This window comes from Sardina pilchardus, chromosome 5 (genome assembly GCF_963854185.1).
Source record: "Sardina pilchardus chromosome 5, fSarPil1.1, whole genome shotgun sequence".
Taxonomy (NCBI): Eukaryota; Metazoa; Chordata; class Actinopteri; order Clupeiformes; family Clupeidae; genus Sardina; species Sardina pilchardus.
This window is the reverse complement of record NC_084998.1, coordinates 11818842-11940737: the sequence shown is the minus strand read 5'-3', so window position 1 is coordinate 11940737 and position 121896 is coordinate 11818842. Positions and strand designations below refer to the sequence as shown.

Here is a 121896-nt window from a genome sequence, read left to right as displayed (position 1 = left end):
ATTGTGGCCCAGAGGTTTCACTTCACCTGATGTCTGCTTGGGTTACAAATCGGATGTTATTAATGGGCTTACTCTTGTCAACTTGTTGTTTAACAGCTTCTGTAGGCATGTTGGTGGAGAGGTTTTTGTTCATGGGTAGGGTTGCTCACATTTATTCAAACAGTCAACAACCGTGAACAAATGCTATCGTAGGCTTACATAGGCGGCATGAAATAAAAACCACACTCGAAAGTTAAAAATAGTTAGTAGTAGTCTGACAAATGGATAATGAAAGTTTTGGACCCATTTTTCATTTTCTCATGTGAATTCTGCAAATAGAACAAAGCACTGCAAAGCGTTACATGGACCAAATTAGAATGCATTCTGCAATATGCAATTCTAAAAGACATTACATTATGCAATTGCTAATTCATTATGCAATTTAATATTGCAATTTGCAATACATTCTTTCAAAACGTATTTTAATATGCAAAGTGGTCCGTGTAACACTTTGCAGTGCTTTGTTCTATTTGCAGATTTCACATGAGAGGAATGAAAAATTGGCTTAAAATTTCAATTATCCATTTTTCAGACTACAGGTACATTGATGACTGTTGCGGGTTTTATTTTTTGCATTGGGTACGCTTGGGATTTTCTCCTCAGAAGTTTGAAAGTCAAACAATGACTCAATATTCTAACTTTGTATTTTTGCGCTTGGGGTTGGACTGAACCATGACCGCTGGGGGTTACCGAGGAGAGTTGCGTTGTGGCCCAGAGGTTTCACTTCACCCGATGTCTGCTTGGGTTAAGAATGGGATGCCATTAATGAGCTTACTCTTGTCAACTTGTTGTTTAACAGCTTCTAGGCATGTTGGTGGAGAGGTTTTTGTTAGTAGTTTTGTTTGGTAGGGTTGCTAACATTAATCCAAACCGTCAACAACCGTGAACAAATGCTATCGTATACATAGGTGGCATCAAAGCATCATCGACCCTGCACCATAGATCCCCCACCACCACCACCACCATCAGCAGAGATTGCAACAAGTGCAAGTGTTAAGCTATCTGAAGGTCATGAAGTCTAACCATCGAGGGGGCAGGGATTGAGGATGTGAGCGGTCCTCAATCGCCTCCAGTCGGTCTGGTAGATATAGGCATACGTCTCGAGCTCACTCGGCATGAATTTGACTTGATAATAACTCTATCTGTATCATTTATAGCCCATCTCTACAACCGGCAAGAGGTGTCACTCGTACATCCCTTGGCGCGTTTGGTTCAATCCAACCACGATGCCGAAATAGAAAATTGGAAAATGGACTCAGTTTTAGTTTTCTTTCAAATTCATTATTTACCGTTTCAAAAACCACACTCGAAAGTTAAAAATAGCATAAATTTTCCATTTGCTGAGTAGTCTGAAAAATGGATAATGAAAGTTTTGAACCCATTTTTCATTTTTTCATGTGAATTCTGAAAATAGAACAAAGCACTGCAAAGCGTTACACGGACCCAAAGTGACAATGCAATCATCAAATCAATTTGATTTATTTTGGTTAAAAATTTGAATAAACATGGATTGAATTGCATTCCATTTTGCCATGGTACTTTTCTCAAAATTCAAATGGCAATTCATTTTGCATTTCAATTTTCAATATTCAGTTTCATAATTTAATTGTCAATTATTATATTGTTGAATTATTTTTTTTTTTTTTTTTTTTTTTTAATGTTTTTTGGCAAAATGTTTTGCCTGGTTTGATGTATCTTTATGGCAAGGGGAAAAAAATAGCGCCCCCGTGATTGCATTGCACTTTGTCACGCTCTTTGTGTCAAATGGCGATTCCAAAACACATTTTGTAGCACTACTACAGACAATTGCACTCATTGATGCACTTGCTATACTCCTATTGTGTGTGTGTGTGTGTGTGTGTGTGTGTGTGTGTTTTTTTAATTGTTGTTAGAATTGCTCTTAAAAACGTCAAATGTTTTACCATGCTGTACTGTAAGTCACTTTGGTTAAAAAGCGTCAGCCAAATGTAATGTAATGTAATGTAATGTAATGTAATGTAACCCACGTGTGGACACCCATGAACATCCTTTTATCATAAACATATATTTTAGCAGTATATTACGCACCCATATAATGCAATAATAATCTCATCATTGAAACAAATTAACTTTTTCAAAACATTAAATAGGTGAGTTACCCTTTAATACATACATACAGTAGTTGAATGTGCATCTGTACAGATGGTGATGTATGACATAGCGAATAATACAAATAATACAAAACTGTAATTAACATTCCAATATAAAAATAAAGTATTAGCCAAAATAAGGCAATGGCTACATTTTAGTGTTAAATCACATTCCACAGTGCGGTTGGCTAGCCTACTGTAATTTGACTTAACAGAATTGTTGTCCTCTCTAGAGGATCTTTTCAAACTGGAATACCTCCTACACCATACAGTACATACTAATGAGCTAGTTCCTGTTGATCTCTAAAGAGGACTTTCAGGGCTTTGAAATGATATCAAATATTTGGGGGTGGAGTTTTGGGAACTTCCTCCTTTTCTTTCTGGAAAATTGTGTCCACTTGATCAATGACATTTCAAGAAAAAAGAGGAAGTTCCCAAAACCCCACCTACATAAATTTGGTGTCAATTAAAAGTCCTGGATGTCCTCTATAGAGAACGAAAGGAGTTAGCATAGCATGCATGGTCTGGGAGATACTCAAGTTTACAAATGTCCTCTAGAGATGACAAAACAAACCTCTGGTAGTTAGGAGGCTAGAGTTGATGAGTCTCGTATAGATCTGATGCTGATCTATCACACATCCAATTCCAATCTACAAACTAAACTGTACAGTATGTCTATACTACATATGTTTCTTATACCTCAGGAGAGCTGGTCTAATATGAGGTGGAAACTAACAGCTTGTGCAATTTGTAATAGTACAACGGTAAAAAATAGTCCTGTAATAAAAAAATAAAGACAGTATATGCTGTGTGTGTTCACGTGCTATGGAAAAGATGATATTTTCCATTTGTGAACTGGTATTTACCAGTGTGTTGTGTTCAAGTGCTTTTGTTGACGCACTGTTGGGAAATTAGTAAATTGCCTGACCACTCATTACTAGGAGACCCCTATTATTTACTGCTATCTTGCATCGCTCTGAGTAGGTAACACCGAACCATAACAGTATTTTCAAAGCTGACGCAGAGTGTTGCACAAAACATTGCACAATTGTCAATGACACAACATTGTATAGGCTACAGAAACTATCCGCTTACAGTAGCAAAAAAATGTTAGTTTATGGTAGTAGTGTACAATGCTACCATGCACGACTCTTCCGTTGCTTGCTACAGTAATTTCCCGCATATAAGCCGCATTGTGTATAAGCCGCAGGACAGTGTTTTATGCAAGTTACAAGAAACACAACCATATTAACACCATATTAACTGCCCCCCTGTATTAACCTCATAGCTGAAGAAATTTTGCAAAATCAATGTATAAACCGCGGCTAATAGTCGGGAATTTACGGGTACTATTTTGAAAAAGTCAAAGGTTATCTCATCTCGGCAACTCGTCAAAATATTCAACGAGTTGCCCAGTGGAAAATACCACATGAGGGGTTGTTCATATACATTTTTCACACCGGCTTTTGGTATTTACCATAATTACCATAGCACGTGAACATACCATAAGTCTCTGAAGGCACATGGATGCTTTCCTTTTGTAGGCTTCGAAGGAGTTCTTATCCTTTACGCCTTCAAAGGCCTTATTTCATCAATAAGTTCACGTCAGAAACACCATTGGATGAGACAGTTAGGTGGAAGTTGGCAGGTTTGTACGCGTGGTCCAGAGGGAGATCATCCACTGGACGGCAAAGTTGGAGAAATCGCTGAAAATAAGAAAAGTATATTAAAAATAATTAAGTAACTTGTACGTTATATGAGTGCTGATACTTTACAACAAAATTAATATATATATGGTAGTGCTTTGATCATCTTCAGAAACATTGAAATGGCACCAATAACCTTGAACTTACATCTTTCAGGGGGCCTTTGCCCACAAACAGTTTGTAGATGATCCAGATTGGGATGAGAGAAAGAGAGATGAAGGCTAAGAACCAGCCAATGACGTTGGCCCAAACAGGGTACACATACGTGTGGCTGAATTTCAGAGGAGAGTACCTCACAATGGAGAAAATCAATGTGCCCTATGGACAAGAGGAAAGTAGAGGGAGTGAGTAGAGTAGTGAACACATGTATTCGTTCCTTTACGTAGGCCTATGTATTCGTGGACATATTCTGTTGCCTATCTACATTGCAAAATAACTCACTCAGCTTTCTGTGGGTGGCACGGTCCAATCAAGATAAACAAAATGTGTGACTGAACGTACAGATGGAAGCCAAGTTCCTTTCCAGAGCGGGCTCCAGTAAACCATAACCAAATCATAAGTGAAATGTACTGTATACCATAATATGTGAACCCATCCGTCCATATATACAATCCCAAAAAAGCCAACATAAAGGTATACTGTACGACAGGGATAGCGGGTCAGCATAATACTATACATCCATGACCCTGCCACAGTCATTTCTTGTCACCTGAATTGTCAAGAACCTGTCTAATGTTCTCCTGAAGTGGTCCAGACTGTAGGAGTGATGAGGAGAATGAGCCTTACCACACACACTGTAGGAGTGATGAAGAGCCAGCAGTACTTCATCACAGGTGCTGGTTTGTACCCGATCATCTCAGTTATGTTCCCATAGAAGCGTTCAGCACCTGGTTCATAAGAAGACATGATGTTAGAGCTCTCCCTAAACAACCAGTGGTGGACAGTAGCGAAGTACATGTAATTCGTTACAATACTTAAGTAGCATATTGATGTATCTGTACTTTACTTAAGTATTTATTTACTTAAGGCTCTAAGGACACCAATTCTCTTTGTGATTGAAGAATGTAGGCTATCGTAAATAAATAAATGTTCTTAAATGCTAGGGGGAAGGAGTATTTGACCCCCTATGTAACTCTATGGGAATTTAACACATAGGGTTAACATAGGGGCAGGTAGATTTTTATTTAGGACAGCTATTTCATGGATCCAGGATAAATGCATCCTGATAAAGTTCCCTTGGCCGTTAGAATTAAAATAGCCCCACATCATCATACCCTTCACCACAGCTAGAGATTGGCATGGTGCTTTTTCCAGTAGGCCTACAGTATTAGCCTGTTTGGTTTGCATTGAGCTCAATGTGCATCAAACAGGCTAATAGGCCTACTGGAAAAAGCACCGTGGCAATCTGTTTGTTTGCAGTTAGATTTTTACTCATTTTTTGAATTAAGGCATTAAGATCAATTGTCAATGATGATTTTATATTTCTCTTTTTGGGCAACTTTAGCATGGTATCATGTTCTCCCCACTGTAGATAGCTTCTAATGCTTTGTGCTTATACTCTTTTAAATAGACAAATGTAAGAAAGTATTTGAAGAGTGGTATTAGTAGTTCACCTTATATAAGCTGATTTAGCAGAGCTTTGATGTGAAAATGATAAATTATAATTATATTTAAGCCATTAGAACCATAATTAATTGAAGTACTTTTACTTTTAATACTTAAGTATATGTGAAGGCAAATACTTTTATACTTCTACTTAAGTGAAAATTCAAAGTGGGTACTTTCACTTTTACTCAAGTAATATTTGACACAAGGTATCTATACGTTCACTTAAGTACATAATCAATGTACTTCGTCCACCACTGTAAACAACTGTACAGAAGTAGCAATAAGGGTATTGTAGTGATACACTCCACAGACACTCATGATGGTTCAGGACACAACTAGACTCCAACAAACACAACTGTAGATTTGGGCTAATCCTTCTTTGATGAAATGCACCAGTCAGATTCTGAGATGGTTATCCTCTACTGAAGCTCAGTGCATCTTCCAGAGCTGCTAGATCTCCGTGCATTAATGCATTGTTTTATTCTAGCTTGAAGATGACTAGCCGTTATGTTGTTGCCAGTTAACAGACTTTCATAGACAGTGCCGCTACTGTCCATTTCTGTGCCCTAAGCTGTGCAAACCTTTTGAACTTGCCAAACAAATAATGAAATACCAATCAAACAGGCAAAAAAGAGCATTCTTTCAGTAGGCCATGAATTTGTAAGTGCATATTGTATCACTGTGGGTGTATCAGTGAGTGAACTGACCGTAGACCCAGGCTATGCTGATGGATTGACAGAGGGACAGGATGAGAAGAGTGGTTCCGCTGCACACGTGATGGTCCATCAGCTGTAGAATGTACAGTCCCCCCTGACACCATATAAGAACATGAGGCACACAAAACACCATGCAACAGCAGAACATCCACAAGTTTATCAGACTGTATAAAGTATAAAGACTGGTTGAGTGCCTTTCTAAAACCACATACCTTTCCATTTTAACAGTTTAAACATTTTAACTCTTTAAACAGAGATACATACTATATGGAGTGTTATTCTGCACTGTGGCATAATAAACAACAATGAGAATACATAAAACAGGCAAACAATACAACAAAGAGAAGAGTAAGATCGGTAAGAATAAGTGAGAATGGACAATATGAATATCAATATATACTATATTACCAAAAGTATCGGGTCACTTGCCTTGACCCCCCTAATAACTTAAGTGACATCCCATTCTTAATCCATAGGGCTTAATATGACATTGGTCCACCCTTTGCAGCTATAACTGCTTTTGTGACTTTTCAGGGGGCTCCACAAGGTTTAGGAGTGTGTTTATAGAATTTTTTGGCCATTCTTCTAGAAGCGCATTTGTGAGGTCATACACTGGTGTTGGGCGAGGAGACTGGCTCTCTAGAGACATGGATGACGGAGTCTGGTGTGGATGAACTTGACTGGCCTGCACAGAGTCCTGACCTCAACCCAACAGAACACCTTTGAGATGAATTAGAGTGCAGACTGAGAGCCAGTCTCCTCGTCCAACATCAGTGTGAGACCTCACAAATGCGCTTCTGGAAGAATGGTAAAAAATGCCCATAAACACACTCCTAAACCTTGTGGAAGGCCTTCCCAGAGTTGAAGCTGTTATAGCTACAGTACAAAGAGTGAACCAGGATGTGGAATAGGATGTGACTGAAGTTCATATGGGGATCAAGACCAATACTTTTGGCAATAAAGTGTATGTGTCATGTGTGTGTACTGTAGATTTGTGTGTATATATTTGTGTACGTTCATTCCTTACCTCTGTCACAAAGCTGAGGCCAATCAGAAAAGCCCCGGTGCAGATAGCCAGCAGGAGCAGCTCCCGCCTGAAGCCCTTGCGGAGTTGGGTGGGGAATATATCCACCAATGAGGTCATCAGACAGTCCAAGCCTACAAACTACAACGAGGCCATGACAGAGATCAGTAAAATAAGCCGTGTGACGTGTGGATAACCTGCATTGCATTGGTGTTAGGGAAGTGTAGACTGGTTTAGCGTGAAAAGGAAGTGAGAGTTGTACCTGGCTGTCCAAGCCTAAGAGGATGATCATGAGGAAGAAACAAGCCGACCACACCTGTGGCACTGGCATCATGGCCACAGCCCTTGGGTACACAATGAATGCTAATCCAGGACCTGGAACACAGACATCAAGAAGTAACACTAGATCAAAATCACACAGACAACTCTAAATGAAAGATACCAATAATAATTAGACAGTTATACAAGTTATTTACTATGCTTCTGTAGTTTTCACATTTATTTTTATTTAGTATATATTTAGTATGATTGTATAATTTTATATAAGAGTAATTTATATAAAATTTATAAAACAGTAATTTTGTTTGTTTTAATGTTTTAAAGGCATTCTAACAGGCTCTTTGTGCCTCAATGGTGTTCTACTGTCTGTCATCCTATAAATCACACCCTATTCCACATACATGTAAGTAACTTTCATGCCCCCGGCCCATTTAAAGACGGGGGAATCTTTCAAACAATATCCAGTGCCATTGTACTACCTCAATAAATAGAATTGAATTTAAATGAGTTTGTGCACTCACCAGAATCGGCCACCTCTGAGATGTTCACACCCTGTTCGTGGGTCATGAACCCCAGTATAGAGAAGATGGCAAAGCCGGAAATGAAACTGGTACCACTGTTCAGCAGACATAACAGGAACGAGTCCCTGGGGGGGGGATATGTTTAAAGTAACATAATGCAAAAACTCATCATCATCTTGCTTTAATGTCGACAGTGTCATCAGTGATGTCTATGTTCATGTCAATTGTTGGTATGCATATAACCGCTTGCAATGATGTCTCTTTCTCTGTGGACAACAGGACAAAAAATGCTGTACTACAGGAACCTAACAATCACCACCATCTGAAACGGTCAGTGGCAAATGTAATCAAACATAAATAATGCAACATTTTTCCACACAGTTATTCCATAAACATTTTTTTTTTTTTTTTTTTTTTAATCTCTTGCCATCAACAACTTCCATTTATTGCATCAGCTACCGCTGTTATGTCTGTCTGTCAACGTAGCAAAAAGTAGTACTGGTAGGTTAGTAATATAGGTCAATGGAATTACAGCCATTTTGCAAATGTGCAATGGAAAAAAACATTTAGTATGCACTCACAGTGATAGCCTACAGTTACTGTAATATGAATCATTGACAGTAACCAACGAGAGGAAAGGAGATGATTTGCACCTCTGTTCACCAGTTAAAGGCCGTGGTTGTAATTCTACATGTTGGCATGTTCGTGCTTTTTCAAAATAGTTTTGCATGGTGGGAACCTCGCCACAGATAAGGTCATGGCTACGGCCTCGCTCCTAACACTGGCACCCATAGGGGTTTTGCCTCCTTCCTGTCTCCCACTTGTCAATCCAAGGGGCTGCAATTTTGCGGCTATGAGCCAAGGCCAGTGAGAGGCAGAACTGTACAGTTAACAGATGTTATTTTTGGCCGTACTTGTAGCAGTCATTGTTGAAGTTGTTGTAGCTGCCCAGAGATGTGAGAAAGCCCAAGCTGATTGCATAGGAAAAGAAGATCTGCGTGCCTGCATCCATCCAAACCTTGAGCCACAAAACAACCACATTTTAGTGACACCGTTCACTGCTCACTGTTTAATTGGTAAAACATAATATAGAAGAATATAATGAGAAATATCAAAATTATCTAAACCTGTGGGTCGGACAGCCGTGAGATGTTGGGGTAGAGGTAGTAGGTAATGCCATTCATGGCCCCGGGGAGGGTGATGCCACGGATGAGCAGAGCCAGCAGGGTAAGATAAGGGAACGTGGCCGTGAAGTACGCAGCCTGCCAAAGAAACCATATCACCGTAAGTACTGTTATTGAGAAAGCATGTCTTGACAGGGTGTATTGCTATGGACACCACATTGTGAGTGACAAGTCTGCAGAGAAAGACATATTAGCTTCGCTACACATTCCGTTCTAAATTCTTTGAACTGTAGCACTATCTGGTGAACCAGCCCGCTTTTCCACCAAGGGTGTGTCATCATCGACAATGGATGTTGCATGTAAAACAAAACTTAAAGAGATGCATAAAAGAGAGGATAATATGAACAGTTGTCCGTGGAACTGGCAAAAATTTGCTGTTTAAAATGCCAGTCAACATCTTCAATGTAATGCTTGTGGACTAGTTTTGTTTACTCATGGCAACAGTTGAATGTTAAATGTACGGAAAACTCGTGCTTTTAACCCTCTCCCCTCTGAATGAAAAGTACGCCTTTGCACAGCCTGAGGTCCTGTGTGTGGGACAAAAGGTTAGTGCCACATGCATAGGGCCTGCACTGAGTAATCAGTGCAATGAAAGATTGCTCATCCCACGGGACATGAACGCTAAGCACTTCTTGGGAAGGGTCACATATGAAACAAAGTTTGGCCTGAGAGCAGTCTTTATGCAGAGACAGGATAACATGGGGCAGTGTGGAAAAGGAGGCATTAGCTTATTACAGTACCTCATCGGACTACACTTCACAATAGAGACAGACTACAAACCACTACTGGAAGTAGGAAGCACAGCTGGGAGGAGAGGTGCAAATCTTCAACAACAAAAGATGCAACAACCTACTTGCATCCCACTCTAAACTTCAACAGATATCAAAACACAGACAGTAGGATTCCAGCTGCGGCCAGCTGATGTTAATGCAAGAGACGGTGGCCATGGAACGAAGAGCTGTCTGTCCCAGCATCTGAAACCCTACTGGGTCCACCAAATTGAGTTACATATGAATGATGACCTATTGATGAAAGGGCTAGCGCATCGTTTTACCAGAGGGAAATGCATTGGGTGGTCGTTGGGACTGTGCTCAAATCACAGAAGTGGTGCCCACTGCCCAGTGTGGCAGGCTATGTGCCAAATGTCAACCACTACACCCTGAACCAATGATACCCCCAGAGCTGCCAAAGCAACCTTGACAGATTGTGGAAACATATATATATATTCTACAGGCAAAATTACTCTTACTTAATGGTAGTGAATTACTAATTCTCAATACATCAAAATAGTTAAAATAGGCCTACCAGTAACATCATCACATCATTGTGACCAGCAGCCCATACTTTGGTCAGAGCAATTGGGAGGCAGACAGGGCTCTGAAATGGTCAAGGGCTTCTTGGGGCCTAGCTGGCGTAAAGGTTTACACTACTGTATTAAACTCCTGTTGAACAGGCTGCGCTCACCATTGCCAGTCTCACCTGCCCAACTTAAAACACAGTGTCCTAACAGGAAGGCCTTTGCAGACCATGACAGATAGCTGAAATAAACACAGACAGAGGACTTAAATAAAAAAACACAGAGCTTCTGTGAGACCAGAGCTACTGTAAAAGCAGGTTGGTGGATCTGGATTAGAAACACTCAAGAACCTGCCTCAGTGCTGAGAAAAGCACACTCCCTCCCTGCTCACACAGTGCAGACAGGCTCAGAAGAGGTGAGGAGAAATGAAACACATCTCAGGCCTCTCCTTGAAATACAACCCCCTCTACAGGCTGTGGGGCACACGGGACAGACAGCTGAGCCAGAAGAGAGGGAGGAGGAGAGGATTCAGAGGTCCCTTTTAGAGAGGAAGGTGAAGACACCAGGGTGGCTAAAGGACTACGTAACCAGACAATTCGGAAAGATGTTCTCTTTATTTGAGTGATTGTCCCGGATAATTAATAATATTACATTTTCCGAATTGTCCTGGTTTTTTTGTTGTTGTTGTTGTGAAAACGAAATGTTCTGCTAGTTTTTGTTGACATTAGGCTACTTAAGTTACATCTTTTCCCATTAGCCTATGTCACAAATAATACTCAGTAAAGTCAGATAACTGGTTGTTAATTCATGCATTCTCTGGCATGTAAGACCGGAAGCTAGTGAAAAGCTCGCTTATTTGCTTGTCAGCTAGTTAATGTTATAACCTATACTATAGCCTAGTAATATTAACCAACCACGGGAACGTTTGCGATGTAGGCTATAATAATTAGCTCACCAAAAAAAAAAAAAAAAAAAATACTATTTTGGGTACAGAGTCATCTATCTATCTGTCTATCTATCTATCTATATGCAGTGTGTCACTCTGTCTGTCTGTCTGTTCCTCGAACTCTCAAACCACTCATCCGACTGCTCTCAAATTTGGTGGGTGCCATCCTAATGGCCCAAGTGTGTGCAGAGCCAAATGTCATGTTATACGAACAAAAAATGCCACATATATCGGCCACACAAGCTGCAATTGCCGGTTGTGCCTTAACACTGAAGCCACTTCCCTTCCACACAACAGCGCACCGGTCACTCCGCATAGATGTCGCATGCAGGCAGGGAATGACTGTCCCTTGCATAGATGTCGCATAGTGCAGGGAATGACTGTCACTTGCATAGATGTCGCATAGTGCAGTAAATCCCTCTGCAGTAGAACGTTTTGCCACGATAACCACGATAACTATTCTACATTTGGGATCCGTAAGTGCTTTGGCACATCCTCTGCGCCTGGGCTCTGCACAACTAATTGTGGATGAGGTCAATTGCTACACGACACATCCAGCCATAATAAGGTCTTTAGAGAAATAACTGGGAACGTTTACACTGACAGGCTACCCTATGAAATGATCTTTACCCTTTTTGAAATGCTATGGCACAGAAGGTGTAGGTAGGCTATAGCATTCAAACTTGGTATATAGCGATGTGCTCAGGAAACACACCGGTAGGCCATGGTACCGGTGGCCGAGTTATGGTCCGCCTGATCACAGAAGTTCAGTAAATATGTGAAAAGGCATAGTGCTGTTCAATATCATTGATAATAGCCTACAGAATACCACAGTGTGTGTGAGCGGTTACGCATCACAGAGGGAGGTACAGTACATCTACCAAGCAAAGAAAACAAGTTTGGGGAGGTGTGCTTACACCATTCCAAGATCAGATCTACAGTACAGTACTGTTTGATGCGAGGATCACAGCAAATCTCCTCTTTGTGAGCACAGCTCTCCCACAGACAGAACTGAAAACAGTCCCCTGAAGAGAACTCCTTCATTAAATTTCCGCATCAAAAGAGGAAAGGAAATTGTGCAGATGTTAATCCTAAAGAGTACAAACCAGGTCAAACATGAACAAATATCTTTGTTCTCATTATGTCCCTCCGCACAGGTCAAATGCCAGCATGCTCTCACCTTCCCCGTGGACTTAATGCCCTTCCACACGCAGAAGTAGACGATCACCCAGGTCAGGAGCAGACACAGCGCCAGCTCGTAGTTTACACTCCCGATTTCTTCTATTCCCTTGGATATGCGTAATACTCGGTTCCTAACAGATCAGAGAGAAGGGTGATGGAAACAGATAGGTAGAGAGATGAGAACAACAGAAGCATGGTTAGAAAATTAACAGAAATAGCATGATCAGAAGCATGGTAAGAGCAAAGTTGTATAAAGTATTCAAAACCCTCACTTGAGCAGAAGTACACATACTTCATCAGAGAGTGGCTAAAGTATAAGTATAAAAGTAATTTATAAGTAAAAGAGCACATTTAATTTTAAACATTTAGTAAAAATAGAAAGACAAAGTAAAACTCAAAATAAAGTGGCAGTGCTCTGCATTCATTCTTAAGTACTAAGTATTTCTTCGACTTAATTAATTCACGTCTCTGGATAAGAGGGATCTTTTATTCTGTCTTTTGTACCAGACTGAGAGTGCCAATTGAGTCACTTACTCCCAAAATTCCACTACAGGCAGTGTTCCATTGCCTCCGGTGGTGTTGTTTGAGGACACATCCTTTGTGTTGCGCATGCAGGACTCTGAACAGAAAAACATCCCAAGCAATTATGTCATTACTTCTACAAGTAAGAACAACATTTTAGGCACTTGTGGGAATATGAATTATATGACTGTATGAATTTTGGGATAATGAGAAATTAGTAGTTCTTATTTCATCAGAAAGAAAAAGATAGTCATGCTGTTAAAAAACCTTCAATACACCTTAATAGGCAAGGTGGATTCAGGAAAAGAATGTAAAATGGCCTAAAGGGTACAGGGACTGCAACTCAATTTTTACATCAACTGGTCTTTCCAGTTGCTCTTACCAGTGTTCCAGCTGTTGTCACAGTTTGTCCAGGGCAGTTCTGCACTAAAGGAGGAAAAGAGGTAGAAAAAGGCCCATGCCAGGATCACAATATAGGAGGTGGCACTGAACCCGATGATTAGATGACTGGCATAACCTACGCCTGGAAGGAGAAAAAACAATGTAATGCTTTGCCAAAAGACTAAAAGAAACCGAAACATTTTAAATGACACATTTATATGCAATGTCTATTGTTCTGTCTACTTGTTCTGTTACTACTGTGTGTTTCTCTCTAAACTTACATCACATCACAATCATTGTCATTGTCTCTCACCCTGAAATAGCGGGCAGATCTTACGCCAGCAGGTGATGCCTCCCTGACTGGTATACTGTCCCAGAGCAGTCTCCATAAAGAAGAGAGGAATTCCACAGGTGAGCAGGAATAGCAGGTAAGGGATGAAGAAAACACCTGAGACATATGGGCAGAATTAGTTTCATGCATCTAGCAGCCATCAAGGTTGAATATGTAACTTGAAGTTAGACGTAACCCTTAATACATAACGCCATCTGACCTGTTCCTGAATTTATGACTAGTAATATTGACATCACATATCATGAAATATGAGACACAGGAATGGGGGAGGGGGATTAGGAGGGGTGGTGGGGACTCAGTTGACCGGGGGGAACAAGTGTCCAGTCAAGTCACAACAGAAACGTATGCTATGCAGATGGTAGGGTCATTTTCTGTGCCTTTTACAACAATGCCATTTTAACTATTTAAGGCAAGGACAAAGGAACAGTACAAGTGCTACACAAGATTTCTATGAAGCCCACAAAGGGGCATGGTGGGAATTTATTTTTTTTATTGTGGGAATTTATTTTCGTAATCTTCTATTTTGCTCTTAGGTTGCATTCCCTCACAATAGTTTCGTATTGCTTCGCATTACCAAGTTAAAAGTATTGCAAGGGAACACACAACTATTATGAGGGAGAGCAAAACTCATTGAAAGGGAATAGAAAAGGAACTCAAAAAAATATCCACCTCTAAAATGAATTGCCCTGTTTAGGCTCTGTAGATACCAGATTCTCTTCAACTACCGATACCCCCCACACACACACACACAGACACCATTCCCCATGCAGACACTTCTGAAGCCACTCACCTCCCCCGTTTTTATAGCACAGGTAAGGAAACCTCCACACATTGCCAGGTCCAATAATGGCTCCCATCACAGTCAAGATGTATTCAGTTTTGCTTCCCCAGTTGCCTCTGATATTTATCTTTCCATGTTGGTCTCTGTCAGGACTGACATCCGTCCCATGCATATCTGCTTTGATCTGGGTGGTCATGGCGATTAAACAGACACTTGGCCAGTCTGAGAAAGCAGTCTCCAGGCTGGTTCTGTTGTGAAAGAAAGTGTGGATGGTGGTTTATAAACCAGACAGCCTTTGGGGGGGGTTGTGGTGGGGGGGTAGGGGTAGGGATGGAGGTGGGGTAAGTTACACAAGGGCAAGTTTTGGTCCTCCCACTTACAGGTCTTTCACTTATGACATTGCATGCATCACAAGCACAGGGAAGGAAACAAGAAGGAAAATACAGAAATGGATTGCCCGACCCACTTGTCTGACATGATGTCTGACACGATTCACTCAGTGTTCAGTGGTCACTTTTGTAATTGCCCAGAGTAGAGTTAAAAATAATCCAGCTCTAGTTTACCTTATGAAACATGTAGCACACTGAAATAATACATGTCAAATCAGGGTTAGGACAATGGGCCTTACTCACTAACTATTTATAAGATTAAAAAGATTAAAATTCTTCTTAGCTAAGAATAGAGAACAAACTCTCAAGACAATGAAAATCTGAGCACTGACTTGTTTCTGAAACATGACTGATTATTGTGCTTTCATCTTTTGTAACTAACTTTCATCAGTTATAAAAAACATTATTGGATTCAAATGACAGTTACAGTGACCTCCATAAGTATTGGAACACATGCTTAGTTGACTATAAAGAGGAATATCAAATTATCTTTTGGAAATTGCCTTTAATGAAAAAAAAACAACATTTAAGGACATTCATTTCATTGTGAATGAATAATGTATTGTAAATAAATGAATGTTTTCTTTGAAATACAGGGGTCGTAAGTATTGGAGCGCCTATGTTAACCCTATGTGTTAAAATTCCCATAGAGGCAGCAGATTTTTATTTTACTTATTTTTTAAATGCCAGTTATTTCATGGACCCAGGACACTATGCACCCTGATAAAGTCCCCTTGGCCTTTGGAATTAAAATAGCCACATCATCACATACCCTTCACCATACCTAGAGATTGGCTTGGTTTTGATCTCAATTAGCCTATTAGCTGGTTTTATTTCAGTTAGCCTATTCATGGGTTTCATCAGGTCCCTTTCCACAGGTGTATAAAATCAAGCACTGATTATCAATGCAGACTGCATGGTGCTTGATTACTACACCTGTGGAAAGGGACCTGATGAAACCCATGAATTAGCTGGTTTCATTCTCATTGAGCTCAGCCTCAATTGTGTTCAGCAATATAATGCCCTTTTTGTGGACTGACAGGACGTTAACCTATGCTAATTAAGAAGAACTGCCACACCCTGTTAACTTAAGAACAAATGGGATTCAGCATGAATTCAGAACAAAGCTGCAAATGGCTCTGAGGTTTAAGAACACCTTTGTGAATTAGCCTTAGGGTTTTCGTAGGACCTTCTTAAGATCAAAGTCAGTATCCCCAAAAACAATCATCCATAGCTCGAAGCTCGCAATGCTTTTGCCTGGAGCCCTGGGTGCAGTGACAGGCATGTGGACACTCGCTGCATCACTTGCAAAGTTTCTTGATCAGGTGCATATGCGCAAACTCCAAGCTTGGCTGAACAGTCACCCTCCAGGGACAGACACAGGTGGCTCAACATGGACGACCAGCGCTGGAATGTACTAACATTCTGATAATCCACAAACTCATTGTGCACAGATGTGCACATGGACTGGGTGAATTGCTGGTGCTTCATATCCACAGACGCCTCTCACCACAGCTGGGGAGCCATGTTCAGAGTCAGGAGGAGCACGCAGGCCAGGGGCATCTCCACCTGTTATGTCTACTATCACTATTTGCAATGTACTGTATGTGCCTGCTGCTCAGAAAGCAAGTGCTCTCCAGAGACCGCCCACACAAGTAGCACCTACTGTATTCCCCCTGGTTGTACTCAGTATCTGGACACATTTCGGTGGGCTAACAAGTGGGCCCCAGCTGGGTAGCCCTACAGTAATTTTGTCCATTGTTTCCATTGTGCCCCTACATGGGTTAGCCCATGGGTACATGGGTATCATTGCTGTCATGTAAGGCCCACAAAGGTAAGCCAGATTTAACACATCTGGGGCCGACAGTAATCTGCCCAGATGGGCTGATGATGGGCACTTTATGGATGTCATGTAGGGCCCATGGGTAGTGTGTCACTGGGAGTGATTCTGTGCTGCTTCGTGGTTGTCTGTTAAATACTATGCAGGTTCAGGCATTTTGGGCCAGAGCCAGAGTCTATACATGCCTCTGTTTTTGACGACTGTAGAGCTCCCCCTGGAGTCGCAATATATTTATATTTTACTTCCCAGGAAAAAAATGAACGGTAAAATTCCACAGTAAAACAGTGAATTTTACAGTTCAACTTAAATTGTTTATAGGTCTATCATTGCCTTTACCATAACTCTCGCATTACTATGAACTTCTTGGTCGCCACCTCTGATGTGGACTTTAACATTTACAGTTAATAAGTAAACATGATGGTTGACTGCGATTTAGTTTATAGTCACACTGTGGTCTTCATAATTGTGATGTTTACTAAGTTTACAGTCAAACTATACATTCTCAAATTCAAATGGAAATCACATTTCTGGAATAATACCATACTGTATAAAATAATACTGTAATGATCCTGTCCTGTCTTGTCCTCCCTGTCTAGTGTTTTCCATTATGTCTGCGCCAGTCTTGCCAGTCTTGCCTTGCGCTTGGGTCCACACTCTGCTCTCCTGGCTACACCCGTGACAAATACATGAATTTCCTCTTTTTCATATCTCTTACATCCCTGTGCTATCTCTACCTTTAAGCCTACAGTATGGGTGCCTCTCATTTAGAGTTTATACTGTACGTCCTCCCTCGCTCCTCGGGCCTCGATCCTAACTGATCTACATAAAGAAAGATAGACGAAGGGATAGACTATCATTGTTGCCGCCCCATCATTCTTTATGTAAATCAGTGGGGATCGAGGCCCGAGGAGCGAGGGAGGACGTATAAACTCTAAATGAGAGGCACCTTATGTGTGCTCATCAAATGGTAGACTATGCTATGTTTACTTAATCATACTCATGTTACTTATTATGGTATTTGGCACTTTTGTCCAAAGTAACAACAAAAAAGTTGGTCAGACTTTACTAGGGAGCATAGCAATAATAAATGACAATGTCAATTCAATCAATACTGTAGCTTAATGAAAATAAATAATGTAAATTCAATCAATACTAAAGTTAAACAACTTGCACAGAAAAACAAACTTTTGATATTAGAAAAGAAGCAAGGTTCACCAGAGCAACTCAGATGTGAAGTTTTTAGATATTTATTTAAGGTGCCAATGTTGGCTTAGATGGCAGATGTCATCTAAGACCTTAACTGCCGTTTCTGTACTATGATGTTGATGAAAGGCTGACTGGAGGTTGTAGAATCCATTCATATCTAGTATTTCAGATTCAGATTCAGATTTAGATTTATTGTCATTCTGTTCATTACCAAGGTAAAAACACAACGAAAAAGCGTTTCTCCAAGATCCATACATCATTCTCACACACACACACACACACACACACACACACACACACATATCCACCTGGATACTGAAATTACTTATATATATATATATATATATATATATATATATAAATAGTATAAAATAAGTATACAAATACAAATACTTCCCCTAAATGTAAATATTCTAATTGGAGAAGTGTCATTGCTCATTTCATAGCCAATATGTGTCATGGTCCTGCTATATTTAGCAGCCAGACAGCTTGGGGCAAAAAGCTGTTCAGTAGCCTAGTGGTGGTGCATGTTATGCTCCGGTAGCGCCTCTGGGATGGAAGAAGTTGAAGAAAGCAGTTGAGAGGGTAGTGTAAGGTCCTTTACAATGTTCAAGGCCCTATTTCAGCAGCGGCTCAGAAAGAGGTCCTGGACAGAAGAAAGCGAGACTCCAGTGACCTTTTCCGCTGACCTCACAACTCTCTGCAGGGCCTTCTTGTCTGCCACACTGCAGCTGGAGAACCAGGTGGAGATTGCATAGGTCACTACACTCTCCACTGCTCCCCTATAGAATTAGGTGAGGATGCTGGTATGAAGTGAGGCCTGTTTCAGTTTCCTCAGGAAATTTTACTTGATTTGGTTGAAAACTACTGTCTCAATAACCAGCTGTACATGCTGCCTCTTGGCCAAATCTTTGAAGAGTACAAGGTAGCTATCATATGCAGACACCCATGTCTACCTTGCTCTCTCACCAAATGATGTTGGTCCCATTGAGTCATTGTGTTTATGTCTTGAAAAAGTGAATGGCTGGATGCAATGGAATTTAGTTTTATTTCTAACATTATTCTATCGACACCGACATATACATCGATAGTCTGACGTTATAATTTATTTGTCTCGGGTGTTCTGTGGAGTGGGTAAGACTGTTTTTAGTGGCTGGATGTTATCTTTGACTTGCGCTAGCTTAACACTGGCGAACGCTGTAGCTAGAAGCTAGAAGGTAGCTAGAAGGACTGGATGAAATGTGCTGAAAACAGTCTCCACCGACCTATATCACACTGGCTAATTTGGAGATGAGGTCCTATGTCCAAAATTCTGTACTTTTCCTTTAAGCCAACCAATGTCATTTGTGTTAAATATCTGTGTTAAAAGAATATAGCTGAACTAATTTTAAGGTATCATCAACTTCATTGTCTGTCTCGTGGCTTAAAGCTGCAGTTGGCAAGATGTTTTTGGTCATATTCACTGAAACCGACAGAACAACATAAATCAGCCGGTTTTAGAAAAAAACCTGCGTTTCTACCTCCACTTAGAGGCTGTTATTTGTTTTGCAGATAATCCACCGCTCCCTGTTCTTCTGGTCCAATAAGCGCAGGGCTGTTAGCCTGGCCCCCGCCTAACTACGTACTTACGCTCATTTACATTTCTCTTCATACTCCGTCTGGTATAGCTTGATTCAGTTTCGTTTACTCCGGCAAGTGCATCTCCGCCTAGTGATCAGTGAACAGAGGGCGTTCCCAAGAGCGATTACATTTAAGTTTCAAGCCTATTGTTAACGCTGTGTCCCCCGTGGTTATCATACGTCATTACCAAACGTTATTGAACTCCAATGAATTCAAACTTCAGACACGCGTCCACAAACTGGGAAATATACATTTGCCAATGGATCTAGGCCAGACTCTGCGAAAAAGAGAGTCTGATCTCCAGGCTACAGGGCTGTATGATCATTGGCAAATCTGACTGTCAATCACAGTTTGTGCACAGTCACTAACAAGCACATACAGTACTCAATGGGAGGGTGCTCAGTGGTAATGGGGTAGGGGCATGAGAGTTGTAAACATTCAAAATGTTGTTCCCCTCAATCTGCCAGACTTAACTGCAGCTTTAGCGGCAACACTCAGTACACTGCGTGTGTGTCCAGGCTTCGCATCCTCTTTCTTCTTTTCACATTACAGTAAGAGTAGGCCTAGGCACATTTTTATGCATACAGTATAGTTACTTTACACTGAGATACCATTAGGAACTAGGCTGGGTGAACCCTGCCTGACCTCCCGGCGAATTTGGATTTCGCCCGCCAGCTCAGGCTGGAAACCTGCACGTCTATCTCCTCTGTTCCCTGCCAGAACCTTTGGCTCCAATCACAAACTAGCTTATCCAAAAGATGCACCGAATTGTTGGTCTGATTGGTTGAAGAATTATCCATGGAGTCATGATTTGAACGATGCCAAATAGAGCTCGACAGTCCTCCGAAAGAGCACGCCTCTCGTGCAGTAGAAATAAAGCGCAGACTCCCCATACTATTCAATCTTAAAAAATAGAGTTTAGTATGGTGATAGCCAGACTAATTAGGAACATGGCATCAGTCAAAAATATTGTTTCAAACAAAGTTCTCCATCTACTCAAGCGAGTATGATGCATATCACTACTGCTCCTGCTTCACCTATTTTTTTTTTTTTTTTTAATCAATTTCCCAATATCTCCCAATTTCCCAATATTTTATTATTTTATTTCATTTACAAGCTAGAAAGACAGCGAAACCAGATGAACATTTAAATCCGAAACTTTAGTGGTTAGTTTTTACTTTATATGAGCCAGGGAATGGGCAAAAAACTGAACGGCATCTGATGTCTATGATTAAAACAAATGAATATATTTCACACTAGGTGGCCCCTTTGTCAAAGATGATGTTCTATTTCACACATGGCGCATGTAGCATAATAACAAATCAAATAGCCTAGTAATGATCTTTTTAAAATAGCCTACTGAAGTACAAATAACAATTGGCTGTCTAATTATGGCCTAGGCCTGATGTTCAAAAGATTTTAGGCACGTTAATTTTGCAAAATGTTTAGCCTTATTTTTTTGTATGTATGATATACAGAACTACAGCTAGACTATAGATAGACACGCTGAGTTGAGCTGATTAAGTCATAGAATAAAGCCATAAGATAGCACAGGCATCTTCTTGAGTTTATCAAACATTGGCGCCCCTCATAGGTAATGTTTGAAATTGTAAGCTAGGCTTCCATTGTCACAACTGGTGACTTCACAAACTTGACGCATTTATAGGCTCTCATTTCAGATGTAAAGTCCGTAGTGCATAGGACAACAATTAGCCTAGGCAAATTAATCTGAAATCCAATGCACCGCTATGACAGCTTGCACGTGCCCTTAGCTTCAGCACAGCCAAAGTCGAGTTGTAGGCCTACTCTCGAGCTTTATAGTATTTCACACATCGCGCAGCTGCTGCAAGAAGTTGACAGGCGAAAGAACAGGAAGGCTACCCTGTTGTTGAGAAAGGAGAGCTACAGCGGTAGCTTTTGGTTAGGTGGACACACTGCAGTTCTCGACGAGTTTAGTGAGATCATTTTCTCATAACGATGAGGGCGGGGTGTGGGAGCATCACAGATCTCAGTGCATTGGATGGTTGCTGATGCTGCGAGGAAGAGGAAAAATGTAGGACCATGGTGAATGATTTGGGACTGGAAGACTTTGATTCGCGCTGGAAATTAATTACACGGTAAGCATCTGTTATTTCGTTTCGTATTTAGTGTTTTTGAAACCGACCACCATATCCAGGCTTACGTTACTGCTCCTCTTCAGGGTGGCCTATCTCTATGTAGCTGTTTTAAGACAGCTAGCCAAGCAATGCCGTTATGGTCGAGTGTGGTCTTTACAGATCCCATGTCCAGATAACATTTGCCCGGTTAATCTAAATCAACGCTGTAGGACTACGGAAAGCTGCTGCTGATGATGTTTGTCAGTCCAGTTCCCATCGTAACAATTCGATTGGTTTACTCATCGCAGTCTTCATCTGTGAAGATGACGTTTTTTTCTAGTGGATGCTCGGTTGTATTGTCGCTGTAGGCCATATGAAACATAAAGGCTAGGCTACTCAATCGGTGGATTTCGACATCAGCATCTGTCTGTCATTGCCTACTGCAGGTAGCCTATTATGGGTTTCACGAAAATGCATTTTAGGCTACACTACTTGTGGGCAAATGCTGGTCAACCGTGTAGACTATTAGGCTAAAGGCGATGGTAAACCAGATGTGTGTTGAACAGTGAAGCCAATGGAGGGAGAATTATTTTATTTAAAGCTTCTGGCCTATGTGCCGCAGATGATATGTGGCTATGAATCGGTAAAGGATTTGACAACTTGTGCATGTTCACGGCGGTTCACCCAATTTTTCTTCTTTTGTGTGTGTGAGCTGGATAGGCCTATTGCTCTTTTTCCTTCTGTTTTACCTTGACCTCTATTCGCTATAGTTTCTCGCTGAATTGTATGAATCCTCTCAGATCTATTGTAAATTTACAGATCAGAAAGCATCGGATGATGCGCTAAGCGTAGGCCTAGTAATATGCGCCGACTGATATTTCCGGTCAACACATCATGTGTTTTATAATAGGCTTCTTCGGCGCTCTTGTTGGTAGGCAACTGATTCAGGGGGAATAGGGAAACTACTGCTATCGCAGGTTTTTGTTGTCTCACTATGATGAGAGTAAATAGGCTACAGCAGACTGTATGCATAATTTTCAGATTTATAAGCGAGTAGGCCTAATGTGCAGCCTAGGCCTACTGTATGGCCTACAATTATACCAACTGTAAATTGCTCATAGACCCAGAATTCTAGGCCTAGTAAGTTGCCTAATATCCCACCACCACTGTAGGATACACTAGGCCTAGGCTATCAGATGTAACACCATGTATGTAGTTTTGAATAAAAAACATAGATTCTAGGCCACTAAAATTACTATGATATTGATTCTGCAGAGAGAGCAGGGCTAAGCTCAGGGATGTAGTCTGAGTAAGCCCCACTAGGCATCATGTTCACCATCCATGGCACCTAGTTTCTAAAAGGATCCTTACACATTCCACAGAATAATAAAACCACCAGAAGTAGGCCTAGCCTAACAGTATGCCGTGCACAGTATGCATGCTGTGTTGGAATGAGACAGGGGCATTCCCATTTTTTAAATGAACCTACTACTTTATGAAACATATTTTCCCCATATGAAGACTTCAGATGCATAGCCCTCTAAATGCCACCTCCGTCAAAAATGAGATAACAACGGTGATGCTCTTCAGACTAGTATACGTTGATCAAATCATTTTGCTTCATTTAGGTCCGTTTTGAGCAACACCATTATTTTTTCGTTCCTGTTCCAGTGTTCCAAAGCCTCTTTTCTAAATGGTAATTAGACTGTTATAGAAGAACGATTGATAATGTTCCTAATGTTCTTGCTTTTACTCATTGATTTAATGGCGCAACAGCATACTGTAAGCTTTTTTCTGCAGCCTCAAAGCACATTAGCCATGAAGGCACTGTGCCTGAATTCAGCTATGGGGTGAGATTTGAAAGTAGGCGCAAATGAAGATGGAAAATGTCCTTTTTTTAAGCCCTGTAATAGCCTAACCTATGGTGCTACCAACTGCATGACACTAGGCCTATATATTTTCTTAGTGTCTCTGGTCAGTTGTTTTACACAATGTTTCAGTATTTTTTGTAGATAGTGTTCAAGTGCCTAGCCTTAATACAGGGGCGACACTAATTTCTAAAAGTGATTGACTAAATTGTGGGAGTCTGTCTAATTCCCTAGACCCCAATAAGAGGTATGGAGAACACAGTGTGGGCAGGTGACATTTGAAGCCTATGGACTTTTGAATAATATTCAAAGAAAGGTTCTTTAGAACAACAACTAACTAACCGGTTATCTTAAAATCGAACATTTCTGGAACATGTGAAATTGTTTTTGTTCCCATTTAGATTTTTGTTCTAATCCCTGACAGCAGAACTAGGAAGGACTGCAGCACTACTAGGTTCTATTGTCCTCACATTAGTGTGCAGTGGGATTAGAACTGCTGTTCATTGGGGAAGCAAAAAAAAAAAAAAAACTCACGGTTGTAATCGGATGACTGTGACAGACCAGCACAAACAGTCAGACAGGATAACCCACATGCTGAGCCACCAGACCTGATTAGAGCAGGGGCTATCTTTGGCATGGGCATACCACTCTAAATGGCTGACATTGACCAACATCCATTGCATAATACATATCCCAAATATTGTGTCCAAATGATGATTGTGTCTAGAGAAGATAGGAAGGAACATCCAAAAATTTAACAAACCTGTTTTGGCTACACTGATACACTTCCATTCCCTGTATTCATGTGTAGATGGCCGTATGATTCACACAAAATCCATATCACAGCTAAAATAATGACAGTCTATACAAAAAATATCTATCACTAAGCATGGTAGTTTGTTTGTTTATTTTTACCAAGCTCATCTTTGGACTTCGAACAAAGGACAATGTAGGCTCATACATACAGTACATGCACATGCTCTTTGGACAATGTAGGTTCATACATTTCTAGAATGTAGGTTTTTTGTACGTGGTGTCATAGGTGTATGCCTTCCTAAAGTCTCTCTCTCTCTCTTTCTCTCTTTCTTCTCTCTCTCTCTCTCTCTCTCTCTCTCTCTCTCTCTCTCTCTCTCTCTCTCTCTCTCTCTCTCTCTCTCTGTGTGTGTGTGTTTTTGTGAGCAGTAATGCCTTATCCCCCCCCCCCCCCCCCCCCATGTAGGTTCATACATTTCTAGAATGTAGGTTTTTTGTACATGTTGGTGTCAGGTGTACTGTATGCCTTCCTAAAGTCTCTCTCCCTCTCTGTGTGTGTGTTTTTGTGAGCAGTAATGCCCCCCCCCCCCCCCCCCCACACACACACACATACACTCCCACTCCCACTCCCAACATTGTGTCTACTGGCTCACAGAGTGAGAGAAGCAGAGAGAACGATGTTACTTCGCTGGGCGCAAAACTGGGTCACGGAGGCAGTGTGCTTCTGTAGCATTCAGATTACAGTAGCCAAGCTGGGAAAGAGGGGCCATTTCTGCACAGGCAGTCTGTAGCCTGTTGTATACTGTAAATTCCAGAGTGCAAGGCATGGTTTATGCATCGAAATGTATGCAGCCCTGTGGTTATTACTGGGGGGAGGCATGTCTACGGAAATGTATTTATTAATTATTTTTTCTGATTAAAGCACAATCTAATGAATCCTAATGTGTTATTGAGCACCCGGAAGCTGACAATTCTCTACTCCATCAACAAGGTGGCGGTATAGTGCAAATAAAAGCTATTCACCACAGAAGCTACACTGCCACAGAAGAAGAGGAAGAAGTGTGTCTATCATGATGAAATATGATAAACCAAAGATCCTTAAGGCGTAGCAAGATACGTCGTCGTAGTTCATGTCTATGGGCGCAAAACGGGGATCACTTCCTCTGCAGAAAGAGGCGCGTCATTGCGTGTCAGACGTATTCATGGGTTTCATCAGGTCCCTTTCCACAGGTGTACAAAATCAAGCACTCGATTATCAATGCTTGATGATGTTCCAAAATAATCTCGCTGCTCTTTCAAGCCCTCTACATTTATTAGTTCTAATATGGAAGTAACACACACAAAGCATACATTTCAAGGAATTGAATAAAAACATCAATGGAATAATGGAAATATGTCGCTGCTCTCATTAAGTTACCCCAGCGCCATCTGATCGTCGTTAGCACAAATCAGGATTTGGTTCAGCTGGCTGGCTAATGTGTTGTCAAGGTAGAGCGTACGTAGCAACCGGCCAATAAGCAGAATAAACAAGAGGGGCACACCTGATATAAAGTCGATTTTCTCCAGACGGGAATGCTCAAAAATGCTAAAAATGTACCTGAAGTGGTCAGAAGGGGTTGAGGGTCATGAAACCGTGCCCAAAATTCACATTCCTAACTCTAGAGAATGGAGATTTTAGCTTATAGCTGAAATTCTGATCTATGTCCATAGACTTCAATGGAACAGTTGCTGCCTCTGCTCTGCATAAAGGGGGATTTTGACCCCCCCTCTTGCGATTCGGGTTCCAGGAAGTGGCTTCTCATGAAGTATCTTGCTCCGCCCCTTAATGATCTTTGGATAAACTGCCAAATTCATGCCTAGGCTAACATTAACCCAATAAGCTAATGCTAGTTTGCTACTGTACATAACTGTTGAATGAGGACAGGTTTGGGATTAATCAATTACGAAATCAAATTAGGCCTACAAAAACCAAGTAACTGTGTTCTCTCCATATTATATTCGAAAACATGTAATCAGATGACATAACATAGTATTATGTCATGCAGTTAATATACAGTGTAGTTGGGAAATTAAAAAAACACTTTGGAGTAAATTGAGAGAGAATGGAAAAGATACAATGCAAGTTTGTCATCTTAATGTACCAAAGATCACAAAATCCACTCATAGTCAGATGACAGAAGTGTGTGGGGCAAGATGCCTGCATTTCAGACTTCTTAGTCTTAGCAAGAGTTTGACAGGTGTAATTATTCAAAATCCCCATGTTATTTTCCAAAGGAAATCTCCTTATATGAGCAAAGATGGCAGCTTTTTAAGAATCTTGTCTGACTCCACATACTGAAGGGTGGAATTGACTAATACAGGGAACCAGCTAGAATGTTGTTTTTTTTTTAGAAGAATTTTTAATTAAGCTGCAGTGTATACACAAATATCCATAAAACACTGCCATCTTTTTTACGAGGCATCCTATATTCAGGAAATGACTCTCATCCCAAAACTGACAGCTCAATGTATTCTTCTCATGGTGGTTAAGTGAAGTATAGGCTCTTGAATATTTCAAAAGAGGTTTTAAATGCTTCTCTTAGCAGTTGATTGTCTCCCATATGGCATAAAATGCAGTCCTTAAAGGAGAACTCCGGCCAATTTTAACACTTAGCTCAGTTGATCATGTTCGCGAAATACTGTTGGTCGGAAAAAAAGTGAAAAAAATGTGATGCTGTCTGACGCGAGTTAGTTGGCTAGCGGCTAAAGCAGCCAAAGTGTCTGCAAGCTATGCTATGAGGGCATGTACTAAACTGTGCCTGTGTTCTCCTTTAAAAGTGACAAAGCTCTCCCATTAGCTGCATACAGTAGGAATTAAATAGGAATGAAACTCATTTTGTCCTTTATATCTCATTGTAAGTGATTGTTGTATTAAATGAAGCTCAAAATCTGCTGTCAAAGGTACTGTAGCGTCATTATTTTGTCACAGCAGACATGAAAATATTGAACCTTCAATTCAATTGAATTTCTGTATGAAACCTAGCAAGCTAGCTTACTTCATTTCCATGGCAGCATTATCAGCACACGTCAGATCTGTGTTATGGGGGCAGCCGTGGCCTACTGGTAACCGAAGGGGTACCGGTTCGATCCCCGACCAGTAGGAAAAATGTGGGCGGGGGAAGTGGTTGAGCACTGCTCTCCCATGCCCAGATCCACGGCTGAAGTGCCCTTGAGCAAGGCACCTAACCCCTCACTGCTTTCCGAGAGCCACTGTGGCAGGCAGCTCACTGCTCCGGGTTAGTGTGTGCGTCACCTCACTGTGTGCTGTGTGTTTTTTCACTAATTCACGGATTGGGATCAAATTGCAGAGACCAATTTCCCTCATGGGATCAAAAAAGTATATATATTACAGTAACTTATTCTTACCAATATAGTTAGAAAATAGTGAAAGGTACAACAACAAATAATAATACGTACATGTGTTTTTGTGACTGAATTTACACAGTCCGGTCTTTGTCATATTAGAAAATAATTAAAGCAGTAGCAGAGTGGTAATTGGGAGAATTGGGAGAATTCCTGGTTGGCTGGGAACGTTTTAAGGTCAGGCTGAATACTGTGGGCTCAAAAAGGGCATGATGTTGCTGTTTGTATCATTCTCCGCTGTGCCCACCAGTAGCCTGGACTGTAGTCCCTGTGGCCTTTCCCCTCAGCTCTGGTAATAACGTAGTAGCTTCTGTGATGAGCTGACATGCAGGTATGAGATGTATATGAGATGGGTACAGACAGACTAATGAAGATTTTGGATTAGCGCCCATGACATGTTTTAAATAGCCCTTGACTCCAGACCCCCCCCCCCCCTCCCCGAAACAGGAATCAGGCCAATTATTGTGATAATGGAGCTTGAAATTTCTCTCTAACATTTAGTGTGTTGTACTCTGCTCCTGAATGAAAAGTTCTTAAAATAAATTAATCTCCTATAATTTGTAAGTATGTGCTCTAAAGCCACACTGTGCAACAAAAAGACTCCCAAATGTAATCTGCACTGCTCAAGTATGTTTCTGCCGATAGAGCACGCTGTTTTCTGTTTTTATGTGTAGTGTTTCGGTCGGCTCAGAGGCCGCAACATAATATGGAGACAGACAGCTAAGTTAATCAAAAATGTAGTATTTTATTTCAGTCTAGAATCTAGGGGCCAGGCCTGAGGGCCAACTCAGGAGCTTCTTATCCATACCTTCAGGTGTAGAAAATTACACTGATTTTGCCCATGCAGCACCCAAAGACTGCACTGTCACTACAGACCTACCCCCCCCCCCCCCCCCCTCAAAAGGGTTCCTTTAAGATCCCTAGAAACACATAAGCCCCTCTTTTACAATCTCTTCCATTCTTTGGTCTGTCACACCTAGAAAACAAATGGAGAAAGAGGGGATGGGGAAAAGAAAAGCCCAACACCCAAGTGTGGGGGTGCTGTAGCCACAGGTCAAAAGGGTCACAAACACAAAGTTGTTTGAAGACTTTCAGTCAATAACTGTGGGTCAATAACGCAGACAGGTGACCAGCACCACACCTCTCCTACAATATCCGACAAGAGACCACAGTATATCAAAAGCACAAAGACCTGGATCTGTGAATTTAATTGTATTAACCACACAGCAGACAGCCACTGTAAAGTACATGCTCTCACTCAGATAGCTCAGTGAGGGCTCCATATGCGACCAAAATTGTGATAAGTACAGCGAGACATGGCTGATTTAAGTGATGCTGTGTATAGTGAAGGACATAGAAGAACCTACATGCTGAGCCACCAGACCTGATTAGAGCAGGGGCTATCTTTGGCATGGGCATGACACTCTAAATGGCTGACATTGACCAACATCCATTGCACATATCCCAAATATTGTGTCCAAATGATCATTTTAGCTTGTGTCTAGAGAAGATAGTGTAGGAAGGAACATCCAGAATTGAACAAATCTGTGATGGCTACACTGATACACTTCCATTCCTTGTATTCACGTAGATGGCCGTATGATTCACACAAAATCCATATCGCAGCTAATAATATGACAGTCTATACAAAAGAAATCTATCACTGAGCATAGTAGTTTGATTTTTTATTTTATTTTTACCAAGCTCATCTTTGGACTTTGGACTTTGAACTCATACTTGCACATGCTCTTTGGACAATGTAGGTTCATACATTTCTAGAATGTAGGTTTTTTTGTACATGGTGGTGTCATAGGTGTACTGTATGCCTTCCTAAAGTCTCTCTCTCTCTCTCTCTGTGTGTTTCTGTGAGCAGTAATGGCTTATCTCCCCCCCCCCCCCCCCACACACCCACACCCACACATACACTCCCACTCCCAACATTGTGTCTACTGCTCACAGAGTGAGAGAAGCAGAGGGAACAATGTTACTTCGCTGGGCACAAAACTGGGTCACGGAGGCAATGTGCTCCTGTAGCATTCAGATTACAGTAGCCAAGCTGGGAAAGGGGGACCTTTTCTGCGCAGGCAGTCTGTAGCCTGTTGTACACTGTATACTGTAAATACTGTATAAGGCGTGCTCTTACTCAGATAGCTCTACACGCGTGTGAGAAGCACAGTGAGACATGGCTGATAGTTTAAGTGATGCTGTGGCCACACAACAACAAATAATAAGATGCTAATATTAAGTTGATTTGTTGACTTACAGTACACCTCTCAAGTTTGTGACTTGGAAAGCCACACCCACAACATTGATCATAGCTAGTGTGGCTCACTATACCATACAAAGTTGCTGCCTTCATCTAGCTAGCAGCATCCATAAGTGATCTACAAAAGTGGGCTGACCACCACAACACCTAAGGTAACATCACAAAATAGTTACTACCTCGATACATGCACTCAGTGGGCATGTTCACAACCAGCTGCAATGTAAACATCTCTCCCTGGACCTGCACTGATCAGGCAATTCGAAGTAATGGTCTCTAACGAGCTCCAGACTCATACACATTACAGGGCTTACCATAAGACACACAAACAACTACTACTGGTCATTTGAACATGCAGGTAACACACATAATTAAAAACTTCAGGACAAAAGGCAGTGTGCACGTTAACACCAAAAGTAATTCCTGGACCTACCAAATTAACTAAACTAACCTCAGTAGATCTTCGAAGGCATACCGGACTCGAGGCTGACACTAAAGTACACCACAGTACACCACAGTAACCAAAGAACAGCCCACTGCATCAATTTGAAGCTTGCCCCCACCCCGGGGTATAGCAAACTGTTCCGTCCAGGAAGTTAGTTAGGAAACCTACAGTATGTTGTTTATCTTGTTCAGGTTATATCTTCTAATGGTGGTGTAAAATCCAGTTACATAAATACAATACAGAGAGGTTCGCCTCCTGCCAGGGGTTTTCTCATGTGTCCTCTCATGTGTCCACTGTTAGTGTCCACAGTAAGCCTCAAAAGCATTGTCTGCTGATTGCAAGGACAGATGTTTCTTTGTCCTAATTAGCCACAGGTAGTGGAAGCCCTGTAGTGGAAGCCCTGTCTGTAAATCAGTAGTGGCCCTACCGTCTGACCCTAACCTATCCTAACAGTAGATTTTTACCATAGCGTGTGTGTGTGTGTGTGTGTGTGTGTGTGTGTGTGTGTGTGTGTGTGTGTGTGTGTGTGTGTGTGTGTGTGTGTGTGTGTGTGTGTGTGTGTGTGTGTGTGTGTGTGTGTGTGTGTGTACACCTACTGTATTTGCACGTAGGTATGTGTACTGTATGTATGCATGTACAGTATGTTTGTGTGTGTGTGTGTGTGTGTGTGTGTGTGTGTCTGTCTGTGCGTGTGTGTGTGTGTGTGTGTGTGTGTGTGCGTGCTACAGCGTGCTTTTACGCCTGTGTGATTGTGTGCGTGCGGTCAGGTGAGTTTATTTATGTGTGTGTCTGTGCAAACATGTGTGAATCGCCATTATCATTGTGTGTGTGACTGTGTGTGTGTGTGTGTGTCCATCCATGGGTACGAAAAAAAGCCTCTATTCCGTGTCTGCCTAACGCAGGGGCTTGCCCAATGCCCAAGTGTCGTGTTCCAGTGTCCTAGGAATTGTTAACCAAAATCAGTGGAAAGAACAACAGAAAATGATTGTGCGACCGCAAGCAGCAGTCATAATGATAGGCTTTGTGAGTATCATTTACAGAGTCTCATTTTAAAATGTTATTACAATACATCAGTTTACTATCTTCAGTGGTTTTGATGGAGTCGCCTTTAACAAGGTGTTTAAAGTGTATTATGAATTACTAGTTTGAAGTCTTTAACTACCAGAGATAATAGAGGGATTAATCTTACAGCAATGTGAAATAAAAAAAAAACATTTCTGGATTTACTTCAGAATCATGTGCATAGCTCAATCCTAAAAAAAGTCTATAAGCAGCTTGGAATAGTGAAATAGTAAAACACACTGTGTAAACACTCACTGGGCCTTGCACACACACACAGTTCTGTGAATGTGAATACAATTCAATCACTTTGAATAGCAATTCAGATTCTTACAAATCCTTTGTTCTTTTTATGTCAGTGTGACCATGAAATAAATCTACATACATGTATGTTATTCATAGTGGTATTTAAAAAGGTCTTAAAAGTAAATTGTTGAAACCTGCCAAATCTCTGCCTCAGGTGCCCTCCCTGGCTAAGCAGGTTTAATTTTGGCACTGTGTCCTGTACCATCGGTTTGGATTGGTTAGAATTAGGACAGCAGATGCAATTATTCCAGACTAAAAAACATCCTATGATTTGGAAGATCAAATGAGGGGAACTAAGGACATGAATGTAAGAATCTGTAGAGGAATTTTGGAGAATATCATGTTGTGTGACCTCCTGTGACTGCAGTGAGTCTACATTTGCATTTAATAATTTAGCAGGTGCCTCATAGTTACTTTACATATAGTAGTGACCTGCTGTTAATGTACTGTATCCTCTATCTATCTAAAACCCGATTGATTTCAAATTTGACAGGTCTTGCTACGGGCATGACTAAGTGCAGTGTCAAAGTTTGACGTTGTTTGGATAAGTAACACAAAATATGTTGTTAAATGTATTTGTAAACAAAGCACATTTTGGCTTAGCAATAACATGTGTCATCAAACAGTGCAAGGTATGCAGTGGCTATACAAAATTATGTAAAATGATGTGCAATAAACTGACATTTTGAATAGCCCAGGCTACTTTGGACTTGAGCCTATACATGTACATTTTTTGAATAAACAAACGACGATTCTGACATGGGTTTTGTAGTTGTTACAGCCAGCTAAGCTGCAGAACCACCATTGAATGATACACGTGTAGCGTGAGAGACCTGCTTTTCCTGTAATGAAATATTAAGAGCTCGGCTGAGTTCAACACATGGAGTAGCTGTTGTTGAGCTTGAGTGTATGTGAATGTTTAGTCAGAGTGCAGACACAGTGTTACATTAATGTTGTCTGAAGTTATTAGTTTGCAAAGCATATTGCCTTTTTTGTATGCTCCATTCTGCTTTGTTTTATAATTATATATAAATATGTTTCACTAGAAGCAAACGTTTTAACTATAATTAAGAGAGACAGATAATTGGATATACTGTACACAGTAGAGAAAGGAGAAATTAGATTAGTCTGGGCATTTTCATACAGTAAGTAGCCTTTATCTCAGAAGAAATACAGAAGTACAAGTAAGTATAGTGTTGAGAGAAAATGGAATTGATCATTCAGTTTAATGTTCTAATATGTGGTTTAATGTCTGCATTACGCCCATATTCAGTGTGTGATTTAAAGCTTTGTCTTTCTCACTAGTGGGTCACTTTGACACACTAAAAGAGTGATTCTAATGACCCTGTATGTCTATGATATCTGCACTGTTCCTAAACATGAATAACATAATGCGTCAGGGGCGCGTTCACGTCAACAACCACGGGTTAAAGTAGACTGAGTGTCTCCTGAAGTTTTCCACTGTTGTTGTATGATTATCTATCCTTTGCTGTTGTGTATTTAAACCATGTATAATTCTCTATCAAATCAGAGACGCATATTCTGGAGTACCCTGTGCTTTGTGTGTGCCTCTCTCCTGTACAGCTGTAATTAAACCCTGTATCCTGATTGTACTTCTTCGTGACTGGATCTCATGTTTCACTTTGGTACACAATATTTTTACCAACAGTGTATACTATAGTATAGTACAAGTACAGGTATAGTGTAGTATAAGTATAGTGTATACTATAGTATAGTACAAGTACAGGTATAGTATAGTGTATAGGAAAATATTCATCATTACACTGCTGAATTTCATTTCTTTACTTCATTTCATTACTTCTACAGGTATATACTGTATTGTCTCAAATAAATGTTCAGGGCCCAAGACCTGTTTATCTGTGCATTTTACATTGTACCAGGGTGCGTTCAGTCAGTGCATAAGGGAAGCACTACCAGGGCTACAGGCGCTAGCGTTATAGAATCTGAATGAGAGCGCTTGTTCTCAGTGGTAGCAGCTCTCCGAGTGCATCGTCTGGCCATCGTAATTCTGCTGCTGTGTGTGCAGTCCTAGCGGCAAGGTCACGCTGGAAAACCAACCCCTTCTGGTCCATTGACATACTTGTGTGGTCACCATTGACATAGTTATGTGGTCACAACTGACATAGTTGTGTGGTAATAGATCCATTTCACCACGCTGACAGTTGTGTCTGCCTGGTGGTTGGCTAGCTAGGAGGATTGATGAGCAATAAATAGATCTGCTCTTTTGGGGTGACTATGGCCACAGGCAATTTTGCCATTTGAATCGACAGTGAGTCGAGGAAATGAATCCATTGAGTTGTGCCTCCTCAGTCCAGTCAACTGTTAATCATAGTTGTGGGAATGTTCAGCTGGATAAAGCGTTCCAGGGGATGAACCACTGCTAGCAAGAGTGGCTGAGCAATTTGTTTGATAAGAGATCATTCACAGTAAGAGATGAAGTGGAGTGTACCCATACCACTTCACTATGAGACAAGGTGAAGAAAGGACCAAACAGACATTAGTATTTGCCCACTAATGTACAAGTCCTCCAAGTATTAGTGTTTCAAAGTGATATGCTTAAAGAAAACCAAGGGAAATGTTTATTTATTTATCTTGGGGGTATTGTATCATGGTCACTGTGCATAATTAGGCTAAGTCTTTGTGCAGACACTCCCCATGGATAAGAAGTAATTAATTTTGGGCTGGGTGATATGGCTAAGAAACTCTGATCTCGATATGAGCAAAAATAGCAATATATAATATGATATGTGAAGGGACATGCTAAGCTGCTTGACATTTGCACAGTTGTTCAATGCTTATCATTGTCGCAGTATGGGCAATATTTCTAGTGTCAGAGTAGGCTGGTGTTACCTTCTCTGTAGGGGGTACTTCATCTGTACGTAGGAGGATAGCAGAAGACTTCCTAGAAGTCCTCTGTTGCCCTTTGCTCTTGCTTTCCTTATCGACCTTAGTACTGAATCTGGAGTTGTCTTCTTGAACATGGAGTTACAATATGGTACAATAAAATCTTACCTATAAAGAATGTAGATACTGTATATACAGCATTAACACATCATACTATAACACATAATTGTGTCCTATTTAAAAAAACAGATGGTTCTTCTTACAGCTCTGCACATGTGCACCTTTTGAGATATGGAAAAATGTGCACATACACAGTGTGATACAATATGCAAAAACATAATCACACAACTATCTTGTTGTCAGCATTGCAGAATGACGTATTCTCACAGTAGACTTCTTCAATGTTAGTAATCATCTCTGTTCAAGCCTAGGTGCGTGCATGGCATGTGCAGCATGGGGTCAGGAAAATGCTGCAGCTAATAGGTCGGCATGTTGAGCTGTCAAGGTATGCATTGGTATCCAAGGGCAGCAAACTGTACCTTAATAAATTAGTCTTAGCTAACGGCGATTGTCTGTCTGATCCTGAGCTGAGAATGGATAGACAATGTTAGCAAGTGGCCAGAGATTCAGTAACAGGCTCATTGTTTATACATGCAAAAAGTTACTGTAGGCTAAGCATTGATAACACTTTACCTGAAGTTATCTACATAAGAGTGGCATGACACTTTCATGAACACGAAACTGTCATGACACATGAACCCTAACCTACACTTGTCATGACAAAAACTGAATGATACTTAGTGACAGAAGTGTTACAGTATGTCATAAACGTTTATGACTTGACACGTTCATGACAGTGTCATGTCGATACCTTCAAGTAAAGTGTAAACACATTATTTTCGACGTTTTATTGACGTTTCAGTCAATTCACACACACACAATTCAATGGGATGGAAAGCCTTCTGACCCCAACATAAAGCTTTTCTGTGGCGTGGACTGTGAAGGGGGTCTATATATAAAGAATATTACATTATCAACTGGTACTGTATGCAGCAATTAATTGTTCTGACTACATACTTCTGAATGAAGTGAATTTCAGTGTTGTAGGAACGTGAAAGTTTTTCCCTTCAAGCCAAATCTTTGCTGTTGTTCCAGATAAGACCTCAGCTGATGGCAGTGGCAGCCAGCTGTTTAGTCACAGAGGGTATACCAACAGTCTCTCTCCCTCAGACATCCCCAAACTGTGGAGTCACATGCACTGTAATTACATTGGACTAGCCAAGTGTCAGGTTGTTGTTTGTGTATTTGTCTACATGTGATGTGAATAATGAGGGGGATTGTGTTCTGTGGATCCCTGTGTTTAAGCAGAGAGGTTGATGGTGAATGTTCTCATCTCCATATCTCTACAGTCTACAGTATCTCAGTTCTGTGGCCTCTTCTTCTTTTTGTATGCATGTGACATATGGACCATATTAATTAGGCTACTATTGTATTATTTCAACCTCACTCTAACCTAAGTAAAAAACAGAGAATCATTGAGATTCAAAATCAATACTTGATATTACAGAATTTATCTGGCTTATAATGTGAGGCCTACTAGGCTACTAATAGTATAATCAGGTCTGAAATATCCCCTTGCTCTAGCACACAATATTTAAGTGTTTGGTTGACATTTTAAGCTTACAGTTTCAGCTTAGAGTCTCACTCACTCACTACGAAGATAAAAATCAGGAGCTGTGAAATAAATTTGAGCACAGCTCTTGATGCTGTTACTGCTAGGCCGCGTTACATGTAATAGCGGAGAGCTACATCACAATCACCTGCCACTACATCAATGATGACTGGCAAATGAACTCAGCCGTCCTGCTCACAGAACGCCTGCCAGGCTGCATGGAGCTGTAGAGCAGTGGGGACTTGAAGACCGCGAGGCTACTGCATGCTTTCAATGACAACGGCCACAAATATTGTTGCTGCCAACAGTCCCATCAGGGTGCTCTGGTTTTCCGTTGCCTGCTTTGCACACACCCTCCTCTTAAATGACGGATTTGCAATGTATCTCGGCTATAGTGAGCGGCTCAGTAAACTCGTTAGCCACTTTAACCACAGCACTGCAGCAGCAACCCAAGCGCTGCAAAAGAAACTGGAGCAAATGGGCCTTGCAACTCACCGGCTTATCCAATCGTGTGGGTTACAACCTGGCGGAACTCCGTGTAGGCCTACAAGATGATTTGATCGACTGCTGGAGCAGAGGTGGGCTGTTGTTGCTGTGTTGTCGGACCGAACCGTGACAGCTTCAAGATGCCAGAATCCTGGAGTTGAAGGATGAGCAGGCTACACAGCCAGCTCTTTAATGTGCCACCGGTAATCTGCATAGAAAGACGTTCCATCTTGAACACACCCCATCACCTTTGGCCTCATCAATATCCACCTCATGTGCAGTGAAGGAGACTGGCCAGACTTCAAGACAAAAGTGCGTTCTTCGCCTCATCAAGCGCGAATGAATGCAAGATAGTTTTTTATCTAAGTTAACAAGATAATTACATGCTTGCCTGTCTGCGTTACCTATTTATTTATGGTAGATATAGCGGTTTCTGATTGATTCCCATTATAATTCAGTCTGATTCAGTCATTTGCCATGATCTCATCAATGCTTGACCCTAGTCACAAGCACCTGGACTTTCTTACACCAACACAGAGACTGGTTGAACTGTGGCAGGAGACCAGTAGGGCGACTATCCCACAGGCTGGGGAAGACGAGGCTGCACATGGACGACAGGAGCACTGGAGTCACGACCTCCCAGTCCTCTGCTATGGCGCCAGAGGTGGACATTTTGGGTTCAGAAAGTAAAAGTCCTGCCAAGTATTTGATCCAACCATTTAGTAAACCATCATCTAATGACCAGGTAGATCAGATAATTAGAGATATCACCTGTGTTAACTCACTGGTAGAAAATATGGCAGTACTATATCCGCCTCTGTATGGCAAAACTCCTTGGGGAGCACTACACTCAATGCGAGGCTGGTATCGAAGCAGAACTTCAGAACTTTCTGAGGGAGACTCCCCCACCCCTGGATTGCACCTTGACTGGAGAGTGAATGGTATAAGGTTCCCTTGTTTTGCCAAATTAGAGCGGCGATGCAGTACCTGTGCATCCCGGCAACGTTTATCTCCTTTTCGGCTGGACTGACGGTCACCAGGTTGCGCTTGACCCCAGATCATGTCAACATGCTTATCTTTCTCAACAAAAATCATTAGACTGGTGCTGAAGCTATCTCTCACGACTCCGTGCCTTGGATAGTTTTGAGTTAGGCCTACATTTTGACAAAACCGGTCAGATCTAAATATTATTATGTTTTTGGTTAAATAATCGTTTAACAGGATTGTTTTTATTAGGCCTAGCACTATTGTTATTTATTATTTTGGAACAAACGAGGGTTTCTGTTTAAGAACGCCGGCTCGCAGTTGCAGGTTCTGCTGCTTTAAAGCGCTGCAAGTTTAGCCTAACCGATCTGCCACAAGTTGTTGTTGTAATAAAGATCTCATTGAGGAAAAGCATGCTGTATTTTAGAAGTTTCATTGCAGCGCCACGTTACCACATAACTACAGTAGGTTTTGCCTTAACAGTGTGTGAAGCAGAACATCTGACTGATGCTCAGTTGACTCGAATGGGCAGACATGACACTGGACAAGGACTCCATATTCCTCTTTACAGCCCATAGTCTTTGTTGGCTGACGAGAAGCACAGAAGCATTATATATGTGCAGTGTGTGTGCGGGCATGCAAGAGATTGCTGCAGTACACCGTTGCCAAGGCGACGCCTGGCCATGTTGGCACTGCCTCCCCCAGGGCCTCGTCCCACCTGCAGCTCGGCAGGCTGTTGGAGAGACTGTTCGCACACGTGCTCTCGCGCTCTCCTGCGCTAGCTTACGTCAGTGTAGCTTAGGTGATCTCTCGTTTTACCGTAATTTCCCAACTATTAGCCACGGCTTATATATTGATTATGCTAAATTTCTTCAGCTATGAGGTTAATACAGGGGGCCATTTAATATGGTGTTATTATGTTTTTTTTTCTTTTAACTTGCATAAAACACTTTCCTGCGGCTTATACACACAATGCGGCTTATATGCGTGAAATTACTGTAGATCAGTGACAGAGCACCTTCATCCTTTTTATTCTAGCCCATCTCTAGGCCCCAGTCTAAACCATTTATTTTCAGAACAGTTTCAAGTAGGGGTGTAAAGGTGCATGAGCACGTACCACACCATTTACGTTGTGTTTACGTTTACAGATGTGCGCTGAATGTAGGCTACTGAATGCAGTCGTACAGGAGAAATCGGGCGAGTTTTCACATATAGATCTCTGCTTCTCGAGGCCACCGAGTACTGTCAGTACGAAACAAAAATGAAAACAATCAGTTTCATAGTCAAAGCAATACTTGGTAAAGTTTGATAAATTCCCTGGAAGAGCATCTTTGTGTTTACGGACACCCTCAGAGGAGCACACACCAAAATAACTTGTATCGATTTCATACCAAGCTGAAGACAGCCTCCTCCTTAGTGAGTAGGCCTAGAATCCTGTGCCTGTTTTTTTCCCCATTGTTTTTAAGATTGATATCAGCGCAATGTCAGCACTCTCTTGGCTTGTTTGGGTCTGATTCAGTCAAAGCCCATTAGCAATGGTAGGTGTGTGTGGCGAGGCCACTGCCGGGAAAGATTGACGGTCCGGCTGACAGACACAGCGTTGCTGTCAATCACAGAGGACACTCACTGTGATGACTGATGGTGTTGTGGATGTACTAATCCCACATTGTGGCTGACTTCCTGAATAGATTCCGGCCCAGACCTGGGCCAGATCAGCCCCTGCGGATCCATTTGTTGAGCTGCCGTCTGCAGAGCTACATGGGTAGCTTATTAGTGTATTGGTGAAAAGTTTGACAATTCTGTGCAGTCAAACTTCTAAAACCTTTTTCTGTTTTTTTTCCATGTCATAGGTCTACTGTCCCCTAGGAATATGAAGAAGAGGAAGAATTGGAAACTTAATTCTTTGAAGCAGTGGAAGTGGATTAAATGAACGTGTCTGGGGAGGAATTGTAGCAACTCATTGTTATGGCGAAGAAGGCCCGTACTAAGGGCGAAAAGCCCGAAGCACTAATCTCTGCCCTACAGGCAGCCAACGAAGACCTCAGGTCGAAACTGACGGACATTCAAATCGAACTGCATCAGGAAAAATGCAAGGTAGGCCTTTCATGCTTTGAATTACACATAAAATGTAGATATGTTTGTTGTATTTATTGTATTTACTTGTAACAGAGAGGTTTAAAGTGACAGTGATTGTGAATAGACCCAGAGCTTTAACCCAGACACCATTTCATTAAAACTCTTTAAGACCGCCTGGGAAGGTATCCCATCTGGCGTTGGTCATCACAAGAACACATAACAGAAACATCTGGACCTAAACTACTTATCTGGGCATCCGTGGCCTACTGGTGAGGGAATCCTACTTGTGACCGAAGGGTGGCCGGTTTGATCCCTGACCAGTAGGATAGGATCAGTGTGGGTGGGGGAAGTGATTGAACATCACTCTCCCACATCCACGTCCGCATCCACAGATGAGGTGCCCTTGAGCAAGGCACCTAACCCCCAACTGCTCCCCGGGCTCCGGATTAAAGGCTGCACACTGCTCCGGGTGTGTGGGTGTGAGCCTAGTGAGCTCACTGCTCTGATTGTATGTGTATGAATGTGTGCACACTACCTCAAGATGGGTAAAATATAGAGAAGTTCCTACATGTCACTATGCCTGCATGGAGAAATTGCCCCTCGGGGATAAATAAAGTTTTTTGAATTGAATTATATTGAACATGACCATACAGTATAACTTAACTTATAGTAAATACAATAGTATTTTATAAATAGTTCAAATTCCAATAGAGGTGGAAAACTCTTAACCCTTAACCCTAACTGTCCTGGCTGAAGAGTTCTAGTGCTAGTTAGAATCAGCTGGTGTAGTGAATGGAACAAGTGGTAGTATAGGACGTACTGTAATTTCTGAGAGAGGCTGGAGTTTGTCCACCTCAGCTTGTAGAGCCATAGTAACTCTCTAGTCTCCAGTCTTGTGTGACCGCCCTTTGCATTAAAGTGCTGTGTCCACCAATCGCATTTTTTACGCTGAGAGCGTTAAAAAAACGCTTTTCTCGGCACTTCGAGAAGTGTTTATTGTTGCTAAGTTACTAAAACTGGAGACGGTTTATAACGAGAAGTGACATTGACGAGCCCGGCGCTGTTCTAAAAGTCTAAAAGTGAACGCTGGGCTACATAGACTTTACAGTATATTGAAAATTGTTGCCGTCGGCGCAAAAAAACGCGTTTGGTGGACACAGCACCTAACTGTTGCACCTCGCCCGTGCCCCCTTTCTCCCCGCCACCACCACACAGGTGACTAAGCTGGAGCGCGAGAAGGTGCAGGAGGCCAAGCGCATCCGCGAGCAGGAGCAGCACCGGCACACGGTGGCGCTGACGGAGCAGCGGGCCAAGTGGCACGAGGAGAAGATGAAGGAGCAGCAGGCGCTGCGCGAGAGCCTGGTGCGGCAGCACGAGCAGGAGCTGCTGCGCCACGCCAAGATCAAGGACGGCGAGATCGGGCGGCTCAAGGCGGCCGTGAGCGCGCTGCGCGACGGCAGCGGCGAGAAGGTGCGCACCGCCCTCACGCTGGAGGCCAAGGAGGAGGCGCGGCGCTTCTTCGACCACGAGCGCGTGCGGCTGCTGCAGGAGATCGCCGAGCTCAAGTCCACCAAGAAGCAGACGGACGAGGCGCTCAGCACCATCATCCAGGCGGACAAGATGAAGGCGGGGGACCTGCGCTCGGAGCACCAGATGCACCAGGAGCAGATCACCAAGATCAAGTGGGACTGCGAGAAAGACATACGCAGGCTGGTACGACGGCCCTTCACGGTGCTTTGTAAAGCGATCCTTGGGTTTGAGAACCCAACTTAAAACTTCATAAATGTCACTTATTATTATTAGCAGCACATCTCATGACCTTTTTTGTTTAATGATCACTTCTCCTCCACATCCAAGACATAGCTCTCTTTTTCATCCTCTTTTTTTTATTGTTTTTGTTTGTTTGTTTGTTGCAGTATTTTCCTTTCCACTCAAAAGTGAGCTTGGGTTTGACAAAAGCGCAATATAACTTTATTATTAGTGCTGCTGTCCTTTGACCACACTGTAGCTAGGCACCTTTACAGCAGTGATCCTTTAAGTGCCCCAACCTCAAGTGTGGTTTATGGACTTCTATGATCATTGGATGTTAGGACACTTCAGACATGTCAGATGTTAGGGTCTACACTTATTTGATCCAGCTTCTATATTGCCCTCTGTCATGTGGCTGACATAAGCCGGCTTTGACGATAGCCAGTACACCAGTGCTTTGTCCGTTAGACTCCCTCCTGAGCTCACAAATCACAGTCAATTATCATTTAGTTGGTTGATGTGTTGAGAAGACTCATCGTCATATAGACACAATGTTGGGAAAACACTCATCTTCATATGAACACAGTATTACTTAAAGGTGTGTTAGAATTATGCTTTATCTCCGTCTGCCACATTTGTGGTAAACTTTACTACCATAGTCCATTATTTTGGATTGGCTCTATGTGTCTCTCATGATGGCTGACCAGATATTTGTAGTCAACTAAATGAGACTTTTATAAATCACATTGTAGAAGTGCAACAATACTATTTACTACACAGATTTGGTGAGGATGAGTGGATATGACTCATGACATGGCAAAGATTTCTCACCAGTTGGCATGTGTTGTTCGTAGCAGTTTTCAAACTCTTGAATAGCACTCTGATTGTGTTCTTTTTTTTTATAGTTATTTTTGGGACACTAGATATGGCTCCCCTTGGTAGCCTTTTTGTGTCTCATGCAGTGAACAGAATCCTCACCATTTGGCACATAATGTACAAACATAAATTATTATCGATCTTCCCCGAAGTAGTCAAACCCTGACGCCTTACATTATCAATGTTTTGAAAAACAGTACGGATATCACAAGGTCATTACGCAGAGCCGTACTTTGAAATTCTGTGGAAAATTACCCACTACAGAGAAAGGCAGACATTAAATCACACATTGGAATTTTGGACCTTATGCAGAACATTAAACCACATACTGAAATATTGGACACAGTGCTCTATTCCACTTTCTGTCAGTACAAAAAGATGCCGCTTGCTGTTGAAAAGCTTAATTTAATGAAAAGAGGAAAAGGGATTTGGTGTGAAAACACTTAATTATTTGTACTTAGCGGTAGTTACAGTACTTTTGGACAGAGCCACTCAGCCACATAATGTTTAGCCTTATAATAATGTTGGAGACATTCCCCCCCCCCCCCCCCAAGACACTTAACATTACAGTGAAGACAGAGAAACATCCATCCAGTCCTGCAGGATAGTAGCAAAACTTAAGTAACAAAGCCTTAAGCCTACAGTACCATTCAATTTCATTGCATGAGACATTTAGTTAAGTTACTTTAAGAAGCATCAACACATAGCTTCTTATACTATTTCACCACTTTGTCACTTTCAAACCCAGTACCTCAGCAATCAGCTTTTATATTTCAGCAGTGTTTTTAAATCGCAAGTGGAATGGACGATGAATGCATTTAAACTGTCCAAACATGGATGTTTCTTCGTGGTTTTAGGTGGATGAGATCAAATCAAAGGACCGCACCGTCTTTGCCCTGGAAAAGGAACTGGAGACAGCCACCGGCTTCCTGCAGAAGCTGCAGCTCCAGAAGGACGCACTGGACGAGCAGCTCTTCCTGGTGAAGGAGGCCGAGTGCAACCTGGGCAGCCCCAAGAGGGAAATCCCCGGGCGGGCCGGCGACGGAGCCGAGTACTGCGGGAGCCCCGTGAGTCTCTGTGCCGATACGCGCGCGCTACAGTCATTTCTTGCGTATTAGCTGCATTGTGTAGAAGCCGCAGGACAGTGTTTTATCCAAGTTAAAAGAAACAAAACCATATTAATACCATATGAACTGCCCCCCGTGTATTAACCTCACAGCTGAGAAGAATTTGACAGAATTTGGGAAATTATGGTAGACATTGTCTGGGAAGCAGCCTTTGCTTCACTCGTAGCTGTTTTGTGTCGTTTCAGGATGCGTAAAAAAAGCCACTAATGTATGTAATGCTTATTGAAAGTCTTGTTCCAGATTCTCACAAGTCAGGATGGCACTATGAGCTGAATGTGGTCTGAGGATCACACCTCTTGCCAATGTATCCGCACTCTTTCTGCCATAGTTTAGTCATTCTAAGCCCCAAATTTTTTTTCCTATTTTAAATAGTTTACTGTAGTACTGCACATGAAACCTGGCTTTGTCTATTTATCTATTTATCCAGTGTATCCGCCCCACTAATTTTCAAATGTGATTATGCAGTGTTGTAGGAAAATACAAGGAAATACAAATGCAATGAGGTGGGTTTTTTTTTGGTTTTTTTCAGTGCTTCAGACTAATTGGCTAATTTGACCACTAAATTCAATTATTAGCTTCCGTCTCTGTCTCTCTCTGTTTTCATTTGAAAGATAGATAAACATGGTCATACAGTATGTGATAAAGTCAAAGAAATCTTACCTTTTTGCTGGGAGATGGGGAGATGGGGGAGATGTGCTTGGGAATGGCTTCAGAGCTTGTGACTAGTGCAAAACAAGTCAGTAAAAGCAAGAGTGGCTTGTGGGATGTCTTTATGCTGCTTCAATAATCCAAAATGATTTCATGAGTTAAGTTCATTTGTGACGGATATCCGCACATGATTTCTATTTACCAGTTATCAGGAAAAAAAAAAAAAGGTTTTAAAACATTACACAACATTTTTGTTATCAGAATTCCGTCCTCGACAGATAACAGTGTTGTGCTACCATCTCAGAGGAAGGAAGGGACTTTTTTGCTGTGTCTGGGTCCCATGACATGAAAGTTTCAGCCAGACCTTTTGACCTACAGTACACATGTAAAAACGTGTATGTTATGGTATTATGTATGGTTTAATGCTAAATCCATTTCTACCTTATCAATTGGTCTGTATTTGATAAGCACAAGGAAACATGTGTATTTGTATTTGTGTGTGTATGCGTGCATGTGTGTGTGTGTGTTGCGTATTACTGTAAGAAGGGGGGGGGGTCTCTGAAATAGGGATGTGAAATAATCCTGGCCAAATTAAATAACTCCCTGCAATTTCCTGTCAAAATGTGTGTTTGTGTGTGTGTGTGTGTGTGTGTGTGTGTGTGTGTGTGTGTGTGTGTGTGTGTGTGTGTGTGTGTGTGTGTGTGTGTGTGTGTGTGTGTGCGCGTGTGTGCGTGTGTGCGTTTGTGTGTGTGTGTGTGTGTGTGTGTGTGTTTGCTTGTGTGGTGGTATACTGTATACGCATGTGCTTCATGTGTGCCTGCCTGGCTGTGTTTGTGTGTAGGACATGAGAAGGAATCAAAGGCGTGTGGCTGAGCTGAACTCGACAATCCGGAAACTGGAGGATCGCAACACACTGCTGGGCGAGGAGAGAAATGAGCTGGTAGGAACTTTGGTGGGAGGTGTTGTTCTGGCCAAGGCTGTCTTGGTGGACTTAAGTTAATTGTTATGTATGTACGGATTATTTTTGCTCTACTTTGCTTTACTTCCAAGTTGTCCAGAAAATGTAAAATAAAGCAAACTAATTTAGGTCTAGTTTAGAAGAGCTTCAGAATGTAGTCAAATTAGGTTTGTTAAGGGGTGTGTGTAGTGTCAAGTCATTGCTGATAGTTAATGGCACTAGATGCTGTATAAAACTAATTCAAATTGAATTACAAGTGCCTATGATGTTATATACGCATGGCCTTTATGTGGTTATTTTTCTTTTTCTCTTTCTCTCTTTATGTCCCTCTCTCTTTGTCATTAGTTGAAACGTTTGCGGGAGTCAGAGAAGCAGTGCAAACCCATGTTGGAGAAGAACAAGCTGTTGAATAAAAGGAACGATGAGCTGACTCAGTCTTTACAGCGCGTGGAGGAGAAACTGAAGGGCGTGACCAAGGAGAACATGGAGATGGTGAGGAGGGAGCGCTCCTTGTGCCCCCGAGGCTATTAAAAATTATATGCCTAGGCCCCAATCGTGGCGCGACTGGCTGGGGCACCTGCACCGCACGCCGGCGACCCGGGTTCAATTCCCGCCCCGTGGTCCTTTCCCGATTCCACCTCAAATCTCTCTCCCTCTCACTTCCTGTTATTCTCTTTACTGTCCTGTCCACTTAAAGGCATAAGACGCCCCCAAAAATAATCTTAAAAAAAAAAGATATGCGTATACTGTAGCAATACCTGCATTGTAAGATAAAACGCGTCTGCTTAATTAAGCAGTATGCAAATGTTCTTCTGTAAGGACATTTGTACAGATCTGTGGGATTACATTAGCTGTTGATTCAATTTCGATTTCAATTTTATTTGTGACAATCTGCAATTACAGTTTTTCTCAAATGCTAAAACACATTTCACAAAACGTTTCCTCCATGTTCCCCAATGTCTAAACACAATACCCTTTTCTAAAGCTACATAAGCACAACCCCACCTTCTCACTTCAAAACTCAAACTTTCACACCAAAAGGGTAGCTCGAAGCTTTCAAAAATGTAAACACTATACACATCATTACACACTACAGCAGAACAATTGAAAACACAATGCTCAATTTGTGAGAAGGTTCTTTGTTTCATAACTGCCAATGCATATTTTTTTTAAAACTTTAGAGTAACGGATCTTCTAGATCTCTGCAGAGGATTAGGCATTTGAAGAGTTCTTTTCCAAAACGCTATATCCACCATTTTACTAATGAATTTTCATAAATATATTTTTTACATTTTGTTTTTCAAGTAATATCAGTGAAACTGTATTGGGTTATGTTTAGTTACAGTAACTTATCTTTACTCAATAAAAACAAAACAACTTTTTATTGATATTACCTGAAACACACAATTACTGTAAATACAGTAACATGATTTGTTACAGTACAGTAATGTTTTCAAAAATGGATTGATAGCGTTTTGGAAAAGAGCTCTTCAAATGCCTAATCCTCTGCAGAGATCTACATAATTTTCAGTACTCTTCATATGGAACTCACAACTTGTGAGTTTCATATGAAGAGTACAGAAAATTCTGCAAGTACACTACTGTAACGCAACTCAATGCAAAAAACAGAATCTATTGCACACAACAGTAGGCCTACTCTTGAAAACATGATCAGGGTGTGAAGTTCTTTTATTTTCTTCATTCACACCACACACACAACCACCACAGTCACTGTGTGCATTAGCAACAGGTGTCTTCAATTTTGAGTCGTTGTGTGTAATAAATGATGCCAGGTGTGTTCATTGTGTTCACTTATTGCTGACTGTGGCAAGCATTTTGCATGACATGAGCTTTCATTTGAGAATATGTTTTGCAAGATGTGTTTTAGCAAGGAAAAATGTGCTTAGATTTATGAGAACGGAGGATTGTGTTTTGTGAATTGTGTCTTCATGTGAAATGTGTTTATGGTATTGAAAAATTGTGGCTAGATTTAGTAAATGTGTTTAGACAACTGGTCATTTGGTTTAGCGGATTGGCTTTTGTGTTTTAGCATTTGAGAAAAACTGTAATACATAAATGTGAACATTTGATGCATCGCGCCAATTTACCAGGTAGCCTTAGGCTAGTTGTATATAGATGTATACACTACTGTATATAAAATGTTGTGTTTCCTCTATCTTAGAAAGAGAAAATTAGTTCTCATCCTCCACTGAAGAAGCTGAAGTCCTTAAATGACCTTGACCAGGCTCACGATGACCAGGAGATTGAGTTCCTTAAGCTTCAGGTTCTAGAACAACAGACTATGATAGACGAACTGACAAGAGTAAGTGAAAGCGTTTTGATGCGATTTGATCACAAGTCATATGATTTGTATTACTGCCGCAGTCAGTGTATGTCAGAATTGTTTGTTATTTTATCTCTTTTTCACCTATTTTTTGGTCAGTATCATAGGGCCCTACTGTATATGATGGATGAAATGCAAAGTCACTCCTTGAATGGGATGTCTTGTGCATGAACTAAGCTATAGTGTGATAGCACTGAGCATACCCACTGAAGTTTGTCCATAGGGCCTTGCTCATGGATCAGCTTTAGATTTTGTACTTTGCCCACCATATTAATTAAGGTACATAGACTTCGACATAGACAAATTTACGTAAAGCAAGGTTTGTGTCCCTACATGTGACATTTATGGATCATTGTAACAATATAGTTCTTCAAAAGCCAATGTCCTTTGATGTAAAGTTTCAAAACGTTCATGTATAAAGAGCTCTGCAACGGACACGTTTCAGTCTGTCAGCTGATCAGTGATGTTCTTAAAGCGGAGATTCCAGTCTTCTAGTGAAAAGCGAGAGAATAGCGCTACTTCTGGTTCAAAGTGATCTACTAATGAGGAATATAGAACCACATATTGGAATATTGGACATAATGCTGTTAGGCACTCTCTCTCCCTCTCATTGGGAAAACTGCTAAGATTATTACCTCCCCTTTTGGAGACATTTCTGGGCTAATTTTTGGGCAATAAAATTCAGTAGCTAGTATGAATGGCCCATCTTTATAAAACATTGCCAGCTCATTCATAATGGAATGTAACAGCTTTTTTTTTTTTTTTAAGAAAAACCCCTCAGTTTGTCATTACAGCAAGCTACAGCAAGTCTGTTCTTGTCTTCAAATACTTTCTTAAACTGTAAAAGGTTCAAATGGTCCTCTTTCATGGCTTGAAGCAGTATTATACACCACACCACGGTACTGTATATTCAGCATTCTGTAGGCTTGCACATTTGGTACAATAGCATGCAGTTTCCGTGTCCGTAACAAATGTTATTTGCCAGATATTTTACACATTTTCACATGGTACAGTACATGCAGTATCTTGGTGTCTGTAGTGTTTTGTCCATGTCTGACTGATTCACCCTGTGCCACAGGACAGAGAGAAATTGCTGAGGAAAAAGAGACATAAACGAAGTTCCAGACCCATCAAGGTAAGTGGCATTGCAGTAGAATGCAGTGAAATGTCTCCAGTGTGAAATCTTTTTGTAAGGCTGTCGTAGCTGTTAGGATGACCATTCCTCACTGAGTGATTCTGCGTTACAGAGGCACATTGTTGTGGACACCTTCTTTGGGTACGATGAGGAGTCAATGGATTCAGAGACCTCGTCAGTAGCTTCCTTGAGAATGGATAGGACTCCTGCTACACCAGACGAGGATTTGGACGAGGTTAGGATATGTTCAAATGCCTTGTGGATCTCTCTCTCTCTCTTCTGTTGTATACAAATGTAACCTGCCTCTTTAAGCCTAAATCGTGATCTCACCCTCTGTGTGTGTGTGCAGGGTCTGGCTGCCGAGGAGGCAGAGTTGCGCTTCCGTCAGCTGACGCGGGAGTACCAGGCTCTTCAGCGTGCATACGCTCTCCTGCAGGAGCAGAAGGGGGGCATGCTGGACGCAGAGATGGAGGCCAAGGTACACACACACACACACACACACACACACACACACACACACACACACACACACACACACACACACAGGGCCTGTCCCATCACCTGCACCTTTTTTTTAATGCTGTTTTAGAATAGGAAATCATCGCACTTCCAGTACCGTTCCAGTCTGTCACATTTGAATAGTAAGACCTGTCTTGTCTGCTTCTACTGAATCATAACCATGGACACTGGCACTTTAGATGAGTTTAGATTAGATTCAACTTTACTGTCATTGTGCAGAGTACAAGAACAAAGACAACGGAAACATCAGGACTGCTACTTCAAGTTGTGGAACTAAATCATAGAGTTCAAACACTTTTCTGTCTCCTCCTCTGGTGTCTGTGTTATATAATATAGTATAATATTGGTAACCTTTCTCTCTGTCTGTCTCTTACTCTCTCTGTCTGTCTCAGGCCCAGGAGCAGCTTCAGGCAGATGTGCAGCGCTACCAGGCCAAGATCGAGGACCTTCAGAAGGAGCTCACACTCAAAGGACAGGTAAGGGCCAGACTGTGTTATTGTCTTCTGGCCCTGTGATTTAGAAAGAAAGGGTTGGGTGACGGGAAAGTGATCTGTCACTTAATAGCCGCCAGTTATACCGCAAACAGCAGGTCAAGCTCTCCAGAATCAAGGTTTCTTTTTTATTTGTACCTTTTTGTTACTGATTCCAGTTCCGTGACAACAGCAGGCCTAGTCCCCCACCACTTACTGTACGTGTTATCATCATAAATCAGTGACTCTCCCTGCATTTTGACTGCTAGGTTATCCATTATAACCTTAAAGTTAGGATTCTAGCATTTTCAATCTGAGCTTTATTTATGACAAAAATCATTGTAAATCCGTTGGGTGTTTAGCATAACCCATTTCTGAGAACATGAATGTGATTCATGCTTGTAAGATGTGTGATTAGAAAGCTTTCCTGGAAGTAGTGTTTAAGATCCTCCCTGGCATGAGCAGCTGAGAGGGGAATGATGTTGGGCTCTTTGTGTCTCGTCTAAGTCTCTAAAGGCCAAGCGTGAACAATTTGATTTCTAGGAAAAGTCTTTAATAGCTACAACATCAAACCGTATTGTGCAGGGGGGAAAATGACAATTAGTCAAGGGTGTTTTATAAGAGAATATGTGTGAATAGCAACACTATTCAGGCTGTTATCATTTAAATATGTAACCCTTCATATTTGACTGCAGGAGAATGCATTTTCCTCTGAATCCAGCATACATGGTTATGATAACATATTTCTCTAGCTCCAGAATCAGTGTCAGTGGACATTGTAACACACCAAGTCAAAAGGTTGTAACATATCAAGTAAAATTGGATAACCTAATTTTTGTCCTTGATTGAACAAAGTGTCCCAACGGGACACTGCTTAAGTAGCTATACTTACGGATGGCTCCTACAAAAATATGCATTGTAATCTCTTGCTGCTCATATCATCAAGTCAGCAGATGCGAAAACAGTGTATTTTTTCTTTTTCTCTTCTTTTTATATTTACATAATTTCTTTTGGTCGATATTTATGTATTTATGCAATCAATTCTTTTTTTTTTTGCTCACTTGTTGATTTTTTATTCTTTGTTTCTGATTGTCCTTGTTGATTTGTTGTTGTTGTCGATTTGTTCAGTTTTGGGGTTATCTAGACTAGAGCTGAAGATCTTTGCCCGGACCCGACGGGTTCGGTCGGGTTCGGTCTTAATTTTTGTCACTTCAGTTTACCCGGGCTCGGGCCAGGCTCGGGTTTCCGCTCCGGCTTGCGCGGTAAATTAGTAGTCTGGTGATGCGTTTCAAGTGCGAGAAAGATTTGAAAATGGAGGCTTTTTTTATTTCTTTAAAGCTTCCTTAGTGGCATATAGCCTAGTTATAAATAAATTATGTTAAAAGACATGATACATGTACATGACTCATTCTTGACTAAAGGCAAAAGATATGTGCGTGCACTGCGCAGATTTCAATAATGTCGGGCTGTAAACGGGTTCGGGCTTTTAAAAAGCTGTCAATCAAAATGTCGGTTCAGGATCGGGCTGCTGAACACTGTCGGGCTCGGCCTTGTCGGGTCTAACTTTTAAGGCCCGATTACAGCTCTAATCAAGACATCAGGGTCAATGTCTATTTGGAGAGAACTGACACTAGGAAGGGTTGCCATATTTTATAGAATTTGTGTTCTGCGAAAGGAAGGTTTAATTTTCTCCAATCTCATAAAATGAAGGACATCCTTTATCCATTGAGAATGAGAAGGGGGGCAAGAGTTTTTCCATCGCATCAGAATGGCACGCCTTGCTAGCAGAGAGAGAAAGGCAACAAGCTCAGCAAAATAGTGTGGCAGTGAGAGACCAATGGGTAGGACATCAAACAAGGCAAGTAATGGTGAGGGTTGGATCTTGGCAGATGTGGTGGCTGAGAGGGAGTCAAAAACGCAAGCCCAGAAAGGAGCAAGGGTGGGGCAAGAGCAGAATATACAGTATGACTGAGATTGGCTGGGCCTTGGTGACATTTGTCACATTTTGGATCATTGTCAGGGTAGATACTAGCCAGCTTACTCTTAGACCTGTGAACTCTATGAATGCAATCAATTCTGAGGTGTTTTTCTGAAAAAAAAGAAAACAGTTTCATTTCACGATAGACATGTGAATCATAACTCAGTATTTCAGTACTGTACTTTAAGAAGTATTGTAGCTGTAGCTGTGTGCTTTTTGAAAAGAAGAGACACATTAAAATGCACAAGGGCCATGGGGTCTATGAAGGGAGACCAGAACTGAATCCCATGAGAAAAGTAGGCAAGTAGTAACATAAGCAAACTCTTCACAAGAGTTTCACAATTTGTTTCAACAATTAGTAGAGTAAGACTACCTACTGTACCTATTTCATGTTTTCCACAGCTTAGCTAATTGTAACAGTCTCTGCTAAGATATAAAATAGCAAGAAATGATTGTTTTTTGAGAAAACTGAGAGCTGTACCTCGTATTAGTGAATGAATATTGTTTATACTAAGATAATGTAGCCAGCGTTGTGTTCAACATGCGGCTCAGCCCTATTGGGCGCCACCGATGTCTTTCAAATGCGTCTGTGCATAGCTCACCATCGTCTTGCTTTCCCCCCTGTTCTGTGATTGGTCTCCTATCTCAGGCAAAAATTAGGGCGGTAGTTTCCAGACTGCCTTAGCAGCGTGAATGAAATTGCGCGCAAGGCAGCATTGGAACACCCAGGCTAGCTCAGCCCTGGACTCGAACTGCAAACAGCAGCAGCTTGGATCAGGAGTCGAGCATGCGAGCTGCTAGCTCTGACACTAACGCTGGGAGGATGGTTTACACAAAATGCATACTACACAACTGTGTACTAGCTAACGTTACACTAACTTTCAGAAAATGTGGGTGCTGTCGAAGAACTGATATTATTGGTGATACAGGAGAAAGTAGAACATGATGAAATATACAGTACTGTATATTGATTTTCCTTGAAGAAAACCTTTTGACTCCGTTATCCATGATCTGCTGTTTTCCATTCACAGGACTCAAAATGGGTTGAAGAGAAACAGCTCTTTCTGCGACGGAACCAAGAACTCTTGGAAAAGGTTTGTCTGATTCACGTGCATCTATTTTAACCTCCCCTAGTTGGCTTAATTCAATGTAATGTAATAGCTTTACTCTGCCAAACAACCTTTACTTTCCTAAAATGGGGGGAAATAAAAAAAATAAAAAAAATCCAAGTCAAGTTGATCTCTTGCTTTCAGTCTGACAGGTGATAAGTACTGCTTTAGTAATTCAGTTGCTACGACTCCTGTTTTCCCCCTAGGTGGAAAAGCAAGACAGTGAGACTGGACGACTTCTTCAGGAACTGCAAGACTCCAAGGACCAGAATGAGCTCCTGGAGTTCCGTAACCTGGAGCTAGAGGTGCTTTTTTCTGCCAGCTAAACATGAGACATCATACATTTTTTTTTACTGAATGAATCTGACAGGTGGTCTCCTTTGTAATCGGATAAATATTTGAAGGTGATGAAAATTAGTATTTATTTATATCTTAAAGGAGCGAGAGAGGAGGTCTCCTCCGTTTAACCTCCGGATCCACCCATTCTCTGAAGGAGTCAGTGCTCTCCAGATCTACTGTATGAAAGAGGGGGTGAAGGTAAGGCAACCTGTCAACTCTATTGATTTATACGAGAGTTATGCACAGTAGGCTACCCAGCCCATGGCCATGGCCTCATGCAAGATAACTCCTTTATTGACACTTGTTTCACATGTCTTGTTACAGTACACTTGGGCAGATGTGGCATGTAGCTGTGCTGTAGCAATATCATTCTGAATTCATCAAGTCAAACAGATGATGTATGGCCTTGTCTTGGTTGATTTCAATGTTGTTTTTAAACATACAATTCTATGCGTTATGCCATCTATCTAGAATTATGTATTAGTACTGTGACATGAAAAGGCATGGCACAAGACAAGTTTATTTACATAGTCCATTTTATACAATTCAATGTGCTTCACATAAGCAAAGCAAAGAATGCTAATAAATAAATAAATAAATAGAAACATAAAAATGAAAACATAAATAAATAATAAAAACAAAAAAGGGCAAGAGCTGAAGAAAAGGTCAACAAGTAAAGTACATGAAATTGAATTAAATTAATTAAAAGACAAAAAATAGTGCATCTCATGAACAGAAAGTGCCTTTGATATGCTAGCAGAAAGCATCTGTGAACAGTTTGGTCTTCAGTCTAAATTTGAGACTGGCAACAGTTGAAACATTTTTGGAGTCATCCCGAAGTTCGTTCCAAAGCTGAACCACATACAGTAGCAACTAAAAGGTGTTTCACCTTGATTCCACCAAGAATCACCATGTGTGATTCTTACTGTAGGTTTTACCCACAAATATTTCTCTTGTGACCTGAGAGGTCTGTAATGCCTGAACTACTGAAGTATGTCTAATAGCTAGTTAGTTAGGTATTCTCCCATTTAATGATTTAACAGTAGTGCGTCAATTCTGTGACTTTACTGGAAGAACGTTTTAAAGAAATGTACTGTGTGCTGAATTCAGATTTAAAGATGAACACCTATCCCTGAAAAAGGTGTTCCCGGAAAGCATTGCTGTTAATCCGCAGCACTATCTGTCAGGTCATGATTCAATTCCTTCTTTCTTTTTCAGGATGTGTGTATACCTGATCTCATTAAACTTCTAGACATACTGGGAGACAATGGGGTAAATCAAAACATCTATTGCTGTAGTATATCTCTTACAGTTGTGTTTCTTTCACTTCATTTTAAATGATTAAATATCTTTGACCTGTGTCTTTTCTAACATTGTTTGTTGTGCGTTCTTTTCAGAACTTACGAAATGAAGAGCAAGTAGCCATTATTCAAGCAAGCACGGTGCTTTCTCTTGCTGAAAAGGTGTGTGAATTAGTTAATGAGTGAGTGAGTAAGAGAGAGAGAAAGAGAGAGAGAGAGAGAAAGTGTCTAAAGTGTAACACAGATTGAGAAAGATTACTGACAATCAGCAGCACCTGCTGTAACCTCTCTCACACTAACTCTCTGTTGCCCCCTAGTGGATACAGCAGATCGAGGGAACGGAGGCAGCACTACACCAGAAAATGATGGACCTGGAGCTCGAGATGGTGAGTCATGCTCTGGCGCCGGCTCTCAATCTCACTGACTCAGTTCAGTGCGGCCCACTTACTGCCCAGAATGGCAGTCTGAATGAATGAAGCAGTATTTCAGGCCTTGTGGAATATTCACAAACAGTAGGTAGAGATACAGTAAAGGGCGAGGCTATGCAGTATGCTTGTACTCTTCTTTATCCATAGCCGAGTTTGAATCCTGGGTTCATAGCTGGGCTTGCACTTGCCCAGTCATATAGAAGATCTTGAGTGAAATTCTTGGTTATATTAGCATAAATAACAAATGTAGAATTTTTTTTTTTTTTTTTTTTTTTTTTTGCTGGAAGGGGATTGTAAATTCATGTTAGAATTACCCTGACCACCTTTCGGAAGTTTGGAATGCTACACACCCACACACCTCTTTGATTAGGGAGAGATATTTTGATTTGCATGATACAGCAGGTAGAAATGCACTGAAACTTGCACTTCCATTTTTCATGAATGCACCAAGCATATTGCTACTAATAATAATGCATCATTTTATGGGCGTCTTTCTGGACACTCAAGGTCACCTTACAAAATCAACATTAAAACATTCAGTCAAGAAATACACAGAGACAGACTATACAAAACACTGATTTATATGCATAATAATACTACTAATAAAATAGGACAAAGAGGAAGGGTGTGTTTTTTACTGTGAAAGCAATCAGTTTTGACAATACAAGGTTGAAGGTTAAGTTCCCCTTGTAAAACCCAACCATTACAGACCACCATCTTTAACATCTGTAAATGGCTTTGGTGTTGTAGAACAAGCACACACTGTGTATGCACAATGTCTAGCCCCTGGGTTGTGTCCTGCTTATCATTTACAATCCTGTCCATGAATAACATATTCCATAGCACCATAACATATCAGGGGGGAAGTAGGTTGGTGGGCTATTACTGACAATGATGTTCTTTCTTAGGAAATGTTCTGCAAGCAGAAAGGTTACCTCGAAGAGGAGCTGGATTACAGAAAGCAGGCTTTGGACCAAGCTTACATGGTATACCATACAGTCTTTGTATCACTTCTTTATCTGGGTGTTCAGAACTTGATGATGATTTGGGGTACACTGGTATAGTGTTTTAATAATAATATAAAGCACAAGTATGTGTTTATCGTATGTGGGTGTTGTGTGGGAGAATATGTGCATTGCGGGATGTGTACTGTATGTGTCCATGCACTGTTAGTATGTGTGTGTGTGTGTGTGTGTGTGTGTGTGCATAAGTTCATTGTGAGTTAAATGTGTGTCTTTGTTTGTAATAGTCTTAGTAGGGGGCTATCTGATATGGAGGGGTACTGTAGAGGCAAAACAGTTCTTCACAGTTATTTGCTTTCATTATTGATTGACAAGCGGTTACAATCTTCCGCTGTGCTTACAGTATATGCACCTTTTTACTATTTGTTTTTTTCTTGTGGCGTAATGATTTTTAGAAGGTGTAAGATAATTATTTCTTACATCAATTCGCTAAACTTTAATTTTAAAGTTTAAAAGAACTGTCACATTACAACTACTGTAGCCATCAGAGCATAGCGACATTGCAACATGTCTGAGATGGCTTTTAGCTCCGTTACACTTGATTACCTCCGCCAAGGAGGTTATGTTTTCATCGGGGTTTGTTTGTTTGTCTGTCTGTCTGTTTGTTTCTTTCTTTGTTTGTCTGTTTCTTTGTTCTCAAGATAACTTAAAAAGTTATGGATGGATGTTGAGGAAATTTTCAGGGAAGGTCTGAAATGACACAAAGAAGAAACTATAACATTTGTTGGGAGTGATCCGTATCACCGTCTGGATCCAGTAGGCGGTTATGTTTTCGCTTGGCGGAGGTTTGCGCTCTCTGAGTGCTTTTTGAGTTAGATTTTAGTACAGCAGCGATTTTGCAATGCTAAGGCTCAACTAATTCCTGGGATATCCTAGCTTGGCAGCTAATGAGATGAAACTATAATGACAGGGCTTTGGCTGCAACCATCTATTTCTAAGGGCAGTTTGTCCTGTAAATTGAGAAATATGTCGATGTATGGCAGAAAGTAGTTTTACAAACTACAAACAGTTTAGGGGGGGCGCTGTGGCGCAGCAGACTACAGCGCTCGTACCATAAACGGGTCCGAGTGCCCACGGGGACCCAGGTTCGAATCCGGCCTGCGGTCTTGTCCCGATCCCACCCCATCTCTCTCTCCCACTTGTTTCCTGTCTACCTCTTCACTATCCTGTAATAATAAAGGCAAAAAGCTCCAAAAATATGCTTAAAAAAAAAAACTACAAACAGTTTCAGCTATCAAATCGTAGAAATGAACACAGCACAAGTGTTGCAACAGTGATATAAGAGGAAAAATGGATTTCATGCCATTTTAGTAGCATAAGGTAATTGCACTTCGAGTAGTAGCGCTTCTTGCCTGGACGTTATACCACTTCGAATGGGCATTAACTTTTGCTCCCCGAATCTTTTGCTGTCTGTTACTTACATTTGTATGTTTGTGTGTATGTATAGAGTATGCATGTGTGTGTGTGTGTGTGTGTGTGTGTGTACAGTATGTACTCAGGTGTACGTGTGTGTGCTGCTGACCTGCCTGTCTGTTCCTGAGTTGCACTCATTGATGCACTAATTGTGCTTTTTAATTTGTTGTTAGAATTGCTCTTAAAAGCTTAAATGTGTTACCATAATGTAAGTCGCTTTGGTTAAAAAGCGTCAGCCAAATATAGTGTAATGTAATGTTCCTGTCTGTTCCCAATAGCAAATCCAGGAGCTGGAATCCCGAATCTTGTGCTGTCCGTTACTTACATTTGTATGTTTGTGTATATGTATGTATAGAGTATGCATGTGTGTGTGTGTGTGTGTGTGTGTGTGTGTACAGTATGTATTCAGGTGTACGTGTGTGTGCTGCTGACCTGCCTGTCTGTTCCTGAGTGGTTGTGGTTTTTCATTTGTTGTTAGAATTGCTCTTAAAAGCTTAAATGTTTTACCATGTTGTAAGTCGCTTTGGTTAAAAAGCGTCAGTGTAATGTAATGTTCCTGTCTGTTCCCAATAGCAAATCCAGGAGCTGGAGGCCACCCTGTACAACGCCCTGCAGCAGGACAAGGTGATCAAGTATGGCGAGCCGCTGACGGACACGCAGAAGGACGAGCTGCGCACCGCCGTGGAGAAGCTCCGCAGACAGATGCTGCGCAAGAGCCGCGAGTACGACTGCCAAGTGCTGCAGGAGCGCATGGAGCTGCTGCATCAGGCACATCAGGTACACACACGCGCGCACACACACACACACACACACACACACACACACACACACACACACACACACACACATACGCGCACATACATACACACACGCACGCACACACACAGGCACACATGCGCACACATACAGTAGACAAACATACTCTCAGACATGCATTCACTCAGTATGAGCCTGAGCTAAACGCCAACGTCATTGCCATGAGACTTCAGTATTCAGAAATTGTTCACATTTATGTATTAATTGCACCTTGTCCCCTACAAATAAAATTGAAATTAAATTAAATTAAATTCAATTTAAAAAAGTTGAAGCCTACTGTCACTGCACTATGTTATGGTAGGAAGACAAGGCCTTACAACAAGCGCATTCACATACGTCGCTACTCGCCCATCTCTGAGCTAGAACTGTCAATGGAATGTGAATGTGTTCTAGCGGAATGTGGCCAGGACAGGCGATGCGAGGACTAGCGATGCGATGTGGGCGGGTACGGAGATAAAATAATTTAAACTTTCAGCGATGCGAGTGAAGCGAGTGAAGTGAGTACCAAATCAGAATGTAGAATAGAGATGATTGACAGTTAACGGACATGTTTGCAGCATAGACTGTACCGACGCTGGCAGCAGGTATTTTTTCCTGCCAGCGAGTAGAATTTCGGCGAGAAGCGAGGAGCGATGGGCGAGTAGCGACGTATGTGAATGCCCCTTAAAGCTCACAACAAGTCTAGGGTTGTAATGTGTTGCCCAGATAAGACCCAAGTCCCTAACCTAGGTGTGTGTGATAGCGTGGAAGTCAAGAGCAAATTTATAGTGAATGGAATGCAAGAGGACAGCAGTTTACAAGGATGACCAGCCAGCATGTGAATCTCATATCTCCAGTGTTCACAAGATGCAGGGAAAACTCCAAAACTAGGACAAAAACAAAAACAGACCCAAACACAAAGGAAATCCCAACTGGTGTTCTAAGGCTGAAACAAAGAGGCGCCGGTAGACCCACAAGCAGGCCAGTCGTACCATGCCAAACCTTTTAGTTTTCTCCATTGAAGTTGTGCCATGGCTTTACATAGCTAGTCAGTAGCCACCAGGTCAAAGAAACAAACATACACAATTCCACCATTGTGGAGAGCATGTACTGTATGATGTATAATGACTAATGTTGGCTACTTCATGGTCAGGTCTTTCAAAAAAATGTGTTAAGCCTACCTCTGCTACACTCAAACAATAGCTGAAAGCGTTTATGAGGCAGCCCTGCTGTAAGCTAGATGCACAGTGTGAAAAATGTCATGTTCAAATATTGCAGTACTTTAATTTGTCAACAGAGGGCGTCCTAACTCACCCATTCTGTCAGAGCCACACAGAAGAGAGAGAGAGAGAGTGTGTGGCTGTGTCTCCAACCGCATACTTCTATCAGTACACTGCTAGTGTGCACTGCGCGCTTACTTCCGTAGTGCCCTTGTTTAGATGGTTAGTGTTGTCCCAGTATCTGCACTGATACTTAAATTAAGTATTTGAAGTGTGCAAGTAGGCAGTTTGAGACCGTGAAATCTGACCTATCTGAAATCTGAGCTACCGCCACCCTCTCTCTCATCATATGGCCAAACTTTTAAGGATATTTCCAAAAGTATCCTGTCAGTAGTTTAAAGGGATAGTTCGGATTTTAAGACACGAAGTTGTATGGGTTCCCTGTCAGCAACGTAGTGCATCAGCACTGACTTACCTCCGACAGCGTCCTGTGAGCCGAGATCCAGCCGGTTTTTGATCGTTTTTGATGCCGGACTATTTTCTTCAGCAAGTTTCTGGGGTCACGAAAGTAAAGTGTTTTTCTTCTCAAAACCATATGCGTTCAACAGAGTGATATATTTGCACCACAAAAACGTTGTCCAGCTGTCAGTAGCGCGCAGTGATAGGAATCGCGAAAAATAAGTAAGTGATAACGAGGTTTGAATTTTTCCTGGACAACGTTTTTGTGGTGCAAATATATCACTCTGTTGAACGCATATGGTTTTGAGAAGAAAAACACTTTACTTTCGTGACCCCAGAAACTTGCCGGACTACTTTCTTCAGCATCAAAAACGATCTAAAACCGGCTGGATCTCGGCTCACAGGACGCTGTCGGGGGTAAGTCAGTGCTGATGCACTACGTTGCTGACAGGGAACCCATACAACTTCGTGTCTTAAAATCCGAACTATCCCTTTAATATAGTTGCAAGCGAATAAACAATCGGTTTATCAAAACATGTATGCCCCCCCAATACAAATGGAAATAATGCATGCTAATGGAGAAATGGAGGTTGCAACCATATGTCTCATTTCCACAGAGGATACGTGATCTGGAGGATAAAACCGACATCCAGAGGAGACAGATCAAAGACCTTGAGGAAAAGGTAAGACAGGTGGAGTGATAGTGGCCTCTGCTGCATCCTCCTTTTCCTTAGTGTTTCAGGCTGGCAAGTGTTAGTAGTGGTATTACTCTCAAAGAGCTCACACAGAGTCAGTGAAGATCACTAGATAGCAGCAATGGGCACTCCTAGGAGTTTGCCTAGATTTGCCATAGGAAGAATAAGGATTGCCATATTGCCTTGAACCATTAAACATACTGTACATGATTTGATCCCATAATAAGTTGTAAATAACTAACTGAATTTGAACAACTTTCTACAATAGAGTTCTGAAATAGAATAGTATCTAGTTGATTATGTGATCCAATTCCACCTCATCTCTATGATCAAATCATGTTTCTCATGTTTGTTGGAATTAACACCGTAAAACATACAATGCATTTCAAGTGAATAAGGAATAATAATGTATCACTGCTGAAAAAGTAGAGAGATCCGAGGCACTCAAAAAATGATGCATATGAAAAGTTTTTATTTTCGACTACTTAAACATGCACCGAAGAGCACCAAAACAGGATTTACACCTTGTAGCACTCCAAAACAGACCTGTTTTTTTGACTAATGTATCACTGCTATTGATCTTCAAACTAGTCTTCCCCTAACTGCTTATGTGCAATATCTGTGTGTCTTTCAAATGTGTTTTCCGACTAACATCTGTGTTATTTCCCCTCTTTGTTTTCTCTCATCTGTCTTTCCATTTCTGTTTACTTTCTACTGCTTCCTCTCTCTCTCTCTCTCTCTCTCTCTCTCTCTTTCTATCTTCAGTTTTTATTTTTGTTTTTATTCTTTTCTCTTGCCTTTATCCTTTGGCCTTGATGTCTGCTCAGGTAAGTTCTGAGATGTTCTCTAAACATCTGCTGAACATTCTCGACTGCATCACCATTCTATCTGCTCCCTTGTGTCACCGGTCTTTCACGCTTTCAGTAATCTCACTAGCTATGAATGTTTGAACACTTGACTTGAACCCTGGTCTCATAGGACCAAACAAAACCAGGTCATAAATATGTAATAGCAGATGCCCTGTCCTGTTATTTGTTACCATGACAGTTGGTGTCTGGCATTTCATCATCGTTGCATCACCACATTACAAGCACACCATCATTAGGTTTAAGTGGACCATGCTCTGCTACCGACATGAGCGAGTGCACCGATTCTGTCACTTGCGCAGGGACACTAGAGCCGAAATCTTCACATGACAAGCTTTCAATAAATAATGGATTTTATTGAGCAGCAGCACCAACAAAAATGAAAACTGAACTGCAATCAGGCCAATGGCAGTGATAGGGTTTGGTGCTCGTGTGTGTGAGGGTTGTGTTTAAAACAAGGTAATCGAAGTAGCCAAACATCAGAAGCGGAGTGCGCTGCGCTCATGTTGGCGCAGTTGTGCGGTTGGCTAGCTCTCTGCTAATCTCCCAATTAGTCTGATTAGTGGAGAAACGCTAGTCTGACTCCACCCCACCAGTATCTCGGTTCATTGTCCCACTGAGGTCTGGAAGTGGTCTTCCTATCAACGCTTCATTGTCCTTTCCCTCAGACACTGGGATAGAAAAATCAATCTGCGACCAGACGAGATGTTACAGTTTGGAAATGAAAGGGGCTGTGGCAGAGCTAGATGAAGCAATGAAGTAGTAGTAGCAATGCCAGCAGCCACCAAAGACTTCCAGCTGCAAAAGCGAATACATTTATCGCAGATGTTGCTGACATTGTGTCTGTTGGTAAAAATATTGTATACCAAAGTGAAGCATGAGATCCAGTCACGAAGAAGTACAATCAGGATACAGGGTTTAATTACAGCTGTACAGGAGAGAGGCACACACGAAGCACAGGGTACTCCAGAATATGCGTCTCTGATTTGATAGAGAATTATACATGGTTTAAATACACAACAGCAAAGGATAGATAATCATACAACAACAGCGGAAAACTTCAGGAGATACTCAATCTACTTTAACCTGTGGTTGTTGACGTGAACGCGCCCCTGACGCATTATGTTATTGATGTTTAGGAACAGTGCAGATATCATAGACATACAGGGTCATTAGAATCATTCTTTTAGTGTGTCAAAGTGACCCACTAGTGAGAAAGACCAAGCTTTAAATCACACATTGGAATATGGGCCTAATGCAGACATTAAACCACATATTAGAATATTAAACTGAATGATCAATTCCATTTTCTCTCAGTCCTTAGTGCCAAAACAGCCTGCTTATTATCAGTTTGAAAAGGTTAGTGTTGAAGTACAAAGTAATTATAGAAATCCCCGATCATTCAAATTGGTCTGGCTGGTCTAATGATTTTAAAGTTGATACTGTAAGGTGATGTTTACGCCAATTAGGATGCCACAGTTGGAAATATTCTGCTGTGAAGCTTCTGCGGTGGTTCCCAGAAGCTATTCACAGGTGTGGTGGAAGGGGTGGAAGGGGTGGATGGCTGTGATGAAACCAGGCTAGATGAACACTCCATCACTTCAGCTCTGCTCATTCATGCATATTGTCATAGAAACACAATTTGTGTATTATTGGATGTGCTGTCTTGTGTGTTGACTGTCCGGTAGAACTTACACCAGGTCTTCTCTTCTCGCAGTCAAACAGGCATCCCGTAGATCATGTTTGCAGCAGCAGCGGCAGCATCTCCCCGGTGAAGACCCAGGCCTTACTCATGGCTCTTAATGTTGTGTGTGGACGGAGGTGGCGTATGTTCAAATGGACTCAGTCTGGACCCTCTGAGATGTTTTTTATTTGGGACCCTTCTACGAGATTCCACTGTGTGACTGTGCTGGACATTAGCTCCTCCTGGGAGCTTTCTGCGACTACTGTGGAATTACTGGGAACAGACCTTCAGCTTGAAGCCTCTCAACCTCTTTCTTCTTCTCTATCTCTCAATCTGTTTGATATACATAGACAGACAGACAGACAGGCACACACACACACACACAAACACTTAACAAATACACATACACAAAACCATACACAATCGCTCACACAGTGTCAGAAACCAAAGTCTCTGCCATGCAGGGGAACACCATTGCCACCTGAAAAGAGGTAGAAGGTTCCACAACACCAGACCAACACACTGGATCCTCTCTCTCTCTCTTTCCTTCCTTCCCTCTTTCTTTCTTTCTTTCTTTCTTTTTCCCTGTCCAGTCCTTTCTTCCTCGCTCCCTTCCTTTCTCTCTCTCTCTTCTGCTCAGATTTCTCCCATGTACTCTCTCTCCTTCAGAAGAGGAAAAAGACACATAATAGACGCCGATGCAACCCCTCCAGCCCTATTCATGTTCAGGGGCCCTTCAGACTCAGGTCCTCCGCCCCCACCATCCGTTTCATCCCCAGAGACAGGACACAGCGGAGGCCTCTCCTCAGCCTGCTAGGAAGCATGCCAGATGGGACAATGGGGGGTGGGGGGGGGGGGGGGGGGTAGAGAGGGGTGGTCTGATAACAAACTCTTCACCCACCGACCAGACCACCTCCAGTCCCAAGCCTACAGGGTGCTTCAGAGAACCACCCGTGTCCTTTTATTTTTTAAAGAAATCAAATAGATCTGATGGATGGGTTTTTTTTTTTTTAAAGACAACCCCAGGAAATCATTGTGTAGAAATATTTGAGACTTATACCCTCTCAATTGGTTTGTAATTTATATATATGTACACATATATAAATTACATGTAATTATGTTTGTTGATATGTACATGTTGTCTGAAATCTTCCTCTATTTGCCTTTATTTCTGTGAGTACTGATCTTCTGTCTGCAGCTTGAACAATAGAATTGCAAAGCAGTTTATACCCGTCTTTAGTATAAATTGCCCTGTTTATTGTGGTGACAGCTGCAAACAAACTTTTCTTTCCCCAGTTCCTCTAAGAGCCGTAATGCCCCGACTCAATGCTTCTCCTAACTTAACCCCCACCCCCACCCCAGCCCCCAACCCCCCAAACAGACATACAGACATACAGTACACACACACACTCACACACATACACACACACACACATTTCTACTTGTTACTGATGACGAAATGTTCTGTAGCCTGCCATTAGAGGGTCCTCTGATTGGTTTGTACTGAATGCTCTGGCTCCCTTTAAAGCTCAGATCCGTCTTGTAAATACGTCTGGGCTTTGTATGTTGTCTCTTTAGGTTCAGCGAACTAACCTGACAAAAAAAAAAAAACACTTTACTAATACCTCTACAGGCATGACCTGACTTGGTTTGTTAAGTTTTGCACCTCAAAAATCTTGGATGCAACAGACATGTCTCTCTCTGGCTCTCTGACATTCCCCACAGTGTTGCCGTCCCATAGCAATACTTCAGAACTCCTCGTCCTTTATGCCGTCCCTTAGCAATATGGCGAGCTGTTTTATCCTACAACACAGTGACCTTTACTCACTTAATAGTGTAGTTTTACTAACAATGCTAATTTAAGACATCTGTACTGCAAGACAGTCATAAGTTATATCCAAAATTTCGACAATTTAAATCCGAGAGGTCATAATTAAAATCATAGTTTTCCATGAGATATTTTTTATTAGTGATGCATTGCCATCACCAAATTCCACGGTTTCACCAATAATTCAAATTTCCACTTATAAAATCTTACATGACGGAGATCTGCAGATTAATTCCCAGTATTCCCAACTCAAAGTTCCTATCTTTAATGTAGAAAGAATTCCAGGTGTATATATCCACAATTTCACTTCAATTAGTAGTAACACAAGTTAAGGAGATCAATTCACAAATGTCTGTTTGTTAAGTGCACGTGAAGTGCATTTAGATGGGATAGTCGTTATGTTGTGATTGAAGTGAAAGGTTGTTGATATTTTAACTCAACAACCAATCAAGTAACTCCCTTCCCTTCCATGCTCCTGAAGCAGCATGTTGATTGGCTGAAATAGTGTATTTTCTGAAATTCTTTTCAATTTAGAGCCACAAAGGGATAACAATTTGCAAAAAGACTAAATGACTAACATCTTTTAAATTCCAGGTTATATTCATGGTCAACACTGAACCATGGAACCCAGAGTACAGAACTGAACTGGACACTGAAATGTGGAACTCTTGAACACACACGCACACACACACACACACACACACAGAGGAGTGGATGCATAAATAAATTAATCATAAAGTCTTAATTCTGGTCATGCCTCACAGTGTTCATTTAATACTGTTTGCATATTGTGTATTTTTAGTGCCACACAAGCCATTCAAAATACAGCATCAGCCATGTAGGAAAAATATATCAATTCCAGATTCCAATTGTTTTAAAGTGGTCCCAATCCCAAGACATAAGACAGCTCCAGACATGACAGCTTACATCAGCCATGGTCTGCGATGACCAATATGGATTGTATATGGTCAAAGTTTGAAGTACCCATGCAAAATCTCAAGATTTTGGGGTATTGTGCTGTGCCTTCCACTCTCCGTATCCCTAATTCGAGGCCCTTCCATTCTACCCCCTTCTGAGATCAGACCAGTGGGTTTTGCCCTGTGTCGTATGGCCATACGTGAGGAAAGCCTGAGCTAGTCAACTTCATGAACCTCAGGTGAGCTCACGGTAATGAGCAATGAAAACCTGTCCCCCTTGCCTCCAACAACCCTGCTGTTCTCCCCAGCCCTTATTCTAGGCCCTATTACTCTAATCACCCCAATTGTTAGAGGGGGTCTGGAGCTGAGGCCATCAGGGGGTAGTCTTGGGGGAATGGCAGCCTGTCATGGTGTCTTGGGTGGACAGACCTGATGCAGGCAAGACCCTCCGGGCGGTTCCGGTGGTTTGCGGCCAGAACATTTGGGTGGTTTGAGAGGACGGCTGGAATGTAGACCGGACCATCAGGGCAGCACGGGAGGATGACGACAGGGCTGGCGAGAGATGTCGCTCTAAATGGCAGCCTGGCAGCAGAGTAGGACAGTGATCCAAACTGGACTTGGGGCTGGGATCCAGCCTGGACTAGGGACTGTGTTCCCGACTCGGACAGGGCTTGGGAATGGCATCCGGATCAATCAGGGTCCGGATCGGACTTGGGAGTAGGCAAGGACGGGGCAGGCGCTGGATTGGACCAGGGAGATGGTGATGAAGAGCTGGGTGCTGGAGAACACGATGAAGAACAGGAGCAAATACAGAATGTATGCCATTACATAGCCAAGACAGGAAAGAATCGAACAGCAAAGCTTATCTGGTTACTGATGTCTTTTCACACTTTCGGAATTAGGTTCTTCTGCTTTCATTCACTGTCAGAAACTTCTTTATGACTGAAATGATGGTGGACTTCAGATTCAGGAACATGCTCACAAATGCAGTTAAAGAATACTTCCTGTTGTCTTTGCCCAAGTTGGTAAAAGTGCCCTAAAGCAATTAAAAAGTCACGACCCCACCCAACTGAAAGAGAATTATGATTACCATCTCTCGAAAAAACTTAAAGGTTGACTAAGTTGCAGATATCATGCCTCTGTTTTGATAGGCAAAATAAAGAGCAGCTAGTCTGGAAAGGCATAGCATGTCATAATACAAAGACATGATGAGAGATCGTAAAAGATCGAGAGATCGTAGCAGATAGTAAATCTGCTAAATGAGAATGATGGGAAAATTATTGATGATACATGATGGAGTGAGTCAGCCAAACACAGGGTATGGCTGCTGCCATCTAGTGGCCTTAAGCAGCAATGAGAGTATAATCCAATGTTACTACATTAATGGCTAGAGCCTCATTCATGTAATTACACTTAAATGCACACAAATAATTACAGAAGACAGAATGTTGAGGTACTTTTTTCATACATGATATACTCGTCGTTAATTTTGTCATCCAATGGGAAATCAACAGGCAACCCACCACTAATGCTACAACATATACTACAGATACTACATATCTGTTCTGTTCTGTTCTTCTGTACTAGGATAGAGAGGAGCCGGACATGGATTGGATTTGCCACAGGCTACAAGGGAGATGAAAAGGGAGTCTGTAACTTCTGAATAGAGTCCACTTAGAGCGAGGACAGGGAGGTCAGTCTCAGTCTCAAACATGCCAAGGGACATGCATTTAACATGTTAAGAATACAGTGTGTTTGGCATGGTCTGTTGTCAAAGGATTTTAAATAAATGCAAATGTGAATTTGTCAGTGGTTGTTTATTGTAGGCCTAACATGGTGAGATATGAATTAGATTAACATAACAATTGTGTTGACCTTTTATTTCTCTAGCACTCTGGAAATGATTGAGTACTTCTTCTATGACAACAATCAGAGAATTCCAGCAAAGGACAATCTTAGATTCTAGCGTTCTAAAACTTTTCCACTAAAATCACTGCGGTTGTTACACTGTCTGTTTAGCCAACACGAAGCATATTAAATGTCAAGTGCATTTAAATTCACTGTCTGTTTGCTAATTGGTCAAGATTATTCTACCACAAGATCAATATCTCCTGTGGACCAGATACATTTGTAGCCTATAATTACGGAAGTGCAGAGCACATGTTTATGTGTATTAAAAATCATTTGACATATCCAAGTTGAAATGAATCCATGATGACAAATTTACTCTCATGAGGGAAAATCTTTTGAACGTCCCAAAAGGAGATGCATTAGATTAGTCAGCTCTGATAGGTTTGAAGAGGTTTGTTGACATACTGCAGAAGCGAATAGCCCAAAATACCCAGCCTGCCGACAAGCACTGCTGATACATTAACTTTTAAAAAAAGAAATAGAGAAAAAAGCTAGTCTGGTTTTAACGAGGCACTGGCCAACCGTGTGAATGACTCATGTCATATGTAGTGATGCGCGGTTCAGCCCATTACCCGCGGATATCCGCGGGTTTACCCGCGGGTCGGGCGGATTTTGGTAGGCCTAATAGTTTTTTCTAAATATTGCGGGTGGGTCGGGTCAAAAAAGTAAAAATGCACATTTCTCACTTGTTAACTTCCGACATATTAGGTGGCGATGCGCCTGCAATACAGGAGGTGTGGTCGAGCGCAAAACATAATTTCTCCTAAATTCAGCACCCAATTGCGCCATGCGTGACTGACTGAAAAAGTCAATCGCGCATTCGCTACTTTATGGACATGGAGCCTAATGATCTGGGATATCGAAGGTTGTGCACAATGCGAGAACACCTCGCTTCTGTCATAGGCTACACGAATAAACAGCTGTGCTTGTTAAATGCTTGGCAGTGTTAAACGCAAAAGTAGGCTAGCCTATGAAGTTGCAAGGGGAAATATGAATGGCAACTTGTTATGAAGATGAGATTTACTATGTCTAGGCTGCAGATTATGAATGGTGTGGAGGAGCGCAGATTGTCAAAATGACCGATCATTGTAACCCGCTGTTGTCCTCATGTGGGCTAATTAGGCTAGGAAAGACGTTAAATGCGTTTTTTCCTTTCCGCGGGTCGGGTCGGATTTGGGTCACAATTCGAACATATTTTTGCGGATTGGGCGGGGCGGTTTGGATCTCCTGAAAAGTCGGGTTGGGGCGGGTTTTAAAAAAAGCCCACCCGCGCATCACTACTAGCTATGTCTAGGCTGCAGATTATGAATGGTGTGGAGGAGCGCAGATTGTCAAAATGACCGATCATTGTAACCCGCTGTTGTCCTCATGTGGGCTAATTAGGCTAGGAAAGACGTTAAATGCGTTTTTTCCTTTCCGCGGGTCGGGTCGGATTTGGGTCACAATTCGAACATATTTTTGCGGATTGGGCGGGGCGGTTTGGATCTCCTGAAAAGTCGGGTTGGGGCGGGTTTTAAAAAAAGCCCACCCGCGCATCACTATCATATAGGCTATTAGACTAGCTTCATAGAATTGTGTGTGCTGTAGGTGACAGTAGGCCCACTTGTCAGTTATTATTAAGATGGGTCTCAAAAAGACCATACTCTTCTTCATGTGGCAGTCATGAGGTAGGGGAGACCGGGGCTGGTTGGCACACTTTTTACTCTTAGTCATATTTCTCTGTCATACATTGCTTTAAAACTCCGAAACTATGATACAATGAAAGGTTTAGATCTCAGTTAAAAATCAGGCACATGCACTGTTGGTTAATTATCCCTTGCTTTCATTTATATATGATTAAAAGGGCGTTGCACAGTTGTGCCAACCTGCCCCAGCACGGGGTTGGTTGGCACATGTAGGTGGGGTTGGTTGGCACACATTTAAACTGCTGTGTTCTGTAGGAAATAGTATCAAAGAACACATAGGCTATTCAATAATAACTGAATACTGAATCTTTCAAATATGATTTACTGTAGGATAATGGAACATTCTAATTTTATAGTCAAAAGGGAGTAAATTGTATCATATTGTGATATCATATTATTATATGTCTATTCATATAGGCTACATAACACACATTTAACAAGTAAAATAATGAAATACAATCTATTTTCTATTATTGATCTATATATTGATCATATAATGACACATAGGCTAAGCCTGATATAAAATAAGCCTGTATCAACAACTTTTGTGGTAATTCTAATAGGCTGCATAATAACTACTATAGGCCTACTACCTACTAGCCTAGGCTACTACTAAATAGTAGTAGTAATAATAATAATATTGTTTCTATTAGTATTATTGTTATTATTAGTTAGTATTATATGTAGAATATGTCTTAATTGTATAATATTAGTAATAATATAATAATAATAGGCTTCAATACATGTGCCAACCAACCCCGAAATAAGTGTGCCAACCTGCCCCGTCCACATTAGCACAGAACTTTTGACACAAATCATGTTAGTCTGTTAGCATCAAACATCACAGGATTTCAAACTTAATATCAAATTATAGCTAGATCCCCTATCTATCAATTGCAATATTTAAATGTTTCTGTCCCTAACTATCACCTTTCTAGAATGAATTTAGTGGGAGGTGCATATTCTTAGTTTTGACGTCACAAAATCAAAAAGTTTCCCTCACCTCAAGAGTTAATGACTTTCAAACTTCTTACTTAAGTGGACTAACTATACTCAAAATAGGCATCATGCCAGTGTTTGAATTTTGTAGCTGGACCCTCTAGGGGCCTGGAGAATAAGCGTGTGCCAACCTGCCCCTGTGCCAACCAGCCCCGGTCTCCCCTAATGCGGAAACTTATTGCTAAATACTTTTTAGGATCCTTTAGGAGCAATTTAGAAATCCTTCTCAATTGCCTCATGACATGTGAATGGAGGCTGCCAACTTGATATTTTTGCACTTGTGTGATGACGAGGCTATTTTATTAGGCCCCTTTTGTTAGGCTGACACTCACATCAGTGGGTGCCTCACATCAGGAATGCAAAAGAAAATTGATAATGTTAAGAAAATAATACCATAACTTTTTAAAGAAGAAGACTTGCAGGCAAGATAAGGGAGAACAGGAGAACAGCACACCAGTTGTATAAATAACTAAATAAATAAATATGTTTAGATTGTAATTATATACAATATAGGAGCATAATGAAAAGTACATTAACCCTTTGTGGACGGCCCATTGAAATATGGTTCGATTTCGAACCATGACGTGTTCGCCGTGTTTGAATCACGCATTTAACCTCACCGATGAAAAAAACCATGTAGATACGTTGTCAACAGCTAGCCAATCACTGTCAAGTAGTTTAGTTCGTTTTGATAGCCTATTGGCTTAGTTTTATGTCATTTTACATCTTGTGATTGCCCCGCCTCCGATACTTCCGCGTTCGGCTCATTCGCGGCTGTTCAATGAATAAACATGTCGGACCATACATATCGACAAGTCCGTTTTTCAGCTGCTGAGGTGGCAGAAATGTGTTGTCAACACATAAATGATGACAATAGCAGTGAAGACAGTGAAATAGGTGGCTTATCTAGTGGAAAAGAGTACAAGTTGGACCGTGAACTGGATGAAGACTTTCGTGACTCTGACTCCGACGACGACTAGCTGCTGCTACGGCGACAACAACGTGAGTAAACAATAAAGTTCTTGAAACTCAATATTGTATTTTACTACTACTTACACTACTTACAGCTTCATAAAACCTTATATTTTCGTGTGATAACACTCTGAGTAGACTGTGCCTTTTGTATGGTGTGTTTTTTGTCTGTCACAACTGAAAGAAATCGCGCCTCGTGTTTGTTTATTTTTGATCGCGCTTTATATACTCGCGGGTAAATTATTCGCTCTTTGCCAACATTGTAGTGTTGCTAGCATATTCTATGGGCATGTCTGGATGAAGAGCTGAATATAGGATGGAAGGAATAAATAAATATCAGTGTTACTCGTTCTGTTTAGTTCCAGAAATGTCTATTTGTGCTCCCTATAAGAAAGTAATGGCATATAAGAAAGGCATGCCTAGTAGGCCTAATTAGCAACCTTCTCTGACTGAAAGTAGCCTTGACCTAGGTGTTGAACATTGAACTTGTTTTTTTTTCTCTCAACTTCTAGACAGAAAGCCTAATGACATTTAGTAAGTAAGCAACCTTTCTGCTACAACCTTTTCTGACTGAATCTAGCTTTGACCTAGGTTGTAAACAACTTTACTTTTTTTTCCATCTCAACTTCTAGAAAGAAAATAATGACATGTAGTCAGTAGCAACTTTTCTGCTACAACCTTTTCTGACTGAAATTAGCCTTGACCTAGGTTGTGAACAACTTGTCTTGTTTTTTTTTTTTATCTCAACTTTTAGAACTCAACATTCTCCTGGTTCTGCCACCGACTCAGAGGAGGATGACCCTGACCCTTGAACCTGAAAGGACCAGAAGGAATGCCAGAGCGACCGTGCCCAGGGAGAGCTGCACATCCAGTGAATCAACCTGTTGTCCAGACATATAGCTATGATGATCCAGACATGCTCAACCAGTTGCCATCTGTCCGTCCTGTACGCCAGCCTGGCATTCACCTAGATGTACAAGTAACACGAGGTACCATGACCAAAGCCATAGATTTTTAAAAACTTTTTTCTACAGATGCCCTCCTGCTACAAATGCACCTACACAAATGCTTATGCCTGGGAGGAAATCCTCAGAAAGCCCTATTATGGTGGCACAGATGGTACAAGGAAAGAAACCAGTCCAGATGAATTGGCACGACTGATGGCCCTTGTAATGTTTTGTGGCCTTGTCCCAGTCAGTTCTTTTTACAGATACTGGAGCCCCAAAACCATGTACCATGGCTTGTGGGCACGCAGCATAATGTCAAGAGACCGGTTCAAAGCATTGATGCCAATGCTCCATGTTGTAGATACTGGTGCTGAAGATGAGCGTGATAAACTGTGCAAAATCACTGGCCTGTTAGAGACTTTCAAGGTGACGTGTAGTAAAGCACTTTACCAACCATTCCAGCATGTTGCTGTGGAATGGTGAAATCAAAACATAGTTTATGCTTCTATACAAAACCCTGGGGAATTTGTCACTGATCATATTCCTTGGGTACTGTTTATAGTGATTGACAAGAGATTATTGTTTATTGCACATGAAAGCAGGAGGCACTTTCCATTACCATTGATCTGACATTGAGTGTTCATTCACTATTGATTGTTTATTGGAAATGCACTTACCAATGAATTTACATTTATTGTTGACCATAAATAAGACATTTTTTTTAGATTTTATTGATTGACTGTTCATAACATGCTTTTTCATCCTAAATAAGAAGCACTTTTTTAGTTGATGGTTGACTTTTTGTCCATTGCTGCTTATGTTTATTGATTGTCATTTTTCGTGATTTGATAAGTGCACTTCTTTATTGAGTTACCACATCTAAAAAAAATGAAGCAATATGGTTTGTAATAATTTATGTTTGCAAATAAATCAACTAAATACAATCAAAATAGATGTTGGGTGTTGTGGTGGTTTCCAAAAAAAAGTTAAAATGTACATATTTGGGTTATTTAGGTGCAACTTTTCTTGGGTCACTAAAAGGTTAACACTTTCTTTTCCATAAAGATTTGTATTACCTGTCCTAAAGTATAGTGAAACATACCATATATAGCTCTGTCTCATGGATATATGGCCAAAATAACTTATTTTGACCATTCTGTCTGGATTTTGAGTCAAATGTCAAACCGGGCAGTGAAGACATTCTACTCGGTAAAGATTCTAAAATTTTCTGCAAACGTACAGGACATAATGAATTGATCATAACTTTTGAGCAGAAAGTGATAAATTGATTCTGTTTTTTTCCTTGAGTAGGGGACAACATTGCTAGTCTGTCATATACTCTAAGTTTTTCTCTATCTACAACAGATATTAGAGAAAAATAAGATTTATGTTGAAAAACTGTAATTTTCTCTTTTTTTTCGAATTAATTTTGAGCATATTTATAAAAATAATTATGCTACCCTCACACATAATTACTTATGTTTTATATCATTTTAAAGTGTTCTTTCTTCTGATTACAATGGTGTGTATATTTTATCTCTGCCATGTAGTATGGCCACACTGTAAGCTTTTTTGTGCCCCGAGGTCATCATTCTACTATTTTCTGCAAACGTACAGGACATAATGAATTGACCATAACTTTTGAGCAGAAAGTGATAAATTGATTCTGTTTTTTTCCTTGAGTAGGGGACAACATTGCTAGTCTGTCATATACTCTAAGTTTTTCTCTATCTACAACAGAAATTAGAGAAAAATAAGATTTATGTTGAAAAACTGTATTTTTTTTTATTTTTTCGGATTAATTATGAGCATATTTCTAGACATAATTATGCTACCCTCACACATAATTACTTATGTTTTATACCATTTTAAAGTGCTCTTTCTTCTGATTACAATGGTGTGTATATTTTATCTCTGCCATGTAGTATGGCCACACTGTAAGCTTTTTTGTGCCCCGAGGTCATCATTCTACTATTTTCTGCAAACGTACAGGACATAATGAATTGACCGTAACTTTTGAGCAGAAAGTGATAAATTGATTCTGTTTTTTTCCTTGAGTAGGGGACAACATTGCTAGTCTGTCATATACTCTAAGTTTTTCTCTATCTACAACAGAAATTAGAGAAAAATAAGATTTATGTTGAAAAACTGTATTTTTTTTTTTTTTTCGGATTAATTATGAGCATATTTCTAGACATAATTATGCTACCCTCACACATAATTACTTATGTTTTATACCATTTTGAAGTGCTCTTTCTTCTGATTACAATGGTGTGTATATTTTATCTCTGCCATGTAGTATGGCCACACAGCAAGCTTTTTTGTGCCACGAGGTCATCAAGTGTGGAAAAAATGGAATGTTCGGGCAGTCAACAAAGGGTTAAAGCAATGTTGATTTATAGTTCATTTATTCACTAAATTAAAATGAATGCATGTGTTTGCTTTATCTGTTCAGGGATGTCTTGCCATTACAACTAACAACGAGATTGCATCATATTTCATTATGGAAATTGTTTGGTAAGCATTTGAAAAGACCAGATCTCTTTTCCCACAGCTTTTCCTCTCAGATCGCTCCTCTTTCTCCTCTTCTCTTAGACGAGATGGATGGGTTGTATTCCTTCTCTTCATCACTCTATGCCAAATACAAAATGCAGCACTCAGAATACGCATTTCCACATCATTTGTTGATGGAACTGATCGGTGGGAGGACACTTGCTTTTTCACCATACTGTAGGCCTATAATTTGTCAATGAACGGATTGAAGACGTAGGCCTACACATGTACGTACACTCTGCTGGAAATTGCTGGAAAGATGTGACAAATCTAAATGGTGCACATGTATAAAGAAACTGACTGTAATTTAAAAAGTTTGCTATGTGAGTTTTCTGTCACTGTCCATATGAACTAAAGATAAAAAAAAAATACAATATTGCAATAGTGTGGACATCACTCAGCACTTAGACCAGACTTTTTTCGCAACATTTCATTTATGTTCATGTTTGGGATAAAAGTCTGTAATTACAGTATTGTAATAAACAATGCAAAGTTGCCATGATCATCCAATACTGCTGCTAATGTGAAAAGAGGCAAAGAATGAGTCCAGGCTATGAACTGCCCTCCACTGGTTCTATTATTTGGACTTGATTTATCTGAGCACTGAACTAAGGAAACTGTAGGAACTGTGTATGAAATTGAAGTTGATTTTACAATATTTATATTTAGACCCGAAGTATGAAAACGGGGAGAGCAAAGACTCCAAACTCCTCTATCTGTCATCATATAAACCCACCCAATGGCGGATAAGCAGTTATGAGTGATTCGGAAATCGGCTCCAAGGCTACAGTATGTGGTAAGACAGATGCCTAAAATGCTCCTCCATTTGTTTCCTTTTTCAGTCTTTTGTTGTCCTCAACGCAACTTTTGAAACGTATTGCAACTTTTGAAACATATTGAAAATTATCCTTTCAGTTTCAACATTTGATATGTAGTTATAGGGTTTGCATGATTTGCAGATAGTCACACTCTGTCTTTTTTTCTTCAAATAATCACATCCTGTTGTTATTTTGCACATTGTCCCAACTTTGTTTTTTAAATGGAACTATGTATTATATAATGTTTTGGTTATTAGACAGCAATTTCAGCATGTGACATCATTCCATTGTTAACTACTAGGCTGCATTCAGTCACCACAAGTTAACTTTGACTGTGTCCTTTAAACAAAGCAATTGTTGCTGGATAATGCGATGTTAATATGGCCAGTATTTTATTTCCAAAAGGGCCTCCCTGTGGTTCTCATCAGCATACCCGAGAGGTAGACCGCACTAACAAAACAGAATGGAGTTTTCTGTATGGGAATTGCTCGAGCTCTCAGACAAATGAGAGCACATTGTTAAATCCAGGCTCCGGCCGTGAGCACCACTCATCAGGATGCAGATGGAGGCTAATCGTCTGTTTGTGTTTTCATTTGCAAATGTCTTGGTGTGACAATGGAGTCTGTCCTCCACCGGGCTCCAGGCCCTGACCTCAGTATGATTGTGTGTGCCGGACTGCGGTGCACAACAACAGCGTGCCTCTTGTTGACACTCAGCCCGTGATTAGCTGGCTGCTCCTTGTGGCACGCAAACAGCAGCAAAGCATCCTTGTTCGCAAAACTGATGGGATGAGTACAGGGACATAGACAGCCATTTTGTGAACACACACCTGCAGCTACCAACAACTGCTGGCTCTACGGTCAACCATAGCCATAACTGCATGTTTGTTATTGGGTTCAAAGGTTGACTTGTAGGTTATACCTACAGTGCAATTCCTATAGGCTCCGAGAACCCAAAAATTGTTAGCACTTATTTATATGATAACAGAGAGCAGTGCATTCAACACAACCAATGGCTACGCTGATTGGGGCAGGGTATAGATATACGTAGACGTGTCACGTGTATTGTTTTTTGGAAGTGAGTAAACAACTGCGTTTAAAATAGTTTTCAAGAAAGACTTGATTGCTGCGCTTCTTTTGAGAATTGAGCTTTGAGAAGCTGTCTGGTGTAACTCCAGGCTTTGTAACTCCCCAATCATATGTAGACATTCAGATCTACAGTACCTTTAACTCCCATATAACTGTAACCATCTTCAAAGCCACACATCACCAAACTGGCACCAACTGGCACCACCTCTTGTGATGTAATAGACACACAGTGGCCCTAATGTGGCCAGAGAGACTTTTTGGTTTGTAAATAGCTAAACCCGCCATACTTATCTCTATTTATAATGAATATATTGGTTGGTATATTGCAGATCTGACCATATTAAGTTGTTCACTATCTAAGTGAAAAGTTAACATGTTAGTACCACTGCAATGCAATCTATTTGGACTATACACTAGGTAAAAAAAAATACATGTAATTGGGCACTCAACGTGTACTACCAAGATATGGCCAATAGAGGGCACTCACGTCCCTCCAGACATTGGTGAGCTCTGTGTACAGGGTGTGTGCTGAACAAGGGAATAACATAGCTTCAGGGTTGGGTTGTGCCCAAAAGCGCAGTGTCATTGACTGTTACATTGGCCTGAGAGCATTTTCCAAACCTGAGGCGTCAGTGTAAATACAGGGAATGTGGGAGGGAAGAACAGGAAGTTGCAGGCAAGCACGGCCATGCTGCCAAGGTATCAGCGGGGCAGATTAGTGCGGCTTGAGTGATTGATTACTTTATAGACTGAAGTGGCACAATGGAGTAGGGTAACATGAATAAATCATTTGTCCAAAATTAGTCCGACACCTCACTGATAAATCTATTTCAATAATGAAGATAGTAGTTTAAGCTACTGTATGTCAGTGTCCTCATTTTACCGCGAATGGCTGTTTTTGGTCATTAAGACTGAAACATCAATTGAGTACCTGTGTCAACCACTTTGCAACCAATGCATTACTACTCGATAAACACATACAGTATGACTAAAAGCAACGTAGCAATGTAGACAAACCACTTTGGCGATAACAAATGATGCAGTAGTTCTGCATTAAGTCATAGCCATAAGTCATTTTACCATTATGGTCATTTGGTCTTGATGAACCACTGAAAAAACCCTCTTCTTGAAACACAAGATTGATAGGCTACAGCCCGTGGTACAGTAGGCCTACAATATGTTCATATCCTCCATATGTGTAGCACTGCTTTAAATGTTTTTTTAGAATCCCAAATCCATACTTCTACCTTATTTCTAAAACTGCTGACATGCCAGAGTAATGTAACCAGCTGGTCCTAATGAATAATTAAAAAGTCTTGACACATAATGAAAAAGTTAGCTCACCATAAACCGTTTAAAACTTTATGAAAAACTCCCCCCTTCCTTTTCAGGTTTTTATTGATACATTAGAAATGGTGACTGTAAGTCTCAAAGGAGTATCGTATCTGCAACAGTCAAACAGTATGCACCATGTGAGTATACATCTTGTGAGGTCTTTTGGCTTCATCTCTGTAAATCATTGGAAATAGGTTTTTGTTAATTGCGAATTAACTCAAATATACTGCTGTGGTTTGCTAATTGCATGCAGACTTCAGAGCAAGTTAAGGAAATCACTAGCGACAATACAGTACATTCCCAAAAGACATAAGAACAGCCATAATTTGTAGAATTATGCAGAGAGTTTATTTGAAAGAGTTGCAGTTTTTAAAAAGGGTTCTTGGGGTGCTATATAGAACTGTGCAGGCGTTAAAGAACCGTTAGGGGGAACCCTTCCAAATGGTTTAAAGAACCACCACATGAAGCATGTAATTGAACCATTTTTGGTTTTATATAGCACCTTTTTTATATAAGTGTGTTGTTTCAATGGGATAAGAACAATAAAGATGCAGGCACGAATAGGCAGCACACTTCAGAAGATTAGCACTGTTGTTGCATGCTAACCCAACATTCTGTTTTAATGAATACACTCATGTCTAAAGTCCTGGTGTTAAAATATATTTTGCAACTGATCATGGCATTAGATTAAGATGATGTGTTTTATGTACTTCATGGTGTAACAGACTCTGCAGTAGTTGAGGAAAAGGAGAGGTTCTGACTTGCCTGTGCATACCTCCAACCTAATGTTTGCAGTACTCTGATCTTTTGTGCCTGACTCAACTGCACCCTAGGGGGGGAAAGACTCATAGCCCAGTTCACTATATTCCACTGAAAATCAGTGGAAGCCATCTGCAGGTTATGGTGGATATAGTAAGTCTGAGTGTAAATGACCACATCATTGTGTTCTACCGTAATTTCCCGACTATTAGCCGTGGCTTATACATTGATTTTGCTAAATTTCTTCCGCTATGAGGCTAATACAGGGGGGCAGTTAATATGGTTTTGTTTCTTTTAACTTGCATAAAACACTGTCCTGCGGCTTATACACAATGCGGCTTATATGCGGGAATTTACTGTACTCTCTGGAGTCATGGTTGGTCCGAATGCAAAGCAATCTGCATGTAAAGTAAAGCCTCTCTAAACGATGAGTTACTTCTCCTCTCATCATCTGAGAGGATATGGGGTGTGGGCTATCTATTGGACACGGCAAAGGCAACAGGTCGAGGGCTGCAGAGAATATGTAATGTCTCAGAATGTAACATCTTAGCTTATTGTGTGACCTTGGAAAGCCACGTTATATAGGCAGTGAGGACGCTCCATGGTCACTGCTTATTTGAAATTCAAAGTAAGTCATTTGCGGATGCACAGAGATGAACACATTGTAATTCTTCTTCCAGCAAACATCTTAGACATTCTATCCAACAAAAGCAAAATAATTCAAATAATAAATAATTCAACCATTATTCTTCACCCTGTACACCATCTCTTAGCCAAGTAATGTTTGAGGGGACCTTGAAATAAATAACAGTTGAAAGACCTCCAATTCCGCCAGTAAGTGAATTACATACTATAAATCAGTTTTATCCGTGCCCTCAAAATTGTTAATTAAATTAAGTACAAAATGGATAACATGCTTACTGGAGATAAAACAACCTGCCACTCAAAACACATGTATGTGTTATTATTTTTCGTTTTTTTCGTTTTTTTTCCCTATAAAGTGTGATGTGCCACATTGTAACTAATTCAGTCCACGACCTATCATGGTGAATGAGAAATTGACATTCAGTCGAGTCGTAGGTAAGACAAAGGGCCCGCTGCTCTTTAGGTGCCATCTCCCACACCTCCTTGTCCACGGGACAGTGTGTTCCAAGCCACAGTCCTCACTCACACCAAAGAGAATCACTCTTGAAATGAAATTTCAACTTCCTCAAAGTCTGAAGCCTGCAGTATTTCAAGACTGTCCTCCACCACTACCTTATCCATAGAGCTTACTAATGGTATGGACGAGAGGGGTAACTAGTGTGGTAGCAAGTTTACTGATATTGATTAAATACTTCTTTAGAGTCCACAACTCTGTCTAGATGAACAGAATGTGAAATTGTCTTAATCTAATGCTGTAGGTTTAGGCCTATTTGTTTATTTGTCTGTCTTGACTGTGAATTTTCTGTCCTCATAAGTTAAAAAATAAGCAAAATAAGCCTCAGCAGAACCATTGCATGGCGTGACAATTTCTCAGCGAGCAACAAAAGCACATTCTGCTCAAAGTGTCATGGTGATGCCTGCCTGGGTGAATGGGCCCCAATGGGATTCTTTTCAGACAGACCTGCACACATTTTAATTTGCTAACAGGGTTGTCTGGGTTCACCCAGGCTGTTTTAATTCAACAATATGCTACCATATTTAAATAAAAAAAATAGTGTCATGTCATACACCAGTCAATATTTCAAGACAACATCAAGTTAAGAATACTAGTGTAGGCTTGCTCCTCTTCTCCCCCGAAATTCGATGGTCAATAAAGATACATAGAAAAAAATCCTTTTTACACGCATTAAGGTTTTATAGATTAAGTCTGTTATCTCTACATTTAATTTAACACTAATTGTGCTCACAAGGGCAACTAGCCACACTTGGAATGGAGCAAGAATAAAGAGAGAGGGCGGGAGACAGAGAGTGAGAGGTGGGGAGAGACTGCGCATGAAGAAGAAAGACAATGACAAAGAGACACAACAAAAAAGAATAACAGATTGATACGGTGAGAGAGAGAGGGGTGGGAGGGAGAGATAGAGGAAGTCAATGTAGCTGATAAACATTTGGACTCTTGGATTAGATGCTCAATGTTGACAAACACATCGAAATCATCAATCCAACAAAATGTCTTGATGTGTTCACAGCATTTATATTCTTTGTGGAGGAGGTCTTAGAAAGTCAAATGAATGATAGCAGGTCAAAAGCAGGTTTGTTTTCAATTTCAGGGCCTGGTTTCTTTTTCACTCACAACAACAACCGGCGCATAACAATGAGACATAGACTGAGCGGTTTAAAATGTTAGACAACAGCGATTTAATGGTGAGGGATATGATTTTCCATTCCAGATCTAACCAAACCTCTGTTACGTCAACTGATGTCAAAATGTGGGGAAAAAAATCTCTGAATCAAAAAGTGAAAGACAGCGTTTTCACATCTCTGGCCTCAAGCTGGGAGCTCTGCCAGCCAAACATCCAAGCAGTGCAACATTCACCTTGGAGCAGCATGTTCAGCAAACAAGGTACTGAAGCACGGTCATAAAAGTTCTCTCAGGATTTAAGGACATCATCAACGGCGCAAAACCAAAAATAGCAGATAATGAATGCACATTCTCTCGATGTACAAGCAAATCTTGCAAATGAGAACTTTATGACCTTACAAATCTTATGCAAGATAATGTTTCCTTCACTTTATAATGGCAAAGACATTATGAAAAAAGACTCAAATATTATATTTATGTATGTTGGATATTCATATCCCTTACATCAAGACACTGTGGAGTCAGTCACCATGGGAAATCGGGAGGAAAATGAGCATGTAGCAGCACCCAGCTGATGGATCTCTAGACAGAAAGAGAGGAGGTGAAAAGTGAGGGCTGAGATCGAGGCCTCTGATGACCTCCACTGGCTTTCAGTGGGCAGGTTAATCAGCATGGCAGGGCCCCGATAGAACCACATTTGTCTTGCTCCCTCCATCCACAAGGCTAATTATAAGCCCTGTGCACCAGATGCTCTAAATTCAAGTAATCAGAATAGCAAGGGCTTCCATTTTTTTGACAGACTACAGCCTATTACCAAGACAATGGCAATACTGAACACTATTAGAAGACGAAGGTGCGCAACTGTGCATGATTTATCAATTGATTTTCTCTTGCCGTTCTTTTTCTCCTGACACGTTTCAGGATAAGACAGACATTTTAGGAAGTGTGATCAACACGTGCATGCCGCCCTGTCTGTCTCCCCTCACAGGCTCAATTCATTCATCCCATCATTTTTCACATCGCTTCCCTTAAAAATGCCTTGCCTTGCCTTGCCTTGCCCCAGAGATTCACCTGTCAAGACAACGTGCAGTTAAGACGACATGTGATGTCTACAGCACGGAAATATGGAAAAATCCGTTTGGCTCCTGCATGTATGAATACATTATCTCAATTGGTAGTATCACTTTAGATTGCCAGAGCATAGCTTTCGCTGGCGTCTCTCTGTCAATGGCTTTTAAACAACATGAAGGACTAAAGGAAAAAGATTGGGAAGGAAAAAGAAATGAATAAAATTGATGGCCCAGATTATCTGGAAAAGAATTTATATTTAAATGTAAATACGAGCATTTGGAAAGTAGTTGTAGAATGTGCTTAAATTATTTGAATCACAAAAGTGTCTCAGATGGTCACAGGAAAGCAAACCATATGAGCGTGAGGGTCTCAGTTACTGATGTAACTGCCCTAAGATCCTCTTAGAGAGATTGAGATGACCACTTGGGACGCAATCGTAACACCCCTTCAAAGTGTGCCAGCTGTCAATGTATTAGATATCACTTAAACGTCCTTGTAATAGAAGAGCAACATATTTTATATATGTAGGTCAACACAATCGCTGTATAGATTTCCCATTATGTGTATGCATTGTTAATGAAAGCCATTGATTTTTATGAAGAAGACCAATTGTGTTGTGTTTGTGGCATATTTACTTGTAACTACCATTTTAGTAATTCTCTACCAAACAAATGACTTGACTGAGTAGAGGAGAAACCCACCGCAGATAACTGAACCCAGTTCAGTTTGTGGTCGTCATCATGTATCCTAAACAGACCACGTTAAATCAATAATTATTCAATTCTAAATGAACATGAAAAATGCAATAGTTATGCTCCACTTACCAGGAACAAATTAAAGTTTCGGTCGACATGTATATGGCACACTGTCAATGGTGTTCAGAGACTCATTACATCTCTGATTTAATTAGCTGAACAGCTGAGGGAAAGCATTAAAACAGTCACCTTATTTTAGAAGTTACCACAGATAGATGTGAGATCTTGTGAGATTGCTGTTGTTGAAAGACAGTGTATTAGACGTGCCTATCCACAGGAAAATGTGAAGTGTGATTGTTTGGCAGTTGCAGAGGGTCAGCAACAGCACAGATCAGGAATAGGAATAAAAGCAGCATCTAACCAGCTTTGTTTTGAGCACAAGGAGCAAGCTATTTAACAGTGGTGTCTAGAAGTTACATAGAGGCCTCTTAGGAAAATTATCCACAGCATTCTGTTGGCTTTTTGTTTTTTGACGATGGTCACTGAAAGGAGTTATCTGAGACTGCTGAAAAAAAGCATGTCAATGACTATGGCACTGTTCACAGACTATTTGATCCATGCTGTAACCTGAATTGACTCTGAGATATATCTGTCAGTGTATTTCTGGAGTGGTTATTGTTGGTGTCCTCATCAAGAGCTTGCGTTTTGTCTGGTTATGGTTGTCTGGCACTTTATTGAAGCACATCAAAAATGTTTGTTTTTATCACAAATCTATGATTTTTAAAAACATTTCATGCTCCTCCTCATTCTTGGCTGCCGCTGGCTGGCAGGGCTCAGACAGCTCTTGTTTAACAGTTAATGAACTATGCTTCAAAATTGGACGTTTTTGAAGTCACTGATTGTCCACAACTTCTCATTGTGAGACATAACAAAAGCTGGCTGAACATCGTTGAGTGAGCACTGAATGCACAAAAGATAAGGAAACTTCCATCAACAGAACGTGACATCATGAGTGCTCAAAATGAATATGATTATGAAGCATAATAGAGTATAACAGAATTCAAATTTATTTCCCAGAATTATTTCTTTCACAATAGCGACATATTTCAGCCATTAACGGGGGACAATATAGAACAATTGCCTACTATATGTTTTTGCATCAGTTTGACCAATGAACATGCCTCAAAATACAGTGGACTGAAAACTGTTGTGGCTCTAGTCTGTGAGTAACATCACAATAGGCAAATATTCCATCATTTATTTCTTCTTTTTTTTATTGTTATTTATTTGGCTGGCACCAATTTTATCCAATTTCAGATGCAGTTATCTCAGTGCACAACGGTGGTAGCCAGGAATTGAGCCCATGACTGTTCAGGCTCTAATCTGGCTCCATAACCAATACCATACCCTCAACTGGCAGCAAAGACCAGCTGGGGAAAAAAGAAGGGCAGTGCAACCATTTTGTTAGAGCAGTATACAGGATCAAATCAGATGAGTCAGTAGTGAAGCTGTGTTGATATGTCAAAATGTGCCTAAACACCAGGTGAAATAATCCTGTAAAATATCAATTAGAATGTTCAATGTCCACAACTAGTATACTTCTTTTCATGACTTGTTTTTGCCGTCACTGATCTTGGCAGATTATCAAACGTTGGTACTTACTAGGGGATCCTGGATTGTTGTGAAACGCTTTGTTACAGAACAATCATAGACATCCCTGAAGAAACTATTTGAATAATGTTGCTAAAAGTACTGTATAGAAAGCACACACAGATGTTACATACATTTGCACCCACTTAGATTGTACTTCAACGTGGCAAATGCCTAGCGTAAACCGAATCAAAATTCTGTTCTCAGAGAACCCAAGAGTGGAGAATGTCTTCATGGCAAACAATTTAGAAAATTTCTGGTCATTCACGAGAAGTGAAGCAATGACCAATCTGCTTTTCAGGTTGGTTGCCTAGAGTCAGACAAAAAATGATCTTGCAGACAGTTAGAACACATTCCTCCAGGTTTTTGGCTACAACCTAATTAAAGGTTGTGGCCAAGTCAAGTGGATCGGAAAGAATCTCTGCAACTCCAGCAAACCCCCTGCTATAAACTGTGGCCCTCTCAACTAGAGATGAGAAATGCAACAAAAGTGAAATCCACACTATCCTATAAATATCATGAGACAATGTTAGTTCAGTTACAAACAAAGTGTGTCATTTAAACAGTTTTCTGTTGTAAGATCATTACTTACCACCAACCTCACTGCAACATTCATTCAACCTCTATTCATTCTCTTAAGACAATGATAAAATAATTCAGAAAAACATCACCAGAAAGCCCAGGATGACTATTAAAGGACTTAACTCAAAGAGATGGCACAAATGGTGCTTGAATAAAAGGTCTTACGGGGAGGCTACACAGGGTACCTAAATGAAGCATTCCTTTCACGTAGTGCCTGCTGCAGCAATTAGGTTCCACTGTAATCCGTGGAACTGACTACAGCAGACATGATAGCGATGTGTACGTAGACCAATCTTCTAAAACTATGTTTATGTTATGCGAACAGAGTGCTTCAGTTATGGACCCGGCTGGTGAAGCCCAGGCCATAGACTGTTGTCCCTGAATATCTGAAGAAACTGTATTTGAATAATGTTGATTAAAGCATGCTGAGTGTGTCTTTTTAGAGGTTAAGAGCGAGAGAAAATAGAACTCTGGAAATATAGCACCTCTGAACATACAGTATGTTGGGAGCATAGCACATAAAAATGATACATAGATGTGCACCCACTTGGACTGTGCTTCAGCATGACAAACATGACATGTCATGGATAATGTTAACTTAATGAGACAGGTACAAATAGCAGGTAAAAACACCTTAAATTCTACTGAACAGGGCAAATGCCTACAATAAATTGAAACAAAATTCTGTTCCCAGAGAACCCAATATAGTGGAGAATGTCTTTATGGCAAGCAATTTAGAACATTTCTGGCCATTCACCAGAAGTGAACCAATGACCAATCTGCTTTTCAGGTTGGTCGCCTGGAGTCAGACGAAAAATTCTCTTGCAGACAGTGAGAACACATTCCTCCAGGTTTTTGGCTGCCACCTAATTAAAGGTTGTGGCCAAGTGGATTGGAAAGAATCTCTGCAACTCCAGCAAACCTCCAGCTCTAAAGCCTGTGGTCCTCTCAACTTCTCTAGAGATGAGAAATATAACACAAATGAAATCCACACTATTCTATTAATATGGCGTGACAATGTTATTTCAGTTACAAAAAAATGTGTGTCATTTCAAGTTGTCTTTCGTAAAATCGATACTGACCTTACCACCAACCTCATTGCAGAAACTCCAAACGGACAAAAGAATTCAGCAAAACAGTGACATCACCAGGATGTCCTCTTAAGAGTATGGAAGGATTTGAATTTATGCATAAATGGCACTTGAACGAAATTTTTTGGACTCACATCACCCACAGAGCACAGAAATGAAACGCCAGGTCTTAGATATGGCTATGATTGATGATTTGATTGAACATTTCTCATTTGTTTGCTAAATGTTAACAAGGAATATGGACCTGAGGCTAGTAATTGAGCCACATGTAACTAAGCTTGTGTTTGAGCCGCGTGGGCATGCCATGACTTCTACTCAAATTGCTGTTTTTGATAGAGTGCTACAGATCCACCGTTCACTTGTGTGATTTTGAAAAGATTTGCTGAAACCTTCATACTGTGCTGTGTTTCTCAATCGCTCCTCTCTCTGATTGATCTTCGTCACTGAATTAAAGTCGTCCCCCCCCCCCCCCCCCCCCCCCCCCCCCAAAAAAAAAAAAAAAAAAATCTGTTCCGTTTCGCAGGCATGCTGAGTTCTAATCTACCACCTGTTTTGTCCTCTGACACTCTGAGTTTTTGTGCAAATTGACTGAATTCGGCAGTGGGCTGTCAGAGATAATGCTGCAGAATGAGGGTAGTCATGAGAAGTGCTGCCCGGGAGATTGCTGTCGCCCAGCTCTCCCTCCTACAGGCACACAAGGAGACGGGGTTGTTTTACAACACGCCAGACACAAAGACCTTCAAGAAAATCTCTTAACTACACCACGATTTCAGGACTGCTGAGAGAGACTGATGGGACTGACTGGCTTTTTCTGACACCGACATCACTGACAGCAAAACCAGTTCATACATACTAAGGTCTTAACTTGACAATATACTATAAAAACCCATCTAATGTTTGACTTAAGACTTAATAATATACAGTGCAGTATATATTTTAAATACATATTTACCATATCTAAATGTGTATATAGATGGATGATAAATGAGATTCCTGTTGATTCATTATGAATCAATAATGTGAGAAAATTAAAACACTAATTAAAGAACAGCAAATTAGGGATATGATAATTGTTTCACCCACAACCCACACATATACATGAAAAGCACACAGACACACACACACACACACAGACACACACACACACACACACACACATCTACACTTACACACACACACACACACACACACACACACAGACACAAACACACCACACACACACACACACACACACACACACATGCGCGTTACCCCACACGCTTCCCCCGTGTGATGGTGGGCGAGTGGCGTGTGTGTGTCTGGCTGCTTGCCGTGCTCTAATGGTGCAATCTGGTGTGCGCTGCCAGCCCGCAGGAGGGGCGGTGGCCGCTCTTCAGCGGCGGCAGCTGTGCACTGGTGTGTGACGCCGCCGCTGCTGTGTGTGCTCTCTCTCTACGCCGCCGTGTGTGTTAATGTCCCCCGAGGCTGCGCCGCTCCGTGAGTCCATCATCCACTACACTGCACAGCTTGTCAATGATTAATGCATCTACTCTAATATGATGGATTAATACAATGGGTCTCTCTCCCTCTACCTCTCTTCCCTCCCTCTCTCTCTCACTCTCTTCCTTCTGTCTCCCTCTCTCTCTCTATCTCTCTCTCCCTCTCTTCCCTCCCTCTCTTCCTTCTGTCTCTCTCTCTCACTCCCTGTCTCTTTCTCTATCTCTCCCTGTCTCTTTCTCTCCCTCTCTGTATATGTCCACGTATGTCTGCATGTGTGTGTGTGTGTGTGTGTGTGTGTGTGTGTGTATGTCTGTGTATGTCTGTGTGTGTGCTCTGTGTGTGAGAGAGAGCCAGCACTATGTTATGAATGAGGAGTGAGCCCGGTCCATCTCTTGAAGTCACAGACGGGGAGGAGAATGCCCCTTGCATTTAACTCCCATAAATAATGCATGGGGCCTCCGTGTGCCCAGCCTGTCTTTTGTTTTGCTCCAGCCTCTCGTGAAATATCACACTCAATCCGGGGGCCCTTTGTGGAGCCACTCAAGAGTCCTCATCCTTCTCATGCTCCCCTGGCTCGCTTAAACTCCTTCCTACCTTATCTCTGAATTTGCATGCTTTTCATTTTCACCTAGACTGCTTTCAACATAATTTGGGGTCCCCCTCAGCCGGTACCTTACCTTTGCGCCTTTGCGCATGCATGCACCATCGCATAACTGAAATAGATGTTTTGCTCTCATATACACAGCACAGTCAGACTATATTGACACGCTGAAATGTCATATCAATTGAACTGTGAAGACAATTTAAATGACACGTGCAGTCTATGCGACTATTTGTATAGTAAATTGTACAAGTCTTTGGCGTACCCAAGTAAATCGCATGGTTCTTTAAGCTTATTAAAGGTGCAGGTTCTACATTGAATTGCACACACATCTTAACCAAAGCTCCCGACCAGCTCTTGTTTAGGCAAATATGCACCCTCTGAGGGTTCTTTAAGGGTTCCTCATAAGAGATCGCTCAACCAAAAAAAGTCTACTGTTACTGTTTATCGCCAACAGGTAGTGTAGTTACTGTAAGAACATGTACAACCTCAGATTTCTTTAGGGTGGATTTTGAGTGTCATTGAAGAGTGTGTCTGTTGGCCCTTTTCTCTAGAAACAAATCACTGTTGTGGTAACTGTGTCACTACAACACAGCTAAATATCTTTCAGGTGGATTTGGGAAAGGAATCTTAGAGTCATGGTTGGAGTGACTTAGTGAACTGTTTTGTTGTTGACTATGAGACCACATTGAAGTTAGCTTTACTTTGCCTATGATTTCAAATACTGTAATAGATGAGTGCAGATGCGTGTAGGCTAGAGCCCTATAGAAAATGCATGGTGAGTGGCGAAAAGTTTTACGTAACACATTTAGGGGGGTGTCCAGCTCACTTTCAGGGTGATTTTTGTTCAAAAAGGTTGTTTTTCTGTTTCTTGAAAATTCCTTCAAATGTGCCGCTATATCATAACATAGTTTTAGATGTGCTGTTTGAAGTTGTGCTGCTTGCTGTCAATAGGGGAGTGACAGATGCCATTCTCATTGGTTTAAAGGATGTCACAGCCAAAACACACCCATGACTGAACGCCCAATGTTTGACCACATACTGTACAGTAATCACACCATTGAAGTGAATGGGGATTGGCCACCGATTGATGTCTATACAGTAATAAACCTTACGACTCTGACCATTCCTTTCTGATCGGCAAAATAGAGACCAAGGCACTATTTCCTGAACTATGTCCCGTGTTCGCTAATAGTCTGTGTGATGAAGTGATCCCAATTCCATTACCACTGCCACTGCATCTGAGTGACTGCAATATCCAAATGAACGTTTTACTAAATGGCAGGTTCAGCCATAATACAGCCAAGATACACAAGAGCTCAAATCTGCTATGATGTTTGTTACCTGATGTTGTTGAACTGTTGTTGAACTTTCAAATCCCTGATTCTTATTGATTTCACTACACACAGTATCAAATAAGAAATTACTTCTGCAAATAAAACACAATTACAGTAATGTTGACAGTTTTGTTCTGCATAATATTCACTGCATAATACTGAAACCCAGGCAAACAGATCCATTACTGTATGACATCATGTCTAGGACGTGAACTGCATCAATTGTAGCCTTAGCAACTATGACCAGTTGTACACTTATCACTGAGCCATGTGCATCCAAATGATTAAAGATAAAGTTACCAAGGACAACCTTTAAGGAAATGCACATTTAAGCACATCTCATGAAGGTTTGGGAGTTATGAGTACTGTAGATGCTCATGTGTGTGTGTGTGTGTGTGTGTGTGTGTGTGTGTGTGTGTGTGTCTGTCTGTGTGTGTCTGTGTTGTGTATGTGTGTGTGAGTGTCTGTGTGTGTGTGTGTGTGTGTGTGTGTGTGTGTGTGTGTGTGTGTGTGTGTGTGTGTGTGTCTGTGTGTGTGTCTGTGTGTGTCTGTGTGTGTGTGTGTGTGTGTTGTGTATGTGTGTTTGAGTGTCTGTGTGTGTGTGTGTTGTCTTGTGTGCGTGCGTGTGTGTGTGTGTGTGTGTATGTGTTGTGTATGTGTGTGTGAGTGTCTCTGGGTGTGTGTGTGTCTGTGTCTGTGTGCGTGTGTGTGTGTGTGTGTGTCGTCCACAAGGCTGTTTTTGCTCTGGCACAGGAACACTCGCTCACATCTATACATGCTCATTAGACAGTGCAGTGCTAATGGGAAGCACTTTGGAGTCAGCCGCAGCCACCACGGAGGCTTTCAGTGACGCGTGTTTCAGAAGCTGTTTACCCCAACTTTGGGCTCCGTGCGCTCGCTCGATGCTCTTTATGTTTCCCGTCTCTCTTCCCGAGTCCCTGAGGGTTGCTTGTTAAAAATGTAAGCACGCCATTTTACATGATTGCAAGCAGGTACTCATCGATAGAGAGAACAGGAAGTCAATTACAGTAGTGGCTTTATAGTAAGAGCTTCTCCATCCTCCAGTAGACACCAGAGAGTTTTTAGACAGAAAGGGGTAACTGACCGGAAGGACCTCGAGCTGTTCTTGCAGATCAAAGGATATCCAAAACGTCAGAGTCCTTCAAAAGAATTCATGTAGAAATACTCAACTGTCTGCCAGAGACTTTCGATCTAATCCCCACAAAGTGACTTTTACTGTTGGCTTTCTTTGAGAAGAAATATATCAAATCAAATATGTGCATATAATAACTTTTGTTTTGTTTTTAGGTTTTATGACTCATGCTTTGCCATTGTTCCATGGCCACCGATAACTCCATCAGGGCATATTTTCCTGACAGAACTCAAGTCGTCTTGGTCTGTTATGGCCTATCATTCATGCGGTGGGAGATGAAATCAATAAGCTAAAATAGCTAAGCAGTATTATAAAGCAAAGACTTGGAGCAGAGGCATTTTCTTCAATTAACCTTTCAGTGTTATTGCAAATAATAATCTTGGACAGGCTTCATAGTGAATTGAATCCGAATTCCTAATGTGTCTTGGCCCCCGAATTAATTCATGGTTGTGATAAAATTCTATTCAACTTGTCTCCATGGTATCTAGAAAAAGCCCCTGAGGCGGCTGGCAACTATTGTCTGAATGATAGAAGCCTGGGGAAGAGGAAAAAAACATGTTTGTGGCAAGTCTGTGGATAGGGTGGAATAACATATGTATTGTGTCTCTTGGTCTCTGTGTGTGTATGGTTGTGCCTCCCCACAATTCAATAATAACACAATTTTCCATGGACACACACATTTAAACAGACACACACACCCACACACACACACACAGAGAGAGAGAGAGAGAGAGAGGGTGCGGGAAAGAGACACACACACAAAGCCCCACCAACAAAAACAACCCTGGTGAATAGATCCAGGGACGTCTGGTTAATTAAACTGACATGTGGCAGCCCCGCGACTTCGCAGGCAAAATGTGTCTCCAATTAGCACAGCTGACCTGCCAGCTGCATGAGGCAGAGAGAGGCTCGAGAGGAGGCCTCCAGCAGCTCACTCAGCCCCCACCACACCTCAGGAGCAGCCCCCTCACATCCCTACCCGCCCTCACGCCCGAAGCAGGCCACGCCCAATGTGCGCCCATCCATATTGTCCCGAGATCATCAGGGGAAGGGGGCAAGATGGCACAGTTGAAGTGCAAGCTTGTTGTTTTTTTTTTGTTCGTTTGTTTTTTGTCAGGGTTGTGAGGGTTAATCATCTTATCCTTCGATATTTTGGTTCAGCTAGATCCCAAAGCCTGGACAGCCTGGACAGCCTGGACAGCCCGTGGTGGACTCTGGAGCCAAGACTCATTCCAGTGCATTAGGTAGAGAAGCTGGACGTTCCTAACTTTACCAGTCTGGAGCCATTAACCAGTTTTTGCTTAATCTTTCCTGCAACAAAGTTCTTTTGTGACAAGAGTTTCTAAATCACTGCTATTTCATTACAGAATTAGAGGGTTTATGACTGGACAGGTTGTTCTTGTTAATTTGTCCCTTGCCTCTCAGCCTGTGCGCCATAACAGAGAGCACCATATGACAGGAAGGAAACCTTGTCCAACAGGTGTATCCTAATAACCGGGTCCTATACTCATTGTGGCAAAACTGCCTATCTGCAACAGCCTGTTTTTTCAGCAGTGAGGGAACACGGCACAGTTTAATCATGTAAACTATTGTGACTAAACTATTTCTATAAGGCATTATGGTAAATCCAGGTTCAAACAGCCCCCCCGTAGGCAAGGCCACTGAAAGCACAGCTATGTAATCTAGCAGGAGCTCACCCAGTGGCCAATTCTCCTGATTTATGAGTCTGTTAATAATCTATTAAAGCACAATTAAAAGACCATTTGCAACGGAAAGAGGCTACAGGCAAAAATTAGGCCCCGGAGCACTGGGGCAGTGACTGAAGGCGCGACACCCATGGGTGGAGAGGTGCTCATTTATCTCCTACGAGACAAAGTGTGCTGGCAGTCACATCAAAGGGGCGTGCTCTGTCGCTACCTCTTCCTGCTATTCTCAGCGATTCACTCCTCGGACTCCAGTCTCATTAACGGCCGTTAGCCGTGCCAAGAACCATTGCATCGGACATTTGACCACAACGTTTGCCTTTGAAAGAGACGGCACCCCTTTTTCTTCCCCGCACACGCTCTATCACACCAGATGAAAAAGGGGCTCCCTTTTATGTCTCCCGAGTCGTCTGATCTTGACAAGAGCGGTGGCGGGCGTTTGGCATGTGCCGGGCCGCTCATGTAAATCAGTCATCACAGAGATATTTCTCTTTGTTGAAGACGCAGGCAAGGCAGCAAGGCACAGCAAGCCGCTGAATTTATTTACCAGGGCAGCGGAGACAGAGCCAATTACGCCAGTCCTGATCATGAGGCCTGGGGGGCTCACACATGATATAATTTCATATTTATGTTGCTGTCATCTTCTAAGGGGCCGTAAGGGATCCCAGGAGCCTGTGTGCACACACGATTGTCCGATTATCCTAACTCCGCACTACAGGAATTTCTTGATTAGTGCACTGTCTGTCCGATTAATATTTCAAGACATCTGCCTAATGGCAGGAAAGGATATTTTATTTTTTGGGGAAAAAAAAGAACAGTCATAAAAATTAACTTTGGAATGGATTTTATTGATTACCTCCACCCAACTGTGCAGATTAACGTGGGCAATTAGCATAAATCTCGGCGGGCCTAACTATCTCTGTGGCTTGTGGAGTGTTGCGAGGCTGCCCAGCCCTGCTGCCCGCTCCGGTGCCTCCTGCCTCCGTTGCCTACTTCCTCTCATCTCTAAAGTCTTGGTATAAGCAGCTTTGTAAAATCACTAAGGTTGCACAGTCAATTAAAGACTTTTGCTAAGCTCTCAATGCTTTGTCATTTTCCCAGTTTCCCCTGTAATATGGTAGAATCATCTTGCTGTTTTTATTTATTTATTTATATCTTTATGTTGTTGCCCTAATTTCTTTATTTCTTTTAGTTTCCTATGGCTGCAGTGATATGCTGAAATTGTGATAAAAAAAAAAATATGCCGAAAGCTGTATATCTCTTCTCTGCTACATCATCTTTTTTTCACCGGGTGCACAGGCACATTATCTGTGGCGACAGACAGCACATCCGCATAGTGAGCCCACTGTGGCAAGTGTCACGCGCTGACAGGGGTGACAGAACATTCTGGGTCCAGCAGAGGCTGATTATGCTGATATTCCCTCTCCGATCGCCAACCAAATTTCCCATCTCTGACTGCACGGGGGGAAGAAAAAAAAACCTAATGATACACAAAACCATCATCCAGCTGTGTCTGCCTGGTGAGCCGGTGTAATAAGTTTGCCTGCAAAGGTGCTCTACCATCCGAGCCTGGCACAGTGGCACCTCTGGAATCACTTGCCAGGAGCCTGAGAGAGAGAGAGAGAGAGAGAGAGAGAGAGAGAGAGAGAGAGAGAGAGAGAGAGGGACGGGGGACACACAGCTGTGATATGTTCAGGTACAGTACCTTTGAAGGGCTTTCAGAGTGACCATGGTGGTAAAAAATGACCATCCAGTAATAATGCCACGAGTATCGATATTACAGTATTCATTTGGACACAGCCATGAGTGAACTGAAGCATAAGAGTGGGCTGGAACAATGTGTGAAATGATGTTAAATGGTTGTGAAATGTCCTTAGATACACATCATTATGTGGAAACAGAACTCAAAGTGACACAAATTCAGGACAGATTCTGTAGGATGCAGCCTTCTTAACGACACGTTGGTGCCTTGCTCCACAGCCTCCACAAGGTTTGAGTGGCTGCTTAATACCCATGTGTTCCTCTGTTTCAAAGTGATGACACCCTGTGAAACAAAGCTACCAATTTTCCAAACTATTATCATGTCATCTCATTTATTCTGTTGCTACCGTTGGAAATAACCTTCTATTAGTTTGTGTAGAGGGATACTGGAAAACAAAACAATATTTGTGTGCTACATGTCACATATTCATTTTCCCCTACATATATATACATATTGCTATTTCTCATACATAATAACCTATCACATTTGTAAACCTATTATATCATGGGTCATTTGATGCTGTATGGTCATTTAATGCTTCACAGAGCAATATTGAAACTGAAAATATCTTGAAAAAATACAGCAAAACTTCCCATAGTGACCTGACTATGGGGTATGGCATGCTGTATTTATTGCAGATTACACATTGAATTTAGGACTGAAATGTATTGTTTTCAGCAGTCAGAGCTAGTATCCCCATAAGAGCAGTATCGTATCTAAGATACAGGTTAAATCTAATCTAAGGGTTAATATGAATATCAAAGATGCTCTCTGATCATTGAGTTGGACATGGGGTCAAACTGGAAAACCCCCTCGGGCTTTAGATGCTACCGTGCAACAGAGGATGAGCTTAAAAGCCTACAGGGGGCCATGTTTTCCTCTAGAATGATGATGACATACTTGGGACATAAAGGGATACTGTATAAGTGGTGTGTAATTATGCCACTGAATCAGTTTAATAGGTGGATAGATGGATTACAGAGGAATTTATACTGTAGATAGAACATCCAGTGCTGGGAGATGTTGGCACTGTAAGTGGACCACACCTCATTCCCGGTAACAGAATGTGCTGGCATCGCGCAAAGAAAAAGCTCTGAAGTTTTTGTGTGCTCAGACCAGACGTATTTTTCCGTTGTTTCCAAAAGGTTATCTGTATTTCACTGTGGGAGGACATGAAGTTTAATGGCTGTCTTAATGGCTGTTGAAAGGCTGACTTACAGTACACATACCTGTGACTCTGATTACCTGACCTCTTAGATCATTCCTCCTTTAGCTCCATATTTGTCTCAACTCGAAGTTGCCTGGTAGCTGCAACCTCTCTCAGGAAAAGATTCATCATTTTGTCACAAAGTAATGTAAATGGGGATTTATGTATTCATTGCCTAATTCCTGGGTTTTTTTTCTGGGTTTTTTTTTCAGAACTCTGTTGAAATACAAATATACTATAAGGCAACTAGGACAAACTGAGAGACAAACAATGTTTGCAAATTCTGGAGCATTTTTTTAAGTATTTGAATGACCCCCCTGACAGAACAGAGAGGCTAAAAAATGTGTACTGTTTTTTGGCCATTATGAATGTTACCTTCTCTGCAGCGGGCATGAGTTTGTTGTGGCCTGGAGTCCTGAGGTGCACAATTTGACTGGAAATGTTATGCAGGATATCTGCTGAGTACGAACAATACCATCATTCCCTCTGATAGACTGCAAAATGAAGAGTCTCACCCCATAATGCCCCCAAAGTCATCTTTCACTTTTAATTCAAAGTAGAAAAATGAAATGCCGGTGCTGTTATTTTCCCTGTGCCATCATTTGCCACGCTGTGGAAGTGAGGCAACCTTGTGGAAATCAGTTCTTGGGTTTTTTTTTTATTATTTCTTATTTTTTTGAATATACATTTTTTTTTCTGAGGACTGAAGGTGCTGTGGAACCTATCCTTCTTCCCTCTCACTGGATTCCTCTTAATGATGACATTTTGTACCGCGCTGTGACAAAAAGAAACTGACATCAAAATGTGTAGAAGGATATACTCAAGCAAATAGCGCTATGACGGATGGGAGCGAAGGTAAGCAAGCACGAGAAGCTTTCTCTGAGAAAATGGTTCCATTAGAAAACAGTTATGATGAATGACTGCAATTATGTTGTACTGAAGATGCACCCATTTTGGAGGAAGACGCCGTTTCTTCTTTGTCTTAATGCTCTCCATCCTCTCTGAGTGTAATGTCAGAGGCCTTTGAACGTAAAGTGCAGCAGTTAAGCGATCGTCTGACTTCAGTGTGGCATTAATGCTTTCTATGATTTATTATTATCCAAAGATGTGTCAAGGGGAAGTTGCCAATAGGTCAGGGGGACGTGCAGGAGACTGCAAGAACGTCATTTTCCAAGAAAGCCTGCAATACAATATGTCTCATCAGGACCTTAATGAAGTGCACAGGCTCAGTCACAACATACTGTATACTGTAGGTGAGGAGTGGCAAGGAGAGGGGGCCGCAAGAACGTGATTTTCCAAGATGAATACACATAGATGTGGAGATGCTAGATGAGGAGTGGCTAGAGTCTGCGCTTCCTATTCGATCCTCTCTGAAGACAGAGTTCTTGTAGGCTTGCAAAGCAATGGAGGTGTGTCCAGACACTACGACTGGGAATCAAGCAAGACATAGTCAGAGGAACTAATCTCTCACATCACATCTTGCTCTTGTGGCAGGCCTCGTTGAGAACCCACTTCTTGATTACTTGATTGATTCTGGATTGACCATGTGAATGTTCTTTACAACGGGTTTCTTCTGAAGAGAAACCAGACCCCACAATTAAAGAATATGTAGTAAAGATGACAGAGGGGAAACCCGTTCTTACCTTGGCTTGGTTGACTAACGATGGTGCATGGAAATAAAGTCACCGTGAATGGGAAACAGTGCTCATGTTCAGAATATAAAATTGCAAATAATTGAAAATGGAGTGCTTTGGTTGTAGCTAGCCATTGACGGGATTTGAACAAATTTAATTGAATTTGTAACTAAGAATGGGCGGATCTGAACGAAAAGAGACTGTGATGCAAATCATTCCTCTGATCACCCACGCCACACGTTACATTGTTGGAGATTCAGGCAGAACTTGCTGAAACCTAATTGTTAACAGTCTTTATCAGCGTGAAGCTCACGTAATTATTCATGAGGGAGTTAAATAACCATGAGGGGGTGCTAGATATCTGCTCGAACAGGCCGTTTTATTCCCCGACTAAAAATAGTGCGGTAAATTGACTTAATAGTATCTGGGCATGTTTGACAGTTGCACACCTTCTACGTTAACATCAGGGAACAAGGTGAAATATTTTCATCCATTCTATTTGTCTATGGGGGAGATATTCCCCATGTAGGCAAAGTTCATTCAGAATAGTGTTTGTACTTTGTTTGCAAGGGATTCAAATATTGTTTTTGCCTGCTCGTAACTTTCATCAAGGCAATGCCACAGAATATACTTAATTCAGAACATGATATAAGTGTCCTCATATCTTTTTGAATGACTGATTGTATGCATCTAATTTGATTTGTCATTGTTATTGTAGACCATCTTTATTCTTGTTTTTCAATATTGTTTTTCATCTGAAGTTAATGGAGATATTGGGTGTCTCATTTGAATTGCTAACACAGTTGATTGGTTTATTGCATTTATTTCAAAATGTATTTCAAAATGTTTGGTTCAGTGGCACAATTGTCTGCAGGATAACAATGTGCATCAAATTTAAAGCAAAACAATTATCCTTATACTAACCTTATCAGTGCTCTTTGGACAAATGTGGAACATTATTTTAGTTCTGCGACAAAGAACTTTTGTTAATTGTGTCCAAATAGCAGAATGCTTGCTAGTCGTGGGAGGAATGTCAGCAGGGAATGATATCTGACCCCTGCTAGGAATGTGAGCACATTCGACAATACTAAATCCTGTTTTGTTTGACAATCAGCCTTAGGGCTTACGAGGTCCATTAAATGGCCAAGTCTAGATCTCAATCAGATCTCTAGAAACACAATGTGCCTCTTGTCACTACAGATAAAGACATCCACAGAGCCATGGCTTAAGCAGACCAACAAACTAGCACACACGCAGACACACAGACGCACACACACAAGCACACACACGCGCACATAAGTACACTTGTATTGTGAAAATTAACATAAATAACTCGGCAAACAGAAATGCTCGCACAGCAAAAGAGTCTGCTCTGCCATGCCAAGGTCAGATGTCATATACTTGTCGTAAGCCAATGCTTTTGTAGTGAGACAGTTGCAACTGATTCAGAATGCGGCAGCATGCCGGGACTTTAATCAGCCGAAGAGAACACAACAACTCCTCCCTTAGTTATTCTTCATTTGCTTCCTGTGGTGGCCACCATTACATTTAACTCTCTCACTTTGGCCTATAGGACACTAACTGGATCTGCTTGCTGCTGTTTCAATCCAATGATCCAGCTTCACATCCCCAGTCCCCTACTTCTGATGAGCGCCTGTTGTGTCGACCGGCCATAAACACTGGGTCAAATTATTTTTTGGTGGTTCCTCGTTGGAAGAATGAGTTGCTCAGTGCTCTCCGTTCATAGTTTTGGGTCTTTCAAGAAGAGTCTAAAGATGTATTAAAGATGAGATTTTGAAGATACAATATTAAAGATGAAAACTACTGACTTTGAAAGACCTTTGTTTTTGCATGTTAACCTTGAAAAAGAAAGCCTCGGAGACTGCTACACTTCACACTACAAAATATATACTACCACACCATACACTATGATACTACAGTATAATTACAATATTAGAAATGTACTCTGGGGGCGCTGTGATGCAGCAGGCAACAGCGCTCGCACCATATATGGATCCAAGTGCCCACGGGGACCCAGGTTCGAACCCGGCCTGCGGTCATGTCTCGATCCCACCCCTTCTCTCTCCTACTTGTTTCCCGTCTATCTCTGCGCTTTCCTATCACAATAAAGGCAAAAAGGCCAGAAAATGCTTATAAAAAATATATATAACTAAGTGCTGTAGCGCCTTTCACTTTTCCATTCGATAGACAACAAACCATTCGCCTATTTCCATTCAATAGACAAACTTCCACAAGGAGCGCAGGGGGGGCCTGAGAGAATGGGAGGAGGTGAAGGCGATCTCCGATCATCAGCATTTCTGCCTGTCATGCCGAGGACAGCAGTGATGATGTCAGTGAAATCCTCTCCAAAGATCTTTTCAAATATATCATACTTCAGTTCTGAAAGAGAACGGGAGTGAGTTCCATTGTCCAGCCTTCAGCACCTTTGTGGGTGGAGGAGTGCCCTCCCACTGCATACCAGCTCCTGAGGCTCCATTATGTGGCCTTGCTCACTGTGAAATGCTGGGGATTTGATCACAGCAGGGGGGTGGGGTGGGGGGGGCAGTTGCACCATTGGGGCAGCATGCATTGGGCTTGAGTCAAGATGTAATGACCCTTAAAGATATGCACAGACCTTCATTTCTTATAGTGGGTGTCCACGCTGCTGCACAATGAAGTGAATGGGATGGCATAGCAAACCCCGTGACCAGAGTGTCAGAGCCTAAGAGAGCTTTTTCACATTCCTGCCATTTGATAACTACGTCTCCCTGCAGCACACAGCCTTTTTTGGACAATGTCAGTTGAGCCACGTGTGCAACCATGGATGCCTACAACAGTTCCAGCAAAATCTGTGAATCCATACAGTTATCACCCTTGCCATACAAGCTCAGCACAACCAAAAGAGATCATTCATAAAACATAAATGTGACCCTGTAAAGCGGAACCAGTCGTTTCGGTAAAATTAATTAAATTAAGTTATTGTGCTCACGTGAACGGCCATAAACTAAGCTTTCCAACGATATGTATATCGAGGGTATTACACAAACTATCGCTAAGATAACAGCATCCAAAGTTGACATGGTTCTCCTGTCACGATATGCCAGAAGAGGAGAAATCACCCTTTTAAGCGGCGCGTGCACAACAGGAATGACAGCAAATGTGTTGAATCTTCGCCGGGTTTAACAGTCAAAACGTATGTTTTTCCGTGAAATGCGTTCACGATATGAAACTGAAGACTGTTTACAATCGAATTAGGCGAAAACGTGAAATTCAACATTTTAACCCGGAAGTTTGTTATTGTTGATTTTCTCAAAATAACGTTGTGCGCAAAACGACTGATTTCGCTATGAATGGTCACAAATGTGTAGATAAATAGCCTACATACATGCAATAACTCTCATGAGAAATATTCATTTGTAATCCAATACATTTTTGTCAGATTCAGCAAATTCATCATAATGGTCCTCTCCTCTGTCCAATCTCTAAACATAAGGCTTGGACCAAAACATGAACATTTCCAGCCAATCAACATTAGACTTTGAGAAAGTAGAGTGTAATTTGATTGGCTGATGAGCAAGAATATAGAATCACTGACTCTACTCTACCTCCGTCCCGTCACATATCTGCAAGGCTTTTCAGAGAATAGCGGTTGCTGAACAACACATATTCCAAAGCCTACCTGGATTTGTCCATCATGACCTAACATGATGTAACATGTCCAACTGACAGCTGGTCAGTCTATACTCTCAGACAGTTTGGCTGGAGGTGTCCATAGTTTGCATTGTGAGAACAGTCCTGCTCATAGCAAAATGCTGATTTAATTCCATGACTTGCATTTCTACTCGAAAACTGAACCCAGGTTACCTCATTATCTGCTGGAGACGAACACCAGTCAATCCATCAAAGGAAGCCTTGCAAAGGGAAGCCTTGCTGATAATAAGGTGATATTTGTGATCAGTGAAGGAGAGGAGGGAGAAACGGCTGCACCATTAATCAACAGGAGAGGTGGACGGACACACACACACACACACACACACACACGCACACACACGCACACACACACACACACTTACACACTTACACACTTACACACTTTTCAGAGTTTGACCCTTATTGTTGGTTACTTTGAAGAATAATGTTTGAGGGCTTAAGTATTTCGAAAATTAATATGACTGTACATGTTGTAAAATTAAATTGCAAAAATGAATGTTACTAGATTAAGTAGCGAGATTTAATTTCAGAAAAATAAATTGCCTCCTGAACCTTGGAGAATTCAATTATTGGAATTACACTAAGGCAATCAAGCAGGTAAGAACCATAGTTCATCCAGTATACCCTCTCTAATAAAGGGTATCTTGGAAAGCAAATATGAGTTTCAAATTATGCATTGATGTTGAATATCTGCGTCACACCGACAATATTCCTTTCAGGGACCATGAAACTAAGGTTAGAATATCAAAACCTCTCTCTGAGTCAAAGGTACTGTGGTAGTGTGTATTTATCTGAAGAGATATAGTCGGTCAATGAGTACTGGGACACCGGTGCATATGTGCGTAATCTTGTATCCCCACATGACTAATAAGAAATGTAAGGTTTTCGTTTCTTCGTGCTTGCCCCCCCAGAAGTTGAGAAGGCCCAACGCAGTTTTGTGAATAACTCAATCACTGTACCGAAATGACCATTTTTATGATGGTAAGAGCCCTAGCTCATTACAGCTAATTTGTGGAGTATAGCAGATCTCTGCTAAAACTGAATGGCCTTGCCCTCTGCTCATGCTACAAATTATCCCCATGTTTCATGCAAATTGGGCCAGTACTTTTTTACGTAATCGTGCTAACCAACCAATCAGACTAGAACCTGAACTAAAACTTCTAGAATTGACATTTGAGGACTGGAGCGAAGTAGACATACATTGCCTTCACACGCCCAAGTGCTGAAAACAGAAAGTACAAAATGACATAAAAACAAAATTATGTGCTTGGGAACCTCAGTGGATATAGTCACAAGCCCATGTTTTAACGATTACAGGTTTGGTTCACCCTTCCTGTGGATATGCCTGTCGGCATTCAAGAATGTGAAGTTGAAACAATAGGCAACTCTCAATGGAGGTTATCAAGGAGTACTTTCTGCCATGGCTTCCTGTGGAGATGAGCCCGTGTCTGGACAGGAGAGGCCATCAGCAGGACACAGCACACAGTATAATCTGCAACCCTCTTAGACCGATTTCCGTGTGATGGAAATGTTCCATACCCAGGGAAGTTGTAATAAAAATGCCAGAAAAACATGTTTCTCTATCGAAATACAATAGATTATGATACCCAGAGCAGTCAGGATACAAGGACACCCAAATATGTTTTTGTAACAGTGACAAACAAGGAAACCCTTTATGAGTAATTCAAAGCAAACGACAAAGAACCATCTGGAAACATGACATGCAATGATCTTGTGAATCCATCAGCAGACTTCTGCTAAAGATGGAGACTGAGGGAAAATAATTCCTGCAGACTGCACCAGCAAACAAACCCTGAAGAAGGCCAATGTATTGTTGTCTGGATCACAATTTACTGGCAAAACGCACTGTACAGAATACCTGTGGAAATAGCTGTGACCTTGCTATAACCTGGAGTCCTTTTGACCATACATACTCAGAACTCTCAGAACACAGCTGTGCCTTTTTACTGCTATGAGGTGTAGTACATCTGTATGGCCTGGCCTTCTACTGTATATCATACATTGCACTAAAATGAAATAGTCAAGAGAAATCATATTCTTAAGCAAAAGTTTCAACTTAGACCTATCTGATATAAGTACAGTATTTTTGTTCCTGACTGTGGGGGTCATTTTAATCATTAAACTCTTTTCAGGGTGGTGGTGAAATTGGGACAGATTTTACCTCATCATGGTTTTATTGTGTCCTGACCTGATGTGTCTCCAACAAGGAGACTTCTTATGGAAGGCATGTACTGTAGGCAGAAACAAAATCTGAACCCAAGTTGTCAGTAAGGTCTTTGGCTTTACACCTTGAATACAGGTATAAAAGGTGAACAGTTGTGTCTTAAGAAGATAAAATCAACGCTAAGGCCACAGACTACCCATTTCATTACCTTCTGTTGATTCAGGACTCAGGAGTACCTCTCTTTGATGTTATAGGGACATAGTCAGTGATTGTCCAGATGCTTTTTTGATGGTCACATTTGTTAGCTTGGTCACGCTTTATAGGCTATAGACACACTGAGCCAGTGGCTGCTGTTGTGGGTTTTCTCAAGTATTCGTACAACATTTTTCATTAATTAACCATGTTCGCAACCTGACAAATAATAATAGTAATACCAATCAGTTTAAACCAGCCAACCAAAACATTTAATTATAGTGCATGAAAATGCACTATACTGTTATCCCTAGGCTTCTTCTTCTTCTTCTTCTTCTTCTACTACTTCTTATTATTATTCTTCTAACGCACACAATTCAGCTTGAACCGTTTAACGTAGAAACTTCATTCAAACTGTGTTACGAAGGTCTTGCTTAGGACATCAGCGCAATGTATTTTTTAACTTTGTAACTTTTATACTTTTTAAACTATAAATTAAAAACTATTAAAAAATTCCCCCATAGACTTAACATTGGCCTCTATGACATCACAATCGGGTCGTTAAGCAATTAGAATCTTATGCCAGGTGGCCAGCCCCACCTGCAGCAGCCCTCTCTCTCTCAGGCTTTAAGCATACAATCTCTCTGTGAAGACTACATATCCTGTTAACTGTTTCCTCTGTCCACAACTGTTTCAAAATAAAAGTCCTCACTGCAATAATACACTATTAAATCATTTAACCATTGAAACTACTCAACTATTGAACTGTTCAACCATTCCAACTGTCAGTTATCATCCACTATGCCTCTAGTCAACTACATGAAACCTCCATGTACCTAGCAACCAACATAGCAACCATTAAAATGAAGTGTTTATGACCGTTTCCATAGCAACCAGCATGATTGTACTGCAGTAACTTCTTGTTTCCTGATAGTGGCCACCATGGATACCCTAGCAACAAATGTTTCAAAATAAAAGTCCTCACTAGCAAGTTAGCTAGTTAGCATGGTTAGCATAGTTTGCATGGTTAACATAGTTAGCATTGTTAGCATAGTTTGCATTTTTAGCATAACTGTAAAAAAATCATCAACTTAGTTAGCTAATCAACCTGGTTAGCATTGTTAGCAAATTTAGCATTGTTAGCATAGTTAGCATTTTTAGTATTACTGCTAGAAATCATCGGTTAAGTTAGCTAATCAACCTGGTTAGCATTGTTAGTAAAGTTAGCATTGTTAGCATAATTAGCATTTTTAGCGTAACTGCTAGAAATCATTAACTAAGTTAGCTAATCAACATTTTAACATGAATAGAAATCATTAGTTAAGTTAGAACTGGAATGTTTCATCTTTAAACTGTCTACCTTCACACTATCAACTCTCTGTAAACTATGCAACCACCATGTTTACCCTAGCTACACCTTAGTAACCATATCTACATTATCTATCTATTTTTGCATTTTCATGCACTGGTAATTCCTTGGAATTGCATTTCTAGTTGTGTTTTATTAATTCGTTATACTGTATGTCTGTCTTCATTATAAATTCTTTCTAACTTTAATGTTGTTATATTTGCTGAACTATGCTGGAAAAATGCAGTTATTACCTATATACATTATATGAATTACCAATTCAGACTGTCTTCTCTGTATTTGGCACAAGTGAGAAAAGAGTCCAGAATCGTTTGCTGTTGTCGGTGGCTAAAATGGGAATGAGCAGTGACCAAAACCATGCCCAGAGTCCAGAACATTGGCTCAGGCTTGTGGGTGGCTGGAGCTTAAGGGGTCACTTCTAAGTCTCGGTCTGCAGTGGATACTATTGATTAGTTTTATACAGTACTTGTATAAAACAGTGCATGCACAAAAAGCTCCACCAGTTTGTAGAAATGATTTTAGAGTTTGCATGGTGTTACCAAATAGATAATTGAATTGATTTCTGTGTTATATTCATTCCAGCCTTAGATATGCATTTATTATAACTTATCCAAATCTCCTCCTCTCCCTAGTTATACTCATGTAAACATTTTGGACTTTTTTGATATTTTATCATTCAAATGCCCTGCAAACACTAGCAAAGTTAGACACTGCTGCTGTTAACATCTATGTGATGAGAAAAACAAACATTTCAGCTGGAAGAGTGAGACAACTTGTCCTTGTCACCTCGGCTGTGAGCGATGAGACTCCGCCATTTGCATAAGCGAAAACAGGAACAATACCTCTGCCGGCTCTAAGGCTGCATCAATCAGCACATGAGCTGTTGTCCCACCTATTGTCACGGCACTGTCAGAATGGCGGGGATGGAGCTCAACGTGCGAAGCCTCTTTGCATGCCGTATTAGCATACAGGTCATTATCATTCTGTCTCGGAAAGCAGATTATAAATAATTCTACCCAAGCTAAGGGCATCTGGATAGGAAGATGCTCCTTGGGAAAGTGTCTGAAAGCCTCACTCATTATGGAAATGAAAGGTTAAAGTTGATCTGAGAAAGGCTAATGAAGTAACCTAGAGCCCCTTGCGACATGACTTTTAAAACAAGTGAGCTTTAGTGTTTAGGTTTTAAGTGGACAGACAATGAGGAACAGTGTAATTCACCTTAATGCAATTCAACTGTGAAGTTGACAAACCCGTGTTGTGCAAATGTCTGACAGGAAGATTGATTGTTGCGTGATTTTGCTTTTTTCTGAACAAATCCATACCTTACTCCCACAAGCTCAGACAAGCAGAGGTAAAGTCTGTCAGGGACTTTCTCTTTCCCTGCATGTTTGCACTATTCTATTTCCATGACAGGCGGAAGGAAGATGAGCGCTGAAAAAAATTCAATAGGCGCATAATGATCTCTCACAGCAGCTGTTAAAGGTTGGCAGGTAATAACTGTGGCAGGGAAGCAGGCCTCTTGCAGGTTTTTAAAGGAAGGAAGTCTGTGCCAGTCATAGATACGAGCGTGCTAGAGCTCCTCAGTTCTGAAGTAAAAAAGATTGGACTTACTGCGATCATATCCATAAATTCATGAAGGACCAAATGATCATGGATGATTGCTATTATTATTAGGACTTGAGTGGATGAGTCTAAGGTGGCGGAAGATAAGGAGTGACAAAGCAGACAGTTAGACGGGCTCAGGCCTTTTTCTACTGGTTTGTCCTTGTCATGACTAGTGCAGTGTGATCACAGTTTTTTTCAAAGATTTTCGGTGAATGGTTCTTAGAGGCCAAATAAGCCAGGGAACTGAAAGCAGTTTTTGCAAAAGATTCAAAATTAATATTGCCACAATTTGTTCATACTATCCATATCGCTGCAATTGGCATAATATAGATAGATAGATAGATAGATACTTTATTGATCCCCAAGGGGAAATTCAAGATATATAATATGTGCATTATCTTGAGATGTAAAGGTTCAACGTTTATGACATTTGACATGCTCTTTCACACACAGACACAGACAAAGTACATCACTCACTCACACACACACACACACACACACACACACACACACACACACACACACACACACACACACACACACACACACACACACACTCTCACACACACACACACACACACACACACACACACACACACACACACACACACACACACACACACACACACACACACACACACACACACACACACTCTTGCTTTGACCTTGTAGAGAATATGAAGATGAGTTTGGCTTTAGAATACGTTCAAAGACTTTGTGAAATTAACATGCATGAGCAAAAATTAAGTGAGTTTTAAGAATTATTGAACAGCTAAGGGCAGACTATGTCAAACTTGGCCCTGAGTTGCAGGAGTAAAGGATGGAGAGAAGCTGAGAAGGGCCATTTATTTTCCTCAAGTCGAGTCAACTTTATTTAGAGCACATTTAACACAACAAAATTGATCCAACGTGCTTTTGGATATATGCATTGGCTCCACTGATGGTTCAAATATTTCACATTGGTATGCACCCCCCAAATGCCATAAAACAACTACTCCATGTTATTCCGGACAAATTCATATTTAAAAACTGTTGGGGTACAGCCTACTGATATTCTGGGAATAACTGAAGAAGCTAGTAGAAGCTAGAAGAAGTAGCTGCTGCTGTCTGGTATAGCCTACATATTTAGACTTTTCTGCAGTGCTGTCTGTCAAACATTTCGAGCTTGATACTCCCTCTTTCACTAACAGCATGGCATCGTCCTGTCAGATGTCACTCTCTGGCTGATGTCTTTGGCTGGGATGATGGCTTAAGGATATCTCACTCTGTTTCAAAGGTTAGGCAGACATGTGTGCAGAGAGGGGAAGCACTAGAGAGTCAGCCTCATCAAATTTAGAGTTTTAGGTGAAATGCATATATTAGTGTGTGCAAAATGGCACATTCTGTCTGGCGCTTTGACAGATATCATTCCATGTTCTAAATATAGTGTTCTCACACACTGGTGACCTGTTTAAGAGAAGGTCTAAAATATGTTATGAAACGGATGTCGTTGTGAGTCTTAAATGAGAAGTCTGGTCCTACACAGGCAAACCTCCAGAGTGAGTCCAAATTTGAGCTCTGAGATGCACTGCACAAAAAAAAAGTCATTATGAAACCTCTTCTCCCTCTCTGGCACAACCAACCTAATCAGACAAAAACAAACAACAGCAAAAAAGTAAAAAAAATAAATAAAAAAAAACACATCAATGATGTTTCAGCTACTGAAAAACAGCAACAAAGCTACATCAGTAAAAATAGTTCACAAGCCTAGTTTTTCCAACCACGCTTCCCCTCATTCTCTGAAGGATGAGCTTTAATGACTGTTGCATCTGTCTCTGGATTAATGGGGGCTCCTGGGGCACGAGCAGTGTCCAATCATCCCTAATTAACCGGCAGGTCGATTTATTCCTCCCCAATAGCGGCTGGTGCTCACAAACAATGGAGGAGCTTGAGGGGTGCAGTGCAGAGGCCATCAAAAAAGAGCTTGAGATTGACTGCGGTGGGTAGAGGAGAGGAGCGTCCACTCTGTCTGTCTGGCTACGTCCGTCCCCGGGGCTGACGCAGAGTGAGGCAAAGGGCAGTGGGAGGGTCAGCTCTGATACAAAGATTCAAATAGAAGGCGTATAAGACAAGAAGGTCACATCGAGGGGGAAAAAAAATGAGTTTATTATCTGTAGTTTCCGGCAAATCTCCACGGCTTATAGAAGTGAAGTTGCCAAACTTATACTTCAAGACCATTTTAGAAAAGTGGCCGGAAGATGTTCATCATTTTTCTTGGTCAGTTTAATTTTTAGTGTTACTCTCCATCCCACAAATTGTTGGATCTGATATAAAAAAGAAAACAGCTCACTGAAAATGTTTTGATTAAAACACAAGAAAGCTCTTCCATATTACTCACATTTCCACTGGCACAGTCTAGGGCAAGATATTAAAAGATTTGCTTCGAGACGTGAAAAATGTTTTTAAAAAAAATAAGATGAACATTCGGGTACTGTGTGAAATTAATTTTATACTATGACCACCATCTTTGAAATACACTGCTAAAGTTTCCTGAAAAGTTATCTCTGAAAGATCCTTATCGTGAGTCTGATAACCCTCTCTGTAATTTAATCTTCTCAACTCTGATGACATTTTGGCGAGCTTTCTGTTCTCTATTTCTATATCTTTCAGCTCTTATAAACTATTTTCTGCCATTTATTTCCATGAGCGTGAGTTCAACGTTTCTGCCCTCTGCATTTTTTATGACATGCCACAAGACCAATTTCACACTCCGTGCACTATTATCAACGTAAAAAGCTCAATAAATAGAGAAGTGGTACACACTGATTACAGCACTTGACAGATATTATTTTGTCTGGTGAAAGTGATTTAAAGGCTTCGTTTTCTACCACAAATTGAAAACAATAAACAAAATCTACTTACCACACTTGTTTTCAGGCTTACCACAGGATGGACGATTCAACATCCATACCCTGCTTTCTCACTCAAACTGTATAACGTGTCACATGCGTCATACGGTTCATCTTTAGGAACTATCACATTGATAGGAATAAATCCATGATCTAGAATCAGTGATATTGAAATTAAATATGTGCCTGTCTTTAGCAGTAAAGGCTGATCCTGTGTTGAGCTAATGGGGCATATATCTACAGTCACTTTCATTCAGATATCCTCACGTCATTCATCATGTGGTAATGTAAAATCAGTTGGCAAGACATTGTTTACTTTTTCCCTGTTCCCTCTCCCTCACCTGGGAGGAAGCCACATCAGTTCAGTTAATGGAATTCTGTGTCTACAGAAATACATTCCTTCAGTTCAGCAGATCTTGATGCCTCAAGTGAGAAGATTAAAAAAATGTCAACCTCCCGTCCGAATAAATAATAGAGAGTCCCTGGACATTGCATTTGGTGGGTATGAGCCTCACATTGCATTCAGACACATGCATTAGCAGGAAATGTGCTGGCCAAAGCAGATCTCCAGAGAGTCTGAGAAAAGCTGTTCACTCTAAAGGCCCGTTCACACCAAGAATGATAACGATAACGATAACTATAACCATAACGATAAAAGCGTCCACACTGGCCAACGATAAGAAAAGTCTCTCCTCATGTTAATGAATGTGATGGCTAGAATATTATGGGTTCTGATTGGCTGTTAGCTTTTTATCGTTCTCAAAATCGCTCTGAAAGTGATCAGCAACGATATCGTTCTTCATGTCGTTATCGTTATAGTTTATGTGTGAACGTTGTCATTCATATTAACGAGAGCGATATTTATTTATAGTTATCGTTATCGTTATCGTTCTTGGTGTGAACGGCCCTTAAATCAGGGGTCCCCAGCGTTGCTCCTGGAACCCCTCTCTGTCCTACCTTCCATCTGCTCCTGCTCCAGACACACCTGAGAGAAATAAAAAGGGAATAAAAATGTCCTTTTAGTTTCAGTTAGATGTGTTCGGTGAGTCAAGATAGCAACTAATGAGCTCAATCAGACGGAAAATCTGCAGAATTGAGGTGTCCCAGGAGAAGTAACCTATAAAAAAGAGGTTGTGTGTGTGTGTGAGTGTGTGTGTGTGTGTGTGTGTGTGTGTGTGTGTGTGTGTGTGTGTGGTGTGCGTGTGTGTGCCCGTGTGTGTCTGTCTCTTTGTGTGAGTGAGTGGGTGTGTGTGTGTATGTGTGTGTGTGTGTGTGTGTGTGTGTGTGTGTGTGTGTGTGTGTGTGTGTGTGTGTGTGTGTGTGTGTGTTTGCGATCCGGGTGGGGTTCACTTTCTCTGTAGGATCTTGGCAGCACTCAAAAACATGGAGAAGAAAAGAGAAGAGTATAACAATTGCAGTTGGGAGAGGTCAAGACAGTACAGTGAAGCAACATGTCAATGAAGACTATGAAATACTGTACACGAGGAAGTCTTTTTGTTTCATCTTCAGAATCAGATTTTGGTTTAAAGAGATGTATAGTTCTATACTTCAACTGAGAGGGTTTAGAACATATCACAATCCAGACAATATACTACTTACAAGATAAACTGAAACTAATCTGCTCAGTGAGTGAAAAGGTTATACGCATATTAACAGTAATGCATATTACTTTAGACATTATTTCTGATCATCACTTGTCGAGCTGGATAAGCCATGGAAAACATGGACATGACCGAATGGTCTAAGCTTCTTTTTTCATAATTCTAGACTTGAAAGACTATCAAAATGGAGCCAAAATAGTCTCACATGTGTAGTCACAAGAATAATAACATTTTTGATTATCTCATTCGAAAACCCTCAGCGACTGAATAAGTCATTATTTGATAACAAGTAAATTACAACGTAACAATACAACCATTCCAGAGAGGATAGCGTTGTGCTAAATGAGATTTTTATCTCTCTTTTTTTCAAGTGAGTGAAACATTGGACTGCACCTGGATCGTGCCCCTGTCAGTCTCACCCACTGCACACACAGCGCCTTTGAGGGACTCGGCCATCTTGGCAAGTCGTGGGAGAAATTGCCACATACATGACAGCAGAGAGCATGTGTGACAGCACTCGCCACTTCCTGTTCTGTCTCATTTCACAGAGGCTGTTAGCGCGGCTCGCCTCTCCAGGGGACTCTACGCCCCCCTGCCCAGTCACATATGATGGATAACAACGGCCTATTTCTAGTCTCAGCACGGCCAGGAAGTATTCTCTCATTGGGTTGCTTTCATGGAAGGGAGAAACATTTGATTATTAGCATTTAGTGTGGTTAGCTTATTTGTATTCCAGTCAAGAGAGAGTTTCCAAGATTAAATAAAAATAAAAATCTCTCCTTTTCTCTGATGGCATCAACACTATAATAAGCATCCGCTCCCCACTGGCTTTAATGGACTTGACTTAGAAACTATAACAGGTTGACACAATTTATCTCATTTCATTTCTACTGTTACTGAAAGGGACATCAGCAATCATTGTGTAACATCATATCCACCCCCCTCATCTGCTTTATTAAATTATGAACAAAGGGAGGAAAGAGGGCTTTCAGTGACTACTGATCATATCATCATATCATACCAGTGTCAAGAGATAATTATTCTGTCTGATTAAATCTTCTTAAGATTCTAGCATTATTATTATTCAAATAGGAAAGAATAAAGTTCACCTGGTAATCCATCAGTATACATCTCAATAATATTTCGTTTAATTTATAGCCTGTCACCAGCCTTTAAAGTCTGGCTGGTTTGTGCACTAGTTGTCATGCATAACAGGATGAAGGAGTCATAAAGGTGAAACTATTAGTTTCACACAACTTATCAATCATCATATATTAATGATAAGCAATTGCTTCTCCAAACACTGATTAATATACTTCAGAAATCATCGCTTTTTGTCACTATTCTGAGTAGGACATACATGCAAATTATGAGATTTAATTATTGCCATGAAGACTCATGAGACTGACGAAGTACATTTGTAATTATTCTGAAGTATGAACCGAAACTGTGAAATGCAGTCATCTTTCTCGAAATGTTTCATTTATTTCAGGAAAGGTGTCAGATAAATTGAAAAGCACCTTCTCAAAAATCAAACCCTAACAGTCCCTTTTCACCATGCTACAGATCACTGGACAGTTTTGTATAAACATTGGCCAGGAGGTTGACATTAGACACAGGTTTCCCTTTCCACACCCCAGAGCACACTGATTGATGAGAGAACCCCAGGGTAGCTCTGGACAAGCATATTGGTATTCACCATGGCATCCTCCATTGCCTTGGAATGAAAAGTCAGAGCAGAAGCTTTATGTAAAAGGGCCACTGACATGATCAGTAATAACATGCACTTAATTATGGTAATCACACCATACACCCACAAACACACCCTGTGACATCAAAACATAGATCACACACCTGAAAAGCTACGCAGGCTTACAGCCTTATACAGCAGGGAAAATAAGCACTGAATGTGTTTTTTTTTTTTTCAGTAGGCCTAACTATATTTCCAGTGAAGCTATATCCAGGAAATGTTCACCAGACATTAGTATTTACTCAGATAATCTACACATATGAAAAATCTATAAAGTCTATAAGTAGAGTTATGTAGACTGGATAAACCCAGCCCAATATGCCGGCCGATGGATTTCGCCCTGCAGCTCAGGCTGAAAACCTTCACATTTTTCTATCCTGCTTCCATTACAAATCTGTAGGGACCAATCACAAAATGGCTTATCCACCTGGCGCACCCAGATCGTTGGTCTGATTGGTTGACTATCCAAATGCGTACGGAGTCATTTGAACTAGGCCTATGGTTCACGTCTCTTGTGCAGTAGAAAATACAGAGCAGACTCCCCAAACCAATGTTCAATTGTAAAAGAGTGTGCTTGAGTTATTAAAGTGGATTGACACAGGAAAAGAAATATTGAACTTGCTAAGAAAAAGCAGAACACCAAGACAAAGAATGGGAAGGAACAAGCTGGAATCTATAAGTAGTTACAGACTAAGTATCCCTCATATCTGTGCAAATTAATATTAGCTGGGTTAGTACATATTGATAGGCTATAAAAAGGTTTTTCCATTACCAAGGTGTCAGAAACCGTTCATGATTGGTAACAGCAAAGAGCTCTCCCAAGACCTTTGCAACCTTATCATTGCTATACATATCAATAAAAACTGGTTACAGATGCATTTCAAAACGAATCTTCCAGTAGAAGTAGCATTGGGGCCATTATCTGCAAGTGAAAGGAACATAACTTCATCAATCGGTCATACACAGGATCTCCGCGCAAGCTTTCTGACCAGGGATTGAGATGGAAGAGTTGCCCAAGAGCCAAGAACCACTCGGAGAAAGCTCGCGAAAGACTTGAAGGCAGCAGGTACATTATATAAAGAAAGAAACCTAGATAATGCTCTCCACCACCATGGCCTCCATGCACACTCACCCCAAATAACTCCAGTACTGAAGAAAAACATGTCGAAACTACTTTAAAGTTCACTACACAACATTTAGACAAGCCTATGGAATACCGAGAGAATGTAGGTTAGGCGAGAGCAAAATTGAACTTTATAGATGTAATACTACACACCATGTTTGGAGGAAAAATGCCACCGTACATCACACTAAAAATACCATATGAACAGTGAGGTTTGGAGGTGGAGGCATCATGGGGTGGGGCTGTTTTTCATCTCATGGTACTGGCAGACTTCATACAGTTGAAGGAATGATGAATGGAGTCTTTTTTTTCTGGGAGAATCTTGCCATGCACCATAATGATGAGGATGAGACATGGCTAGACCTTCCAACAGGACAATGATCCAAAGCACAGCAAAGGGAACTCTCAATTGGTTTCAGAGAAAGGAAATCAAGGACCTGACTTAGATCCAGTTGAACAGTTCTGGAAGTTAAATAAAGATCAGGAATCACAAGAGGGATCCCTTGAATCTTCAAGATTCTAAGACTATTTGCCTGAATACTGTGACTGGTTAGTTTCATCATACATGACATGTCTTGAAGCTGTTGTGACAAATAAAGGCTTTTTCACAAAGTATTTAAGAAATTTCAGTATAGGCGCGTTCAATGTTTTTTTTATTACACTTTATTACACATAGCACATCAATGTTTGGATTTGTTTTTTTTTTCAAATGGGTGAATGACCTGAGTTAACCCTTATGTCTGGTGAAAATGCCATGCAAATAGCCTCACTGGAAATACACTTCCTGGGAAAAAATGAGTGACTCTCATTCAGAATCTAAGTGGGCGTGGGGCAAAGTTGCTGCTGCATGTACAATAGACTGTTTCTGATCAACATGCATGAGGAAATATAATATTTATCTTCATATCTTTATTCATCATACCATCATGTCTTCTCCAAATGAATTAAATATATTTACTTGCATCTCCTTGTGGTTCCATTGTATGCTCCATTATATGTTCTACGAAGACCTCCATAGAAAATAGAAGAGACGGGCTGTGTACTGTAAATGTGAGTTTGTGCAGCTTGCTTTCTATATTTTTGAATGTTGAGTGCATTTGAAGAGTGAGCACAGCTGAAGAGCTGCCTGAGTGTGTTGGCATTGTGTGATTCTCAGACAGCCCTTGAGACTGGGCTCTGCTCTGGGCATATCAGTATGATCGGAAAGCTGTCTCATGGGCATCTGGATTACTGTAGTCGGAGGTCAGGTGAAGGCACATCTGTGTACAAAACTGATTAACGAAGGACGGGAAACGATTTGCAAACATTACAAATCAAACCTGAGACTGAACATTATGAACAGATAGTTTCTTTCTAAAACTTCTCAATCCAAAACTCATATTGACTGAAGCCTCTGTCTCTCCCTCTCATCGTTTATTTTACCCACAGTTTGCACTGATACTAATAATAGACAGACAGATGGATGGAAGGAGAAGAAAATCAATGATAATTAATTCTAGATCATCAAGAGATCCAGGCTTCGAATGAGATACAAAATTGATGTTGAGCTTTTCCATCCTCTTGTCTTATGTATAAACATTTGAATATTTGATATGATCTCTTTGTGAAGAATGTGCTTCAGATTCAGTGTGAGCACTACTTCAGCAATCAACAGCTGAATTACCTGGAACCTGAGCATCCTCCTTGGCTAAAATAATACTTGAAATTTGTACATTGTCAATGTCTCTACAGATTCCAGTTTGTTTCTTAGTAGATCTCAGTCAGCAAAACATATTGTATTGCCTGATTGACTGAACAGATAAGTCTAAGGATATATCAGGTAAAGTTTGATGAGTTTTAAAGGTATCATCCCTGAGATAAAAGCATAATGTACCATTATAGAGAGTTTCAGAACTTGGATGGCCAGCCTATCTCAGGAGATTCTAAAAGAATTTATCTAATGCAGTTTTGACAATACAAGCGTGCTGGATTTTTTTCACAGCAAGAGTATTTTATTTATTGTTTAAATATCATTTTAGATGTTTTCCTTGAGACTGTAGAACTTCTTTGGTATTCTGTTTGACTGCACATTATTCTGCCAGTTTTCAGACATGTCGCTGTGATCAAACTAGATATGAAGACTTGTTATAGTTAGAAGACAGGGCCAGCTCATGTCCAGAATGATCATGAGGCTGAAGTGTGTCTGCATTGTAAAGGAGCCACTGTATGTGGAGTTCTGCAGGATTCAAGCTGTTTTGAATGCAGCCACACAACACTCTTCCATGACTTGCACTAACATGTTAACTGTTAAAACACACATGGTTCAAAGCAGCAGCCTGACACAGCTGCTTTGCATGCTACCTTTGGTGAATACCATCAGTAAACAGTAAAGTATTTTTTGACATCATGCAAAACAGTTGTTTTTCCACATTCTGTTGCTATTCCAAGGTTATTGTTGAATGTTTTAAATAATAATAATAATAAAAAAAAACCTCAACATTGTACCTTTGAAGTTATATTCAGGCTTCAGATAGGTGTACAGATAGATATGGACTCAGAGCTATGAGGGCTACTACCTGATTGATGCCAGTGGTGAGAGAGAAGCTCATTTAGCCATGCCTCAGGAAAGACTTACAACAAAGATTTGTCCTTTTGCGTTGTGCCGAGCAATGCCCATTAGCCATGCCTCAGGAAAGACTTACAACAAAGATTTGTCCTTTCGCGTTGAGCCAAGCAATACCCCTTAACTGTCCTATAATCACAGGAACCTATGGCCTCTTGAAGCCCATTGATTGAATAAGGGAAGGCTTTCAGGGGAATATCACAAATTTAGCATACACACAGAGCTGAGTATCTACATTCTACTTCTGAGCACTTGTGTGAAGCTGAAACATGCCATAATGCCATATGCCATGGACAGGAGTTTAACTGTCAGGATCATGACGTTTATTTTGCCTGTACTCAAATTGGTTAGATTCAAATATCTGATGAAAAAACACGAACGTGAATTCAATCAAAATTTGGTCCGGAAAAACGCAGCTTGATAATTCACACCATGGGTTCTTTCAGACATCTCTTCTCGACAGTAATGAAACCACCGTGAGCCACAGATCATTCTCAGTGACATCCAGAAAAATGTCTAAGTGGCCAAGTCAGCAGGCTCACGAGAAGGCTTATCACCACCTGTGCTGTCAGTGAGAGTGCCGCTGCACTGACCTGCCAGCATTTGTGACACTGCAGTAACAGATCTCGGAACTACTGCAGAGTCAGCCTCATTTTATTATTATTAACCAGGAAACTAATGATGAGGGGGGACTCAGAATCAAAATATCGGGACTTAGAATCAAATCAAATCAAACATTCTTTAAAACATACAGTAGCTGATCAACTGTTCTTCCATTGCAAGAGGTGACTACTTGGGGAGTGATATGAAATACGTGAATAAGAAGCACAAAACCCATTTTCCCTGACAGCGGTCTGTTGTACAGAAATGTCAGACCTTGGGATGGCCCATTCAAGTGAATGGAGCATTCTGCAGTATTATTGTTTGCCACAGAGCCCACATTTTCTGGCAGTGCCCCATATCCTACAAAGGACACACCTGCACCTCTTCTGGTGGAGGTTACTGGATCTTTATGTCTGAGAACAATCGCATCTGTCTGCATATAACAATATATTTATCCCATTCGGTATTGCTTATATGACACTATCATGTTTTAAAGCCTAATTATTAATATTATTATTATTATTATTATATTGTAATTATACAGAAATAGCAAGAGTCTTTTCCAGACAACTTAGAACATCAGGTGGCTTCCCATCTTTATCAGCTATGTTTGCACCCTACAGATCAAAGACTTAGCCTTGGCATTGGGAGAACCTTGATCTTGCTGCTGAGCTACTGAACTCTTTTAGAGAGTATAGTTATTTAAATTTTTTCCATTCCTTACAGTAACAGCAAAAGTCACCCTAGGAAGTGCCGTTTTACAACCCACAAAGTGCTACTTATTTTCTTGAGGTCCAGAGCTTAAAGATGCTAATGTTCACCAGAACAGTGTCTGGTACTCATCATGCTGGCTGCATCTTTATGGATGGAATACATTGTTCTACTAAACGGAGCTAAACTGAATTACCATCTGATATGTAGGCATGCAAATAAGGTAAGATAAGATGCAAAACATACAATAAACAGTTTAAAACTGCATTGTGCATAAAGCACTTTAGTGCACAATCAATAATTAAATCATAGATGTAAGCAAATAAAGCACTTATCCATGGAATCCATTCCTGGGTCCTGCCATTGACTATGCAGATTGCATCCATATTTTGAGAACTATTTTCTGTTCCATAGAGTACTGGGGATTCAAGACTGTATTTTGCATAATTACTTTGTTTTCAAACCCACACACTTATCCCCTGTTTCACCACAAGAGTTCCAACTCTTTTCACAGCCCTGTGTACTGTGTATTATTCTCCCACTCACTGAATCATGGATATTGAATATGTATCCTAAGGGATGGACGACACGGCGGTCGGCTCACAGAAAGAAAGGCATGTTTGAGGTGGGAATACGGTCCCAATGTGCAGCGTTACAGAGGGCCGTTACACCTCGTAAGTGCGTTTCTTTCTCTGATCTGAACACCGTGGAGTCCATTGTTCAGGGTTCCTACACATTTCCTTGGCGTTCGGCTCACAGAAATAAATGCACCAACGAGGAGCTGCAGGCCCCGTTTCGTAAACTTGCTGACTCCGTCGCATGTTGGGGGGCGCTTTTACGAACGCGCATTTCTTTTTGTGAACTAAACGCAGTGTCACTCATTATCCCTTACATTAAAAAAGTATAATGAATTTGGAATTTTCATTAGTTGTCTATAATAATCATCAAAATTAAATGAGATGAACATTTGAAATATATCAGTCTTTGTGCCATGAATGAATATAATATACAAGTTTCAATTTTTAATAGAATTATTGACATATTTAAACTTTTCGATGATAATCTAATTATATATGACCAGCACCTGTACAATTACACCTCTCTATATTATATAGCACTATGTATGGGGATGGAACTGTACTGCTATCAACCACAGAGCAATACACAGGATTGTATGTGGACAGCCCAGAGCATCAGTGGATGTGAGCTCCCCTCCATCTTGGACTTACAACGGACGGTGTGCCAGAAAAGCCTATAGGATTATAAAGACCCCAACCCCAACCAAGGAGTATTACTGCTGCTGAGCCTGGAGGCCTAGACCTACAGGCTCCATGACATTTTTTTTCATCGGGCAAACAGGCTTAGACACACACACACACACACACACACACACACACACACACACACACACACACACACACACACACACACACACACACAAACACACACATCTGTGTATACACAAACACAAAACAGTAAACCGCACAACCGCAAAAACAATGTCCATTAACACTTAACGCAATGTAATTATTAGTTACTGCAATGCAAACAAACCAGAACCCAATACGTTTACTCTGTGGCCTGCAGTGTGATGGTGTGTGACAATAAAGGACTTTAGAATCGTTTTATGCAGCAAAATAGTACTGCTGTAGAAATGTGCCAGTCTTATTCAAACAGTGTCTGGAGGGTCATTGTTGATGCACTTGTAGATTTATGTAATAATAGCTTAATCAAGCATGATTACACTTGACTTGATGAAGTAGGCCTACACTGTGAAGAATTAGACATTTTGCAGAGAGTGTGGTGACTTTCAAATGCCGTGAAAGTTATAATAAAGTCTGGCATTAATTACACATTGTACCAAATTACATATATTACCAAATCGGAATGCTTACCACGTCAGCATGTAAAGTAGGGTAGGTCAAATGGCAACAGGCTCCCTCACACTGGAAAATCACATTAAAATGCTATTGTAAACCTCATGAGGATCTGTTTCTTTCTTAAGTGCTTACCCACTGCCGTGGATTTGCAATACAAATTTACTCCATATTTGTCCTGTCATGGAATTGGAGTGAAAATGGCATGAAAGAATGTAGGCTGAGTCTGACACAGGATGAGAACCACATTACGAATTCTGTCATGAAGCTCCAGGCTGCACCACTCTGTGATACACATGCTGGAAAAAGAATCAGTGGGGACCGAGCTCATTTCAGTGAGGGACACTAGGTACAGTACATAAATGTATTTGGATAAATAATTTATAAATCATGAATATTATTTCTAATAGTTGTAACTCCAGTAGACCGAGGAGAAAAAAAGAGAATACATTCCTGTTGAATGTGTTTGCTGATTCTGTTTACAGCTGGAATGACAATGTAGTTGTACAAGATTCTGCACTACAGTATGTCATTCCAACTGGATGACACCTGTCGTATATATATTTCAGATTAGGTCGCAAAATATAAAAATACAAAAAAAAAAGACAAATATAAAAAATGTTTCACTGCAACGTATCGACGACGAAAGGAATCCAATATGACATCCAACTACTGAACCTCAAAGCTCTCCTGAGAACATGTCCACTGAGTCGGGTCATTTGTTGTCTGAGAGCCCGTATGTTATATTGACCAAGGAGCTGACCATTAAAGGAATTCATACAGTACTCTCCCGAGCTCCACTCAGCATCCCTGCCTCACAGTGTCTCATCCGGGCTGGCTAAGGCTCCCTAAAGCAGCGGGGGGAGAAAAGGGTCTTCCATCGCGCGGGTATTCGGATGGTGGTTGAGGTGGTGGGCAGTAATCCCTGCGCTACTTTCTCAAAGACGGCGCTGAAGCCATGACCACTCATCCATTCTCTGTGATCGGTAATTTAATGTCCTTTCAAGCTCAGCAGAAGGGAGTTTGCTCGGTGTCATGCGGGTTTCTTATCCACATTGAGTTTCCAGGCAGGATTAGTGTAATAGGAAGGCTTACTCGTAGCACCCTCTGCCCTTCTGGGATGAAACTTGATTTAATTGCTTTCCCCCCTTCTTTTTTTCTGTAAGTTGAGACCCGCGGCTTGTGGGGTATAGGGGCTTTTTAACACGCCTTGGAGAGTTCGTCAACAATCATGGATATTTGTTTCTGGTTTAGAAAGCATCAATTTACAAGCTTTTGCAACTCATGCATTTGAAAGACTTGCGGAGGCACATGATGCCGTGGGCCCATTTGTCCCATCAACAGTATTTTGTCATCACAAAGGCTTCAAAGAATGGAAAAAAATAAAGACTAATTGCAAAGGAACCATGTGGTCGAAAATGTGCTAAATTAAAAATTAACTGAATGAAATGTGAGGGTATTCCCTGAATTATGAAAATATGTTAATGTCAAAAAACAGCTGCTTGTTCAATAATTCATCTCCTGCTTCTCCCAGAGATTAAGTCAATGACTAACTGTATAATCAAGCCTCTGAGGACAAAAGATGTGACACTATATACAACACAAAATTGCATGACTGTGTGTGTGTGTGTGCTATGTTACCAGGCTACAGGTACCTTTGTGTGTTTGTTGTTCATGTTCTTTATCTCCACAGATTGCGTACCAGTTATCGAATTACAGCAGAGGATATTATATGAGATTTGATCTCCAACATGGGTGGGTGTGATGGGTCAGAGAGCACAAACTTGGCTGATCCTTTGTGAGGTCAGTTGTTCTTGAAAAAAGACTATTAAACCACCATCCTGCGGTGTCCATACAGAGCAGCTCCCAGCATTTATAGAGACACAGATAGCAGTTGTAGTTCAAATGATAGTGTATTTGTATTAAGTATTTGATTGTGCCAATCTTTATCAACATCCCTACAACAATTAAATGTATTATTTTGTTGCAACACAAACAGAATCTGTTTCAAAGTTTCTGTGGTAGTTCTTTACAGAACATAATATCTTCCATGTCACTGTAATAGTAATATTCCTCACTTTTTGAATTTGCTCCTTTGGTACAACAGGCCTGCATTATATACCAGTAATGGCAACAGTGTCATGTTTTCTTTCTTAGCTCAATTAAGCACAGTTCATTGCATTAGAGCAACAAAAAAAACACAAAGTGTTGAGTCTAAAAATTCTATGACATTACCCACTGAAGCACATACACAGTCACCAAAGGCTGAGGATATTGACCAGAGGAGCCGTGAAAAATCACGCCTCCAGATCCCTCTGGCCCTAGGTCACCTAGACGGACAAGCTGCTCCAACTTTTATGCTCGCTGCCTTTACTTCAAACTGTTCTACCTTAATTAAGTATCGATTCACTAACTGTTAAGAGAGTTCCCAATAAAAGCTGAAACGGCCATAATATATCCAACTAGTGATAAAACCTTTACGT

At 41.0% G+C, this 121896-nt stretch overlaps 2 protein-coding genes across 2 annotated transcripts; one reads left to right on the top strand and one right to left on the bottom strand.

The window, feature by feature from the left end:
• Positions 1 to 3751: 3751 nt before the first annotated feature.
• On the bottom strand, positions 3752 to 14868 carry LOC134079779 (sodium- and chloride-dependent GABA transporter 2-like). The gene is made up of 14 exons (XM_062535854.1): positions 14677 to 14868; positions 13848 to 13982; positions 13536 to 13676; positions 13166 to 13250; positions 12630 to 12762; positions 9150 to 9284; positions 8937 to 9040; positions 8023 to 8147; positions 7485 to 7597; positions 7226 to 7363; positions 6190 to 6292; positions 4661 to 4761; positions 4022 to 4192; positions 3752 to 3874 (listed from the first exon to the last, which is right to left on the bottom strand). The coding sequence occupies exons 1-14, from the start codon at positions 14861 to 14863 to the stop codon at positions 3752 to 3754; spliced, it is 1794 nt and encodes a 597-aa protein (XP_062391838.1). The 5' UTR covers positions 14864 to 14868.
• Positions 14869 to 21743: 6875 nt separating this feature from the next.
• On the top strand, positions 21744 to 63298 carry jakmip2 (janus kinase and microtubule interacting protein 2). The gene is made up of 22 exons (XM_062535590.1): positions 21744 to 21839; positions 39772 to 40015; positions 41213 to 41710; positions 43480 to 43689; positions 45239 to 45337; positions 45701 to 45847; positions 47538 to 47678; positions 48778 to 48834; positions 48947 to 49069; positions 49184 to 49312; positions 49746 to 49829; positions 52833 to 52895; positions 53117 to 53215; positions 53349 to 53447; positions 54468 to 54521; positions 54647 to 54712; positions 54868 to 54936; positions 55887 to 55964; positions 57987 to 58190; positions 60505 to 60570; positions 61348 to 61409; positions 63166 to 63298. Exons 2-21 carry the CDS (start codon positions 39887 to 39889, stop codon positions 61396 to 61398), a joined length of 2466 nt encoding a protein of 821 aa, XP_062391574.1. The 5' UTR covers positions 21744 to 21839; positions 39772 to 39886; the 3' UTR covers positions 61399 to 61409; positions 63166 to 63298.
• Positions 63299 to 121896: the final 58598 nt, after the last annotated feature.

Bases quoted from the DNA above. Each gene is read 5' to 3' on its own strand.
- LOC134079779 (XM_062535854.1), bottom strand. From the start codon at position 14,863: ATGACCACCCAGATCAAAGCAGATATGCATGGGACGGATGTCAGTCCT. The intron at 13,677-13,847 runs GTGAGAGACAAT...TTCTCCTTCCAG, and splicing joins GATCTGCCCGCTATTTCAGG to GCGTAGGTTATGCCAGTCAT. The intron at 12,763-13,165 runs GTAAGTGACTCA...CTGATCTGTTAG, and splicing joins CCTGTAGTGGAATTTTGGGA to GAACCGAGTATTACGCATAT.
- jakmip2 (XM_062535590.1), top strand. From the start codon at position 39,887: ATGGCGAAGAAGGCCCGTACTAAGGGCGAAAAGCCCGAAGCACTAATC. The intron at 43,690-45,238 runs GTGAGTCTCTGT...GTTTGTGTGTAG, and splicing joins CCGAGTACTGCGGGAGCCCC to GACATGAGAAGGAATCAAAG. The intron at 53,448-54,467 runs GTAAGGCAACCT...TTTCTTTTTCAG, and splicing joins GTATGAAAGAGGGGGTGAAG to GATGTGTGTATACCTGATCT.